Below are 101,803 nucleotides of genomic sequence, written 5' to 3'. Positions count from 1 at the left end.
CAGTTCCACCAACTAGGAACCAAGCATTCAAATATATGATATGAGCCTATGGAGTCATTCTTATTCAAACTATCACACAGTTCTAGAAGGATCAGTGACAGGAAAGACATGGAAATAGGCAGGGAAGGCTGTTGTAGAATATTGTTTTCGGGTGTGTTATTTTTGTTTATGTTACATTTGTTTAACTCTGTGAAGCTCTGTTACCTTGCCTATCTAAAATACCTGATGGTCTAATAAAGAACTGAATGGTCAATAGCAAGGCAGGAGAAAGGAAAGGTGGAAACGGCAGGCAGAGAGAATATATAGAAGGAGAAATCTAGGAGGAAAGAAGAAAGAGCAAGAGAAGAAGAGAAGGATGCTAGGAGCCAGCCACAGAGTAAAAGTAAGATACACAGAAGTAAGAAAAGGGGAAAGCCCAGAGGCAAAGGGTAAATGGGATAATTTAAGCTAAGAAAAGCTGGCAAGAAACAAGCCAAACTAAGACCGGGCATTTATAATTAAGAATAAGCCTCCATATGTGATTTATTGGGGAGTTGGGTGACAGGACCCCCAAAAGAGCAAAAACAACCAACAACAGAAGGTATATTGGCAGGACCCGGAGGCTTACTGGTCACACTGAATCCACAATCAGTAAGCAGAGAGCAGTGGATACATGCTTTGGCTCAGCTCCATTCCTCCATTTATATAATGGAGGATCCAGCCAGAGAATAGTGCCACCCATAGTGTGTGGGTGTTTCTCCCTCAAATAATAACATCAAGAGAATCATCTGCAGACATTTCCAGAAGCCTATCTCCCAAGAAATTATAGATTCTGTCAAGCTGCCATTTAACACTAACCATCACAGGAAACAAACACGCCTTTTCCTGAAGTGGTCCTCTGCAAAGCACGTCACAGGCTTAGTGTCCCAGCTTGGGACTGTATATCACCTGTGGGTGTCAGTAGATAATTAATATATCAACAACAAATTGTCCGGGATATTGGTTCAATAAAGTCTAGATTTGATTATGTTCTGCCTCTTTGAATGCCCCTTCAGTCACAATTTGCTTTCACCTTGAAAGGGACAGGATACCTCAGGGTCCCTGAACAATACTGCCATTATATAAAATCTTTGTTGGGATGGCCCTAACACCTCTGCCTTTCTCCAAGAGTATGACGGCCTCCTGTGAAACCCTTATTAAACCACTATCTTCTAGTCCTTTTGGGATTATCATAGGAATATAATGTGTACAAGATACACATTAGCCCCTGGGCCATGGAGGCAGCAGCAACAGCTAAGCATGAAGACATCCTTCCTACAAATTGGAGCCAAAACAGTGCTCTCTAGCATATTTGACCTGATGCTAGGGGAGCCTTCCTGTTTTCAGCACCTTGCTAAATGATGCGGTACAAGAGAATCTCTCCTTCCTTAGATCCCTTACTAACCTGAGGATCAATTGAGTGATCTTCCATAAGTGCTTGTATGGGGTTAGAGAGATGGCTCAGTGGTTAAGAGCACTGACTACTTTTCCAGATGACCTGGGTTCAATTCCCAGCACCCATATGGCAACTAACAACTGTCTATAACTCCAAGACCTGACACCCTCACACAGATATACATGCAGGCAAAATATCAATGTGCATAAAACAAAAATAAATTTTAAAAAGAGTATCTGTGCAGCCAGACAGTGGTGGCTCACCCCTTTAATCCCAGCCCTCGGAAGGCAGAGACAAGTAGATATCTGAGTTTGAGACCAACCTGGCCTACAGAGTGAGTTCCAGGACAGCCATGGCTACACAGAAAAACCCTGTCTTGAAAAACAAAAAAGGGGGAAGGGTGTTGCTGCTACTATCATAGCTGATGAAGCTCGTCACAGTGTTATTTTTCCATAGCTAGCTGTCTTAGTTAGGGTTTACTATGGCTGTGAAGAGACACCATGACCACAGCAACTCTTATAAAGAAAACATTTCATTGGGATGGCTTACAGTTTCAGAGGTTCAGTCCATTATCATCATGATGGGGTGTAGCAGGTTTTCCCTTCGGCCAAAACCAGCTCTCTGGGCCAAATCCTGGCACAGAGAACTTCTTACTAGTTATGATGCTTGGCCTTGGTTTAGGCTTGTTTCTGGCAAGTTTTTTGTTTGTTTGTTTGTTTGGTTTGGTTTTTTGAGACAGGGTTTCTCTGTGTAGCTTTGCGCCTTTCCTGGAACTCGCTTTGGACTCGAACTCACAAAGATCCGCCTGGCTCTGCCTCCCGAGTGCTGGGATTAAAGGCATGCACCACCACCACCGCCCGACCCTCTAGCAAGCTTTTATAACTTAAATTAGCCTGTTTCCTCTTCATTTATGTTTTGCCTCAGGGCTTTTTACCTTTCTTTCATTCTGTATGTCCTACTCCATGTCTGGCTGGCTGGAGGCTGCCTGGCTGCCTGGCCCCAGGTCTCTCTTTTCTTTCTTCCTCATTCTCTCTTCTCTCCAGCCTCCATTTCTCCTCTCCCCTCTGCCCACCAACCCCGCCTATCCCTCTACTGCCTACCCATTGGCTATTCAGCTTTTTATTAGGCCAGTCACATACCTTAGGCAGGCAAGATAAACTAGCAACACATCTTTACATCATTTAGCAAATGCAGCACAAACAAATGTAACACATCTTGATATAGTTAAACAAATGCAGCATAAACAAGTCTTTACATAGTTACAGTAATATACCACAACAACTGGCAGAATGGAGGCTTGAAGGCAGGAGTGGTGCAGGAGCTGAGAGTACTGCATCTTGACCAGAAGGCAGCAGGAAGTCATATGACAGTCACACTGGGTGGTATTCTGAGTAAAGGAAGCCCCAAAGCCCACCCCACAGTGACACACTTCCTCCAACAAGGCCATAGCAACTCCAACAAAACCACACCTTTAATAGTATTTGCTCTGCCAAGGACCTTGGGCTATGTGGCCCAAAGGAGGCAGTTCTTCCTGCCATTGTCTGTGACCTCTTATAAGGAGTTGGAGAAGGGTCACGTGCCCCCTTCTCCCTGCTCCTGCCTGTGAGGTAGATTCGATCCCAGTCAGATCAGAGGATGACTTCTGCTGTCTACTCTGTTCTGTGTTCGTGAGTGTATTTCCTCAATTTATATCTTAATAAATTCTGTTACTCATGTGGATTGATCATAATACATACCTCCTAATAGTTCCACTCCCTTTGGGGGCCATTTTCTTCCAAACTACCACACTAGCATACCCTCAATAAAAAATGATGAGACACTGAAAGTGTAAAATTCAATGTGAAGTTTCACAGATCTTGTTTGGAATGCCAATTCTGACTGTATAAAAATTCATTAAGTTGTGAACTTTAGGTCTGATTAATCTTGGTGTGTGATGTTTTTTTCAATTTTAAGTAAGGTTTATAAAAATTAAAAACAAGACACAAAAGTGGGCACCATCAGCCAAACTCCAGGTAGTCATCTGAGTGCCGAGTGTTTGTTTTAGTCCATCAGTCTGCTACAACTGGCTAAGGACGACCAGCTGAAGGTCCATGGGTTTTAAGTGCTTGTGACTCTCTGAAGCTTAAGTGAAGATTTCCTTGCAATGAATAGAATTTCCCTTCTGTCCCTTGTCACAAGTTTAAAACCCTCACAACTTGTATAATGTAATCATTTGGGGTCCGCTTTTAACTTGGACTAGTGTAACTCCTTCATGCAATAAACTGAAAAGAGCCAAAAAGGGGAAAAAAAGATGCTATGAATAATTTTCTTGTACACTATAAAGATTTGGTTTAATAAAATGCTGATTGGCCAGTAGCCAGGCAGGAAGTATAGGCAGGGTGACCAAACTAAGGATGATGGGAAGGAGAAGGGCAGAGTCAGGAGTCACCAGCCAGATGCAGAGGGAGCAGGAGATGAATGTGCCATGCTAATAAAGATTCCACCATGTGGCAGAGTATAAAATAAGGAATATGGGTTAACTTAAAATGTAAGCATTAGCTAGTAACAAACCTGAGTTATTGACAGAGCATGTATAAGTAACATTAAACCTCTAAGTCAATTATTTGGGAAGTGGCTATCAGATATTTGGGAACAGGAGGTCAGGACAAGAAACATCCAATTACACAAGAGCCCTAAACCCATCATGGGGACTTTTTTTTGTCCAGATCACCTAATCATGTCCTCAAATCTCCATCTCCAAACACTACTGCCTTATGGCTTAGGATCTCAATATTTGAATTTAGGTTTGAGGGAAAGACAAATATCAAAACCAGAGCAATGCCCCAGCCAACAAGTGGCTGCATTGAGTATTCTTCAGAAACTCATGTGTCATGAGTCCACCTAAGAGTTATCTCCTTGTGAGTGAAGACCTCAGATTATCTCTTGCCTTACAGGTACCTAAAATGTAAGCCAAGGTAACAGATGCCTCTGCATTCTCTAAGGACATGACATAAGGCATTGCCAGAGGCTTCCCATTCTCTTCAGAATCCACATATCACTGATCACGATCTGTGAGATTGTTTTGCATGGTGCCACTTGGGAGGCTGAGGAGGGAGGATCACAAGTTTAAAGTTAACCTGAGATATAAGAGGTCAGCCTGAGCTATGGAGAAAGATCTTGTCTCAAAACAAATGAACATCTGGGTTGGGGATTTAGCTCAGTGATAGAGTGCTTGCCTAGCAAGCACAAGGCCCGGGGTTCAATACTCAGCTCCACAAAAAACAAAAAAAAAAAGAAAAAAGAAAAACAACAACAACAAAAAAACCTATAATACAAAATAAGCATTCACGGAAACTTCCAGTTGTGGCCAAAAGGTGTTTATAGGCTACTCCAAAACTCCCCGGTATTGTACACTACTCTCATTTCCAAACTTTCCCAACCTTCACAACCTCACAGCTATCAGTTATGCCTGTTGGGCACACACAGTTTCTACAACAATGCCACACAGCTCCCTTGATTATCTCCATAGACCAAAAGGGAGACATCTTGAAAAGCCCAGATCAGATTAGTTAGTCCATTTCCCCCTATGGTCCTCCCTTACCTGGTTGAGTACCTGCTGGTATTGGTGAAATTATTAAGGCCACTCCACGTAGTTAAAAGGGAGGTTTATTTTGTGGTGTAACTTACAAATGAAGGGATAGGTTGCAGGGTCTGGGAAAGGTATGGCACAGTCTGGCGGTGTTCTCTGGAGAACTCTGCTCGGTCTACCTCCAGTGTCCAGGGTCCTGGAACCAAGAGAGGCCTCTCCTTTTGATCCTGGGTCTTCAGCATCCTCTCTCAGCCCCACCTTGTAGGCATGACCATTACCGAAGCCTCAATGGGGGTTGGAACTTCCTGGCCAAGGCAGGAATGGCTACCCACTACATGCTCATTAATTCTCCTGCTCCCTAGACGGCTCCAACATCATCAAAGGTCAGAGTTGTGAAAGCACCCATTGTGATACTATTTTTGAGGTTAAAATCCACTACTGACTTTAATATTTTCCTACCATCATTTGTCAGCAGGTAAGAAACTGTGTTGGGTTTTTTGTTTGTTTGTTTGTTTTGTTTTAATGTCAACTTATTACACATTAAAATCACCTAAGTAGGAGCCTCACCTGAGAAATTGTCAGTGCAGTGGGAGGCAGCAGCCAGAGCTGCCACAAGACAGAGCAAGGTGTTCCTAGGGGGAGGTGAGGAGAGCCAAGTTAGGCCTGGCTAGAGACAGAGGACACTGTAGGAGGGAACTGAGAGATGTACTAGTGAGGAGCACACTTGAGGCAGCTGTGTCGCCCCCTCAGTCTTTCCCTTGCTTGCTCGGTATGGCTCTCGTGTCTGCAACAAAACTTATGGGCACACAAGAAAACACAGGTTCATCCAACAATAACCTAAACGACAGAACAGTCATGCAGTCAAAGGAAAACAGACATGTGGTGGCCTCCTTCATTCATACACCCAGCAGTTCCTAACCAAGGAAATAAGAGAATATTCTCTTCTGCCCAGAGGCTGAGCTAACAACAACATCCGATTCACCCTAAGACCTCCCCAAATTGTTGGATTCCACAAAACAGAACCAAACAGTACAACGACTGGTCTCAGTCTAAGATGCACATTAGTCAGCAATCCTTACTTTCATTTTGTTTTCAATTTGGAAATGTGTGATGGTCACAGACTGGGCTCCTGCCTAGGGTCTATCAAGTCTACTTTGGATTTGCTCCCACTTTGAGGGGGGCCTATCCCAGGTTAGTGACTATGGATTTGTGGTTCTCAGGTTCCTCAGACTCCTAAGTCTTGGGGCCTCTCCATGATGCTGAGCCCCGAGGCTGGGTCTCTCAGGAATCTTGCTGGGGCCTCCAAAAATGTGGAGTTTGAGACCACCAGAGAAAGACCCCACCAGACAAAACTTCTTTCAGTTTAAAAAAGTTTATTTGTATGGCAACTTTGCAACAATGGCCTCCTTTAATAATCTGATAGCTGCTGCAAAAGGGGAAGACGGGAGCTGGAGTTTTTAACAAACCATAACTGTCTTAACCAGGATTTTCTGCTCTATGAGGCATATTTTTTTGTTTTGTTTTGTGGTTGCATTTTTGTTTGTTTCTGAGCAAGCAGTGGTTAAGCAAGATTACAGAAGCAGAATGGGCATCTGGTTAGTATTTTAGGACAGTAATTATACAATAAAGGGAACGGGGAATACTTTTGTGAAATGAGCCAAGTAGCTCTGAGATCGATCTCCTGTTTAGATTGATGTCAAGACTCATCTGCTGACAGGTTTGACCTTAGGGTCGTGGTCTAGACATCTGGTGGGTAACAATCCTTAGGTTAAGAATAAGGTCCTGCTAACCTCTAAGTTTTTCTTTTATACACAGTAACTTTGTTTATTTAAAATTGTTTGAAATGGAGCTAGTTTTGTTTTTGTTTTTGTTTTTGTTTTGAGCTGAGGATAGAACCCAGGGCCTTGTGCTTGCCAGGCAAGCGCTCTACCACTGAGCTAAATCCCCAACTCGAAATGGAGCTAGTTTTAAACCATTATCAGTGTGATTTGCTTTCATCTTTAACAAGTGGTAGAGAAGTATTTTAAAATGTATTCTTTATTTTTAAAGATTTATTTATTTACTATGTATACAGAAGAGGGCGCCAGATCTCATTACAAATAGTTGTGAGGCACCATGTGGTTGCTGGGAATTGAACTCAGGACCTCTGGAAGAGCAGTCAGTGCTCTTAACCTCTGAGCCATCCCTCCAGCCCTTAAAATGTATTCTTTATGATATACATATGATATGATAAGTACATGCTTAATTTGAATACCTCCTTTATACACTCAGGGTGGCCTAAAAATTCCTCAGGTGAGGTTTGCAAGCAGAAAAAGTTCTAGGTGTCCCTCTCTAAAGGCTCCTTGTGTCTCTAAGCACACAGCCTACCCAGAGCTGAGCCCTGGCCTAGGAGTGAGCACATGAACTAATGAAGACCCTTCACCTTGAAATCTCCCAGCAGGCAATTAATCAGGTCATCTAACTCAAGCTGACTTAGGAGCCTTAGCTTGTCTGTGGTTGCTGCTCAAGAGAGACACATTCTTTTCATTTGCAAGTAGAGTTTCCAACTTGAACAATGGAACGATTGTTCTTTTCTTCCTTTTACATTAGTTTCTATATCCAGATACTGGACTTTTTCTATTTGGAAAACATCAGAATCTGTTTGAATCTCTTGTCTTTTTCCTGCAATCGAATTTTTATCTTTCTACTGTGTTTTAAAAGTTATTACCTTTTTTGAGATGGGATCTCATGTACCCCAGGCTGGTCTCCAGCTCTGTATATAGTCAAGAATGACTTTGTATTCCCAGCCCTTCTCTTTCTGCCTTCCAATTGCTGAACTGCAGGCCTGTATCACCACAGCTAATGTATATAGTGCTGAGGATCGAACTCAGAGCCCCATGTGTGCGAGGCAAGCACCCTACCAACACAACTACATCCCAGCTGTGCTTCTTGAATTTTCTCTGAAAAGAACTGGGTATAGGAGAGACAGTTATTCACATGCCAGTTTTTAAGCTAACCTTGCCCGCCTTCTCTTCAAAGATTGGAGCAGGAGCATCATACACTGCTTTTTATATTCAGTAATTTTTACCGATGTTTGCTCCCTCCTTGAGTGCATCTTTCTGATATTTGATTGTCACACCTTGGCTTATAGGTCTGTGACAGCACTTACTTAGTATTTTAGGATTAGCCACAGGTTTCTTTTGTGAATACAAGGCATTTTTTTTTTTCTCCTATGCTTGGCTATAAATTTTCTTTTGTTTTCTTAGAAGTATTTATTGAATTCCTTTGGAAGCTCTGAACTTCCTTTAGGCTTTTCAAATTTCTCTTCTTCAATTGTATCACTTTGCTCTATCGTGTAAGTCTGTATTTCAAAGGTCTATATTTAAGACTGTTTCTTTTGCACAGAGAAGACTTCTTCCTGTGTCAAACCCCATCTGTTATTTTCTATAGGGCATCATAGTTTATTTAGGTCTTCGAATGTGTCTTCAAGTTCTTTAATTTTTGGGCTTGACTGTTTTTTTTGTTTGTAGATAGGCCAGTTAAAATGTTTATGTGTGTGTCTGTGTGATGTTGAGTGGGTACACATGTGCCACAGTGTGCACTTGAAGGTCAGAGGATAGCTTGCTGAAGTCAGTTCTCTGTTTCTATCATGTGGGTTCCAGGGATAGAATTCAGTTTGTGAGGTTTGACAGCAAGCATCTTTACTTGGTGAGCTAGCTCTCCTGAACTAGACCAGTCCAAGGTTTAGAGATCAGTGACTTCAATTCCTGAGCCACTTGGCTGAAAGATGATTTCTAACTCTTCTGGCTTTGGTTCACAGTCACTGAGGTTTTCTGGATGCCTGTATTGATGGTTAAATTTGATGATTAGCAATACCCTGGCTTCTGCTTCGTTCTGTTTACATTCATTTGATTTTTTTTTCTTTTTTTTGGTAGATTTCATTTTCCACCTACTAGCTCTTTCTTCAACACTGGAAGGCTGAGCAACACACCTCAAAGGTCAGCTTCAGACTCACGTCTTAAAACTTCTTCTGTCCCGCCAGATGGTTGGTGGCACATGCCTTCAATCCCAGCACCTAGGCAGCAAAGGCAGGTGGACCTCTGGGTTCAAGGCCAGCCTGGTCTATATAGTGAGCTCCAGGACAGCCTGGGCTACATAGAGATGTTGTCTTGAAAAACCAAAACCAACCAACCAGCCAAACACACAAACAAAAAAACCCAACTTCATCTGTCAATGCTGTGACCAAACTGACATTACGATCCATGTCATCACTTGTAAAGCCAATGCATGATTGGTACCAGAGTGTCGTGGGATATTTTGATTGCACTCTGACACTCCAGGGACTGATAATAAAGTTTACTTTGAATCAGAAGGCAGAGCTGCTGACCAAAATTAGCCATGGAGGTTTTGGAGGACGGAAGACATACACAGACACAGCAAGTAGTAGGGAGGGGCTCTTTTGGATTGAGAAAGGAGAGAGGAGGTTACTTACTGGTCGCTTCTCCACCTGTTTCTCTGATCAATCAGGTTCTTATCCCGTATCTGATTCCCGAGTTTTTATAAAGAATAATTAGATAAATGCTTCACCACAACTGAATGGAAGCTGTACAGTGGTCTCTGACACAGTGACAGCATCTGCTCCTCCTTGTGGTTTTACTGCTCTCTGTACCCCAGGCTGACCTGGATTTTGTGATCCTCCTGTCTCAGCCTCCTGAATAGCTGAGATTTCAGGCCTTTGTCATCAGTCAAGTTTCATGGTAGCATCTGAATGTGGTGACTCAGTGGCTGACACACATTTGGCAAAAATCCCCATCTATCTTGCTTTAATAAGTCTTGTTGGGTGGGGTGGCACAAGCCTGTAATGCTAGCATTTGGCAGGTGGAAGTAGGAGGATCAAGCATTTCAGGCCATCCTCCGATGCACGAGACGCCTTCTCAAAAACAAAGCCTTAGCTCATCTTTCTGTTGTAACAAAGGTTGATGAGTTGTTGTTTGCTGCCTGGCCCAAGGCTCCACACTTGAGTGGTGATGGCTACAGATTTTTAAGTTTCCTGTTCTTTGATCTCAAGATGTCCCTGTATCACAGTTACTTTGCTCTCTGTTGTGAGCAAAGGCTGGACAAGATGCAGTGTGAGGAAGGCAGGGCTGAGTCTAGCTTCCGGTTGGAGGGATGTCCACCTTGATGAGGACAGCACTGCAGTAGGGGTATGATCCTGCTTGTAGGCCACTCGCCTCCACAGTCAGAAAGCAGAAGTCAATGAAGGCTCCTGGTTCAGCTAACTTTCCTCTTTTTATGCAGCCCGGGGCCACAGATCATGGAATGCTGTGGCCCACATTTCCAGTGGGTCTTTTCATCTCAATTAACCTAATGTAGATAATTCTTCACAGACATGCGCGGAGATTTGTTTCTAAGGTGTTTCTAGATCCTGTCAAGTTGACACTTTAAATTATCACATAGCTTGTGAAAGAAGCCATGGCCTACAGAACTCAGGGAATATTGTCTACACGGAGCCAGGGCTGCCAAGTAAGGTTGACGTGGTTGCAGGTCATAAAACTCACCCGGTGCAGTTGGAGCAATGTGAAAAGATCCCACCAAGTTTCCCCGCCCCACCCCACTGTGCCTGCGGGGGCTGGGAATCAGAACCCCTATGGTAATTTAAGGCAGCATGGACTCAGAGACCCATCAGTGCAGGGCCAGTCTCCTTTGGCTGTGGGCCTAGGTGTATACTCTATAGGTGGCCCTCATCTGATTGATCCTACTCTTTTAGACTTCCTCATGGACCAGTGAGCAGCTCCTGAAAAAGAGTCGCAGGCCTCCAGGACACTCTCTCTCCTGATACTTTGCCCTTTGGGCGGGACAGAGGGCAAGGGGTAAGGGTGTTGGGAGCCCCGAGCTCCGCGCAGGGCTGGTTCATCCCGCTTGATCTGGCTCAGCTCGCTCCTACTCTGCTAGGATATACCTTGGTCTGACCCACCGCTCTAAGTTCGGTCCACTCAGTTCAGCTTAACCTCACTTAGTTCGGTTCTGCTCTCCTTCGCTTGACTCGGCCTCACTTGGCTAAGAACTCCCCTTCTATTCGGCTTGGGCCAGCTCCTCTAGAGTCTCTCTAGGCTGGCTGGGCTCCCGGGTCCGGCTGGGTGAGTCACCATCCTTCTGTGATCCGCCTTGAGCGACTGGGCCCGGATATACTAGGCTAACCCACGTTCTAGCTGGCCCCACTAGAGTAGCCACCCAGGTTAGGCTCCCTTCGGCCCTTCCCGCCAGGCTCTTAGCTAAGAACCGCCTAGGTCCAGGTGCCCGGCAGGGCTTGGCCCCGCCCTTCTTGGCTGAGCCACGCTCGTCCAATCCCGATTGGCTCAACTCCTCCGCTGAACGATTAGTTCGGCTCCACCCCTAGGTTCGCCTAGTTTAGCTTGGTCTGGCTCCGCCAGACTTCTCGGGTTTCTGCCCCGCCCCGCACAGCTCGGCTCCACCCACCTCTTCTAGGCCGCACTGGTCCCCGCCCCCATTGGCTTAGCCCCACCCATTCTCACCTGCTCGACTCCACCTCTTTGGGTTCGGCCTTGTTCGGCTCAGCTCGGCCCCACTCGGTCAAGCAGGAGGGGCGGACGGCGGCGCTGGAAGTGACGCGACGAGGGCGGGACCGAATTGTAGCCTTCGTCGCCGCCTCCCGGGCCGGGAAGCGATGTAGGAACCGCCAGACGGTCCCCACATCTCCCCGGCCCGAGCCCCGCGGCCTGCCGCCGCCACAGCCGCCGCCATGAAGAAGCAATTCAACCGCATGAAGCAGCTGGCCAACCAGACCGTCGGCAGGCGAGTTCGCGGGGCGCGCCGGCGGGGGGGCGGGCCGGTCCTGCGCGCGAGGAACCGGGGAACGGGGAGAGCCCCGGGCGCGGCCCGGCCTGGGCCAGCGGGGCGGGGGTCTGCGCCAAGCTGCGGCTTGGGCGCTGCCCATTGTCCGGTCCAAAGGAACATCGCCCTCGGGGGACCCACGCGAGCCTCTGCTACTCCTTGTCCCCGCCAGCCCGAGCTCGCCGCCTGCTGCGAAAACTCCGCAAACTTGAGTTCCTAACGCAGTGCCAGGCGCGCAGCTTTAGGGGCGGCGTTCCCAGGCTCTCCCCGCCGACCTGCAGTTGCAGCCTCTTCCTTCCAGGGAGCTTGCTGGTCACAGCGAACTGAAGGATTGTTAGGCCAGTGAAATTCAGTCTCCCTGTGAAGAATCGAGACGTGCAATCTCAAAATCTAGACGATTAGGAACTTGTTGCGAGTTCTTGAGGTTTAGAAGTTTGGAAAGGGAAAAGGATGTCTTTTCTCACCTTGGATGTGGAAACATATTTTGTGTTTCTTTGATACTGCATGAGTGCTTGACAGGAAACATTGATTTTTTTTTTTTTTTTTAAAGGAAAGAATACAGGAGGGACTGTAGATTAGTAGGCTGTAGAACAGGAACAATTTGTGGTTTTTAGAGCTTCAGGAGGCTGTTGTTATGTGCTGTGCTATCTGGAACAAATATTTCAAGGTCTTGCAGGGCGGATAGCTGTGCTGAACCAATTCACTGTTTATTCTGCACGGAGATAGATGGTTTTTTCATAGCTCTTGCTCTTTCCCTCCTCCTCTGACAGTTAAGGGGAGTTTGGGTTGGTTGAAGCACGTGAGACACTTCTTTTTTTATGTGTAGGAAAATACTTTTACTTCCTCTTGAGTTTTCTAAATTTGCTTTTTAGAATGTTTCGTTTCCCTCAACTTTCTGCTAAGTTTTGTTACGGAGTTTCAAAAAAAAAAAAAAAAAAATCCCCGTCCTGTAGTCTTGGTATGCATTATCCTTTTTCCAGAATCTCTGCCTCTTAAATCCAGACATGCCTACTTTTCTGTTGTGTATAGAATTAAAAAAAGAGGAAAATCAAGGTAAATCTAATGGCTCAAACGATAAACATTATGACAAGTGATCATTTTTTTTGTGTGTGAATTTCATACCCCCTTCAGAGTTCTCAGCAGTATGCATGGCAGAATCACAACTTAGTGAATACCGAGATATATTATTTGTTAGGTTCTTATTTAATTAATTATTTATTTATTTATTTGGTTCTGTATTGTGTAGGACGAGGGACAGTTGCTGTTTTATGTTAAGTTCTGGGAGCCTTCCATCTTGAAAGCGGTTTGGGGTTCTGTGGCTCCTGCTCCCCCCAGCCTCCCTTCCTGCTTTCACATTCCAGCCATCCCTACCCACTTTCAGTTTCCACGGGAGGCCTCTGTTTCTTGTGCAGTAGTGTCCTCTTCCTGAACATCCAGGAAGCCTCTCTCACCACACCTAGCTGAGAGATACTTCTTGTTCATTCCTCAGGCTTCTCAGTGATAGTCTCTGTACCCTAGGGAGATCCTTGATGTCCCCCATGGGCACTGTCATGATACCGTGCACTACCTGCCTTCCTGAAATCAAACTGCCTCTTTACCTGCTTATGCTGGCTGTTTGACTAAGCAACCTGAGAGTCTTTCCTGGGGGTCTTTGATTCCCAAGATCTGTGACTCCTATCCCATGACAGATGGCCTGTTGAAATTGTTAATTCCAGGAGTCTAGCTGTGACTACATTGCCTGGTGCTGTGGGATTAAGTATGGGAAAATGTGAACAGGGTAGAGTGGTGATTCATACTAGGACAGTAATTCTGGCCCTGACCTTTGACTGTTTGAAAATCTTTATTGCTAGATGCCAGTGGAAGCTGTAAGGGTGTGGCAGCTATGGGACTCAAGTCAGAACATCTGTTTTTACTAGGGAGAAACCTGTTGCTCTCTTGCTGTTGATTTCCTAGATTCATTCTCTCTCTCTCTCTCTCTCTCTCTCTCTCTCTCTCTCTCTCTCTGTGTGTGTGTGTGTGTGTGTGTGTGTGTGTGTGTGTGTGTAACCCTAAGGGGTAGAAAGAAAAATGGAGGACAGAGTTGAGAATTATTATTGGATGGGGAGCCAGATGATAGGTAGGCACCAGAAGCAGATATGGGTGTATTTAGGGTAAGATCAATGCTTTTCTAGCACAGATTTCTCCCAGCTATGATCTGTATAGAGAAGGAATTTATATGTGTGAATGCACACCGATAGTTTATCAGTTTGTAGAATTCTAGATGTTACCTTGCAGTGAGGTATTCCTGTAACTGCACCATGAAGTTTCATGAGGCAGCAAGGAGATGATTAGTAATGCCTAGAAAGAATGAGCTATCATGATGCAATTTGTGTACAGAGGATGGGTGAGTCTGTTGGCAATGTGAGCAAGGTTTATGACGTGGTCTCATGATGTAAAGAAGAGTAGTGGGAAGGGTTGTTTTTGCCCACCTGCTCTGTGATGAGTCAGATATGCAGTGAACTCTGAGGCCACATTGCACGCCACTGTGTGATATTAAAGAATCAGATAAATAAAAGATTTCTGCCCTGGAGCTGCTCAGTAGATATATGGAAGAGATAGGCAAGCCCCAAATAACTGTAAACATAAGATAAGCACTTTCAAAAGGATGGCAGGTACACAGAGGAGAACCTGTCTGCCCTGGATGGAGGAGGGAGGCCACAGAAGCTGCTCACAGTAGATGTGAGCAAAGCCTTCTGTTTTCCTTCCACCTTCAAGTACTGCTTTCAGATTTTCTTGCAAGGATTAGGTCTCTTCTGGTGATGAGAAAACACAATTCGAGGTGCTGGAGGGGAAAGGAGTCCATCGATTGTGAGCAGGAGTCCAGACATGGCACAGCTTTTGTTGAGACAGCCTCACCGGATAGCCCAGAATTCCCAGTCCTCCTGCCCCAGCCATACCAGTGCTAGATTTGGGGGCATCCAGGAGGGTTTACTCTTTAGACAGGCTGGGTTCACAGACTTCCATTATTCTTAGTGCAAGTCTCAGAGGAAAAGAATACTTTGTGACTGTGGCCAAAGTCCCGGGATTGACTCTGTTTCTGGGTCACATGCCTTTCCTGGGAAATGGAATGGACTCAACCCCACCCAAACAGAGAGTGTAGGAGTGCCAGTTCCCCAAAGTAAACTGGGGTGCTGCTGGGCAGACACTGATTAGGTAAGCAATAAAAACCCCATAGGGCTTTTTCAGTTTTGCTATGGAAACGGAAAGGCATTCTCTGTGGGAAACTCTTTCCTTCAGCTAATCTAGTGGAGGCAGATGGTGCACCAGGGGATCAGGATGGTGGTGGTGGTGGTGGTGGGTGTTGTCTGGAGTAGAGGAGGCTGTACAGGAGGATAAGAAGTATGAAGTTAGGAGATGCATGTGTAAAGACTGGACCTGGAAGGCTGTAACTAGGAGAACATCCCTGGCAGAGAGTCTGCCCTGATGGGAGTTGGTCTGAGTGCTTTCATTTGGTAAGTCAAGGTTGCAAACCTAGGTGTCTCGAGGGCCAGGGAAGGATTGCAGAGAACCCGAAGGCATGTGGGTCCCAACCTCTGGCGTTCTCAGGAAGATGCCTAAAATGTAAATTTTGGTGAACATTAGATGGCATTTAACTCAGGTTAAGCAAGCACTGTAGTATTACATGACACTACACAACATTTTTTGAGGCCAGATGTGATCTGTGGCTCTGTGTTAGGAAAGGCCTCAGGGGACCTGGTCCCTTCTTTACCTGATAGCATGGCATCGTTGGTTCTCTGGCTTTGTTGGAGAGCTCATTTTCATTTGCTGAGGTCTTTAATAGGGCCACAGCAATCATTTCACCTTTCTACAGTGCGACTTACCACGGGCTGTGCCTCGCTGTTGTTTGGCCTGGGTCTCACCCATGGCACCTGCCATTTATATTTTATGAAGGAGGACAAATGACTCGCCAGGTTGGCACAGCTGAGTGACCCACACAGGACGTGGTGTGGGCCTTCTGCCCCTGCAGCCCCTGTACTTCTGACCACAGAACTCAGGCTCCTTTTCACCAGGAAAGGTGTCATGTTTATGAACAAACACTTTCAACATCTTCCATGATCATTAAGCCAATGCACTTCTCATGAGGGACTCCACTGCATTCTCCCAGCAGCCAGCTCTGGAGTGATGTTGTTTATTCCTGATTTAACAATAAGGAAGCCAGAGATCAGAGAGGTCATGGAGCTGGTACATGATGGAGTTGTGGATCTAAACTAAGTGTCTGATGTTGACACAGACATACATGGTGTTTCAATTCATCTTCAGAGCTGTCTCCATCAAATCTTGGAAGCTGTGATGTTGCTGTAATTCAGTGGCCCTCAACCTAAGACTGTGTTTCCTCATGGAACACTGGTCCATATCTGGAGGCTTTTTTAGAGGCTTTGCTGAGGGCAAGTGCTGTACCCTGAGCCATATTTCAGCCTTCTTGATGGTCATGACTTGGGTAGGTGGGGCCAGTGTTGCTGTTAGCATCTTTTGCGGGCATCTAGTGGGTTGAGATTGTGAGTCCTCCTGAACAGTGCCAACTAGGAATTGTGCAGTACCAGCTGCATTAGTGCTGAGGTTTAGAAACCTGACAGTCCTCTTGAGTGTTCTGGCTACATGAATGGTCACAGCCAAAGATGGCAGACTGTCGGCTTGCAGGTCATAGATATATTCTGTTTGCTTTATTCAGTGCTTATTCATTTATTGTTAATGTTAAAAAATTGGTACTTTTCATCTGAAAAATGTGGATCTCATGCTTCTTCTAGAAGAATCTTGGAAATTCTGTCAGTATCGAATATCCCTGTCTAGTACAGGTCCTGGAGCAAGCCACAGCTTTCATATTAGGGTAGGCATCAGCTCCTTGTGTGCATAGACCATAGCTCATGGGCTTTACCTCTTTATATTCCTTGCTGACCTCGTCCTGATCATTGAGATCTAAAGACTCTCTCTGGGAGCAGAAGCAGCCGTCCATTACAGCAGCAGGAAATCACTTTAGCCCAAGTGCATGGCTACCTGCTGATCTCACAGTAGTCCCCTGGTACCATGTTGTATAGAACTTAACTGTGAGGCAACGCTTCCTATGCATGCCTGTCACATACTCGCTGCTTGCTTTGCCTGCCATAACACTCTGCTCTTCACTGACTTGACAGCCTCTTTCCTCTCCTTGGGTTTCACTCTACCTCTCGCCCAGAGATCTCTGAACAGGGTACCCGAGCTAGGTACTGAGCCCAGTGGCTTCCATCCAGCCTCTGATACAGCAGGAGTGGGGAAAAGATCCACATCTGCGTATCTTCTTAATTGGATCATCTGAGACCACCTTGGGTGGGTTTCAGGTTGCAGAATTCTAGAATGCTAGACCGCTTATTGACAGGTGTATAAAAATCAACCCCCCTCCGGAGAGGGGTGTAGAAAAAATAGTACAGAAGGATGTGGTCACCTAGCATTAACTTTATTTATGACAGCAACATGGGACTCTGTTATGAATCACCCCCATGACAGAAGTTCCTGGTGCTAGGCAGAACCCTCCATGGTTTTCAGTTGCAATGGAGGGTGCACCATGCCAGACTATGGAATACTTTATATGTATCATTCTGTTTCTCAGACGTAGGTGGATACCATGGTAACCAAGTAAAAATCCATTGAATCAAGTTATTACATCCCATCTACTCTGCATGTAATTTCCTGAAGGCTGAAGGACCCACATTTACAGATGTGAAACCCGTGAGGCCTTTGTTTTTGTTTTGACAAAGGGGTCTTGCTGTACAGGACCAGTGTGGCCTTGAACTCTTGATCTTTCTGCCTCAGCCTCCTAAGTGCTGTGATGACAGGCATGCCTTCATGTCTGCTTCAGATGAGTTTCAAAATTCAGAACTTTCCAGTCTCTAGAGAAGTAGTGTGTTATAGGTAACCTCCAGCTGAGTCTGGGTAACAGCTTCAAACCTAGTGTGTATCTGTAGCAAAACGTGTGCATATCCCCAAAGGATATGTAAAAATATAGCTGCCATGGTAGCTTCTTGTCATGACAGATCAACTTTATAGTCAATGAGTTCCAGGTATACCTGGTGAGTTTCAAATTTATTTTTATTTTTGCACCCCCCCCCCCAATGATAAGGATTGTGGATCTATTTTAGTTGTAGTAATGTACCTATGTGAATGTCTCTAAGTCTTTTAAATGTCTTCCATACTCCAAGAGATCGGAAACTACAGTTAATAGTATATGAGCAGGGATTGCAAATTCAAGTGGCGGGGCAGATACAAAAACGAAGTGGGACGGGTGTGAGAACAGGGAATGGTGGGGACCGCTGAACACTTATCCATTAAATGAGGGAATTACTGTCTAGCTCCAGCCACTTGTTGCTTTGGTGAATGTACATATAGTTTAGCCACATCTCCCTTTTTAAAAAAGAGGGGCAAACATATGTTTTGTAAGTGTGCGTTCCTGTGCATATAAATGTGTACCACATGTATGCAGGGGCCTTCAGAGGTCAGAAAAGGCATCAGATCCCCTGAACTGGAGTTACAGATGGCTGTGAGCCACCATGTGGGTGCCAAGAACTAAACCCAGGTCTTCTGCAAGAGCAGCAAGCGATCTTACCTCCTGAGCTGTCACTCTAGCCCCCTCACACCTCGGGAACTCACTTTGTGGACCAGGCTGACCTCAAACTCACAGAGATTGGCCTGCCTCCGCCTCCCACATGCTTTTAACGCCTCCCATTTTTAGTGATGCACCAGAATGTTGATTTTCTTGTAAAGTTTTGTTACTTCAGTGTTAGCAACTAAAAAGAAAAAAAAAAAATCTATCCATGTAAGCCAAAGAAAACACACCTGCAGATTTCATCTGGCCTGAGGTGTTCTGCTTTGACCTGTATAGCTTAGAGACTACCGCTGGGGGCATGAGAAGCTGTCAGTGGTGGTGTAGTGAGCTGCTTCTTAAGATGTAGCTGGCTGATTTGTTAGTCGTTGTTATTATTTTTTACATGTGTTATTTTTATATAAAATACTGTATAAGAAGAAAACAAAAACATTGGTAGGTATTTTATTTTACAACTGCCTTACTTCCTAGCAAGTTGGATATTTTCCAAAGCCTACTTTAAAAAGAGGAGCCCTTGGAGCTGGAGAGATGGCTCAGACCTTAAGAGTACTTGCTGCTCTTCCAGAGGACTGGGTTCCTAGCACTGAAATGTCTGCTCACAGTAACTTTAGTTCCAGGGGATCCAGTACCCTCTTCTGGCCTTGAGGCACTGCATACACATAATGTACATACATACATACATGCATGCATGCATGTAGGCAAAGCATTTACAGACATAAATAAAAATAAATAAATCTTTAAAAATGAGAAGCCCTTTTTTAAAAAAAGGATGAGTTAAGAAAGGTTGTGTTATACTGTTCCTACCTTTCCAGGAACATAATGGTCCTAAGTAGCACTGCACACTCTTTGTATTTTTGCCACTGGGTACCTTTAGGATGGTCGAGGATGCTGACGTTCTCAGATGCTCAGGTCTCATATAAAATGTCATACTATTCATATATAGCCATTGCTATTGTTCTACGTACTTTAAATCATCTCTGGATTACTTAGTATAACTAGTACATTGTAAATGCTTTATAAATAAATGTTACACTGTATATTTTAGGGAATAATGGTAAAGGAAAAATCTGTTTAGGACAAAAGAAAATTCCCCCCAAATATCTCTTACCCGGGTTGGCTGAACCCACAGATGGGAATACAGAGGAAGGCCAACTGTGCTGGCCCCGGGAAGCACTGTTGGTCTCTTCTCTGCTCACCCATCCCCTGGGTGACCTCAGCCCCGGAACTCGCACCTCTTGGTTGATGGTGATGGTGTGCAGTTTTATGCTGTGGTCCTGGCACCTGGCACCACTCCTCTCCTGTCACTCCATCTTAGTCTTGAACATCTCTTGCTAAGTGCGCTGCAAAAGTTGAACTCACTATGACCTTCATCCTTAAATTCTCCTCATTTTCCTAATTTCCCTACACCAGGGGTCACCAGACTTGCCTACAGGCTGAGTCTAATCCATCCTGCTTTGTCAAAGAAGGCCTTTTGCAACTAGCCTGGTCACACACTACAGTAGTAGGGTTGAGCAATTAGAAAGATGACCTGGGTGGCCCTTAGAACCCAGAGAATTTACAATGAGTGTGCTGGGCTGGGGATGCAGCTCACTAGTGGAGTGCTGGTGTGGCATCTGTGAGGCCCAGAGTTCTGTTCCCTGTGACCATAAAACAGAACAAAATTTTTTCTTCCTTCCCCAAGGACATGAATGCCACCATAACCCCTAGCCATTTTGCAAGTCCTGTTTTTTCCCCTACATTTTATATCCTGTTGTCACTGTCATGAGCTTCCTAGTCTTTTTTTGGTTTTGTTTTTTTGAGACAGGGTTTAGCCATGGCAATCCTGGAACTTGCTCTGTAGACCAGGCTGGCCTTGAACTCACAGAGATCCATCTGCCTCTGCCTCCCGAGTGCTGGAATCAAAGGCGTGCGCCACCACCGCCCAGCCAGTTTCCTGTTCTTATCCTTTCACATGGTTTCTGCTCTTGATGGGCAGGCATCCTTCCTGTCACCTTGGTCAGCCTCTCAGTTTTCACCTGGACTGAAGATTGTCTTTCAATTAGTTTTGCTGGCTTAAGGGACACAGCAGTGAATTGTGTGGAGCAGTGTGTTCTGGACTAGTTTGAGTCTAAGACAAATTCCGGAAGATAGAACAGATCTGGGGAAAACCTGTGTGCCAGATGAGAAGCTGTTGAGTAGGTAGATCCCAACTGCTGCCAATGGGATGAGAGATTGTTTGAAAACAGCGTCCGTCTCTTTCAGTTAGTTGTGAGGGCTGGTGATTCATTGATTGCAGTGTTCGGTATTGTTAGTGGGTGCTGAGTGTTGAAGAAGTTCTCTCTTCCACTCCCTTCCCACAGTTTTCCTTTTTCGGTGTCTGCCTTATCAGAGATGCCCTTTGGTCTAGCCCTCCATTTGATCTCTCCTTTAATGTTTCATTAGTATCTCTTCTTTACTTTCTCATATTATTTCACGCAAGTCAATCAGATGTATGCTCATAAATGCCTTAAATCATAAATCACAGAGCAAGTCAAGAGGGACTCAGGTGAACACAAATATTTATATCAACAAATGTTGAGAGACGCATGGAGATTCTTCCATGTCACCTGTCAGGGTAAACATTTAGAAATCCACCAGCTTGGATTTCACACCGTCATCGGATACTTGCAGACTTAAGGGCTGGAGTGGCTGATTAAAACCAAACCCAGCCGTACCTGGGGCAATACACCAGAATATTTTGCTCAGTGCATATGGGGGTGCTAGGGTTGAGGATGGTGGGTGTAGCACAGGGGTCTCTGACATGTGCCCGGGGGGAAGGCACGTGTTCAGGTAGGTTCTCTGGATACGGACACCTGGGCATCCTGCTGCCAGGCTGATGGCAGTAGTGAGTGACAACAGCATTGCAGCAGGTCAGAGATAAACGTAGGGAGCTGGCACTGTCTGTTCTGTCCTTTACTGTCTTCTGCTTGTACATCAGAAAGACAGCTGGGGCTGCTCCCTAGCACTCTTGTTTCAGGCCCTGGGGAGAGAATGGCTGTTGGCACACACTGACAGTCTGTCGGTGTAGTGTAGCTTGCCTCTGAAAGCTTCAGAAGCATTGGAATTGCTGTGTCCTTCCCCCACCTCTTTTTAACCTGGTATTAACTAATTACATCTTTCTTCCAAAGAGAAATTTGGTTGCTCATTGAAATTCTGTTGTGTTATTATTGTATTTATTGTAGTACACTTTAAATTATTTCATACTTGTTTTTTTAAATATCTTTAATAATTTCACACATATATAATGGATTTTGGGTCATTTTTACTCCCACTACCCTCTCTCTCTCCTCCTCCCCTCCCAATGAACCCCCTCTTTTCAATAAGTCCCCACCCCCTACTTTCATAACTTTTGTGTGTGACCCACTGAATTTAATTAGGATTGTTTGCACGAGCAGGAATAGGTTAAAAAGAATGGTACCCCCTCTGCTAATAGCTGTTAACTGCCCACAGTACTTCAGTGGTGAGTGGGCCCTCACAAACTCCTCCCCGTGCATGATGGTGATGGCCCACTTTTCTTCAGATCATTGTAATACCCTCATTGTGTTTGCATTTGGGAATGTTAACAGCTAATAATGTATCCCCTGAACTCCCATATGTTAAGATGAAAACACAGTCTTGGACCACCACCACCACCACCACCACCACCACCACCACCACCACTACCACCAATCCCTGGAGACAGGCGGTGTTGGTGGCTTGTGCCTCTTGGTAACCTGTCATTAACTTCCTTTTCCAATTTGAAGAGGTCATGGTTTGCCGACGACCGCAGTCGGATTGAGGGGCCCTTCTGTGTGCAGCCAAGAAAGGGAAGATGCTGCTTTGGGCTGGACGCCCGGGAGCAGGTGTGGCTAGGATGTGCAGGAGAGTGGCTCGGAGGCCTGCACTAGGCTGGGAGGGGGGGCCAAGCAGGCCTGATGGGAGGCACCTCCGATGGGTGGGAAAACAGTACTGCAGTGTGCAAGCTGCAGGAGAGGGGCGGGGAGAGCCAAGGACGTTGAGGCATAGTTGGCTGCTCCTTGCTGAAATGGGCCGCAGGGTGACTCTTCACCTCTGTGTTATGTGTCTAACACTCCCTCCTCTTTCTTACGTGTTCTTTGGTCTTCTACTGGCCCTCCGTGCTCCCACTGCTTCAGGATCTGCTGATGTGTGAGTGCCAGTTCTGCACTGTCTCAGTAACTGGTGGTCCTAATCTGATGTATTGATTTTTCAGTCTGGGTTCAGCCAGTGCTTTTCATATGATTGTTTTCCAGACCCTCCCCCTAATTTTTGTTTAAAAAGTATACTGATAATGCTTCTTTTTTAGCCTCTAGGGAATTTAAAATTCTGATTGTTTGGAGATTCATTCATTAAAATATTAATTGGGCCAGGTGTGGTAGTGATACATGCCAGAATCCCAGGACATGGGAGACAAAAACAGGAGGATGGTGAATTCCAGGCAGCCAGAGCTCGTGACAACTTGTCTGAATAATAAAATAAATAAACCAATAGTAATATTTATTGGGTACCTACTCTGTTTAAGGCCTATTGGTACAAAAGTAAATTAATTTATTTTCCAGAAATGTATGGTTTAGTCATCTGTGAGCTGAGCCTCCAGAAGATTTGGTAGAGGCAGAAAATCTACCTGGGGCCATAGGGTGATTGGGCATGGCGGAGCTTTTATATACACAGACTTTTATGTGCTTTCATGTGTTTTCTCTTTGTTTTTTGTTTTTGTTTTGTTTTTGAGACAGGGTTTCTCTGTATAACCACCCTGGCTGTCCTGGAATTTGCTCTGTAGGCCTCGAACACACAGAGATCTGCTTGCCTCTGCCTCCTGAGGGCTGGGATTAAAGGTGTACTACACCACCGCCACCACCACCACCACCAGGTGTTTTCTTATGCTTAAGGACCTAACTACTTTTATTGGTTAACATGAGTGATATTAATGTACTATGTATATTTGACTAGTTGCAACTGATCATTTTATTATATCTTTGGTTCACTAGTATATATATACATCTCATCTGTGGTTTCTGTGTTTTCTTCGGTTTCTTTCCTTCTTCTTCTATCTTTTGCTCTCTTTTCTCCTCCCCTCCTTTTAGGAACAGAGTTGCTGCCCCTGTTCCTGTGTGATCTTCATGTCTTATCTTTCAGAGTAGTTGTATAGACTGGCTTTTTCCTGCCATTTCTTTGGATGATTTCTTTTATATTCTTTTTTTAATTGTTCAGGCTCGTGTTGCTGTATCCTTACTGGTATTATTGTTGTGTGGAAGATCTGTGAGTCTATTCCTGCTTGGCTTTGCAGAAACATGATAAGGAATATTCCAATCCTGTTTTACTTAGGGTTTCTATTGCTTTGATGAAACACCCTAGCCAAAAAGCAAGTTGGGAAGGAAAAGATTTATTTGGCTTACATTTCTATGTCGTAGTCCATCATTGACAGAAGTCAGGACAGGAACCCAAACAGGGCAGGATCTTGGAGACAAAAGCTGATGCAGAGGCCACAGAGGGTTGCTGCTTACTAGCTTGCTCCTCATGGCTTGCTCAATCTGCTTTCATATAGACTGCACGACCCAGGGATAATGCCACTTACAATCAATCATTAATAAAGAAAATACCTTATAGGCTTGCCATCTTATGGAGGCATTTTTTAATTGATGTTCCCTCTCATATCAAATTGACATGAAACTGCAGCACAAATCCTACTGAAATGCAAGGGTTCTAATCTGGGTTGCTTGTGAAGTCTGGAAGCATTATTTCACTCTATTCAGAGATACAACGTGGAGTATGTCTCCCTTTTTGAGTCTTTGTAAGGCTGACAGGTGAGTATTTTGGCAGAAGAAAGCAAACTTGTCCTTTAATGATATTTTCAGAGCCAGCTGAGGGAGGGGGAGCCAACATGTTTGCAAGCTAGTTTGTACTGGAATGAGGTGTACAGTCTGGGAAATGAATATAGCTTCTCAATGAATATGAATATGAATATGCTTCTCAAATGTTGCCTACGATTGGAGGGGTTGAGGAGGGACCAAAGAGAGGGTCCACTACAGTCTGGTGCTGAGGCAGGTGAAAGTAAGATTTATAAACTAGGAGAGAGAACATCCTTCATGACGGTGACTGGATCCCAGTCCTCAGAGAGTGGAAATGGTAACGTGACCTGGTAAGGAGGCCACAGCTGGGCTGACAGATTTATGTCTCACTTTTTGACATTTTTTTTGCCTTTTGAACTTACTCTCTCACATCCCAGGTGATCCTCATCCAGCTCTCTCCAGCCACCATTCCTTTATGATGGCTTGGAATACGCATTTTTAGTAGGAAGATTGAGAGGGTAACTCTGTACTCCATACACGTGTGTGTGTGTGTGTGTGTGTGTGTGTGTGTGTGTGTGTGTGTGTGTAAGGGTGGGAGTGGGAGGCACGGTCTCACTGTATAGCCCAGGCTGGCTTGGGATTGACTATGTAGCCCAGGCTGGCCCAGCCTAACACTCATGGCAGCCCTTCTGCTTCAGCCTTCCAAGTGGATGGCAGCCACACACCATCATAGTCAGCTGTGAACTCTGCATTTCTTCTGAGAGTCCTATGGGCCGAGTCCATTTTACATGGGCCACTTGTTCTGTGTGGCTGCTTGGCTGGATGCTGAGTTTGTACTAGTCTGGCTCTAAGGAGAACACAAATTCAGACAAAGAACTGGAAGAATGATGAGCAATGGTAAAGGACTTGAGATGGATTATTGGTGGTGGTGTGTTCGTGTTGCTTTTAAGGAAGTGGTTAGCAAGTCACAAGGCAATAGCCTTAATTGTAGGCTCTGACTCCTTGGGCATTCTTTAAGAATAGAGGCTTTGCTGAAGCTTTTTTAGGTGGAGGTTGTAACAGTTCTCGGGCCAGAACTCCTCCCACACACCGAGAGGATCTGTATGTAATTTCACAGGCTCCAGAGGTATCAAGGCCATGGACAAGAGCTCCAAGGTGAGGAAACTCCCTCTTCCAGTCTGGCTGCTCAGCAAACCCAGCAGCATTTCTCAAAGACACTCAGCCAGAGCTCCGTGCTGCAGCTGCTCTCGGGAGAGACGCCTTAGCAGTGGTCACTTCCATTGGGGGTCTTCTCTTCCACTAGTCTCTAGAACACGTGCTCTGGTGTTAAATGTGAGCTCCCCTCAAAGCAGAAGTGTTCTCTCGGGGATGAGAGTTCCTAGTTCTTAAGGTATTTCTCGTCAGAACCGGCTTTTTTCTCAGTTGGCTGACTGAGGTGGTTTAAAGATCTGGCTGTGGTGTGTAGTGAGCGTGCTGAACTTGAGCCCAAGGAGCTGAGGTGCCACCATTCTGATCCCCAGCTTGCCAGCACATACTCTCTCTCCCTCACGCTTCTTCCCTCACCCCCTTCACCTCTTCTCTCTTTTCATCCCTCCCTCTCTCCCTCCCTCCCTCCCTCCCTCCCTCCCTCCCTCCCTCTTCTTCCATTCCCCCTTCTTCCCTCTCTCTTTCCCTGCTCTGCCCCCTTTCTCCCTCTCACCTTGGCCTGTTCAGCCTCTGTGCTTGGCTCTAAGGGCTCTTGACATCACAGCGGAACGAGCCCTGGTATGTTTAAGACATTGACATGTGATAAAGAAGTATCACAAGACAGTGAGGAAATGGCATGAGACAACAGGTTCGCATTGGTTGGGGACCAGTCAGGTTAGATTCTACCTCACCATCGTATGCCAAAGTAAATCCCAAATGGATCAAGAGTTTTACACAGTGGCTGGGAGCAGTTTCAGTGTTAGAGAACTTGCCTAGCATGCTTTAAGTCCCCGGGTCAATGCCCAGTATAAGGGGAAAAACATCATAAAAAATTAATAGAAATAAGTGCAGCTTATCATAAAAAGTGAAGTACTTTGTGGTTTGCCATAAAAGTGTGGGGAAAAAAACCCAATAGATTTAAGCAATTAAATTTTGGGCAGAGCACTTCTGGGTGCTCAAGGCCTTAGTTTTTGGTCCTCAGTACCACAAAATAAGTAATTTTGTCTGTTATGGTATCATAATTAATGCTATGTTGGATGCTAGTTGGAAAAAACAGTAGCCACAATCGATGGCTAATACCCTAGTATATGAAGCTCTCAATTTAAAGAATACTGGCCTAATGAGCAAATAAACAGAAGGTTCACAGCTGCGTACAGATGACTGGGACTGGATGAATCCCTCTCTCTCTCTCTCTCTCTCTCTCTCTCTCTCTGTCTCTCTCTCTCTCTTTCTTTTTGTTGTTTGTTTCATTGAGATGGGATCTTGCTCTGGGTAGCTCAAGTGTGGTTTTGTAGTCTTGGCTGGCCTTAAATTCACAGAGCTCTGTCCACCTCCTGTTTCCCAAGTGCTAGATTAAAGGCATGGCCACCATGCCTGCTGTGACTTTTCAGAAACGCAAAGCTTCAGTTTTCACCTGTAAAATTGGCCAAGTTCAAGGTAATGGTATGCTGCTGTCATGGGGGGGGGGGGGGCAGTGAGAAGCTGTGTCATACACTACTGATGGGAAGCTTCACTGTGATCCTTTGTCTGCTCTGACCACAGTCTGTCCCTTCTCAGAGTCCCCTTCCCAGGCGGTTCCCTCTGAGCTTCTTGTGTGTCCTGAGTCAGTCACACCATTTCCTCTTGAACATCACTTTCAAGACTCTGTCCAGCCAACCTTTCTCTCTTACCTCTTCTGCAAAGTGCCTGCCTTTGGCATCTCTCCTGCACCTGGGATGTGGAGGGTAGCCAGAAAGACAGCCCAATTGTGCAGGTTGGGACTGCCAAAACCTCACCGCCTGCAGCTCTACGGGCCTCTGGTACTGCCTCCCATCCCTGGCTTTGTGCCCAGTCCATTTTCCCCAGTGCCTTTGCCAAACTTTCACTTTCTCACAGCTGCTGCACCCTACTCCAGGCACATCCGCTCCCCTTGGATTACCTTCCCAATTTCCAGAGAAAACTGGAGGTCCCACTGTTGGGCTCAGGGGCTGGCTGAGCAGATGCTGCTCTTGTCATTTGGGCAGGTGTGTCTTTAACCTCCCTCCTCCCGAGGTCCTGACTCACTCTTCTGCGCAGCCCCCTGTTACAGAACTCTGTCTTCTCAGTTGATGACAGCTCTTCCCGCCCTTCTTGGTACTGACTTCATCTTGGCCTGCATCTTGACCTCTGATAACCATTTGGCTTATTTTTGTATCCATAGGATCGAACAAATTACTGTTTTAATGAATGAGTCCCAAGCCAATTAGAATTAAAATTTTGTTTTGATTAATTTGTTTATTTTGATTTTTCCATATAGGGTTTCTCTGTCCTGGAACTCACTCTGTAGCCCAGGCTGGCCTGAAACTCGCAGAAATCCGCTTGCCTCTGCCTCCTGAGTGCTGGGATTAAAGGCGTGCGCCGCCACCACTGTCTAGCTTTTTTATATATCATTATTATTATATATGTATGGTGTTTTGCCTGCATGTGTGTCTGTGTACCACCTGTGTGCCTGTTGCTCATGGAGGCTAGAAATGGGCATCAGATCCCCTAGAACTGGAGTTACAGCCAGTTATGAGCTGCCCTATGGATATTGGGAACTGAACCCAGTTCCTCTGGAAGAGCAGTCAATGCTCTTAACTTCTGAGCTACCTCTCCAGCCCCCAAATGAAGTCTTTAAATCAGTTTTTCTAGAAACTAGAAAGGGAGTGATAGCAATATTCACTTGGACAGATGTAGGAAAAGTCATTGAAAATGGGTCTTGAGGGGTCAAAGTGCTTCCCTCCTTTCTGTGCACTATCCACTCATCTCAGCCCCACGCCCACATACCATGTCCTCAACTCTCCTTCCACCTGTCAGTCATCCTTGCTTCCTACACATCTCTCTCCTGCCATCTTCCCTTCCTTCTGTGGGGATTCTTTGTGTGTTCCCTGCTGTGGATCTCCCTTGTATGCGTGAGGCTCCTGTCAGAGCCAACTCCCAAAATACACAGTTGCTGCTGATACCCTCAGCATGCTACATCTCTGGTCCAGGTGACTGAATCACATTAGACGGCTCCACTGTCCTGTTTACTGGTCCCTGGAACTCAGCATTTCCAGAGCTGATCTCATTCCACCCCATTAGATCTTTTGGATACTTCCTTAGAATGGAGACTGCTTGTGTGCAGCAGACATTCAGTAGATGCTCTTGGTGGTGTGTGAGGCTCCTGCTTCCCACTCACAAAGGCCTGTTTATCACCTCTGGGACAGTTCCTGCTCAGTCCATGGTTGAAACAGTTTCCTGTCCCCTCTGCAGAATGCCTGCCTGTTTGTATGGGCCCTCCACTTCTCACCTGAGTCCCATTTTCTTATGGTGTTTGGTATTTTCTTCCTTGGCCTCTGTTTTAGTCAGGGTAACTATTGCTATGATGAAACACCATGACCAAAGCAACTTTGGGAGGAAAGGGTTTGCTCAGCTTATGCTTCAGCATCACAGTTCATCATCAAAGGAAGTCAGGACAGGAACTCAAGCAGGGCAGGAACCTGGAGGCAGGAGCTGATGTAGAGGCAGTGGAGGAGTGCTGCTTACTGGCTTGCTCCCATGGCTTGCTCAGCCTGCTCTCTTATAGATTCCAGGACCACTTGCTCAGGGGTGGCTCCACCCACATAGATTGGGCCCTCCAGACACCAATCACTAATTAAGAAAATGCCCTACAGGCTTGCCTACAACCTGATTGATGTTTTTTGTTTTGTTTTGTTTTGGAGACAGGGTCTTGCTGTAGCTCTGGCTGTGTTGGAACTCACAGAGATCTGCCTGCCTCTGCCTCCCAGGTGCTGGGATTAAAAGTGTGCACCACTACATCCAGCTCTGTAGCTTGATCTTTTGGAGGCATTTTCTCAGTGGAGGTTCCCTCCTCTCAGATGACCCTAGCTTTTGTCAAGTTGACATAAAACTCTCCAGCACAGCCTCCAATATGTGATCCCTCCCTGCTCACATCTTTCCACACAGTTGCCTGGAAGAACTTTCTGGAAAAACAGCTACAATAATGATAGCTAATACTTAGTAGATTTTTACTAGATGTTAGCACTGTTCCAAATATTAGTCATGTACCAACTTGTTTTAGACTCAACAATCCTGGGAAATGATTGCTGTTACCCCTTTTTATTGCTAAGACAAGAAAACAGGTCACAGACCTGGTCCATCTGTTCCAGAGTCTAGAGCCTTGATTACTTTATGTTGCAACTAAACAAAAACAGTTGGTTGTTGTTGTTTTTGCATTTTCTAGGTAGTAGGCACTTTGCCTATGTATCCATTTGAATCTTTCAATTCTGTAAGATAGATGTTCTTCCTAGTAAGCACAGGCACAGAGATACCAAGTTATATATGCTCGTGGTTGCTCAGGTCTTTGGTGGTGGTTGGACTTGGCTCCAGGCTTAACTCTTAGATATATCCCAACTCTAAAGTGCCAGTGCATTCTTGGGGGGTCAGGGGAGCTGCAAATGCACTTATGGGTGTTTTAGGTTCCATCTTCAGAGTTTTGAAGGAGATGTAAGAGTTCAGGGGCTGGTGGGAAGGAGAGTTCCTGCTTAACATGATCAAGGACCAGCACTGTACCAGAACATTTGAAGATGTTCTTCTCATGATTGCAAGAGAAAACTAATATCCTGTTTGTACAGCATCCAAATGACTCATGCTGGAATGCTACATTTCCCCAGTAATCCTCGAGGTCAAGCACTCTTATCCCCCCCACCCCTAGTTTATTAATTGACTTCATGGATTGATTTTTGTTTTTGTTTTTTGTTTTGAGATAGAGTCTCTGTGTAGCCCTGGCTATCCTGAAACTCACTAGGTCACTATGTAGACCATGTTGGCCTTGAACTCACAGAAATCCACCTACCCCTGCCTCCAAAGCATTGAGATTAAAGGTGTACACCACTACTCTCAGCTATAAATTTATTTTTGACAATCTTAGGCATATAATGACCACAGTAGCATGTTGCAGCTGCACAGTACATTGACATGCTGTCTTTATCAGTGCATCTCTGAAACCCAGTGAGGAGAGGAGTGTAGGGCATTGGGGAACATGTTAGCTCAGTGGTTCTCAACCTCCCTAAAGCTGCGACCCTTTAATACACAGTTCCTCATGTTGTGGTGACCCCAACCATAAAATTATCTTTGTTGCTGCTTCATAACTGTAATTTTGCTACTGTTATGAATTGTAATATAGACATCTGTGTTTTCCGGTGGTCTTAGGCGACCCCTGTGAAAGAGTTGTTGGACCACCAGAGGGGATGACAACCACTGCGTTAGTTTATGATGATTGCTGAACATACTTATTTTTTATCCCCTGTTAAAATTAATGTTAAAACACTGAATGTTATAAAAGACTTTTTTTTAAGTTATAGAAAAATAAAAAAGGAGTGGGGTTGGGGATTTAGCTCAGTGGTAGAGTGCTTGCCTAGCAAGCCCAAGTCCCTGGGTTCGATCCTCAGCTAAAAAAAAAAAAGGAGTGGAAACCATTTAGCAAAGTCCCAGGTGTGCCTATTAAGAAGTGGGTCACTGAACAAGGAAATCAAGTATAGATTGTTCATTCATTCTTGGTCCAGATCAGGATGGGAGGACATTAGACATACTTCAGAAATACCCTTAAACCCAGGCTTTAACAAAATATGGGCAACTAATCAGAATGCAAATTAAAAACTAACCCACCGTTACCTATTCAGAAGAGGAAGTGGAATGTGGACAGAAAATAAAGCAAGTGTTTATATCCTCTCATTTCTCAGGGGCTCCCGGATTTGCACAATCCCAACAACCAGGCCATTACAGTTACCTCGACACAGACACACACCTCCTTTCTGAATATTGTCATGCGGAGGGCAGTTTTGGTCCCCTTTCCTCCCAGAGATGTTTGGGAATATCTGCAGCCATTCTTTATGCGACTACTGTGGGGGAAGGAGAGAATAGAACACATTGTCACTCATTTCTCCGTGGGTAGAGGCCAGGATGCTGTGAAATATTCCACAGTGCTCAGGTCAGCCCCCGCAGGAAGGAATTACCTAAACCAAAATGTCAGCAATGTCAGGTTTGAGAAACACTAAAATTCTAAAGAGCCTAAGCTTCTCTGTTTCCCAAGCTCTCAGAGACCAGAGAAGTTTGAGAGTTGAAAATTGGTAATCTTTCAAAAGCCATACCATGCTGAAACTCCTGGAAAGTAGATAAAGTCTTCAAACTGTTTCATTGTTCCTTGCATATCTACTTGCATGTTGGCCCTGAAGTATGATAGCAAGAGTGACTGCCTGGAGCAGAAATACCCACTTTAGAACTACCTCCCTCCCTCCCACTCTCGTCTTTCTGTCCGGGAGTCTGCATACAGCCTCTGTGGAGTTGGCTTGTGCTTGAAGAGCTCTTTGCCATCCTTCCCTAAGAGCCTTTCCCACCAGAGTAGGTCCGTCAGTGCACTCTTCCTGGCTTCTCTTCATTGGCCTTTCTCGCCCCACTCCAGGGGCTCATGGGGGCTCCTGGAGATGGCCTTCTGGCCTTTGTCTCTTTAAATATGCTATTTTTCTCCAGTTATTCAGGATGCTGTTTTGTTGTCCTTTGGTCTTGGTGTTTCTGCAAGACAGGCATCATTCTCTTTCTTGTTCTCTGTGTGTCTTTCCCCTTCTGTCTGCTTTGAAGGTTTACTCCATGTCTTTGATTTCAACAACAGTTTTTATAATACTGACGTATTTTCTTTATATTTGTCCAGCTTAGGTTTTCTGGTCTTGTTGGATCTTTAGGTTAATATCCTTCATTTATTTTAAAAGGTTTGTCTACTTGTGTGTGTGTGTCTGTCTTGTGGCTGTGTTTGGGTGGGGGTGTTAGAGAGGGTATCAGGTGTCCTCTATCACTCTCCACCTATCCGTTTGAGGCAGGGTCTCTCCCTGAACCTGGCCCTGTGTTTCCTTTGCTAGGCTGGAAGTCAGCAAGCCCCAGTTATCCTTCTTCGCTCCCACTCAGAGTTGGGGTGACAAGCCTAAATGGGATACCCAGCTAGTTACTGGGTGTTGGCACCTGAGCTCCACTTCTCATGATTGTGCAGCAGACATTCTTAGCTACTGTGCATCTCTCCAGCCTCTCCTTAGCTACTTTAGAAAATGCTTTAGAGAATGTTTCTTCTGTCCCTGTGTCCTCATTTCCCACCAGAGATTAATGGTAGACTTGATTTTGTCCTGTAGATCCTGGGCACTTTGTTCTACTTTATTCTCCCTGGGGTTTTGTTGGGAGAATTCCTGTACATTTCCAGATCCCTCATCTGCTCGTGTGTTTTGTTCATCTTTTTACTAACCCTTTTTATGTATTTATCATATTCTTTTAAAGTTCCTGCATGATAATTCCAGCCAGTACCTTTGCCATCTCTGAGTCCAGTTCTGTTGACTGTTATAATGTCTTCTGGGTTTATATCCTGTGGTTGTTTGTGACCAGATTCCAGCTGTGTATGGAAAGTGGGAGGAAGGACATGCCCCTTCTAGGCTGTCAGTGTCTTCATTTAGCTGGCAGTTGTTTGGGTCTGGCTTTGTTGTTGCTTTTCAGTCTCCCTATGCTTTGGGCAGTCTTGTGTGTCCTTGCCCTGCTGCCTTACCCTGGAGTTTAGCAGGCCTTGTGTCCATCACTGAGCGCGTTCTCAGCCCTGCTGCCCTTCTGCAGTAGAGGACTGGTGTCTGATACTTTAAGGTCCAGAGCCCCACGGTGTTCTCTCAGGTTTCCCACTGTTCTTCAGCAGGCTCTGCGTTCCATTGCCTCAGTTGGCCTCATGACTGATGTATGTTAACGCTGCCAGTCCCCCAGCGGTCTGTGCAGCTACCTCTGTACAGAACAAGGCCAGGATAGGAGCTCTCTCTGAGTTTTCCTGGCTTGCTCCCTGGCTTTGGCAGCCCCATGCACCTCATCTTAGGCACCAGCCGTGGCACTTGTACTATCCATTGTTCACATTTCCAGCTCTCCCATTAGATTGGACCTCAGAAGTCAGTTCTTTCAGAACACTTTTTTTTGACATCTGGGATCTGTGTTCAAGGTTCCTCCTGTTTTCTAACTTTCTCTGCAAGTGGTTTTGATTTTTTATTTTTATCAACAGAGAATTGAGCCTAGGGCCTGTGTATGCTAGGCAAGTACTCTGCCCCTGTGTGACATCCCCTGTTCTGCAGGTTAATTAACTTGTCTGTGCCTCAGTGCCTCATCTGGGAACTGGGTATAGTAATAGTGTCACTCTCAAGACTATCCTGAGGCATAATAGGTGAGTATATTAGATGGTTAAGAGCATCACTCTTCAGTGATGGCATCCAGAGTCAGAACCTACTGGTGAAACCTGGGCAAGCCACCTCTCTGTGCCTCAGTTTCCTTACCTATAGAGTGGGAAGAATGATACCTACATCACAGAGTTATTTTGGGCTTAACAGAATTATTTCTAACAGAGCACCTAGGTCACAAGAATGGGCCCAGTAGATAGCTGTGATGGTGGAGAGAATCCAGGGCGCCATGAACTTCCCTGTGGGAGCGTTCATTACCTAGAAGAAAATCATTCATTTTCCTCGACAGTCCTCACACTCTGGGAGGACAGGAGTCATATCTCTTACTCATGGCTCATGGAAGGGAACTAAACAAACATTTATTCAGTGACTAAATCATGAGAGGGCTGTGGTGAGTGTGCATGATAGCAGCTGTGGTTAAATCCACAGCCCTACTCAGTTTCCATTAAGTTATTCTGTGGGTCCTTTTGAGAAAAAACTCACATGTTTGAAATGAGTTTTCTATTTTGAATGTCTACAGAATTTTTTATCCACCAAGTGCTCCCTGAACTTTAGAAAAATTGAGTCAAGATTTATAGTATTCTACACCCAGAATTTCCCCATCATCCCTCCAGAGCAGCCTCACCCCAGTTTTCCAAGTGAACAGATGTTCCTTTCATTTTGTGAGAGTGTTCATCTTGGAACTTCCTGGGCTACTTCTGTGACTTATTGTTATTGTAGAAGCCTAGATGAGCTCAGTTTCCCAGGTTCTCAGTACTGCTCACATCTTGAAAATGTTTGTAGAGGTGGTCCTGCACTTTCAAAGCAGGTTTGGATATTCTCTTTTTGACTATTTAATTGTAGTCTCTTAAAGTTTGTGTGGGAATGATCATGCAAATATAAATACAATGAGGGGCTGGAAGGTGAAGGGTTATATTTTAAGACCACATGCTTAGTTTGTGGTGGAGTCACCAGCAGAATCTGTCATGAGGATAGAAGAGGAACCCAACTTTGTGTTATGCTGAGGACCCTTCTTTCTGAGGTGCAGAGGCTGGTCACGTGGTATGATTCTAGTGGGTGTCTGCCTCAGAAAGTGAGGATTGGGCTGTAAAGGTTCTTATCACTTTAGTGGTGTATTGAGTGTTCTCATAAAAGATGATAATGTATAAATGTCATATGTTAAGTTTTTAAACTTCTTTTTGTGGTGCTGGGGTAGATATAAGGACCTTGTATGTGCTAGCCAAGTGTTCTACCACTGAGCCATACCTGGCTCCTGAGACCTTTCTGAATATAAATATTGGCAGTCTGATATTAAACGGGGAGCTCTCTTGATAGGAATTCTAGGTTTAAGTGGGGTGTGTGGCTTTTTATTGTTGAAACAGAGTCCCATATCTCAGGCTGGCCTTGAACTTCTGATGTCCTCACCTATTCCTCCCACATCCTGTGATTACTGGCATGCACCATCACACTTGGTTTGTGTAATGCTTAGAGCAGTGGTTCTCAACCTTCCTAATGCTGCAACCCTTTAATACAGTTCCTCATGTTCTGGTGACCCCCAACCATAGCATTAATTTTGTTGCTACTTCATTATTTTGCTACTGTTATGAATCCTAATGTAAATAGCTGTGTTTTCTGATATTCTTAGGCAACCCCTGTGAAAGGATTGTTTGACTCCCCCAAATGTGTTGTGACCCACAGATTGAGAACCTCTGGCTTAGAGACTCAAGTCTAATGCTTTATGTATACTAGATCAGAACTCTGCCAGCTGAATTACACCCTTAGCCCAGGAATCCCAGTTCCCCAGCCTTTTAGTTCTCAGTACCCCCACCCACCCCGTCTTTCTGAAGGGTTTCTCAGTACCCCCACCCACCCCATCTTCCTGAAGGGTTTCTCAGTACCCCCACCCACCCCGTCTTTCTGAAGGGTTTCTCAGTACCCCCACCCACCCCATCTTCCTGAAGGGTTTCTCAGTACCCCCACCCCACCCCGTCTTTCTGAAGGGTTTCTCAGTCCCCCCCCACCCCGTCTTTCTGAAGGGTTTCTCAGTACCCCCCCCGTCTTTCTGAAGGGTTCTATACCCCCACCCCCGTCTTTCTGAAGGGTTTCTCAGTACCCCCACCCACCCCACCCCGTCTTTCTGAAGGGTTTCTCAGTACCCCCACCCCACCCCGTCTTTCTGAAGGGTTTCTCAGTACCCCCCCACCCCATCTTTCTGAAGGGTTTCTCAGTACCCCCCCACCCCGTCTTTCTGAAGGGTTTCTCCTCAGGTGAGTAGTTTGCAGCCAGTGATTTTGCTGTGTGCTCACCAGCCTGTTGAAATAGCTGCTTAGTTGACTCTGGGTCTATGTTCCTGAATCTGCCTTGAGAGCTGCAGAGGCCTAGTATTCTCCTACCTCCGTTCCTGTATGCCACAATCAGAATTTTTGTTTTTATTCAAAAGCTCAAAACCTGGTTCCTTAGAAGACACAGCTTTTGTAGCCAGAGCCTTACTCTGCAGTGCTGAGTTCTACCTTCCACAAGGCTTTGCCCACACCCTTTCCTAGCACCATCTTAAGTCTGCAGGGATTGCTTCGGAAGCCTGTCCACCATTACTCTCCTGTGAATGGGGTTGTTTGTTGACATTTCTGTCTTTCTCCTGAACTTCTCAAGGGTGGGGACTGACTCACTTCTGTCTTTTTCCCCCTCTCCAGTTCTTGACATTTAGTGTCCTCCATAAATACTGAGTGAATGAATGAATGGGGATCTAAGATCTGAATCCAGCCTTAGGGCAAGTTCATTCTGGGCCTGGTGCTTCCAGGAAGAGGCTGGCTCTAGCCCTGTGAACACTCACCTGGGAACTGCCTCCTCCAGCCGATGTTGCTCAGCAGCTTAAGATGTGGAGGCTTTAATGGAGGACTGCACTGCACCTCCAATCCTGCCTCTCCATGTCCTGGTTATTGTGTGCCAGTGGTTCCCTCTGGTGGTTCCCACAGGCGTCATCACACCCACCCCGTTTCCCTTGAAAGCTGGGCTGCCCCTGCCCTCTGTTAGAGTGTGTCTTTTGTTCCTAGGAGACCTTTGCTCAGGACCTTCTTCCCGAGAGAAGCTCGAATGACTTGGTAACTTGGGAAAGGTCATCTTGGAGTAGGATGTGGTTTTTAATCTGAAGGGCGTTCACATTTGTTGTACCCTTCTGAATAGCTGACAGTCCCATCACAATGCCAGGGACCATTGTAAGTGAGATAGGTACTCACAGAGATGGGGTGGGGCTGGAGGGGTGGCTCAGTGGTTAAGAGCACTGGCTGCTTTTCCAAAGGACCCGGGTTCAATTCCCAGCACCCACATGGGAGCTCACAACCATCCTTAACTCCAGTTCCAGGAGACCCAGTGCCCGCTAATGGCTCTGGAGGCACCAGGCACACACATTGTATTATATATAATACATGCAGTCAAAACACCCACATGCATAAAATAAAAATAAATATGAAAAAAACCCAGAAAGATTGTGTTTCTAAATAACCAGTATGATGGTATTTTATTTCCATCTTGGAGTAATGATGACTACCATTTTAACAGTGGAATGGACACTCACACAAAGTCAAAGGTATCTGGCCCCACAGACCTAGTTCCTGGTTCCTATCATGTGCTGAATTCCTTTCCTTCCCTGAAATGAAACTCAGACTCTGGCATAGCCAGATTCTTATCACTGGATGACTTCCTGGAAGAGAAGAAGGCAAGAGTAGTCACACCCTTGAGATGTACTCCAGGCAGCACTGAGCTGGGAGGAGCATGCTCTCTACCTAGTTAGTGTATGGGAGGCTTTAGGCTGGCGCTGTACCTGGTGCTGTCCTCTGCAGGGTCTCACTGCTCTGTCCTCATGACTCTGCTCTCCCTTGAGACTTCTACTACAGTGTCTCACTGTGCCAGCTGTGCTGGGGGACCAGCTGCAGAGCTTTTTCTTTAAAGGAAAGGAACAGGGAGGCGGAGGGCTGTAGAGAAGACACCTGACATTGACCTCTGGCCTCCACATGTGCTCAAAGTGCTGAACACAAGTGCATGTATGTACATGTACACATGTATACATACTGTAAATGTTTAAAAGGGGGAGTCAGGTAGGATATGCTGCTAATTTTCAGTGGTTCTGTGTTGGGTCCAGGCATGGGGACATTGAGCCATGTTTCCCTTAAGGGCAGGTTCACATCTCAGAAGTGTACTGTGGTTTCATCTTTGTAGAATCATTATGAGCATGCTTACACATAGATGATGTACCTGCTGTGTACCTGGGCTGTGTGGTGTGGTCTCTTCTTTTGTTGTACAACATATACTAAGAGACTAGGCCATTCCCAAGAGAAAATAATCAGAGCGTGAGTCAGTAAGCTTGAGATGCAGGAGGCTGCCGCCGCCATAGTAAATGAAGTTGTTCTTTTCTTTCCTTTTCTTTTTGTTCTTTAACCTCTTTCCTTCTTCCCTTCTTTCCTTCCTTCCTTCCTTCCTTCCTTCCTTCCTTCCTACTTTCTTTTTTCTTTTTTCTTTCTTTTTTTTTTTTAGACAGGGTCTCTCTATTATTAGCCCTGGCTATTATAGCACTCACTCTGTAGACCAGGCTGTCCTCAAACTCAGAGATCCACCTGCCTCTGCCTCTGAGTGCTGGGATTAAAGGTGTGTGCCACCATGCCTGGTTTAAGAAGTACATTCTAAAATAACAATGAAAATGTAGTTATGATGATTAGCTTTAATTTTCAACTTGGCATAAGCTAGGATCATCTAGGAGAAGCGTCTCAATGAGGGATTGTCTGCATTGCTTGGCTTGTGGGTGTTTCTGTAGAGTGTTGTCCTAAATTAGTGTGGGAAGACCAAGCCCAGTGAAGGCAGTACCATTCCATTGGTTTGGGCTCCCTGGCTGTATAAGGATGGAGAAATAGAGCTGAGTGCAGGCAAGCCCGTGATCATGTGTATATCCTTTTCTCTCTGCTCTTGACTGTGTGTTACGTGGTTAGCCGCCTTGAATTCCCCTCAGTGATGGACTGTAACCCGGAATTGTAAGCTGATACAAACCTCTGACCTCGTGCCCTTGAGTTGCTTTTTGTCAAGGTATTTTATCACAGTACAGAAGTGCAACTAGAGCAACAGTAAATCCATCAGGTGGTGACCGCCCTCCTTTATCAAGTCTTGTGCCCTGGACATGTGCCTGTGGTTGGCAGCAAGGATGTGTTTGCGGCAGCTTCTCTACAGATAGATATGTGAGGAATGCTCTCACAGTGCACTGTCCTCCGTGATGGGCTTTTAGCCGCATCTTCTGGGACTCCTTCCCTGTGCATGAGATTGGTCCATCAGCGATTGCAGTGCCGGTAGGAGACACGTGGTTGTGTAGGGGTCTTAACAGCCACTTGTTACACAGGTCCAACTCTGAATTCTAGTGAATTTCCCATCACCTTGAGTAAGACCCCTCATGCCCTTTTGGAGTGAAACCCGATAACCATTCCACCCAGCCAGCTGCTGACCCACTTACTGCTCCTGGCAGTGGCCTTTTCCAGCCACTTCCAGAGTGCCAGGAGTGGTAACAGCTCAGGTCTGGAGCCACTGTTTTTATTTTTTCATCTCTATTCTCTGGGGCTGGAGTGGCTCACTAAAAACAGTAGACCCCTCCAAGGGCTACCATTCACCTCAGCTGTGTGCTAAGGCTTTGTGAGCTGAATTGGGAACTCAGTGGTCATCTATAACTTGATTTCTGTGGAAACTCACTTTCCAAAGTGAAGATGTACCGAGTTAGCTGCTTAGGGGTGGACAGCTGAACATTAAATTTGTGGTCTTTTGGCTGTGTGTGTGTGTGTGTGTGTGTGTGTGTGTGTGTGTGTGTGTAGACCCTAGAGCCTCTCATATCTCTTCCACACTAGGTAATTGCTCAGCCACTAAGGAAGGCTGCTGGAGACTTTTCTGTGTGTTTTTCAGTTCCTCCTGGCCTCTTGTTGCCTTACATAGCAATAAATAGGTCCCCTTCCTGTAACCTCGCCCGTAGGCTATGGTGACCATGTTCTGTCTGCCTTGCAGATTCTTGTATGTTTCTTACTTGTTCTGACTGCTAGAAGAAAAGTTGCAATCTGAAACTCTCGTCCAGGTCCAGGCGGGTGACACATACCACTGACATGGGCTAGGGAATGAGGTACCTGGAGAGTCCTCTAGGACACCAAGAAAAGTGCAGTGTGCTGGTGGCAGAGAAGATGCCCTGGACCTTGCCATAGGCAAGAAGTTTTGGTGGAGCTTTGAGACTTAGGCCACGTGGTTAGAGTAGAGCTAGCAAATAGATTCCATTTCACGTGCCAGAGGGGAAAAGGCCAGCGAGCAGACAGAAAGCTGTGGACACACTCACATATGTCAGAGAACGATAAAGTGTCACTGTTGGCTTAGTCATTCACTGAGATTCAGATAATAGTCTGAAAAGATTGTTAGGGTTGATAAGGCTTTGTGTCTTTTAAAGTAAAAAGTAAATGGTTTAACTCCAGTGTAGAGAAGCAGACCAACAGTATGCTTTGGAATTCAGTGTGTAGAAGTGTTAGCTCTCTGCCTGTGCCATCGCTTACATCCTTTCTGTATGCTCTTCCCCAGGAGAAGCACCTTCCTCTTTACACGTCATGCATGGGAGCTGCCTGCCTTGTGTGACCCCTTAGAGTTCTGCAAACGCAGGACTTTGAAACTACTTAGTGGAGTGTATAACAAATTGTTTGATGTTTAAAGTAGGAGAGGGCTTTTTATTTTTAAAAATCCAATTAAGTAGATTTCAGATTCCTCTTAGCAGCTCAATAAGACAGCAGAGCTGGTGAGAGAAAACAGTAAGAACTTAGTCCGCACCTGCAGCTCTCTGGGTTTTGGAAGCGTTTGTAACAGGAGATGATAATGTTGCACAAACTTGAATTTCTAGGGACTGAAACCCACTTTATGTGCAGCTGTCCTGTGGTTTCACTGTCTTTTATGATGTGTGCAGTGTCCGGCTGTGGAGAGCACTGGGATGCCTTGATCGGCCAAAGCTTCCTTGTTCTTCACAGATAACTAGAATTAAAAATCAGTTTATTAAAAATTATTTCAACATTCTGTGGTGATTCTTTTTCATGACATATCAAAGTGGATGTGTGAACAGGACTGTGATCTTACACATGAGCATATAACCCGAAGGCAGCTGTGTGGTCTCAGGGACAATGGGATGGCCTTGATGTTTGGTGTTAGTATTGGTACCCCATCTGTATACTTGCTTACCCCAGTTAGCACATCAGGGCTGGAAATATGAGCCTCAACTCTGAAAGAATCAATTTGGTGAAGTCTTGGGGCAGTGAAATCCATGTGTTATCTATGGTTACTTTTGGCAGCGCTGAACAACTGTAGCACAGTGTGGTCTGCAGGCCTGGAACATTTCTTTCTTGGTCTTTCCAGAAGAAAATTAGCTGAGTCCTTCTTTATATAGAGAGCTGTCCGGGTTTGTTAATAAACAGAGAGAAAACAGTTTACTGTTTCTGTGCCGAAGGATGGGGAGGTGGAATGAGGAGAGACCTACTTCCTCATTCCACTTTGTCACCACTGTCTTCAGCCCTGAGCTGTGCCTCTGCTTGGGGGCTGTGTTAGAAGTTCAGCCACCGCTATTTGTCATAGTTAGTAGGTACGTCTTGAATATAATGTAGAATATTGAGAAAGAAAATAGAACTGAGACTAGCCCCATATACCAGTCCACAGAGTGATGCCAAGAGAGCTAGCTTTCAGCGTCTCTGCTGAGCCCAGTCAAAGTTGCTGTGTGGACCAGGTTGGCATGTGCTTTCTGTAAATGCCCTGATAGTGAGTACCTGGAGCCCTGATGACAAACTAACTCAGCTCTGCCTCAGCAGCCATAGGTAGTATAAAGCAGTGAGGCCTGGCAGTGCTTCAGGAGACTTTATTTACAGACCATGTTTATTTGTCCTAGCCTCATTGCTGTTGCTGTGATAAAACACCCTGACCAAAAGCAGCTTGGTGGAGGAAAGGGTTTAATTGTTTTGTAATTCCAGGTCCTAGTTCATCCTTGAGTAGAAAACAAGCTGTGAGCTTAAGCAGATGATCACATCCACAATCAAGAGCAGAAAGACATGGGTGCCCCCTGTTGTCTGCTTATTGCTGTTTCTTTTGCTCTAGGCTTGCTTTTCCCCTTACATTGTTCAGGATCCCCTGCCTAGAGAATGGTGCTACCCACAATGGGCTGGGTCCTTCTATATCAACCAACAATCAAGACAGTCTCCCACAGACATGCCCACAAGCCACCCTATTTAGACAATCCCTCAATTGAGGCGTTCTTCTCAGGTGATTTCAAGTTGTGGCAAGTTGAAGTTTAACACCATCACACATATACCGACACACACACACAATCTTGCATGCTGACATTTGAATTTCAAGTACTATAACCCGCCCCCCCCCTCCTCCTCTTTCTTAACTATTTAAAAATACAAACTCTCTTAGCTTCTCTGACTGGCTTTGGCATGCAGATGTAGCTTGCTGAACTCTGGAATAAACAAGCCACTATCTAAGACTTGAGGATGAGGTGCGCTGGGTTTAATTTGAATCTCTGCCTCTAATGCTGTGGCTGTAGGCAAGTTACTTCCAGAGCCTCACTTTGCTCATCCTGAAATGGAGGTAGAAGTAGCTGCTACCTCATAGAGTTGTTGTAAGAATTGAGTGAGAGACCAGAGGTGGGGCAGCTCATCAGGGCCTAAGATACACCCAGCAAGCTTAGCTTTGATGTCTCAGCTACCAGTGGGGCTCTTAGAGGTATCCTACAGCCTTTGTAGAACTCTTTGTGATATGGAGGTTGATACTCTGGACCTGTCTTAAGTCACAGTCAGGTAGACTCCACAGAAAGGTGGAGGACTTGGGAAACACTGCCTTAATTTCATTCAGTGACACTCAGTGCGTCTAAACAGGTGATAGCACATGTAGGCGTTTACATGCCAGGCCATGAAAACAATGAGGTAGGGCTGAGGGTTCTGACCCGTGAGAATGCTCCTCAGGTGTGTCTGCCTGTTGGGACCTATGTGGGTAGGTGTCATATATGCATGATTCCATATTTGAGTGTGTCATTGAAATCAGGTTCTTCAATCTTGGCACTGGCCATATGTAGGATCTGTGGTGGCAAAAGGATGCTTGCTGTCTCTACGGGCGTCCACCGTCATCTCCAGAACCTGTGCATGTGTGACTTTGTTAGAGCAGAAGGGAGCCAAGGCTGTCCACATATGGAGGGGCAATTACACTGGGTTTACAGGTGGACCCATTGTCATCATGAGGGTGTGTAACTATGGAAGGAAGAAGTCACTGACAGTTCTATGTAGGAGGCTATGACTGGGAAGAAAAGCAGAGTACACATTGCGTTTTGCTGGCCTGAACTGTATAGGAGAAGGGCCAAGGAATGTGGGTGGCTTTCAGGAGCTGGAAAGGGAAGGAAGTGGATTCTCCTCTGAGTGTCCAGAAAAGAGCTTGGCAGTGCTAATACCTGGATTTCTGCCCAGTGAACCCTACTTTGAACCTTTGACCTTCAGAATTACAAGATAATACATGTGTATTTTTAAGCTACTCTGCTTGTGGCAGTCTGTTCCAGCAGCAGTGGGGAACTAATGCAAGCTGGTGACTCTGACCCTGATTCTCTGAACTGATTAGCAGTAAGCAGCTTGCTGGGACGATTGGCCAACACATCTTCCACTCCCCAGACACCAGTTGCAACCTCCCAACACAAGCTCAAACTCGATGCCCTCAGGGTGTTAGGGTGGTGGTAAGGTGACCGTCACTTCTGGTTGGGAATCACAGGGAAGGATAGATGTAATCTTAATACAGCTGGGGCTGCCATTAAACTTGCTGTTATCTGAGGATGGCCTTGAACTCCTGACCTCCTACCTTCCCACTGTGAGCACTGGATTCAGGCCTGCAGTACCATGTTCATTTCTTTGCTCCTAATTTTTTAAACAGATTTACTTTGAAAAATAATGCCCTGGTTAGGTTTTAGTCATTGTGGGTTTTACTGGGGAAGGCAGTCCTCTACTCTGTGTCTGCTTTTCTGCCTACTTCCATTGGAATCTTTTTATTGCCTCCTTTGAAGTAAAGTTTGCTTTTGGCAGAACCCATCCATCATCCAGTGAGGACCCCTCAGCCCCTGCTGTGTGGCAGGTAAATTCTGCACTCAGGGCAGCAGGGCGGAGTGATGGCTGCTCTCAGAGACGGTATGCCACAGTCTGGTCAGCAGTGTTCAGTGCTTGGAAGCTCACAAGTGTGCACTTGTGGGTCGCTAGCCACGACTAGGAAGCCTGTGGTTCCCATAACAGATGTTCTAGGCAAGTGTTTGTGTAGTGGTGCGCATCGCAGGAGACAAGATGACAGTTTACAACAGTGGCATTTGGTGTGACTCCATGTGAGTATTGTCAAACCAACTAGAAGTTTTTTATGCACCACTCTGAGCATTTCCTGTTTTTGTAAGTTGAATGCTTCAGTTTGGAAATACTCATGTTTTCTCTTTGCCCAGTAAGTGGGCTGAATAAAGCTTGCTGTTGGCCATAACTGGAGGGCTGAACGTTCCCAGACCTCATCCAGGGACAGGAAAGCATGTGAAGGCACACACAACACTACTCTGAGGCCTGCGAGTTCTATAGGGAGAGATCTTAAGACTTTAGAAAAACTACGGGAAACATCCTGCCTGGGGAGGGAGTAGTTTAGAGTGAGGTATGGTGGCTCAGCAGATCAGAGCATGTGCTGAACAAACATGACCTTAGTTTGAATATCTCCAGCAGCCACGTAACAGTCTGTAACTCCTGCAAGGGGCACAGAGACCGACAGATTCCTGGCGCTTAATTACCAAACTGTGACCTCCAGGTCTCATTGATAGAAGACACCTGATGTCCTTTTCTAGCCTCCCTATACACACATGTATGCGCACATGCATATAACACACACACAAATTAAAAAGAAAAAGAAAAAATTCCTCTGCATGGAATAAGCTGTGTGTGAATGCCTTGTGAGATGGCAGAGTGGCCTGCATAGGAAAAAACAAGCCCCAGAGTAGCATGGCGAGTGGGAAGTTCCTTCCTGAGTGTTATTGTTTCCAGTTACAGACAGGAAATTTTGGAGTATTTTCAAGCACAGAACATTGGACACAAAGAGGCTCTGACAGTACAGAGTTGAAGTCTGTAGCAAGATGTCTGGCTCAAAACTCTTGCTTAGCAAACATCTTGTACAATTGGCTTGTTTTGTACAGTTGTTTTGTATTCCCCATCTTTAGATGTCTTAGTTCAATCCATTGTTCCCAATCTTTGTTCTAACAAGTTAAAAATAATGACAACCAGTCAGAGTTTACACAATTCACATTTACCTTGTGAGAAATCACTATAGTCAATAAATATAATACACCTTAGGAAATCTTGCACATTTTTATAGCTGGTTTGCTTCCTGACTGAGTGTGCACTTTGGCCGGGGTTCTGAATAATTGCTGGCCTTTCCCCAGGTAAGAATTTTTCATCTCTGGTAAAGTTGAATGCCTTAAATATTGTTCCTAAAAACAGAAAGGAGACTGTTAGGAAATAGGAAGGGACCGCCAAGAAGGGTTGGAGAATATGCATTGGGGCAGTGTAAGTAAAATTGAAGTCTTTTATACACGTGTTGGACAGTGTCACCAATACACACTAATGAACAACAATTGGGCATAGAGTCTTGGACCGTCATCCCCTTGAAGAGGGCAGACTGGGTCATTGGACCAGTTTTGGTAGTGAGGACACTAGTGATTCTCACCTGAAGTAGAGCTAGCTCAGGCCAGCAGAGAATCTCTGTGTGGAGAAAGCTGTCCATTTGCCAATTACACTCCACAAAGAGGATAACCAATTTAAAACAATGTTTCCTAATTTCTAGGTCGTTTTTAATAATTTCAGTAAACTCTAGTATCTGACTAAGATCCACATTGATTCATTTTCTAAAAGTAATTTTGTAAATGTAATAAGAAGTATCCACAAAGACAAAAACAGGCAGATTCATTTTTAAACAGTATGTTGTTAACTCTTTTAACATAATACATACATTGTATTTCTCAGCTTCCAGTACTTTACAAATCAAGTGTCAATTAATTAATTAATTAGAGCTGAGGACTGAACCCAGGGCCTTGGGCTTGCTAGGCAAGTGCTCTACCACTGAGCTAAATCCCCAACAGCCAGTGTTCTTAACTTCTGAGCCATCTCTGCCGTTCCATCTCTAAATTTAAAGCAAATGACCAAGTTAGTTTGGGAAAAGGATACTAATGTTGCAGATTTCCTTTCTATTTTGGGTACTTTGAGGGCTTGAGTATTTTGGTACTCTGTTAGCTTTTGTAGATACTGATAGTTGCACCTATTGCCTTAAGCAACAGGTAATTCTGACAGTACAAAGCTCACCATAAAAAATATAACACACTGGTTTGTTTGTTTGTTTTTGGTTTGGTTTTGTTGTTGTTGTTTGAGACATGGTTTGCAGCTTTCCTGGGACTCACTCTGTATCCCAGGCTATCCTCGAACTCACAGAGATCCGCCTGCCTCTGCCTCCCGAGTGCTGGGATTAAAGGTGTGCACCACCACCGCCCGGCAGCACACTGTTTTTAAAATGTCAGGTGGGTGAGCAGTTGAGGTGGTTCAGTCTTGAAAGCTCTTGCTGTGCAAGCCTGAGGATCTACATTTGATTTCCCGAGCACCCATACAGAACAAACCAAATGTGGTGATTCACACCAGTGTTGAGGAGCCAGCCTGGCAGATTTGGAGAGCTCTGATCCAAAACAATAAGGTGGAGGTCAAAGAAGACACCTGACCTCAACCTCTGCCTCTCCCCCATTTGGATGAGGGTTATAGTTTATTGATAAATTGTTTGCCTAATTGCAAAGCCCCAAGCCTGATCTCTACTTTTCCAGAGGGTCTCCAGCCCCAGAAGCAGCTAGTGAGGAATTATAGCCATTTATTATGACAGTGACTTCTATTTGTGTTTATCAACAGTATGTGTAAACTGCTATTCTTTGATTAGAGGACTCTTGTAGACCCTCTCCCTACTTTTCCACCATTCTCCCAGTACAGTCATGGTATAATTTTTGGCTATATTACTATTTGATATTTGAATTATTAGAATTAATCATTTGTAGCTCAGTATAGTAGTGTATTGTGACTGTCTTCCTAATGGGCCTTTCATTTTTAGGGTTTTTTTTAAAGTTATTACTTGCTTTGTGTTTATGTTGTGTTTAATTTTATTTGTCGTTATTGTAGAGACCCACAGAGGTTTCCTAGTGAGAACTTACTCAGGGTCCAAGAATCTGAGCTTGCTTTACCAGGCAGGGCTGCATAAGGGGATGATTTGACCATGGGCGTGGTTACCAGGTGTTTGGAAGGTCTACACTTGGCTATGTGGTGTGCTTTGATCTAGCAAAGGGGAGGTCTTTTGCCCCACCCCTTGGCATTGTTATAAAAAGCCCTTTTGAAGAGGCAGAAGGGGCCGTTGGGTTTTGATCCGGGCCCTCCTGAAGCTGCCCTGTGTTTCTTTCTCCTCTTCACTATCTTTCTATCTAAAAGTTTCTTATCTCTCCTCCTCATAGGAACCCTTTTAAATGGTGGGAACTGGCCTCCCACACATTATTATATCACTGTGCTTGTAAATACATACATCTTAAAAACCTCAATCTCCACAGTATGATAGTACACCTCTATAGTCCCAACACTTGGGAGGTAGGAGCGGGAAGACCAGAAGTTCAAGGTCATACTAACTGCATAATGAGGCCAGCTTGGGCTACATGAGATTCTGCTTCAAAAAACAAAACAAAAAATAATTGTAACAAATTCCAAGCAACCAAAAATTTAAAAAGCAATAATTTGAATTGTTTGTGGTGATTGTATTATATTTATTTTTCTGTTTTTGTACTTTTAATCCTAGGGGTTGTACCTAGGGCCTTGTGTATGCCAGGCTTTATCCAAGCTGTACTCAGCCCTTACGCTTGATTTCAAGTCTGCCCATAGGAGGTCATTGAACGAGGAATTGGAGAAAACCACACACAGTGGACCAACTAAACCATCCCTCTCAGTTACTTCTGGCGCCCACAGTGGGATTACAGACCAAGTCTCACTCTGCTTGTTATGTGTTAGATGGTTCGTAAGAGATTTGTCTCCTCGTCTTTTAGATTTGGGGGATGTTTAATAGGCCTCGGGCCTAAGCACTTCTGAATTGAAGTAGGATCAGACTGAAGTAGGATCAGACTGTACAGAGTTCTGGGTCCTGATGAGAGAGGAAAAAGGATGGTCTTTTACTAAAGGAGGGTCGAAGCTGTTGGCAAGAGATGTGAGAGGATCTGGGTACTGCACGTATTGGGGGATCTCATACCAGGAGGTTAGTCTCCCTCAAGACTAACCTTGGGCCTCCTTTGAAGTACATGCTTGATCTCCTAGTCAGCGGGTGGGGGTGGGGGCCCTCTTGTCCTTCCCTGGCTGGGATGATTACCAGTGTTGGCACTTCAGCAGTGTCCAAGCCACTCAAGCCAAGGCTAAGAGTGCTGACTGGTGCTCTGGACCTCCTTCATGGAGTTCAGAGCTCCACCTTTGCTCACTGGGGCTTTGGCTCTCTCTCCAGCCTCTGCTCCTCTGGCCCAGGGAGGCATTTGAGTCAGGGCAGAGTTCTGGTGACTGCAAAATGTGGTAAGTGAGCCACTCCTCTAGGCATCTCCAGGTTAACTGGGACACAGTATCACACCTGGTGTTGGAATCTTCTGTAGCAATGCCCACTGCAGTAAACATGCCACTGCCCCAGCGTAGGCTGGAGGGGCACTGATAGTTCTCTCCTTCGCTCACGCGTGGGGCTGCTCTGAGCGTGTTTTTAGGTCATTCTAATGGTGTCCCTCACTGTTTGTCCAGTTTTTCCTTCTTTTATATTGGGTCAAGACTAAGATTATGCATCCCTACATTCTGCCGTAGTTCGTTAAAAAGTCATTTCTGCTGGGCGGTGGTGGCACACGCTTTTAATCCCAACACTTGGGAGGCAGAGCCAGGTGGATCTCTGAGTTCGAGGCCAGCCTGGCCTATAGAGTGAGATCTAGGACAGGCACCAAAACTACACAGAGAAACCCTGTCTCAAAAAAGGGGGGAAAAAGTCATTTCTGCAAGGTATGTGGTACACGCCTTTAGCCCCAGCACTTGGGAGGCAGGATCTCTAAATCTGAGGCCAGCCAGATCTACATAGTAAGTTCTAGGCCATTGTTCCATAGTGAGACCCTCTCTTGAAAGTCAGGGAGGGCCTCCAGTTTCTAGTTCATTGGGCCTCTTCTAAACTCCCCTAACTATTGAGAATTTTCTCTTTCCTTGAAACTCTCCTTGTTCATTTTTAATGGAAATTTGGTAGGTATTGCAAACAATTTCTCAAATCATTAATTGAAGCAAATCCCCAAATAATACTTTAGACTCTAGTAATTTCGGGTTTTATGTCAATAAGCAGCCCTATGAACTGCAGAGAGAAGCATTCTCTGCTTGTGACAAAGTACTGGCAAGTACTTTGAGGAAAGAGTGGCTGGCGAGATGCTCAGTGGGTAAGGTGCTTGCCAAGAGAATGCCAGGACCAGACTTCAGGCCCCCCAGCCATCAGGTAAAAAAACTGATGTGGTAGCCTGATGTGGCATCCTCAGGACAAGACTCCTTGCTAGATTAGCTGGATCAGTAAGCTCTGGGTTCAAGTGGGAGACACTGCTTCAGTATATAAGGTGGAGAACAATTGAGGAAGACACTAGGCATCGACCTCTGGCTTCCACATGTATGTGTATACCTGTGCACACATGTGCTTCCATACACTTGGGAACATGGACACATAAGCACATATACCCATGTCAAACAAATAAGGAAGAAAGGTTTATTTTGGCTCCTGGCTTCATAGGTTTAAGTTCTTAGTTACCTGGCTCTGTTGCTTTGGGCCTGTGGTGGCACAGAATATCATGGTAATACAAGCAAGACCTGCTCACTGCATGGTGTCAAAACAAAACAAAACATAAACAGGAGAGATGGGAAAGGGCTGAGATCCCCATATCTTACCCAACGGCTGCCCAATGACCTAGCTTCTCCAACTAGGCCAGATCTACTAAGAATCACCTTCCTAAAAATGGCAGCCAGCCTTTAGCACTTGGTTCTCTGGGCAGTTTTCTTCAGCTTTGGACTCCAGCAGCCTAGGTATGCCTTCTTCTGAGAGCTGGCTGCATCCCATTCTCTGTGAAGTTCAGTGAATCAGTTGCTCTGAGCTCCACAGAGAGAGAACCCTGGGAACTAGCTTTCTTTCCCTTTGAAATGAGGAGGAGCATTGCTGCTGTGAGGCCCAAGCTTTGGAGATTTAGGACAGATTTTTCTCGTAGGGCTGGCTGTGAAAACTTAGAGATGATCATTTTAGTGCCTGAAGTTGAGCCGTCAGAAGAGGGTTCTCAAAGCACCGCCTGTGTGGACTTCCATAATGCAGGGTCGCACTCCAGACACACGGAGTCTGTCTAGAATCTGTGTGACCAGCCCTGGAGAAAGGCTGTGAGTGACTGTCCCCAGCAGGCTGAGGGCCGCTGTCCCACACATGGCCTCTTGTGTTGGATTGCTGTTCAGTCTTTTTGTTTGGTTCCCTTCAATCTTGCTTAAGTTGCCCTCTAATGTAAATTTCCTCGTGCCTGCTCGGTTGGAAATCCCCAGTTACCCATATTTAAGTTTCACAGGTTACTTTCCTTGCACTTCTAATTCTGAATTTCATTTTTCCCATAGAGCTGAGAAAACAGAAGTCCTCAGTGAAGATCTGCTACAGGTAACAAAATACATTCTTTTCTCTCCGGACTAGGGATCACATCCCAGGCCACAAGCATGCATGCATGCTGGGCAAGCGCTCTACCACAGAGCTACACCACTAGCTGTTTTCTCACTGCTTGACCCAGTCTGGCCTTGAACTTACTCTGTGCCCCTCCAGGCCTTGAACTCGAGTCTTCCTGCCTTAGCCTCTGATGAGGTCTGCACCTCCAGGCCTGTCAACATAAAGTTGTCTTAAAACAGTCTCTTTAAAGACATGAAATGAAACAAATGGTAGATCTAGGACTGGCAGTGTGACTCTGGTAAAGCACTTCCTTGGCATGCACAAGCCCTGGGTTCCAAACCTACCAAAGGAGATAGCTAGAAGGGAGGACTTGGGGGCTGGGGGTGACATAGACATGGTGAGACTTGACACTTGTGAGGCCTTTCGCTTCTTCTTTCCTAGGTGGAACAGAATAACTAATTAGCATGGGGTTGAGTAGGGACAGAGAAGCATGGGATGGGATGGTGAGAGGAAGGGCATCCGAAACCCCTGTCATGTTGTGGAGTTCACATGGGGCTAGTCCTGCTCCCAAGTGCCAGGTGTTGGGATGGGGTGGAGCCCGGTCAGTCCACTGGCATGGTGGCCTGGCCATAGACCCTGGGCAGGCTGCCACCCTGATCCACTGCTGAGATGTTTCCCCTGATGGGACAGGTTCTGCCCACTGCTAGAGGCCCCAGTGGCTCCAGCCTCGAGCTTTGACGAGTCTCTCCCGTTTGTGCTGTTTCTCCCCATCTCTGGGCTGCCTGGGTCTTGGGAGTTTAGGCTTGTATTGATATGACCAGTTCTAGCATAATTCCCTGGAGGTCTGGGACACTTTGTGTTGTCAGCTCATACCTTCCTTCCTTTTCCTGCCAGGAGACTTTGGCCAGGGTCACTCTGTTCCATCTGTCAAGAAGTTTCCCTGACTTTGGCCTTTTATGCTTCATCTCTGCTCACATCTACCAATTACAGAAGGCTCAGGGTGGCCGAGCCTCAGCTGCATGGAGTCTGTGTTAAGGTGTTTGTCCTGTCTGCTTGCCTTGTGGTTCCTTAGCTTACACAGCAGTCTGCCTACTCAAGTGAGGCTCTAAAGACCAAGAGTCTGGCCCCAGCAGACTGTCTGTCCCTTCCCGTGGAGAAAAGGAGCCGGTATAAGTCAGAAAGGGCTTCCAGCACAGCCTGTCAAACATCTCCAACCGTGTCAGCCACCTGCAGGTAGAATAGAGTCATTTTGGTTTCCATGGACAGATTAATTCTGGATGTCCTCATACAAAACAGTGCAACATTTGAATTTCACTTGTACACATCCTTTTGATGGCATCCTTATTTATTTATTCACTTACAGTAGGCAAGTACTCTGCCACTTAGCCTCATCCAAGCCTCCTCTGTACTTTAAATCCCTCTTGATTACTCACAGAGCCTTAAACGATGTTAGTTCTGTGTACATACATAGTTCTTATGCTGTGTTGTTTAGAGAACAGCACAAAAGTACACACATGATCTTGCAAAAAGTTTTTTTCTTTGAATGTTACTTAATCCATGATGTTAAATCCATGGATGTGGAAGGCCACTTGAGCTGGGTTTTGGTGCTGGGAATTGAACCTAGAGCCTAAGCCTGTGTTTTCCCTCTAGCCTGGTACATTTTTTAAAGCTCTTTTTTTTTTTTTTTTTTTAAAGGCAGGGATGTTCTAAGTTCAAGGCCAGCCTCTGCTATATAGTCAGACCTTGTCTCAGAAAACAAAACAAGAAAAATTTGTTAAAGAATTACATTCTTGACATTTCTTAGTTTTGGGCATGTATCTTAAATTCATTTTCTGACTTGCTGAAGTACTGTTTGTGTTGGCCAAGTTCTAGCTAGGGTTTTCATGCCATCCTGCCCCAGTAATATACATGATTTCATTTATTCCTTGAAGTTCTGAGATTAGGCCTTTGTAGCTGGAGGAGAACCAAGGTCTGATGGCACTCAGGGGTAACTGTCCAGTATTGTTTGTGGGCTGTGAAAGCTTTGCCCCCTCTGAAACACACTGGTTTGATAACACAGACTGTTCTTTGTTGTCTGTTGTTAAGTGCTACAGATGTTTGTTAAGTGCTACAGATGTTTTCCCTCTCTCTTTTCTGCTGTTTTTAATTTGAAGGAGAAAAAAGCAAAAAACACTGGTTTCCAGTGCTAACTCAACTACCAGGTCTGGCTCCAACTGGCCCTGTGGCCTAGGGTTGAGTTAGTCCCCCAGTGTCTAAGTTTCCACCATTGTCCAGTGAGGATGTTGACAGTCTTTGCCCCTTGGGCTAATTAATGACTTCCCATTATTTTATTAGTATGGGATTATTTTAGTACTATGGGATGCCCCAGGAGGCTGTGGATCTCAGCAGGCAGAGAGACTGGAATGTATTCCCTGTTGCTTTTCTAATACCAGGCACAGGAGAGTACTAGGTACTTGTCCACCATAGCCAAAGTAGAAACCTTTTGATCCTGTGGCAGCCACTGGAGGAGGCACATGGGGAAGACCAGTGAACAAAACAGACAGGATTCCTGTCCTCATGGTGTTGACATATTGGTAAAAAGTTCCAGGAGTCCAGTGATTCATTTGCTCTTGTGGCAGATGGAGACTGCTTGGTTTCTGATGCTCTGACCTGTGGCCACTGTAGATGGGGCGGTGCTATGGCACGTGCTCCTGAATGTCAACCTGTCTACATGTCACAGTCCTGATGAGTGGGGCTTGGATCTGAAGAGAAGCTACTAGTGTCCAGGGACCTTTGAGAAACAGGCACAAGGCAGACTAGGGGTGCAAATGTCTTCTGCTTTGAGTTTGCTGACTTTTCACTAGAATAGAGAGTGTCCCTGAGGCTTGCTCTCACTCTTCATGAGTCATCAGAACACACATTTTTGACATTCCTTCCTGTAACAAGCAGCTCTCTTTGCCATAAACAACTATATCTCAGCAGCCTTGTTTTCAGAGGCTATTCAAGATGCGTGGGTCCCTGGATCAGTATTTCTTACTGCTGGGTGTCCATTCTGCTGAGGGGGCCCCTTTAAAACAGAAACCAAAACCTATCTGAAACCTAATATGGGAGAAGGTTTTGGATACTGATCTTGTTTGGGTTGTGCTACATGGATTTTGTGTCTGCAGCCCTGTATGCTTCTGGTGCTGCTATTGACTTTCCCCGTGTGACTATAAATGGGAGTTTGTTTGATTGGACCCAGAACTTTGATGCTGCTCTGGCCGGTAAACTGACTGCCACTACTTGGCCTCATAGACATAGTCATGATTGTCTTTTTAGCCTGAGGAGATTCAGCTTTGGAGGGGTCTAGAACATTTAAGTACATAGAAATCAGCTCTGTGTTTTCCTGAAGATATTGACCTCTTGAGGAGTGGCGTGTTCCTTGCATCTAATAGGTAGAGGCCAGAGATGCTGCTGAACACACCACAGTGTACAGGACAGCCTCCTACAACCCAGGACTACCAAGCGTCAGCAGCGAGAGTGGTGGTGTGAGTGAATAGGAGCTGTCTGTCAACACCCAAGAGCTGTGACGTTTTACTGCAGCTTGCTTTTTCTACCTTCATGCACACACCAAATGTGGAAGAAACTAAATTTCTCCGTAAGACCTTTAAATGGCTCTTTTGTCTCTGCTTTGACAGATTGAACGGCGCCTGGACACTGTGCGGTCCATGTGCCACCATTCGCATAAACGTTTGATAGCATGCTTCCAGGGTCAGCATGGCACGGATGCCGAGAGGAGACATGTGAGTATTAGATGCATCTGGGAGCTGCATTCAGATGACAGTCAGCGACACACCAGGAAGCCAGCGTTTGTGGCTCTGTTAATCACCAGACATCACAGAAGGAAGAGCCCATCAAGATATTGGCAAATATCTGTGTCACCCTTCTTTTGTTTCCCACAGCTACTGAGAGGGCGCAAGGTTTTCCCTGGCTTGCACAACAGTTAGGGTTCCGCAATTATGTAAACTGAGTGGGCATTTGCATACACTTGTGGGTCCAGGAATGCTTGCGTTGGTCTGCCCCTCAGACACAGACTGAGTCATCGCTTCTGTCCCCGCCGCTCCTCCGCCAGCCTGGCTTCTGCACCACTGACCTTCCATCCTTGCCCTCCTGTAGCTGCCTTGCTAGGCAGCCCTGTGACTCTCGTTGTGGATATCTTTAAATTCCTCGTTCCTACCGGCTCTTTAAGGTGAGACCTGGTTATCACAAATACCTGAACTGAACTGTGTGGGCCGTCTTCCTGGTTCCCTTCTGAACCATATTTCCTGCCTTCAGTTTTCATCCTTTCCAGTCAGTCTTCAGTCTGATTATAGAGTCAGTTGCAAAGGTGGGAGAGGCTGAATATTCTGTGGTGCTGGTAGCATACCTGGACATAAGGAGGTGCCCAGAAAACTAGTGGGATCTCTTAAGGGAGTCTGTTGGTGACCATCGCCTAGAATTCAATCCGGACTCTTTGGCATGACTTAAACTCTTTTTATGCTAATCCCATTTTGCCTCACAGCTTCTTCGTCCCTTGCTTCTTCTCATTCCCACTGCAGTCCAACCACATCATACCCAGTAGTCCCGAAATAAATCTGTGTCCTTTACACAGCCATGTCCCATCTTTTTCTGTTGGTTGCCCAACGTCACTCCTGTTCATTAAAAACAAACCGAATTTTTTATCAAATATCTATTGTGTTCGAGTGCTAGAGACACAAAATGGATAAATGCTCATGGTCCATTTGTGCGATGGGTGCCGCCATTGAGTAACCGTGAAACAACACAGTGAATAAAATGTGCATAGGATGCTGTGGGCGGGCTGGGAGGAGAGAGCAGAGGAAGCAGTCAGGTGGGCTTCTTGGAGGGCTCGGTGCCTGGCTGTGAAGAGCAGACTTGCTGGTGGTAGTGGGTACATGCCAGCAGTGGGAGCAAGGGGCTGCATCCTCATTTCTGAAATGTCCCATATTTAGTGTCTTTTTACAACCTCAAGCAAATGTGCCAAAGAAAAGGCTCCTTGAAGAGTCAAGAAGAGTTTCCATGACAGTGGTGAGAAAAAATAGGAATCCTCAGGAGAGCATATGCCATGGAGAGGGGCTCCAGGAAACAGATACAACTCTCAAGGGTACAGAAATAGCTCCACCACGTGGGAAAAGGCAAAGGACGGGAAGAGAGATGGAGAGTGGCTTTCTCAGCTCTGTGAGCCTCCGTGGACAGCAGAGCTCATAAAGTGAGCCTTTGGGAGCGCCCAGCTGGCCTTCCCGTGCAGTTGGCACCCATGTCACCAGTGGACAGCTTTTCAGTCCCCCTCTGGTGGCAGAAGAGCCGTTCACTCCTGGGAAGCCTGGTTCTTCTCTGTGGAGTTTCAGTGTGGATAGATGCTTTCATTAATAAGATGATTCATCCAGCAGAATTTCCTGTGTATGTATTCCAGGAAACAGGATCTCGGCTGTAGAGTTAGGGATCATGAATGACATTTACAAAATAGGTTCTTCGTGATTTTTCCCTCCACAGACCCATGGAGTTCTAGAATTGCATGAAGTCTGCCCCTTGATTACTACGTTGATCTCATGTTTGATCTCTTTACGAAAGGAGATCACCTAAACCGTGACTTATCCTCAGTTATGCTCATATCTTTCTGTTCTGAGCGCGTGGCAGTCATAGTGGTCTCTTTGTGGGTGCTGGGAATCAAACCCAGGTCCTCTGGAAGAGCAGCAAGTGCTTTTAACTGCTGAGACATCTCTCCAGCCAGCGCGTGGATAAACTTCAATTCAGAATGCACAAAAGAACATGAGTCAAGTTTGTCCCAGTCTTGTTCCCTCCCCTACCAGAACCACCACTATTGGTACTTTCTTGGATAGCTGTCTAGAAGTCCTCCCAATGGCACAAGCCACTGCATGCAGGAAAGCAGGCAATAGGCACTCTAAAAAGGCACATGTGTCTTTTTCCCTGGGAAAACAGAATGAGATAGATGGCTTTGCAGAATGAAAGCATCGTTTTGCAAGCACCATGTTGTTCGAAGCAGCCTCTCTGTTACTTTCCAAGCCTCTTCTCTGGGATACTCTGAGATACTCTGAGATAATACCAGCCAGGCTGGGGCTCCTCTTGCTGATCTCTACTGAGGCCTGTACTTCCACCCTCTGTGAGGCTCCAGGCTAGCCACTTCACATCTGGGTCTGAGTTCCCTGGTCAGATGATCCTGCTACTTATTAAGAACAGATCTCTGATAGGAAAATGATTGACTTTGTGTATAGAAACACCACAAAAGTTGTTCAGATATTTTTAGATATTTAAAGCTGAATTTTAGGACCTTCGCCAAATCAAGACCCAGATTAAGAATGTTCTCGCCTAAGTTTTGCAGTTGCATTTTATTACATTTACTTGTGATGATATTTAGAGAACAAGGTCTGTTCATAGAACACAGTCTGAAACTCTGGAATCTGGGGGCTTAGGGCTATACCTCAGCTGGTAGAGTGCTGGCCTGACATGCATGAAGCCCTGGTTTTAGTCCCCAGCACCATGAAGACTGGGTGTGGCGGTACTTGCCTGTAATTATAGCACCCTGGGATCAGAAGTTCAGAGTCACCATTGGCTACATAGTGAGTTCAAGGCCAGCTCGGGATCTAGGAAACCCTGTCTCAAAAACAAACTAGGGCTGACAGGATGGCTCAGCTGGTAAAGGTACTTGCTATCCTTGATGGCCTGAGTTCATTTCCGGGAGCCTACAAGGTTAAAGGCATATGTGCCACTGCCACCTGGTGAATTATTTTTTAATAATTTTAACTTTTAATTAAAAATTAAAATCTGAGTCCAAAATGCCTTGAAATCGAAATCTTTGTGAGTACAGACTTTGGACCATTTCACATTTTAGATTTTTAAGTTGGGGATGTTTAGCCAGTAAAGGCAGTGCACATATTCCAAAGTCTAAACATCTGAAACACATGTTGGTCTCAAGATTTCAGATAAGTGATACTCAGTCTCTATGCACCTGATTAATTAGTAACAGTAATAGTAGCAGCAACAGTAGCAGCTGCTGAGCCCCTGGTGAGCACACCCCATGTGGGGACACTCCCCATGTGCTGAACACACCCTGTGTGCCAGGCATGCACCTAAGTTAATTCAGTTCAAGGACAGCCACAGGCTGAGCCACAGGGACAGCTCTATTCCTTGTGCAGGTTGCCTGGAGGCAGGGGTACCAAGAGTGACCTGGAGCAGACCAGTGAGAACAAAACATCCGATGAAAACCCACCTTGTCTTTGCCTTACAGAAGAAGCTTCCTCTGACAGCGCTCGCCCAAACCATGCAGGAGGCTTCAGCCCAGCTCGAAGAGTCTCTCCTGGGGTAAGAGTCGTGCTTCTGGGGACCCTTGGCCTGGAGCTGGGGGAGGGGCAGCTGCTGTATCTGGCAGCCACCATAGGAATTGGAACACAGCAGTGGGGGCCCTTTCATTGGGGGAGCAGCTGGGGTGCTGGGGATGTCTTTCTCTACTAGAAGCTTGGGGGGAATTGGGACCACCCAAGGGGTCAGGATTGTTCCCCAGTGCTTGCACATGAACTTGTGCACTTGCCCATGCCAGTGTAGGCTCAGAGTTAGTACTGACAAGTCCTTCAGACTCACTTTCAGAATGGCCGTCAAAATACAGAAGGTGGTGGTGGTGGTCTCAAAAGAATGAATTTCCTGAATTATTTGGCTTATGTGATGGTTGTTTTAACTTCAAAATGTTATACCTAGTTTATTTTCTTTTTAAATATACTTTTATTTTTAATCGACACATAGATAATTATATACTTATGGGTCTATGGTGGTATGATGTATAATCATATCTGGATAATTGGAATTCTTATTATGTGTGTGTGTGCATGTGTGTTTAGAACATTTTAAGTCTTTTGAAATTAAAGCCTATGCAGGTTTCCATCTTTGCTTCCTGTACTACTGTCATTTCCTCACAGCAGTGATGCTCTGTACAAAGCCCAGTGCTGAATTCTGCCCAAGTCCTGGTTCACTTAGCCTTCAGAACAGCCTAGGAGGTAGGCAGTACTAATGCTTCCATTTTACAGATGAGGGACGCTGGCAAGAGAAGGGTAGGGAGACTGCCTGAGACCACACAGCTGCAGAGCACAAAGCCTGTATTCAAACTGTTCAGCTTGGCTGTGATACCACAGCCACCTCTCACCACACCATCCCCTTTCTGTTGCTGAAAGAGCTCCCCAGAGAGCTGGAGGAGCATGGTGCAGAAGAAAGGCAAGAGGGAGGCCTGGGCCTCTGGAGAGACACCAACTGTGTGTTTAAGGAAAACAAAAAGAAGTAGTGGTGTTCAAGTGGCACCATATTCTTGTCCTATGGGGTCAGCCATTTCATGTGCAGTTGAGAACCTTGTCTTTGTGTGGTGTTGGGAAGGAAGCCACATCTGTACTGGGTAAGCTGCAGACCGAGTTTTGGTGTTAACTCTAGAGGAAGCATTGCTAAGGCTAGACTCAGTAACAGACACAGAACCACACAGAGTGAGTGACCTTTTTGCACATGTTAAAAATTTTTCAGGGTATTTTGAGAACACTCATTTCATCTGACTTGAGAGCCTACTTCTTTGAGTTGTAACCTCACTGTTCACACTTTCTCTCCCTCCACATTAAGTTCATGCCAGAGCTAGTCCTTCCCTCCCTCCCTCCAGCCTCCTGTTCTCAGGTTGGAACCTAGGGCCTCCTACACTCTAGACAAGAGCTGCACCTTCAGTCTCAGTTCATTTCCTTTGAAAACACAAAGCTGGCCTTGTATTTTAGTGACAGCGCATATGCATGCATTGTAAAGGCTTTATTGGGAAGTGCTCTGCTGTGTTCCTGTCACAGAGCAGAATACAGCCACATGACAGACCTGGTTTAACGACTGCATGGTTGTTGTGTGGTATCTTGTCCCTAAAGGAAGATGCTGGAGACCTGTGGAGATGCTGAGAATCAGCTGGCTCTTGAGCTCTCACAGCACGAAGTCTTTGTCGAAAAGGAGATAGTAGACCCTCTCTCCAGCATAGCAGAGGTGGGTTCTTGTGCTGCCTAGCTGGGTGGGGATCAGATAGTAAACAATTCGTGTGGGCCTAAAATTTTAAGTCATTAGCAGCTTTAATGTAGAACTTTGGGAAAGTAAAGGAAGTTTGTATCTAAAAGAAAACCTTTGTAAAGAGGTTATTGCTCTTGGAAGAATTCAGCTAAAATCCCCAGATGTGTCTATGTGGTCTGTTCTTCCTTCCAGGTGGAGATTCCCAACATCCAAAAGCAAAGGAAACAGCTTGCTAAACTGGTGTTGGACTGGGATTCAGTCAGAGCAAGGTAAGGTGGTACTGTGAGGGTAGTAATGAGTGCAGAAGAATTCTGTCTTGTGATCAGCATTCAAGTCTGTCAGACAGATACCTCAGTCACTGACCAGGTCACAGCCTCTTCCAAGTGTGGCAGTGGGGGTGTTGTTAGAACACCCTGAACTAAGTGTATTAACAGAAAAAGGGCTGGGGGCTGACACTCCAAGATCACAGCTCTCAAGACATTGGAGTTGAGGGATAGACCTGTGATCCTGACAGCTCATGAGATCTGCCCCAGGTCTTAAACCTCCATGATCAAGGACTCACTGAATGCTGTGAGTTCTGGTGGCTCTGTGTGGGGTGGGGTGGGGGGTGAGGAGGTGTGGGGGTGAAGGGGTGAAGTTATCTCTGGTAGCAGTGCCTCGGAGAGCAGCTCCTGCTCTGGAGTCCTTGGCTGTGCTGTGCTGCATTTCTTTGCTTCTCAGACATCTCTGAATCAGGACCTCACTGATGGTGTGGGGGAAGGAGAAAAAGTGTCATAACTCAGTGGTTCAGTGTGTCTGGTTTAATAAATGATAAGAGGTGTAGTTGTCGAGTCAGAGTGTCACTTCCTGCATGGCAGGTGCCGATCCATCTGTCACTAATTTGATTCCCTCCCAGTACTCCATTTCCTCCCCTTCATTTTCAGCAAATACTGCTTGCTTCCCACTTAGTGCAGAGGCCCCTTGTGACTAGCTGGAAAGGCCAGGATGGGTCTGATACAAACACCCTCTGTTTCTGTGATGGGGACTGTTTCACAGAGGAGCTGGGACCAACACATGCTGTCTGTATGGTTTATTCCATGCCCTCGAGATAGCAGGTGACAGGACCAGTGCTCTGACGGAGAGTTCTGCTGTGTCCTCGTGGTGTAGACGTGTGTCTAGATCCCTGCATGATAGCGAGACCAGGGGTATGCCCCCTACATACATTTTTGCTCAGAAGAAAGAATGTCTGCTACTTAATTAAGTGAGGTTTTGTGTGCCCTTCACTGTGTTTGACTAAGCAAAATAGAGAGGTTTATCTGTCAGGGCATCAACATCTCAAGCACATGTGCCCTAGGATATCCAGCCCTGATTCTTATGTCCATAGTCATACTTGCTTAGTTAGCTCAAGTGGGTATTGGAGAAACTGCAGTGGATGAGTATTCCTTATTTGCCTTTACTTGTTCCTGTGGCTCTGCGGAAAATGGGATCTTAATGCAGTGAGCCTCTGTGATACATGTTCTGCAAACGATTGTGCCTATTCCCTCCTTTTTGTTTTGTTTTTGATGTGCTGGGATTAAAGGTGTGCCACCATGTCCGGCTGCTTGTCCCTTCTTTTACCCTATATTAGTTCTGCAAGGTGGACAGTGTCCATGGTAGTTAGTGTTCACCTAAAAGACAAGACAACCCAGGCAGAGGTTAGACTTCAGGTCACACAGCTCCATAAGTTGGAACTGCTCCTCAAACAACACTCCAAATTCTGTGCTTTTCTCAAAGCTAGCACTGGCCATTTTGCTTCTGTAGACATGGGAAGCTTTCTGTACATCATCCTGGGAATGAGGAGTAGGTACAATATGGCATTGGCAGGGCAGGGCAGCAGACCAAGAAGCTTAATAAGTTGTTAGTGTGTGTTTTCATGCTGTGTGTGCATACTATCAATATTTAAATTTTCAGTGAGACCAGACTATCTATATTCAGAGGGTCAAAGCATATTTGAAAACCAGAAATAATGTTATAGATCCATTATTCACATCTGCCCCTCTTCTATTACTATGAGTGTCTGAAATGCTTTCATAGCCGCAGGGTTGAAGTTCTGGCTTTTACTGCTAAAAGCAATCACAGGTCTCAGATGATAGAAAGGTGCATCATAAGGCATCCTCAAGAGCAGGGACTTGTTTTCAGAATATAGGGAGCATTCCAGATGTGCTTCATGGCAAGGATTCAATGATTGGGCCCTGCACAAAAGAGGTTCCACAGAATATGTTCCAGCAGTGGCGCTGGGTGACACAGAATATGCTTGGTTAGGCCACCCCTCAGCACTGCAGGAGTCCTGCCTTGTGGAGAAGCTAGCACCTGTTTTTGCCCGCTGCTGTTCTAGAGGCTAAACATAAGAAGGAGGAAGGCCGCCTGGCTCCTGCTTGAATTTGCACAGCTCCTTCTCAGTCTGGCTCTTCCTGTTTTGCAGGTGGAACCAAGCACACAAGTCTTCAGGAACCAACTTTCAGGGTCTTCCATCCAAAATAGACACCCTAAAGGAAGAGATGGATGAAGCTGGGAATAAAGTCGAACAGTGCAAGGTATGGGAATCCCTGTTGGGGTAGACCTTTAGCTGCTTGTTGTTTTCTGTAAATAATGGGCAAAAAGTCATGTTATAAATTCTTCAGTGTTTTACCTAGCTCATGTCAGAATACTATGAATGATACTGAAGAGCAGTTTTTATTTTGTTATTATTTTTATTTGTTCTTTTCTCATACATTATGTCCTGACCACAGTTTGGGTTGTTTGTTTTTAGTTTTTAGTTTTTAATTTTCTAACACTACATATTATTTTATAATCAAAAAATACATTTTTTAAAAATCCAGGTGGGGTCTTGGAGAGATGCTCAGTGGTTAAAGGGTACATATTGCTCTTGCAGAGGACCTGAATTCTGTTCCTAGCACCCACATTCAGTAGCTCACAACCACCTGCCACTCCCTCTCTAGGGAGTAGCACCCTCTTCTGGCCTCTGCAAGATTCCTGCACTCAAATGCTCATACCCATACACAGCACATTCACATATCTAACATAAGTATAAATAAAAGAAATCTTAACAATGCAAGCGGGATGTTTAAGAAAAACTTGACTGGGCTTATTTAAAATAACCAGTTGAGAGAGAGGGAAAGAAATGAAATATAATATAAAGATATAATTAAAGTGACAGGTGGTGATATAAAGACAGAGCAGTATAATAGTATAGGTTTTCTGATATAAACACAACATCTATTATATAGTAAATTGGTCATATTTACTTTAGTAAGGGAAGGATTTTGTTTGTTTGTTTTTAGGCAGGGTCTCACTATGTAGCCCTGACTGTTCTAGAAATCACTATGTAGCTCATACTGGCTTCAACTCACAGAGATTCCTGCCTGCCTCTTATTCCCAAATGCTAGGATTAAAGGCATGGGTCACTATTCCAGGGAGGAAGGATTTTTTTTAATATTTCTATAACAATTGGTTTGTAATTTGGGAGAATAATAATTTTCTCTCACAAAAAAATTAATTCCAAAAATACTTTCAAAAGTTCCATTGTGATTAGATTATTAAGTGATATTTTTCTCCTCATGTCTAACCATGTAAATAAACACTTATTCACATGCTTTTAGAGGCGCTAAAGAAGTCAGTCATTGGTGACTCTTGGGATCTTCATTTTTTTTTCCCTGATATTGCTTGTCTGTTTGCAAAAATGACTATTTCCTCATAGGTTGTGTTGGGACTCTTACATTTTGGTTTGTTCAGGCCATGTATCCTCCCTTATCCCTCCCTTAAGGTAGACAGAGACAGGTAGTTCTCTGCGAGTTCAAGGCTAACCTGGTCTACAGAGCGAGTTCCAGGACAGCCAGGGCAACACAGAGAAACCCTGTCTTTAAAAATAAAACAGCATTTATTGATCTCTAAACTGTTAAATACTGAATACTGAAGGTAAAAATGAAAATGCACCTCACAGAGTTGCACTGTGGTTAAAGGATCATATTTAGCTTAGCAGGTTGAGTGCTGGCCTGGCATGCACAGAGCTCTGGGTTCTGCCCCAAAGAGGAATAGTAATCCTAACACTTGAGAGGTAGAAGCAAGAGGATCAGAAGTTCAAGGTCATCCTTGGCTACAAGCTTGAGAGCAGCATAGGCTACACGAGACTCTTCACTCAGAAAGAAACAAAAAAAGAATGTGAAAAAAAAAGTCATATTCAAGTGACACTTCCAACAGTGTGATAAGTTTAGAGGGACATGCACCCACCAGCGTACCAGTAGAGAAAGGCTTCACTGTCTCTGGGGTTCTGGGAACTGGAGGCAGTGTCTCATAGGCGTTGATCTTTCCTAGCCCAGACCACGGGCACTGCTCAGCTCTCCAGGTGCTGATGAGTGGACTTACTGCATGCAGTCCTCCCCTCTGTTGGAATGTATGTAACTCTTTAGAAATACTGTTCTTAGGCAGACTGGACATGACGCACGCCTTTAATTGCAGCACTCTGGAGGCAGAGGCAGAGGCAGGTGGATCTCTGAGTTTGAGGCCAGCCTGATCTACATAGTGAGCTCCTGGACAGCTAAGCTATGTAGTGAGACCCTGTTTCAAAAAAGAAAAGATAGACTGTTGTTATGCCTGATGGGTGTGTAGTTCTTCCTTAACTCACCAGGCTCCATGCTTAACTGTTTTCTGACCCTTGAGGCAAACGACTGCTACATTCCAGCATGGTGTTCCCAGCTTTAGTTTGTGTTTAACATTTGACTGTTTATTTTTCTTTACTCCTCTTTCTGGTTAGGAGCAAGTGAGGTCTCAGGAAATCTACTTTCTTGCTTCTAATTTATTCTATTTTTCTTTTTCTTCTTTTTTTTTTGCCAGAGCTGATGTCCGAACCCAGGGCCTTGGCTAGGCAAGCGCTCTACCACTGAGCTAAATCCCCAAACCCCTCTAATTTATTCTAAAGGGATATTTGTTGCTCCTGATGTGCATTTCCAAATAGGAGAGTCCTCTTATTACTTTGTGCACCCTGATGGGAAAAATAGAAGATAGTACATTAAAAAGCTCACTCAAGGCTGGGCGGTGGTAGCGCATGCCTTTAATCCCAGCACTCATGAGGCAGAGCCAGGCGGATCAGTTCGAGGCCAGCCTGGTCCACAGAGCAAGATCCAGGACAGGCACCAAAGCTACACAGAGAAACCCTGTCTCAAAAAAATAAACAAAACAAAAAAGCTCACTCAACCTATATGTATAGTTTTCTAATATATGTGTTTCCAACATATATGTAAAATGTCTATAGACACAGGTTTAGAAACATTAAAAATATATATTCAAATGCCAAATCTGTCCTTTACATTTCTGTCCTGATGGTACAAGCCTATAATCCCAGCTACTTGAGAGGCTAAGGCAAAATGATTACAAGTTCAGGGCCAGCCTGGGCTACAGAAAGTACTCAGGGCCAGCTAGGATTTTTGTGACACACTATCTAAAAATAAAAAGTAGAAGTCAGGCATAGTGATAGAGAGCTTACCTAGAATGTACAAGGTCTAACCTTCAGTCCAGTGCTGCAAGTTAATAAAAATAGCAATTTTTACCTAAGTGATTAATTTACATCACTTTACATATTAAACAAGGTCACTACAGAGTGAAATCTTTCTTCCATTTCTCTTCGCCCAGCATCTGCTGCCGCTAACACAAAACTACTGTTTCTAGTATCTTCGTTCTTCATACACATTTTTATGTGACAATCGAAGTATGACCTTTCCCCCTTTCTGTTACCCAGACCCCAAATGGTAATAAATGCCAAATTATGCTCAACACTTTGGCTTTCTAAAGGGTGTGCCAGCAAATATCTTGGTAACTTATTTTATTTTCTTATTTGAGTGATAAAATCCTCTGACAAAAGCAACTTAAGGGAGAAAGAATTTGTTCTGGATCACACTTGATCCCATCACAGCCACAGTTAGGAAGCAGTGATGAATGCACACTGCTGCCTAGCTAACTGTTTTATACAGTCTAGGACCCAAACCTCAAACATGGTGCCACCCACTTTTAGGGTAGGTCTTCCCACCCCAACCTGATTAACATAATTCTTTGCAGGCATTCCTTCAGGGGTGGTGGGTTGGTGGTGCTTGGATGTCTGTCTCTTACAGGTTTCTGGATCCTGTCACATTGACAGTTAACACTAACCCTAACACTTGGATTTCCTTCCATGCCAATCCAGAACATTTTTTTCGGTTCTTTTTCCTTTCCTTTTTTGTGAGTGTGTGGTGAGTTTGTTGAGTGTGGGTGAGGTTGGTCGGGGGCGTCAGAAGACAGTCTTAGTTGTTAGTTCTTGCCTTCCATTTGTCTGAGGCAGGCTCTGTTTACAACTGTGTAACCCAAGCTAGTTTCCAGCGAGTCTCCTGTCTGGGCCAGCATCTAACTGTAGGAGTGCTGGAATGACAGATGTATACCTAGTGCCCAACTGCACTCAGGTTCTCAGACTTGGCCATCTCATCATCTGGAAGTTCTTTCCGAGTTAGTGCACAGTTGTAACTCAGTCAGTAGACATCTCACCTGTGGCTGTTTTCATCCCCTTGGTTTGACCTAAGAAGTCCCTTAGGTTGTGGTCAGGTGCCAGTTCCTTTACTGACGTTAGTGACGCATCTTCTCCCCAGGATCAACTCGCAGCAGATATGTACAACTTCATGGCCAAAGAGGGGGAGTACGGCAAATTCTTCGTGACGGTAAGTCCCTTCCCTTGACTAGATGTTGAATCATTTAAGCTTTATGGAAGAGTTCATTTTCAGTCTTGCTCAGCCACTGTGTCTGTGCCCGCCCAGTGCTAACGTCACTCTTGTTTGAATGTGGGTCTGTTCTCAGTTGCTAGAGGCCCAAGCAGACTACCATAGAAAAGCGTTAGCGGTCTTAGAGAAGGCCCTCCCCGAAGTGCGCGCCCGTCAAGGTAATGTAACCTGCGGTCTGCTGAGACCTCCTCGTGCTCTGCCCCTTTGCCTCTGTTCTTCTTCACCCTGCCTCTGCATGCCTCTCCTGGAGATGAAGCCTCTCTGCCTAGCATTTCCCAGCATAATTTCATTCTTGCTGCATTCTCTGATTTCTTCCAAATCCAAATTAACACGCTAACAGAGCATTGCGCTTCCAACACCTTCCGTTGAAGACAGACAGCCTCTCTGCTTCTTGTACAGGTTTGAACCCTCTGCCATCTGATTGCCTTTTCCAGTCCTGTTTTTGCTCCATAGGGAGCATTCATCTAGAAAAGGTGTTCCAGACTTACCGAGGGGGGATTTGACAGGCCAGCCTTGATGCCCATCAGTCACTGTGATCAGATCACAAGGCCATGGCTGTTAGAAAGATTCTTTCTTCCATTTCTCTCTCTTCCCGGCTCTGATATTTTGTCTGCTCTGCTGAAGCATGGAGCTGTTTTGTCCACCAGTGTGCTGAACGCTCCCTGGTGTGGAGTTTTGAGTTGCATGTGTCAGCTCTGGATGTCCCAGGTCTTCTGTTACTTCTCGCTGATTTACCATGAGAATGGTTATCAGCAGGTGCAGGCGGAAGTTTTCTGTCATCTTTGAGTTAGTTGTACATACATAGTTGTCCCTTGGTGTCCATGAGGGGATTGGCTCTCCAGAACAAAAGTCCCATTTGCAAACACTCTATACACACACACCCATATTTTTTTAATCTCTAGACAACTTACAACGTCTATTATAATAATGCAGTGCTACATAAAACAGTTATTGTCCTGTATTGTTTGAGAAATAACGACAAGAAAATGATACTCAGTATAGATCAGCCTTTTCCAGTGTCTTTTCTTTCTTTCTCTCTTTGTCCCTTGTAGTGCTGGGCTGGAACAAAAGGCCATGTATATTTGAGGCAAGTGCTCTGTGCCCACAACCTTTCCAGATACTTCGGTCTGCAGTTGTTGACTGTTTGCTCACAGTTACAGAGAGCTGACTCTAGTTTCGTTTGGTACATAGAGCTGACATTTGTGCATCCCCTGTGGAGCCAGTGAGCTTGTACTGCAACGGGACCTGGCCAGGTGTTGAGTGTGGCAAACATGTGACTGGACAAGGTGGGCAAATGGGAGGTGTTCACTAGTGTGTGGGCAGCTGGGCCCCTAGAGAATGCCATGTCTTCACCCGGATGCTTTGCACTGTAGAGTTAAGAGCTCCTCTAGCCTGACCGAGTGCAGTCCAGTGTGTCTCCTCCCCTGGCTGCTGTTTTCAGGACAGGCTACCTTTGTTTCCTAAATCACCCCGTTTCCCAGGCCTGGGCAGTGTGTTGAGTCTCAGCAGCAAAGGCTGGTCTTTCCAGGGGACAGACTGCTGTCAAGTTCAGAGCATTGAGAACGTGTTTGTGAGGTTGGGCCCTACGTGGGATAAGATGTAGGTGTCATTCTATCCTTTGAATGGGGAAAGCTCTGTTGGGAAGAGTTGAATATTAACAGAAGCAAGAAAGTTGGATTTCTTAGTCATCCCCATTCAGTGTTCTTCCTCAGAGAAATATTCAGAAAGTCAGGGGAGCAGAGAAGAGCTCAGGAATGCAAGAGGGAAAGCTGGAGTGTGACGAGCATTGCTCTGAAGAGGTGTGCTCTGTCTTTCTCAGTCACTCACTCACGGGCTACAGTCTGGCCCCTCACCTCCATTTACCTGTCTTTGTACCTACCTTTTTTTAGCCCTGTCTTTTCTTCAGTAGCCTTCTCTCAGAAAGACTCAGCATGTCTTTAGGGGGGAAAAATCATGCAGTGGGATCTTCCTGCCCCCACACTTGGAGGACTCCAATATCCACTTTGATGTTCACCTTCCTACCCATAACCCTTTGCAGTTTGGCTTCTGTACCCACAACACCATTAAAGGAAATTAGTTCCCCAAGGAGCAGTGACCTTTTTCCCAAATCTTGGTGTTTGACACAGCCCAGGTCAGCACTGTCTGAGGACACCTTCTTCCTGATTTCACTCTTCCTTCATGGTTAAGATTCCACGTCTTTGATTATGTTCCCACCCGGCAGTCAGCCTTTCCGGAGGTCCCTCCTCATTCTTCTGTTCCTCTCTCGTTCCCCACCTCATCCTTTTTCTCTAGAAATCCTTCGTCTTGACAGCTCCCCCCACCCCCAACTGCACTGTGAGCATCAGTTAGTTCCTTGGATCTGTGCTCCCTTGCCTTCAACAGACCTTAGCACCCAAGACCTCCTTCTCCAGCTGTCTTGTCCTCCTTGTCCTCCACTACTGCCCTTGTTCAAACTCAGCCACTGTGAAAGCTGGGAGCCATCATTCCGTCCCCTTGCATAACTGTGACCCTCCTTCTGTCCCACCAGCCCCCTGCACTCTCATTTCCTTGAGCCTCAGGGCCGTTCCCAGCCAACTCCCTCACATGTGCTTGTCTGCTTCTGATGCCCATCAGTCCCTGCCCCTCTCACTTCCTTTGAGGAGCCTTCTCTAACCACTGCGGCCAGCGCTGAGTACCTTGTCTCTGAATTCCTGTCACGTTGATGGTCTAAACTGGAAGTCGCAAACAGCCGTAGCTCGTTCAAATTTATTTAAAAATTAGTTGCTACCATTAGGTGAAAAACCAATAATTTTTAGCAGTCCTGACCTCTTAGCTTCTCTGGGACGTTTCAAAAGTCTCGGCACACCATGCTTTCCCCTGTGGAACCCTCTGTCAAGCTCTCAGAGTGGCTGCAGCCATAAACTCTCCAGCCTGACCCACAGACCTGCTCTGCCGCTCACCTCCAACAACTGCGTTTGCGACCCTTGTCTATACCATTGATTGCCACATCTTAGCAATGTGTCCTGTCTGTAATGGCCGTTACATGTTCATGTGTGTGTCTTATGTGTCCTTCACAGTCCAGTTTTTTTTACTGTGAACGTGGGGAGTCCTCATGAATTTTGTGTGTCTGCCGCAGTACTTGACACATAGTAGGCCTGTTGTTTGAAGGCCAGCTCTTGAGCTGGAACTTGCCTTTGGAATTGTGTCTAGGTCAGAAGTTCTCATTTGTTCCCTCCGCTGCTAACACTCTAAAGTAGGTGGTAAGCCATACTCTGCTCATGTTTACTACAACATTCCAAGAGAGGTCTGGAGTATGGCCATCTCTCAGTGGTATGGGGGGCGGGGGGGGGGGTCTTAGTTCTTGTCTTCTCAAAGGAAAGTGAGTCATGAACAGAGTAAGCAGAAGTTTTATTTGGGAGGACAAGCACTCCAAAGAGAGACTGCAGTGGCAAAGGCAGGAAGCAACATGGTGGGACCCGTGTGGTCGGCTTTAAAGTTTTAAATGCTCATGAAGTAGGTAGCATACTTTCGGGGAAAGACGGCCCTTTTCTCATCCCAAACCATGGTAGATTGGATCTCCCTTTTAGGGTTCTTTGTGTGACCCGCTGGACAACTTCACAGAGGGCAGAGGGGCAGACCCTATGTCGGTGCATGTGTGTAGGAAAATGTCCTCCTCCTAGTGTTGTATGTAGCAATAATGACCCATGTGCAGCCTCAAGGACATTTCACCACGGGGCATTCTGACTGACAGGAGACACAGCCACCAAATGCTGCTGCAGTTCTCTTGGGTACCTCGTCCCTAACTCCCTTTTAGATTGTCCAAGGTCCATGGTTGAACTCACGACATTCTGCTATTTTAAAAATGGAGATTTTTTAGTGTGAGGACCAGGACCATAGTTTTACAATAGACTACACAGGCAGGAAACAGGACTTGGGCAGGATGTTGAGCTCCTTCCTCCCAGCCTATGTCTATCTTCTGTTTGACATCAGTATCCAGGGTTGGACATGTTGTAGAGGAGATTACAGGTGTCATATGCAAAACTCCCAAGTGCCTCGCATGTATCCGCTAAGAGAATGGTCACATGACCATTTTGAGCCTGATTGGCTATCATTGCTTTAGGTAAAAGGGACAGAGTAGTCTAGGTAAGATCTAGACTTCTAGAGAACTGTCACAGACCTCTGTCTTGTGGGACAGGCCCTCTAGATACTTTTTCTGTTAGAAAGTTCCCTGGGCCAGGGCTAGGACCTGGCCGAAAGCGAGGAGCTGAGAGTGGCCCACACCTTGGCCTTTGTTTATCCACTGCCTTCTGTCTCCATCCTTTTCTGTCATCTTTCCTCACTTCTTCATGCTGTCATTTTAAACTTTGAAGCATTTTTTAGGCCTGTGCATCTGTGGCATTTTGTCTTTCTCCCTTCCTCTCTACAAGGGTGGAAGGGGCCCCGTCCCATGCATGGAGGTGAGGGAAAAGTCACTGGACAGTCCTGTCCCAACCCAGCCCTCCAGTGGCAGGGTGGTGATGGGAAGGCATGCAGCAGAGGCTGGGAAGAAGTGTACTCTTCCTTAGCTCACAGGGTCTTACGTTGGTTCTTTCTTTGGTGTCTGTGTGCTTCCCAGGTAGCACTAGATCTCTGCAGTGCCCACAGTGGGCCAGGCCAGCCAGGCACCTCCTATCTAATGCAGCATGTCCGTGTTCCGAATTCTTCTACAGCTGCTTCATTGTGCGTGTTTCTGCGGGGCTGCCTCCCATCTGTCATGTATGGAATAAGGCCTGTGACCCAAAAGTCATAAAGCACGGTTGCCGCCGTCAGCACAGCCTTCAGCCCAAGCTGCTTGGGAGCCACATACACCAAAGTTTTTCTCCTCAGAGATTTTGAAACTGGATGGAGATGGTGGAGAGTACTGCATGTCACAGCGTGTTACCTACTTTGAGTTCACCTTGACCTTTTTAGGTCTTGTCTGACAAACATGGCACCCCCTTGAGAATGCTAAGGGTTATCCTTTCACATAATGGAGTTTCTTTCGTGTCCTCTTCCCACAAGGCCAGTGCTGCTGTGCATAGCTAGAGTAAATTTCTTTTCAGTAAAGACAATGTGCTCAGATGTAGCCTGCATTTTAATGCAAGGCTTCTGAAGGTTTCTGGCTCCACATGTGTTGATGGTGTGTGGTGCAGGTCCAGGGCCACCATTAGCATCGCCCCTAGGCAAGTTGTGCCGTAGGACATGCTAGGAGCCTCTGTCCCCAGTGATTGTCCCAGCCTGACACATGGTCTGTGCTCCCATAGTTGGTAAATGACAAAACCAACTTCTGGGTGTTTCTCCTCTCCCTAAGCCCCCGTCACCAGTCTGCAAGGGAGCCCTTTGGTGTCATGGAAAGAAAATCCCCAGGATTTCATGGGGTGGCCAAAGGTCTTACCGACTATTTCCTGCTCTAGATAAGTGGGCAGAGAAACCAGCCTTCGGGACACCCCTGGAGGAACACCTGAAGAGGAGTGGGCGTGAGATTGCTCTTCCTATTGAGGCCTGCGTCATGTTGTTGCTGGAGACTGGCATGAAGGAGGAGGTGAGAGGCACCCAGGTCCCACCTACCAAATCATTTGACCCTCTTCTGTCCAGATCACCCCCGACACACACACACACACACACACACACACACACACACACACACACACACTTTTATTCTACAACCACTGTGGAGGTATAGACCATTGGCTTTCAAACCTTTGTCCCACGATCCGTATGTCCCAGTGAGTCCTGGGACCCTTATTTAGTAAACTCAGTGGGGCCTCCCAGAACAGGTACACTTGTTCTGCTCGCCGTGCACTTTGACCTTTTCCCCATCCTGCCTCTTCCCTTTCCATCTCTGCTTATGATTTGGGACAATGCTCTGGTGGCTGAGAACATCCATAACCTCTTATTTATTATGACAGTCTTGCATTTGTGTGTGCTGTGTGGTGGTTTTAAAAGGTATATTATATATTGTATTTTATATGATCCATTCCAGAAATATCAGCATGAACCAAGCAACTCTTGTTTCTCCTGAGTTTATGTCAGGGCAGAGCTAGATTTAAAATGCAAGATTCTTTGTCCTTTAAGGAATCTTTTGTTTATCAGGTAGTGGTGGCACACACCTTTAATACCAGCACTTGGGAGGCAGAAGCAGGTAGATCTCTGAGTTCGAGGCCAGCCTGGTCTCTTATTGAGTGAGTTCCAGATAGCCAGGGCTACACAGAGAAACCCTGTCTTGGAAAAAAAAAAAAAAAAAAAAGAATCTTTTGTTGAAGTCTCACATGCATACAGAAGAACAGAGGCTCTGTAGGTGGACAACACAGTGAGTTTTCACAGATAAAACCTTGATATCTAATCTGGCCCAAATTAAGACCATCCTAGAAGCTCTCATGTTGGCTTCTGGTTCCTAACCTCAACTTTTAAAAGCCCCAGTGCATGCTTCTCAACTGGGCCTGCTTTTGCTCTCCAGGAGAGCAGCGACACTTTTGATAGTCATCAATATCTACCACCACTACCTGCTCATCCCTGGGAATATAAAGTGTTGAGAAGCCTGCTGACTTATTGCTTAAGTCCAAGTCTCCTAAATCCTGGTCCACTATCCTTTATACACCTACCTCTCTTGGTTGGTTCTCTATGTGTTTTTCTTTAAAAAAAAAAAAAAAAAAGTCACAATTAGGTCAGTGAAAGTTACATGCAGTCTGGTCTGTTTTCACTGATGTCATTTTAAAAATTAACTAAAAAGTAAATTTATAAGATATGTAGTAGTCAGTAGTCAGTACTGTGAAAATAAAAAAGCTTTTCCACAGACCAAGAACTAGCATTAAGAAGGTGTGTTCTGCCTGTCACCATACATTGGGCACACACAACGTTCTTCATTCCTTGGAATGGCGTTGTAAGATGGGGAGTGGGGCTGCTCTCATAAGCAAGCTGAAGTTCCCCAGGTTGAGACTCAGCTCTGACTCAATGCTGCTGGCCTTTTGTTGTCTTTAGGGCCTTTTTCGGATTGGGGCTGGAGCCTCCAAATTAAAGAAGTTAAAAGCTGCTCTGGACTGCTCCACATCTCACCTGGATGAATTCTATTCAGATCCTCATGCAGTAGCAGGTGAGCTCCAAGGACTGTCTGCAAACCTAGCTGTCCTTGGTGGTGAGCAAACCCGAGTCAGCTCACAAGCTGAAAGAACAATTGTCGTTTGAGGAGTGATTGGTCAAATGAAAGGACCCTCCCTGTCAAGAAATTTCGTGCTGCAAGCCACAGGAAAATGTAATGGAGACACATGTACGCCTTTTCCTTCTGGGTTCTCCTCTCCCCTCACTCCCCATTACTAAGCAAAGGTGAAGAAGATAGCTCTGACAGACAGGCTACCCTCTTTGGAACGCCAGGAATTGTCTTTCTTTTATGTGATGGAGTCTCTTCCTTATCTTCTACCCATGAGACCAGCACTGCTTTGTATGGCTAGAGTAAATTTTATTTCAGTCAAGACAGTGTGCTCAAATGCAGCTTGTATTTATTTTGAAGATGTATTTCTTCCTTCCTGTCACACTCCTGACCTACGTTTGCCTGGAGAAATTTTTGTATGTTAATAGAATTACCTTTAAGCGAATTTTATTTTCCATTGCTCTCTTGGTGTATTTTTGCAAGAACTGAATTTCTTTCACAAGGTTTCACTCTCTAAGCACTGCTGCCAAATTATGATTTGTTTTGTGCAGCTTGGAAGACTGTGTGTGAGGTACTTTCATTGGCAGAGCGATGCAGCTTCGGCCCCCACTGCATACTCAGAATGTGTTCATGGTTTCAGGTGCTTTGAAGTCGTATTTGCGGGAATTGCCTGAGCCCTTGATGACTTTCAGTCTGTATGAAGAGTGGACACAAGTCGCAAGGTAAGTTTAGAGTGTTCAGAGTTTGGAAAGTTCAAAGCAGTGATGAACTACTGTGCCCCATTTATAAGTCCTTGTGTTCTAGGAATCATGGGACACTGAAATAGCATGCATAAGGATGTGCCCCTGTTCTGCCTGCATCCAGAGTGAACACACTCACTATTGCTAGAATAAAAAGCTCCTGGATTACGCTTTTATTTGAACTGGTATGGTTTCACCCACATTAATGAACTAGCTGATCTCAAACCCCTTTATAGTGAAAACAGTTCTGCAACTGGCGTCATGCATTATAGGGCAGCTGTCTGTGCTCCTGGCCGTTTGCAGGCTCAGTGGTTTAGCAATAGAATGGGAGCCTTACTTGCAGGAATAACTTGCTAAGCTTTGCCCCACTCTCTCCTGCCGTTCTTAATAAGCATCAAGCATCCAGAATAGGCACGTGTTCTTGTTATCTTCATTGTATAGATAGAGAAACTGGGGCTTCGAAGGAGCTGGGCCAAGAAATTGTCAGGGCTGGCATCCAAGATGGAGACCTATCTGCCCCAAAGGCTCCACCCATTATATGATCTTCTCCTCTACCCTCAGCTTCAACCCGCCTTGTAACAGGACAGTGTATTTTAAATGCTCTCAGCTTCTTGGCCAGCCAGGTGATCTCCTTGTTACCTTTCACTTCTTCTCTTAATTGCCCAATTCTTCAGTCTGAGGAAGGAAGAGCTAGTCTCACCTCCACTCCTGCCCTTCCCCCTTGGCTCACCTCCACTCCTGCCCTTCCCCCTTGGCTCACCTCCACTCCTGCCCTTCCCCCTTGGCTCACCTCCACTCCTGCCCTTCCCCCTTGGCTCACCTCCACTCCTGCCCTTCCCCCTTGGCTCACCCTGTCACTTTCCTACCGAGCTGACCACCATTAGGTAGAACCATTTGTGGTGAAGCTGTGTGTGGCTTCTCAGGAATCTGCAATCACTGTGGACCAAGAGACTTTCTCCTCGATAGACCATGAGGTTTTAAGTTCAAGGACAAGCTCTTAGTCTGTTTTGGGACTGAGTTAAATGAATCAGCGGTTGCATGAATGGGGTTTTTGTATCGGGTAGTCTCCTCACCTCAACTCTCCTAGGTTCCTAAACTCTGAGGAGGTGTCTGTCTACTGCACATAGATACTATAGTTGAAAAAAGCCATCGTGTTGACTTGGTGGCTGGCCTCTCCAGTGTAATCAAGTGACTCCCTGTTCTGGAACTCATCAGCATCATGGGCACCTGCTACACTCTTTCTAGAGGACAGAGTGGTTGCTCTGTGGGTTCTTTCCTTTCCATCTCGTGTTTATGGAAGTTTGTCCATCAAAGCTGTGTGGATCCAGAGCTCTTATACCTGCTCCACACGGGAATTAGCCCCAGCCTGGAGCTTTGGAGCAGAGTTGACAGCAAGAGAGACCTGAGGTCTGGGCTCTGGGAGCTTGGCAGTTGATGTGTGACCAGGCTGCCTTTATGTTAAGGAAAGGTAGGCTTCATAATGCTGCTAATTAACATACACATGCCTACACAAGATTTTCAGTGGCATCTGCTTATGTCAAGCCTGGGGCATGGTGATTTCACAGGATTTGCCTCTAGCCTTGAGGTCATTCAACAGAATCAGCATTCTTCCCTGTCCTACAAAGCTTGGTGAGATGAAGTACCTGCTCCCAGTCAAATAGCATGGAACTGGGATTAGACTCCAGATCTGCTCATTTCCCAGATCAGTGCTGTCTTGCAGTTTTGAAAACAGACAAGCTTCACTTGATAAAGAATGTGCATTAGCTTTCTGCTATAAAAAAAATATGTGACATAATCAGCTTAAAGGAGGGTAGGTTTACTATGGTTCTTGGGTTCCGAGGTTCGGTTCCTGTTGCTTCAGGCTTGCCACCATACGTTCTGGTGGTAGAAGCATGTTCGCCTCATGCTGAGAAGTAGAGAGCAGGTAAGGACTGGGTCCTAACACCTCCCTCTAGGATCCACGTCTTCCAACTGCACCCTACTTCAGGAAGGTACCAGCATCTCCTGCTAGCACCAGACTGACAACCAAGCCTTTATTTAGCACAGGCGCCTCTAAGAGACATTGCAGATCTGAGTTATAATAACACATTAATATGGGTACTAATAATGTGTGCATTTATAAATTCTTGTGTGTATTTCTTTCCTAGTGTGCAGGATCAAGACAAAAAACTTCAATATTTATGGACAACATGTCAGAAGTTGCCACCACAAAATTTTGTTAACTTTAGGTATGTGTGTGAGTTTGCTTCTCTGTTGCTGTGATAAACATCATAATCAAAAGCTACTTGGGTGGGAAGGGTTTGTCTTTAAGGTCACAATCCATCATTGAGGGAAGCCAAGGCAGGACTCAAGGTAGGAGCTTGGAGGCACAAACTGTGGGGGGACACTGTTTTGTGCTTACTCCAGGGTTACTACTTAGCTGTCACAGCCTGGGCCAGCCCACCCAAGATGGCACTACCTGCAGCCGGCTGGGCCCTCCTCCTGCATCAGTCATTAGTCAAGAAAAAGCACAGAAGACATGCCCACAGGCCGGTCCAATAGATGCTTTTCCTCAGGTGTTACCTCTTCCCAGGTGTGTCAGGTTGACATCAAATTCGCCATCAGAATGTATATGATTCCATAAATGAAGCTTCAGTGACGCTGGAGTGGATATGTTTCTTCCGAGACGACCCTACCTCAGGCATGCTTGGCACATTCAGAAGGCTTTGCAGAACAATGCGGAGCTGCTGGGATGGGGTGGGTGTGTATGCACTGCTGTGCATTAGCAGTTATGTTGATAGGTGATGTTGATATGCAGTTGGTCTGATCGTTTGGACGCTGCAGCTGTTAGCAGAAGCACCGTCGTAAGAAACTTCCGTAGCTGTATGTTGTGTTTGCAGATGCCCTATGTGAATGCACAGTTAACCAGTAGTTACTGTTTCTGTGCCCTTTCATAGAAAATAGTGCTCAAGTCACCAACGTACAGTGGAGACTACATTCATTATCTTATTAAATAATGTCTCTAAGAAAACGTCCCATGGGATAAACTTCTGGGACTGCAGTTTTCCCTTGGACTTCTATAGCTCGGCAGAGGTATAGAGGAAAGGTAGCACTGGGAATTGTCTGTTAAAACTAAGAAAGGGTCCAGCAAGATGGCGCCATGGCTAAAGGCCTTGCTGCTGAGCCTGACAGTCTGGGTTCCTGGAACCCACAAGAAAGAGGGAGAGAACTGATCCCGCAAGATGTGTCTGTCCTTCTGTCCTTTCCCACTCTCCCACTCCTCTTCCTCTCTAATACACAGGGATAAATGTTATTAAAACTGAAAAACAAACCTTTCAGATCAGACTTTTTTTTCCTTAGGAGATTTGTTTAAAATCCGTTTTGCAGGTAGTTTATGTGACATGTTACCTGACTTAAGCTTGGTCTTGGTCTTTGTCTCAGCTGCATCTGATACTCCCTCTCCACATCTGAAGGGTTGGTTTGCCTTGTGAGCAAGTGGTTTCTGTAAGGTCCATCGCTGATAAGGTGTAACAGACTGGCTCAGAGATGGCAGACAATCGGAGTCTCTTCGGAGGGATGTGGGAACTCAGTTACAGGCCTTAGCATGTAGGGGTTTGACCTTTTGATTATTTCTTTTTCTCTGTAACTTTTACTAATTGTGGGTTTTTTCTTTGTGTTTGTTGTTATTTTTATATAGTAGTGAAGGACATTCTCATGATTCCAAGTTCAAAAGATATACACTGAAAAATCTCTTGTCCCTAGCTACCTGGTTCTTCTGAGATACAGAATCTACAATTTCTTCAGTATTTATCTACTCTACAAGAGCCTCTGTGTGTACATGTGTGTGTGTGCCCATGTGCAAGTATATTCATAATGCATATTTTTCTCTCATTGCCCACTTTTTAAAATAACATTTTCTTTTTTTGTTGTTGTTTTTGGTTTTTTTTTTTTGTTTGTTTGTTTGTTTTAGTTTTTGTTTTTGGAGCTGAGGATAGAACCCCGGGCCTTGCGCTTGCTAGGCAAGCGCTCTACCATTGAGCTAAATTCCTGACCCCATTTTCTTATTTGAGAATTCATATATGTATACAATGCATTGTGGTTATACTCACCACGCCCCGCCTCCATCTCCTGAAACCCCCCTTTTTTAACCTGGATGATAGTGTACATTGCGATGCCATCTCTCCTTTGCCTGCTTTACTCCATATCTTTGTTTAATACATTTTGTAGATTTTTCACTGTCACTGCATGACTTTTGTGGTTATATGTATAGTACATTACTGTAGCTCAACATAGCTATACTTTACCTAACCTGTTTATGTTAATAGATAGCTGGTTTGTTCATACTGTTTCATTTTTATACTAAGTTCATACTGTTTCATTTTTATACTAAACGTATAACAGCATATGTCTATGTAGTAAACTGGATATTTTTTGTAATTAAAATGAGGGTTTTCAACTATAGTTTCATTTTTTTTAAAAACTATTTCTATTAAATATATATTAAGCCCACTATTTATCACAGTGTAATTAGTATAGGAGTAAAGGAAATAGGTTATAAAGGAAAATTAAATTAGAAGTAGATATGGTGAAATCGGTGTGATGGTGTTGGACCTGTTTTCTCCTTGGAATCCAAGCCTTTAATAATCTGTCTTGAATAAAGTGCACAAGAAGTGTGAGCAGCACCGTCCGTGAGCCGGGTCCCAGTTCAGCAATAGCCTGTAGTAAGCGCCTGAGTCGTCTGTGCCAAGCACACGCCAGGACACGGACACTCGCAGTGTTCCAATGATGCTCCTGCCCTTCTGTTCGTCTCCTAGGTATTTAATCAAGTTCCTTGCAAAGCTTGCCCAGACCAGTGATGTAAATAAAATGACTCCTAGCAACATTGCCATTGTGCTGGGCCCTAACCTGTTGTGGGCCAAACAAGAAGGGTAAGTGATTCTTCTCTACCTCGTGCTTAAGTTTCTCCTTCCTGGCTATTAGCATGGGAAGTGATGGCGTTCAGGAGACACACTCAGACTGCAGGTGACTTCAGGGTGTTCTGAAGTAGCCTCTCCATCCAGCAGGTGTGCAGAAGACATAGAGACAGAAGAGACATTGTCCCTGTCCTTAGAGAGCCTCCACTCCTGATGAGCAGTCAAAGAGCTTGGCAGCCCTGTGTGGTATAAAGCTAGACCCACATCCATGTGTCTACACCACAGGGGGACAGACCCACACCTAAAGTGTCTGTAGCTGTGCCTGAGAATTAAATTGACATCAAAGACATGGACGGCAGAACAACTATAGGTTTGCACGTCCATAGGCAACGCTGCTACAGCTGGGCTGAGTAGTAGTTTGTGAACATGTGGCCGGATGGACCTAGGCTGGACACACTAGGAAGATGAGGATTGGCCCAACAGTTATTTGTGCAGATTGGCCCTGGCACCCTGTTATGGTGGCAAGAATGTTTATTTTCTCTGGTGTGGGGAAGGTATCTTTCACTAGGTTATCTCCTGCCCTGGGGAAGGAAAAGAAAGCCAGAGCTCCCTCTGGCATCTGCTGTTTTCACGTGTTTTTACCTCAAAGCAGCACTACCCCACAGAGGCATGCATTGGGGTATCCTGTTCTGCACTTCCATGCTGGCAGTGTAGGTGAGAGGTTGTGACGGACTGAGGAGGATGGTGAGCACCCTCCTCAGGGAAGGGAGCAGCACTTGTTTACCTTAGTGACGAAATAGTTTCCTGCCCCTGGTACTGAGACCAGAGAAAGCCGTATAGGCAGGCAGAGCTTGGTGTCTGCCCTTTGAGGACAGTATATGTGGTCCTGGATAAGTGGAAAATGCCTCAGATCAGAGACGGGCTATGAAGGGCTTGTATGTGCTACTGGCTTGTTTGGAACTTGCTTTCCTGGGTTCTGTGGGAATTATCAAGGCTCCTGATGTGTTTTTAATTTAAAATGTCCCTCATGGGCTCATGTTTTAAACATTTGTTTCCCAGCTCATGGCATTGTTTGTGGGGTTGTAGAGCTATTGAGAAGTGGGGCCTGGCTGGTGGAGGTAGGTAGGTCTCTAGGGGTTGCCTTTGAAGGTAATGCCTGGCCCCTGCTGGATCACCTCCATATGAACATCCTCTGCAAAACAATTCTGCTGCCATAGTTCTTTCACCTTGGTATGATGGAAACCATGAGCCAAAACAAACCTCTGCTTCCTTAAGTCATTTTGTCCTAGCAGTGTAAAAGTAACTGATACAGTCCTGAGCAGAGTGACTTCACAGGGTTGCATTTAGGAAGCTTTGGCTGACATTCAGCAGTGTGGGTTAAGTAGAAGAGGTGGGCACAAGGGATCAACTGGAGAGCGGTCATCATCTGAGCGTGGTCTCTGTCCTCACACATTATCTTTTGCAGTAAATGCTGTTCTCAGATCCATAGATGAGGATGCTGAGTCTGAAAAGAACCAGTAATGTGCCCAGGGCTGTAGGGCAGGGCAGTGGTGGGGTCCAAACACTGGTCACAAGGTCTGTATCCTTACCTGCCACTGCTTCATTGCTGCTGGCCAACTTTGCAAAGACACAATTCAAATCAGTCATTCACTTGCTCATGTGTGCCCAGTCTGGTTTCAAAAAATAGTTGTAAGCATTCAGGGCAATAAAACAAAATTATTCATAAGTAGGAAGTCAGGATAACTGTATGGATCATATACCAAATAAACCCTGACCAAAGACACCAACATAGAAAGTGATGTAAATGTTTAATTCTGGGGACAAGAATGTCAAACTTCAAAAAGCAACGTGGCTCATTGGTTAAAAATCAGTACATTTAACAGTAATAGACACAGCTCTCTAACACCCAGAAACTTGTCAGGAAACACCATAGACAAAAGCTAGGAAGGAGATGCTCCAAAAATCTGCAAAAGGCCTGAAAGAAAGATTTGTGAATAATCCGCAGTTCTCTTTAAAAGGAATTGTTGGAATAGAACACGTGTGGACAGTCCCCCAGTCTGGTGTGGCACTTGGACATGAAGTCTGATCGGAATCCTCACATGAGGAAGGGTAGAAGGGTAATTTGCCAGCAGAGCTTGCATTATGCTGGAATTCAAAAGGATCTGTATGTTTTGCTTTTTAGAAAATATATAATACTGTCCAATGGGGACCAAGGTCAAAATGACATTAAGACAGGAGGTTTAAGGTTGGTTTGAGGCAGTCAAACCTGAGAATCAAGGTTCCTAGGAACCCAGTAGGAAGGATTTATTTAGACTCCCAGTCTCAGAGGTATCAGCTGGTTCCATGGCTGTGAGCATCTAATAAGGCAGACCCTCATGGCAGCAGGAGTGTGTGGCAGAAAGTGTGCCTATTTTGTGCTGGCCGGGAAGCAGAGCTCAGACCAGAAAGGGAAGGGCCAGAAATCTTTAAAGGCACTGTTGGTAAAATTCCTTCCCAGAGGTGTAAAGCAGTGTCTGTCCCTTCTCCCAAGGTCCCAGCAACAAACTGAGGCATGACTCTGCCACAGTTCACTCTGGGGAACCAATGAGTTATTGGCTTCCTTACAGAGCCTAGGTAGGGGTTACTTGTAGGGGTGTGGGCACTTCCCCCTACCCAGCTGCACCTGGAAAGCCTTACCCATCAGAAATGAGGGTTCCTGCCATAGCCACATAGTTGGAGCTCCAGTGCTGATCTTCAGCCTATATATACTCCATCCCCTGCCTCCACTCCAGGCCACTTCAGGTTAAATCCAGGTGGGTCGAGAGCAACAGGATACTCAAGTGAGTGTCTCATGCCTTGATCCACCCCTCTGTGTAGGAGTAGACATCAACATATCCAGTTAGGTTGATCTTTTGCCAGGGTGGAGGTGGTGGGGGGAGCTGAACTCCCCAAGATATTGCTTGGCTCAGAAGATAGTAACTCATGATGCATACACTCCAGTGATCAACTTCCTACATGCCCCAACTCCTAATGATAACATCAAATTATGAATCCATTGATTAGATCCAGAGCCCTTATTTTCCAGTCCCTCTCTAAGATTGGATCCACTGCTTGGGAACCAGCCCTTAAACACTTGGGGACACTTCATGTCTAAACTACAACTTAACATGTGAAAATCAATTTAGGTTTCTTGAGAACCTAAAGCTTTGTGGGTGCATAGTAGCCATCAGGCACATTGCAAGTTGCTTGCTTTGGTGGCTAAATGGTGAGTTTGATGGCAGTGATAGTGATTGTATTTATTTATTTTTTCTTAAGCCCTGGTAGCAAACCCTTTCAGCTTCTGGACTGTCACCGCCCTGCCATGGGAAGGCAGGGATTTTGAGGATACTTAAAATCCATGCACTTGGTGACATCATGGGCAGCAGTAGTTTGGGGTGATCTTGGGTCTACCTATCAAGTGTGCTGCTGATACAGTGTGGAAATGCAAGCCCTATTCCAATCAACTTGAAGTCCATCTTTGTGTTGGTGCCCAGGCATCAAATATGATTACCACAATCTGCTGGGGAAGGATTGATAGTAGTTAGGTAAATGTTCCTCTTGGGCTATTCCAGGCAAACTCATAGGATAAGGCTTATGACTTTAAATTGTGTATCTGTATGTAACTGTTTTATCTGCCAGCAATCTTTGAGATCCTGACAGTTTGCAGAAATGTGAGACTATCAACTGGAACGTTTTAATTGTGTGAACTTATTGCAGAACACTGGCTGAAATAGCAGCTGCCACATCCGTCCACGTGGTTGCGGTGATTGAACCTATCATCCAGCATGCAGATTGGTTCTTCCCTGGAGGTAATCATGGTGCTAGTCTCATGGATTGCTGAAGCTATGTGACAGTAATGTACCACGCTTTTAAAAAGAAGAAAACATGTTGATGATTATGTAATTGGTTTCACTTTCTCATACTTCCCTTTAGATTTCACTCATGTGCATTTATATTTTGATATAATGATAATTATATTATTTTCCATTTCCCTTAGTTTCACTAAAACATATTCAGACAGTATATATTGAATGCTCACTAGTTGCTATGATTGTATACTGTGTTCTCTGAAGGAACTTGGCTTCCCTGAGAAGGCAGCCATATAAACACATAAAATAAACTTACAACGTAGCAAATTTGGATATTGGAGAGAGAAAGGTTTGACAAACTCGGGTGCTGAGAAGAGGGAGCCAGGATCTGTTTTCAGGAGTGACGCTGACCGCACAGAGACCCTCCCCTCAGTGGGGTTTCTTCCTGACCTCCTGCATCATTGTCTGGTTTGTGCAGACACAAACTAAAGCAGGCGAGGCTAGGGCTGGTTGAAGCTGCTTTGTGCAGTCAGAGAATCAGGGTTCCATTCAGTAGCTGGTGGAATTTCCAGTTTCTCTTGTCGCGCTCCTGAGGTCCAGAGGGTGTGTCTCATGTCCCAGCCCTGCTTTCCTCGGTGCAGCCCACTCCTGCTGCCAGGCTGGTTCTTCTCTTCTGTCTTCCTGTCCCGAGAATCGTTCATAGGATAATTGCTGTTGCCTAGTGAAAATGGGTAGGAGACTGAAGATTGACGTGCTGTCTGGGATTTCCTTCAAGAAAGTGATCCTTGCAAAAAAGAAAAAAAAATGCTATAGGCAGTGAGCCTTTGATGATGCTTTTCATCTCTATTTTATATCAAGAGTTGTGATTTCCATCACTTTTTAAATGATTCAGTAAGTTCTCCATCCTCCTTGTCCCTTCTCAAGTCTTGGATTTCTTGTAAGAGTAGTAGAGCTGTGTGCTCATCTGGCCTTTTCTGGCTTGCCTCCCAGTGGGGTCACAGGATCTGCTCTTCAGATGAAAGTACTTGAGCTGCCCTTGTGGAATATGGAGACTGTCTTTCCACCTGAGTATTGGAAAGCTCCCCTTGGGTGCCAAGTCTCACATTTATTTATTTCTCTTGTGACAGAGATAGAATTCAATGTATCAGAAGCATTTGTTCCTCTTACTACCCCAAATTCTAATCACTCAACCCACACTGGAAATGACTCTGACTCGGGGACTCTGGAAAGGAAGCGACCTGCCAGCATGGCGGTGATGGAAGGGGACTTGGTAAAGAAGGAGAGGTATGTGTAGAATTGGTTACTTCCACAGAAGTAGTAGACCCATGGATCTGGTACTGGCTTAATGGCCCCTGTGTGACCCTGCCTTACAGAGTCTACATAATTCAGAAACCAGACTGTCAGTCTCACACAAAGTGTGGGGGGGGGGGTGGGGGAGGAATAAAAGTCTGTTAGTATCCATGCCTGGGCATCAGGCTTTACTTGATGCGCTCATGTGCCCCACAGTGGAATGGCATCACACATACTAAATTCACCTAAATGATTTGAGTGTTAGGAAACAAGAGAAAAGACACATAATCAACACATGTGGATTTTGGCTGAGGATCATATAAGGACAACCACATTTCCCAGTGAGCTGTGAAGAAACATATTTTTGGCATTACTTGGCCTTACAACATTTGCTAACTGCCGAATCCAGCATTTAAGTGAAGAAGCCCCAGAATTTGACAGTTCTGGAGGGAAAATGTATGTTTTAAACTTAGAGGCAGCATGTTTCCATCCTGTTGTCTGTGGGCAATTTATGGGCTGTTCAGTGCTGACTTAGGCCATGTATAGTTCTTACCTTTAGAGGGCAACTTATCCCTGTGTGAGGCAAATGTTAGCAACTTACAGGAGTTCCACATAAGAGCTGTGTGAAGCAACATGCTGTCTTCACATACGTGACAGAGTTGGCAGGCTGAGGCTCACAGCGGGCTTCTCTTGTTCGGCTTTACTTTTCCAGTCTCTCACTCTGAAGTACACCATCATCCTCTATAATTGAGTTCTGACACCTGAGCATCATCCAGGTCCTCACCATTCTTCCCTGGTGGCCTATTAGAAGAGTTATCCCTCTAATTTAAGTCTCAGCATATGGTATTACAAATCTCACTAGCCCATGATGCACAATTCTCAGCTATCTTCTCTGTATATTCTCCAATAAATTAATGGAGTCCAGTATCTTAATTTTCCAAACTTAATTTAAAAAAAAAAAAAAAAGGGTTCTGAAGTCCATGCAGTAGTGGTCTTGATAAAGAGTGTCTCCCTCCCTTCTGCCCCACCCTCCCAAAAGCAACTCTCTTTTCCAGCCATATGTAACTCCCAGCTGTGTCCTCACGTGCACACACAAATGTTTCTATATTCCATGCAAGTTGAGAGGCAGTGTGGTGTGATCTTGCCAGCACTGGTATGCTTCTGGGCTTGGTTTCCACCTCCTTCCCACACACAAGTTTGAGATGGGAATCAGGTACTAGGAAATCGACACAGAACATCCTGTCACTCAACATGAAGCCTACCTGTTCACTTTCAGCTACACACACCAACCTGACTAGTGTGAGGTGTTGGCTTTGCTAAGGTTTAAAACTAGATCCGAGCGCTCGCTTTGGTAACTGGGATGACCACTGACACAACCTTGCCACTTAACTGCATGCTGGGCAACGTGGGTGGCTGTCCCGTTTGTGGTTTTAACCTGTGAGGACCAGAGGGCTTCCGTCTCCTTAATTGGCTTGCGTGGTGTGTTGACTGTTTCTTCTTTCTGTGTAGCTTTGGTGTGAAGCTTATGGACTTCCAGGCCCACCGGCGGGGTGGCACTCTAAATAGAAAGCACGCGTCCCCTGCTTTCCAGCCGCCACTCCCGCCCACAGATGGCAGCGCCTTGGCTCCAGCAGGCCCAGAGCCTCCTTCTCAGAGCTCTAGGGCTGACAGCAGCTCAGGGGGTGGGCCTATCCCCTCTTCTGCGGGCATATTGGAGCAGGGGCTGAGCCCAGGTGACAGCAGGTAAGGAGCCCACTTCTGCTGCCAGTCAAGGCTAGATGCCCCTACCTTCTTCCAGGTGGCAATCTTTGGCATGGTAGCCATACCCAAAGATTGTGGTGGCAGAGAGTGAGATTTGCTTTCACACCTTTGATTAGGGGTGCAGATTGCTTGTTTGCTTTTCTGTTTCAGAAGAAGCAACACTTGTGTGTGTGCTTTGATGCTGGAAAGTAGAGACTAACTGGTGTCTTAACGGTGTGCTCAGCCTCTTCAGTGTGACTGTCAGTGTCCACCTCTCCTTTGCCTCTTGTCGTTCCGTGTGCTAGCTAGGAAGCATTTGAAAGCAGTGAGCTCGCTGAGTCACAGATTCTTGGCATTTGTCATCCATTCACTCATCAGTGATTACATTCAGTTGCACAGTTTCACCCAGTAACTGCTGTTGCACCAGGCCACCAGCACACTGGGTGACTAAGTGTCCCTCCACCACTCAGGGCTTTCAGTTGTATGGGGAGCTGACACATGGGTTCAAGGAAGAAAATAAGGTGGTGTGTTTTCTTAAAAGGCCTGTTCCATCACTTGAAATTTTGACAAGCCAGTGGGAGTTGAGTTTCACAGTTGGTCCCCTTCAAGAGGAGATGCCTTCAGATTGGAGATTTTCATTCTGTTGGTATTTGGTTCTCTGTGCTGATCAGGCAGCGGCCAGTTTTCTCTCATTCAGAACCTATGGTGCTATAGAAGATGAGCCGTGCCAGAGAGTGCTTACGTTTTAATTGTCATTGGTTTAATCCTCTTTGTCCAGCCACGCAGTACCATATGATCATATATGAGATAAAGTTAATATGCACAAAACAAAGCCTATTTACCCACGCATAGTTTACCATGGATTGTCCTTGGAGAACTCTCATGGCATCTTTTTGGTTGAGGGAAGTAAAGTTGTTAATAAGGTAGAACTCTATCTGGTCTTGGTGGTGCAGCCCATAATCCCAAGGTACTTGGGAAGCAGAAGGCTCACAAGTTCAGGGCCAGTCTGGGTAATAGTGAGTCCTTGTCTCAAAGTAAAAAACAAAAACTCAGCGCTGAGGCTGTAACTCAGGGCAGAGTACTTACCAGAAGTAAGATGTATGGTATGGCTGAAAACGCCAGAGAGAGAGAGAGAGAGAGAGAAGCACAAGGCGGGGACTCTTCTCTTCTGATAGCTGACTCAGTGCTTTTGTGTGTTCCTGAGTCCTCCTTGATCCCCATAATCTAGGGAAGTTCATCCTCAGTCAGGAGATCTGAAGCTTTGCCCTTGGCCAGGCTCTTTGCGTTGCTCTAGGTGCCAGCCATACTGGCCTGTTAGTGAACACTCTTCCATACATGGCTTGGTTTTACGGTAAATATTTTTCTGTTTATGTGAGAAAGAGAGTATAAGCAAATGCATGTATTTTCATTTTCTCACAACAGTCGGTTTATTTAACCGAAGCTAAATATTTAAGGAAGTAGTTAGTCTTCACTGCAGAAAGAGGAATGGGATGTCAGCCATCAGCCTCCCTTTTGTTTTTATGCTTGAAATATTTTTGTGCACACTTCACACCTGCCCTTTGGTGAACTTGACAAAATGATTGTAATATTTGGTATAGAAAGTTGTGAGCCAGGAAGTAGGAAGCCTGAATCAGCTCTTCCCCTGCTGCCGTCAGCTTTAGACTGAGTCATCAAGCAGGTCTCAAACTTTGTCTTCCCTTGGTGTAGATAACTGATGCTAGTTAAGTCCTTCTTAATCAGAGTGTTACTTTGCATTGTTAGTTTTGTACAATAGCTAGCAAAAATCTCCAAGCCTTATTCTCTTAAAATAATGCCCAGTTTAAGTACATGCAAAACAGAACTGGAGGTTTCTTGTGGATGCACTGAAATGACTGGCCTTCATTTCTCTGGCAGAGTAGTTAAAACTGAGTCTGTTGCATGGACTCCGAAATGTCTTGTCTCTGAGTAAATATCAGCTCACTAGCCCAATGCAAACTATTTAAATTTTCAAATAACCCTCATCTCCCTGGGTTCTGGTATCCATAGGTCCAGCTGACTGTAGTCCAGAGAATTTTTAAAAACTGTTTCTTTAGGGCTGGAGAGATGGTTCAGTGGTTAAAAATACTAGGTGCTCTCCCAAAGGACCAGAGTACAGTTCCCAGCACCCACAGGCTTGCAACCACCTGTAACTCTAGGCTTCTAGCTTCTATGAGTACCTGCACACGCGTGTGTGTGCGCGCACACACACACACACACACACACACACACACACACATACACGCACGCACCTTAACAAAAAAACAAAAACACTGAATTGCACACTTTTTGATTGCCATTCCCCAGACTATACCTGTACCCAGCATTCCCATAGCTCCTCCACTGTATTGGCTATTATGAGAGTTGACTTAATGTATATAGAAGGGTGTTGACAGTTAGGTTCTAATGCCATTTTACATACAGGGCTTGAGCATCCTTGACTTTTGGTATCCATAAGAAGTCCTGGAACTTCCCACCCCCAAATCCCATACCAAGGAACAACTATATTTTATGGAGTGCTTAGAGTTTATACCAGGGAATGCCTGAAATCTTAACTTCACCTTTACCCCTCTCAGTCCTCCAAAACCCAAAGACACTGTGTCTGCGGCTGTCCCTGCACCAGGAAGAAACAACAACCAGGTGACCACAGGCCCAAGCCAGGCCCAGGCAGGTGGCAGCTCCCAACAGCTCTCAGTGGGCACGCCTCACAGTGCAGCTGGTCCCAGCCCTCACACTCTGCGTCGAGGTAAGTGACCTGCACTCCTTGTACTTGAGGAGGGTGTAAGAACTTCCTGTACTGCAAAGAATCAGTTATGAAAGCGCTAAGAAATCTTTTTCATGACTGTTACCAAATAATAAGCAGGCAAATCAGTCATTAAAAGGGGGGGGGGAACATTGGAAGAAACTGAAGGGGGGGGCGGGAGAAGAAATGCAGGAACTGTAGAGCTTATCAGCAGGAGAGGGCTCCGCAGAGTTATCCCGGATTTCTGGGGATTTGGTGTCCCAAGCTCTGCTGTGTTGGGAACCACTGCAGCCTCTCTGCTACTGACCCTTGTGAGCCGGAGCTTCAGGGCTCAGGGATTTCTGGTTCTGGAGTAACATCACCTAAACAGTCCCACCTGTGTCCTTTGCCCTCCTCAGCCCAGGGCCATTGCTTTGAAACACAAAGAAGGTGAGCCACCAGATCCATCCCTGCACAGGCACAAGTCATTCTCTCCCATGCCACTCTTTGGGGGGTGTTGTTGGCCGGAGCATTTTTCTTCTTTAATTCTCTCTGAGCCCCGTGCCACAGGGCACATGTGGAGGTCAGTAGCCAGCCTTGGGTGTTGGTCCTTCCCTTCCTCCTGTTTGAGACAGGGTCTCTTGTTTTTCCACTGTGTACTGGGCCAGCTGCATGGGAACGTGTGGGGGTTCTCTCATCTCCATCTCCCTCCATTGGAGCCGCAGCATCACAGCTGTGTGCTACTGTTGCCTGGCACTGCATGGACTCTGGTCCTCACACTTGCATAGCAAGTGCTTTCCCTGCCTGAGGCATTGTCCTAGGTACTGAGCATTTGTCTTAGCCTGAATTCTTAAATCTTAGTTTATCCTTCTCTCCAAGATCTTAGCGAGCTCAGGTCTTAGCTGTCTCATGCCCCTCAGCATCTAACCTTCATGTGCCTGCCACAGAGATGGCACTCAGTAAGCTCATGTGGTCTGGGCTCTGGGTGCCTCCTAGGTCTAGAAGAACTGGGACTAATTTATCCCTGCCTTAGTCACTCAGTGTTCTGTTGCTGCAGACACCACGGCCAAGGTAATTCTTAAAGAAGAAGGCGTTTAACTGAAGGCTTGCTTACAGTGTCAGAGGGTTAGTCCATGGTCATCATGGCAGGAAGCAGACGGGCCTGGTGCTGGAGCAGTAGCTGAGAGCTTTCCATCCTGATCTACAGGCAGTAGGCACATGGAGAAACACTGGGCCTCAGGTGGGCTTTTGAAACCTCAAAACCCACCCCCAATGACAAACCTCCACCAACAAAGCCACACCTCCTAATTCTTCAAACAGTTCCACTAACTGGTGACTAAGCATTCAAACTTAGAAGCCTGTGGGGACCTTTCTCATTCAAAACCTCACAGTTCCTGACTCTGAACCTTTGTTGATGTCTGGAGCTGGTTTTGGTTGTCACAAAAGGAGAGAGGTGACAACCATTTAGGGGACAAAGGCCAGGGATGCTACTGAGCAACCAGAGTGTGCAGGCTTCTGAGTTAATTTGCAGCCCATCTGTTAGTACCAAAGTGGAGAAACCTTAGACTAGAGAGGGACATGTTCCAGCAAAGATGTACCAGGGAAGCCACACATCTTACTCCAGGTCAAGCCAGTTAAATTCCATGTTGACCAGGTTGCCCTGTGTTCCCTAGCAGTACTTACTCGAGTGTGTGAAAGATCCTCACCTCCCAGTATCCTCTAATTCTGGTTACAAGAAACAGTGAATTTATCATAACAAGGGGCACTTATGTGAAGCGTATGTTTCTGAGCTTGTATTTTTTTTACATCTCTCTGAAATTAGGACTGGGGAAAGATAGTCCTTTACCATTGGAAAACCGTCAGGTAGGAAGGATGAGGAGGATATAGGCATGATAAAGCAGAGAAGTCACACCTCAGGGCCACCAGGATAACTGGGTGTTAGGACTAAGACTGTCTGACTTATAAAGAGAAAAGATTTCTTTGGGTTTATAGTCCTGGAGGCTGGAAATCCAAGGATAACATGGTTCCAGTCTCTGCTCAGCATATGGTGAGGGCCGTGTGCAGAGCAGAAGGGAAGGGGCTTCAGAAGAGAGCCAGGGAGCTAGACTCCTACCTTAGTGCACCTATTCCTTCCAGAAAGGCAAGAACCCATTCATGAAGCTCCTCCTCCAGTCTCCCAGTAGGCCTTGCCTGCCACCATTGCCACCAAGAGTTGAGATATCAACACACAGACTGGGAGCAGAGTCTGAAGTCAGAGCACTAGGCTTGTAATAATATCGCATAGACTCCTTGTAGTGTGCTCATGGGAGTGTGCATATTGGCCCTCGTGGAGAGGCGGGTTAAGAGAAGAGAGGAGCTGCCATACTTCCAGAGAAGCTGCAGCCCTTTGTCCAGGATCAGGCCTTAGAGCAATGCACAACCACATGAGAGCCTCTTCTCTCAGTTCTTCAGTCAATGGCTAGTGTGTGTGTTCAGCATGGAAGGTGCTCACACTCCAGCATGTGGGCTGCAAGGGCTCCCGGGACAGCAGCCAGGCCACTCTGCTTCTTGCTCTGCTCCCTTTCTTCTGGCCATCCTCTTGCCATTTGATTCTCACACGCAAGGGTAAGCACATGCCCCTGGCACCGTCCTGTACTGGAGAACACAAGAGGCACAGGACCGACTGCTTGGGAGAGGTATCTAGACTCTAGTGAGAAGGTGACCAGCTTGGGGAGGGTTGGAATGTTTTCCACCACAAAGCCAGTTGAACTCTGAAGCAGGGCAGCCTGAGTGGTAGAGCTGCTTGGGGTGAGATGGGCAGATGACAGGCAGTTCACAGGCAGTGTTGTCAGAAAAGCTGACTAGACCATTGCAGTGACCCGTGGAAGCTGGCAGTGGCCGCGGGAGAGGAATGCGGGAGGTCTGGCCTGTCTTTGATGCCACCTTTAATGCCAGGCCATTGTAGAAAAGGGAAAAGGCCCTGGACTCCAGTGTGTTCTGGCTTTAGCCTAAAGTACACACTGGCTACAGGATGCTAGCTCGACCTTTCGTAATGGATCTTGCATACATATAGGAGAAATGAAAATACAGAGAGGGGCCAGATACAGGAGGATCAAAAGTAGAGGAGTGTTACAAGTATTAAATTCATTGTTGGTTTTTTGAGACAGAGTCTTGCTGTGTAGCCCAGGCTAGCCTCACACACTCAAAGTGCTCCAGCCTCAGCCTCCTGAGTGCTGAGATTACAGATCTGTACCACTCTCCCCTCCCTGTAACATTGTGTAGCTATCTATACTTTTTCTAAAGCACTCCACAAACGTTAATGTACATCAATGCGTCTTTGGGGCAGGAAGGCCAGCTCAGTCCTGGTGTGGTTACAGGCCCCACTTCATCCTGACTGCTGCCCTTACCATCTGTCCTGACCATAGGCCTCCCTGCCTGGGCTCAGCTGTAGCTCTGCTTTCAGAGAGTTGGTACCTCAGCACCCAGCACCTCCACATGCTCCCAGACAAGACCCTTTTTTCCCCAGCCCTGCTGTGGGCCCTACTGCCCTGTGCGCTGTTCTCAAGCTTCCTCTCCTGAGTCTCCCACATTGTAAATATCAGGCATGACATTTTCTTCAGTATGAGTTTACAGTTAGTGCTGCGTAGAGCTGAAAACCAGACTTTTTCTTCTTCTCATTGCTTACATCAACCAGAGTATGGCTGATACTCCAGAGAGCTTTTCCTTTGTAAGATGATGGGTTGTTTCTGTGGGGGAAGGTCTCCTGAGTGGCTAGGCTCAGAGTTCTAGGCCAGTTTAGCAGAGCAGACCCCACTTGGACTCTGGGCCCTGTGAGTAGGAAGAGAAGCAGTGTGGGAAAGAAGAGGAAAGGATCCAGGGAGGCTGCATGACATAGGTTTGAATCTGTTCCATCACTTACTAGGTACGTAAGAAAATAACCTGCCTGCTCTGGGCTTCCTTTTTCCACTCTGGGCCAGTCCCACAGTGAGCTGCTGGGATGCACATGAGATATGCATGAAAAGCCTGGTGTGCACAGGAGTGGGCCAGTCCCACAGTGAGCTAGTGAGATGTCAGGAGGTGTGTGTGTGTGCACAGGAGTGGGCCAGTCCCACAGTGAGCTAGTGAGATGTCAGGAGGTGTGTGTGTGTGTGTGTGTGTGTGTGTGTGTGTGTACGTACACAGGAGTGGCACCTGCTCCGTCTGCCCTCTGCTTCCTCCTCCCTGTCTTGGTGTTAGCAGTGTGACCTCGGGAGGAGTAGAGATGGTTCAGGTTCTCCACTCTGCCCCTCCCCTCTCTCACCGCCACATTCTCGTCAGAACTCAGCTGGCCTCAGAGTAGGGATTCGATTCGGCTCATGTTAGGGAAAGAGCTGCTGCTTTCTTTATAATTAAGTCTAACTAGAGTGTGTCTGGAATTGGCAGAATTTCCATGAGTAAAAACCAAAGTCGGCCTGAGGCAGTAGCCCAGTGGTAGAAGATTGCTTAGCATGGAGGCACTGGGTTCAGTCCTCTGTGGCCATCCTCCCCACACCCCCCGGGGCCCCTGTAGAAGATCCTTGGGCAGAGTTCTGAGTGGGCTTGGCTGCCTCTCTGTTCTTCCCCCTGGGTTGGTTCCTACACTGAAGTCACAAGGGGACTCCCGCAGTTTGCTATCTTGTATGGGTGTATAGGCTAGAAGCTACTTTTCAGTTTATTCCTCTTGAACTTGTAAAATGACAGGTCACTGACGGCATATATGCATCATACCGTAGCTTTTTACATAAATTCCTTGTGTTGGACTAGTTAAGTCTACAGAGAAGTTCTCTCCCCACTTACACTTGGCCCTGTTCCCCCTGTTGTTACTGTCTGATGTCACACTGCATTTGTCACAACTGAGGCCAGTGACGGTAGTCACTAACTGCACGCTGGGTTCAGGTTTTCTATTTGTTTATAGTGGCCATCTTCCATTCCAGCTCCCCCACAAGAGACTTCCTGGCTCCAGTTCGGGGCTGGGAAGGGCTCGGTTTTCACTTGTGGGGCTTAGGGCTCACAGGGCATGAGGTCCTGCTGAGCCGCACCCCCTCCTTACTGACCCTGTTCTCACTCTTCTGTGCAGCTGTGAAGAAACCTGCCCCGGCACCCCCCAAACCAGGAAACCCACCTCCTGGCCACCCTGGGGGTCAGAGCTCTCCTGGCACAGGCACATCCCCAAAGCCGAGCACACGCAGCCCTTCGCCACCCCAGCAGCCGGCCCCAGGCACGCGCCGCTGCTCCAGCAGCCTGCCTCCCATCCAGGCGCCCAGCCACCCACCACCACAGCCCCCCACACAGCCCCGGCTGGGTGAGCAGGGACCAGAGCCCGGCCCCACGCCACCGCAGACCCCCACACCACCCAGCACCCCACCCTTGGCCAAGCAGAATCCCTTGCACAGTGAGACTACACAGCTGCATGGAACCCTCCCAAGGCCGCGACCGGTGCCCAAGCCTCGCAACCGGCCAAGCGTGCCACCTCCCCCGCATCCGCCTGGCACCCACACGGGGGATGGCAGTCTCGCGCCTGCGGCACCCACAACACCTACAGCCTCCAGAATCGTCACTGGTGAGTAACACCGGGTCCAGTGTTCCCTCAGGCTTCTCTGGAGGGCAGTCATCTGCACTGCTTTTATGCCAGGACAGCAGAGATGAATACCCATGGCTTGCAGTTTTCTTCTGGGTGTAAGATTATCTTCATTCACATACTGGAAAGTCTAATGCATTTAAGTCCAGGTAGAAGGTATCATAGGACATTGGCATGAAATTCATAGTAAATTCCTTCTTGGTAGCCCATACTTAGAGACAAAAGGATTGGGAGCTTCATCTACAAAGCAAATCCTGGGCCATCCTGGACTTAACTATTCTAAAAATAAAAAAGGCACATACTAAGTGCAGAATTTCAGAAGTGGGTATAATAGAAAGCACCATATATGCTAAATCAAATTCTCCGGAAAAGCAGATCTCCCAAGCAGATCACATCACTGTGCTAGCCTCAGATGGCTTGGCAGGGATAAGCAGAGATTTTCCTGTCATCCCCTTGAATCTGCCCTAGGCATTGGGTTGCTGATATAGATTGTAGTGCTACCTTGTGGGATGTTTTTGTAGATCTGCTATAAAACATGATCATTTTATCTAACTATATCGAATATTTCTACAGCAGGGACTAGACTTTGCTATTTAGTTTGGAAAGGAGTGGGTTCTTTAGTGTTGTCATGGTCATTTGGGCTGTGCATCACTCTTAACAGCAGCTTGCTTTTGATTACAGCAGCCTAGCTGTGGGTTGTCCTATATGGAAGCATGCTAGTAGAAGCCACTGAACTGTACCTCTGGCTCTCCAGCCTTCACAAGTGGACTTCTCGACAGATGATGACCCAACACTGTACCCAAAATAATGAGTTAACTGACTCCAGAACATAATGCATTGTTTAACACACATGTTACTAGTAGTTAATAACTGTTCCTATGACAGCAGGATGTTTATCTGATTAGCACAAAGCCACATTGGTTTGTTTGCTGTTTGTTTCCCACTAGATGCCCTTCCTAGTGCCCTCACAGGTGGGGAAGGTTTCCAGAACTAAGGTCTGTAACCCCTCAGCAGCTTCAACTGCAGCTGCAAACGCTCCCGCTTAGCCATGTTCTGTGTGTGTGCTTTTGACTTTGTGCTCAGGGTGGCCATTTGAGTCCATGCCATGGCCATCAGTCAGCCGTCCATTCTGTAGCAGATAGTTATGCCTTTTGTCCCATAAACAGCACTTTGAGCTTTGGTTTTCCCCAAATCTAAGAGGTGGCTCTCACTAGGCTGAGGTCGCAGTTTGAAGCCCTCAGTAAGATGCTGTTCTTGCTTCATTTTTTGTTTGGGTGAGCCTCTCCCAGTGTTGTGTTCTTCTTGGTACCGTTTCCCCTGCCACTGGCTTATCAACATCAGCAAGAGGACTAGGGTGCCATCAGCACAGGAAATTGTGCATCCCTGTGTTCTGTGCTTTAATTTTGAATTTTGTATCTTAAATGCAAGGTAACTGCATGGAGCTTCTTAATTGATGTCTAAAATTCTCAGCCCCCTCCAAACTTCCCCCAAATAATCCTCCCCTGAACTCCCTTTAAGCCCCTTTGCGTTCCAGCGTGCTTACATTTGCTTTCCTAAGCTATTTGGGCATTTAAAACAATGAGGCTCCTCTGAACATACATACCTTTGGGCACGTACTGGGCCAGCAGAAGGCTCCTGTATGGTAGGGTTGCTTTAATCGGAGCCCTTAGCCTTGTAGGATACATACTGTATGTGTTCACGGCTTAGTTCAAGTTGAAATGATGGAGCAGGATATAGGCATCCATCTGCTTTCCTCAGGATCTGGTGATTAATCCAGTAGTTGAGTGACTAGACTTTAGTTAAGGCTGAGCCTTTTAACACTTTAATACTTACGACACCAAATTCTACTCAGTCCTGTCCTTTTATCTAGACTAGAAAAAAGATTGCAAACCAGGATTAAGCCTATTCATAATACATAGTCACCTGTGGTGGTATATGCCAAGATTGCTTTAATTGATTTATCAGCCAGATAGATAGGTGAAATTTTACATTTAAAAATGATCTAAAGTATTACCTGTCTTTTTTAATCTTTGCTATAAATTTTCTTAGCACAAGAAATACAAGGTCCCTGTAACTTCCTTTGTATTATTGTAGCATTAACCTAAAGTATCTTAACATCCCCTGGCCTACCCTTAGAAATGTACACAAGGCCAGCATTTGGAATCTAGGAATCCCTTAGCATCGACCATGTTTTTAGTGACTCTTCCTGGATATAGCCAATGATTTTCAAGAAAAAAGAAAGAGCAGCACAGTCTTTTCTTATGATATGCTTTAGCTTGGAGAAGTTTGAAAAGATTCCTGAAAACATCTCACCCACTTGGATTATTTAATTGTAAGGAGCTGAAGTAAGGTTTAAGGAATTAAGGTGAATGCTTGTGGGCAGAGCACACTGCCAAGTTGACTTGATAGTCCACTCCTCTCCCCAAGGTTCAGTATCAGAGCTCTGGAGAAGGGAAGGATTCTGAGTCATTCCAAATGTCAAACTTTCATTGTAACTCTGCAAAGCAGGAGGATTTTAGCAAAGAGTATTCTAATTTAAACATTTTATTAAATAATTTAGATGTATGACCTGCCATATTCAGTAAGAACTGAAATTGGAATGTTTAATGGTAAGGAAAAGGCAACTGATTGGCCAAAGCATTTTTGCTATTTTATGATCATATTTGTGCACTAATGGCTGTCACTAACCAGTCACCCTAACCCTGCCTGCCTGCATCCCTACTAATAGTGCATGCACTAAGGAGGGCTGGCCTTATCCATGCTTGCTGTCCGTTGTTCTAAGTACTAAATGTGTTCACAGACTTGTAACAGGTGGTCACTGGGCTGGCCTCATCACTCCTTCATTGCATTCCTTCCTCTGTCCAGCAGGCTTGAGATGTAGTAGACAGAGCATGTGCTGTAGAGTGGGAGACGTTCTTGGGAAGGCGCAACCTGGTTATGTTAAGTGCCAGCATTGGGCACAAGTGGTAATTAGATGGAATAAGAAAGGCTCAAACAGCCATGATAGACAGTGGGTGGGCGGATGATAGTTATTTATTGTCATGTCACATGCCAGACTAGGCCTTCTAGGACCCAGAGAGCCAGAGGTCAGGGGTGCCACCTGGTGTTGAGGTCTTTATTATAGTTGTGGAAATCTGCCTACGGCCTGCCTTTAAAGGATGTCTCGTTTGTTTTCTGAAGACGGCGTGGTCCGTGATCTCATTTGCCCTGCCGGGTGTTACCCAGCATTATGATTCTCCTTCACATCTCATGCCATTGCCCACACAGTAGCAGAGCACTATGTCATCCACCACATGGGCTGTTATTACTTGTACTGAACATTTGCGGGGCTTCTACTTCCAGTTGCAGTTTAGGATATAGATGGCATATTCATGGGAAGTCAGGTATTCAGGAGATTGAGTATAATCTCCCCTTTGACTAGAACCAGTGTTTCTCAACCTGTGAGTCATGACCCTCAAACAACCATTGGAGAACACAGAGATTTACACAATGACTCGTAACAATAGCAAAATTATAGTTACGAAGTATCAACGGAATAATTGTATGGTTGGGGGTCATAAAACATGGGAACGGTATTAAAGGGTCACAACACTAGGAAGACTGAGAACCACTGGGCTGGAGTAGTAAGAGGCTGACTGTTGTCCGCAGACCAGAGCTTGCTAAGGGATAGGATCCAGGCTGTCAGAGCTGAGGACAGAGCCTGGCCAGTGGCAGCGGTGTTTGAGGCTTCACTTTGCATTGTGTTGCTTTCCAGGGTGTTTGGATCTAATATTTGTACAAGTCATTATCAAAATAGCACTTTTGAAGAAAAGAGTTACAGCCTAAAGCACATAATCAAATTTATTGGAGTGAAAATTCTTCTAGATCCGTACCCTAAACTGTAGAGTGCCAGTCCTACCCCTTGGACTCATTCAACAAAGAATGGGTTCCATTTGTTGGGGCCCCAAGTCCATCATTCTATCTTCACTAGACGTTGGGACCAAGGCCTGTTACCTGGTGCTCTCTTCTGGATTTCTTGTTATTTTTTAAACTATCTATAATATGAACTTAATGCCAAGCAGTGAACTTATAGACCTGCCTTTCTTTGGAATACAGATAGCATATAATTCACACCTAGACATGTGTAGAAGCATTAAAAGAGAGGGAAAGACTGTGGGTGTCTTCTAAAGTGACCCTTTTCTTTGCTGCAACGAACTGGGTGTTCAAGACTTTGGCCATTGTCTCCTCAGATAATGTCTTCTCCTTCAGGACCTTCATGGAAGAGTAACAGAGTCCTTGGGGAGGTAGAGAAACGTAATGTCCACAGAGCCCAGACATCCTGACTCATGCTGGCTTGACACCTTGATAGAGAGGTGCCCCTGTACACCTCCCTCTGTCTGATGGATGAGAAAAGAGAGCCAGATTGTCCTCTCAAGGCTTGATGGCTGGCACACAAGTAGAGACGCTGAGACTCTGGTTAGCACATCTTTGCAGTCTGCATGTTCCCCAGCTCGCGTCTGTTCCTTAGGCTTTGTGAGCTCTCCGGACTGGCACTGCCAGCTGTGGTAGGAGAGTGGGGGAAGAGACTGAATTTGCTGTGATTTTCTTGTTTGCTGCTGCCTTAGAGTCATGGCTGAGGCTGAGGGTGGGCTGGAAGGATGTTTGCACCAGCCCACTGTTTATCTGCCCATCAGCTACCCAGCTACAAGGTTTATAGTGTCTGCTCTGTGCCAGTCATGGCTGTAAAGCACTCAACAAGAGAGATGTGCCCTTGCCGTAGGTGAGCCACAGGTCTGAGACATCTTAATTCTGTGTACACAGACTGCTCTTGATTGGATCTCTGAACCATGAGATTCAGACCCGTTCAGTGGGTTTTCTAGTTACTATAAAACCTGAACTGTCCGAAATGTCCGGAACCTGGACCCTTTAACTCCTTGGCAACTCTATTAATCTAGGACTTTCCCCCAGTTATGGTGTAGGAACAAGTCTTTTGATCTAGGAGTCACTGAGAGAAAAGGAATATACCCCCAGAAAAAAGTAGACCGTAGCTCAAAACTATAGGGACAGAGGCTAGGAGGGGCTTTCAGGGAAGGGGCAGAAACCAGGCTCCTGGCTTACCTATGGGTTTCTTCAAGGCTTTCTGTCTCATTCACTATTATATCCTCAGCAGGCAGAGCAGGCCCTGGCATGTGGTAATCTGGAAGAGAGCTGTGGTGAATGAAGGGGTCTTTGAGCATGGAATGGGAGAGGCAGTAGCTTATGGACCATATGTTTGCCATCTTACTGAAGGAATTTTCAGTCAACCTAAGAAGACAGGAAAAAAGATTTCAGTGTGTTAGTATTAGAAGAAATAGTATTTAAAGATTTGGTGGTCCACTTAAGTTGTCCATAAGGGGTGAGTGTGCCCCATGGGGGACACTTAACGGTGTCTGGAGACATTTCAGGTTGCCACTCTGAATAGTCTGTATGCCACCAGCATCTGGTGGGCAAAAGCCAGGGATTCTTCTCAACATCCTAAGTGTACAGGATAGTCCTGCATCTCAGAATGACTCAGTCCAAGCTTTGACTAGGTAGAGGCTGAGGTCGCAGTTTTATCTCCATGAGGAAACCCCTGTAGCCTCAGAAGTGAGTTCTCCCCAGGGCGCTCTTCCCCTGCTACTTAGATGTTGTAAGGAGCCCATAGTTGGTGATTAGAGGTCTAAGTGGAAATGGATTTTCCTTCACTCAAAGCAAGTGTATTTCAAGGGTCGCATCACTGTGGGCTGCCCGGGCTGTCAGGAGTACCAGTCAGCTAGAGTAGGTAACTGTGTCTAGGGTCTCAAGGGCTTGACTTCTCGTGGCTGCCAAAGTCTCTTGAAAGGGACTGTGTTTATTCATGGGTTGGCTCAAACCCTCCAGGCTCTTTTCTCCGTGCCTTTGGTGGCATCTTGGACCTGACCCTCACTGATACCATGTTTCTTCATGTTTTTGTCCAGACACCAATTCTAGGGTTTCAGAACCACTTCGCAACATCTTTCCTGAAATACATTCAGACTTGGCAAGCAAAGAAGTGCCTGGCCACATTCTGCTGGACATAGACAACGACACAGAAAGTACCGCATTGTGAAAAAAGCCACTTGCCAGCCTTTGGCCCTCCATCCCGGTGAGTGGAACTGGGTCAGGCAAGCCTCTGTCCCTACAGACCAAACAGTGAAAAGCTTTCAGTGGGAGAAGGAAGTTCTACGCAGGACTAGACTCCCACGGCCCAGGGAGAAGGTAAAGGGCCAGTACTCAAAGCTGAATGACCTGTGTCGGGAAGAAGTTGGCTTGCTTTATATATGGACGAAAATCATGCCAAAAATGATAGAACAAAGAAATACCTGCATCAGAAAGAGTATCACTGCTGAGAGATACATGGGAAGCCTTTGCCCTGCTGTTAACACAGACAGCGACTTGGAGTGACTAAGAAGAGACTTACCTATCTATTTAATAAAACACATCAATTATGCAAGTTACCTACTTCCTGCTACCTGGACTCTGGCCATCACGTGCCAGAGGGAGCTTCTGTTCCTTCAGACTTGCTGCAGAATCATTTTGTATTAAATACAGTCTCTGTCTCCACCAACCCCTAGAACCTCGAGCATTGGTGGCGACTGCTGGCTCTGTCGCCTCATCAAACTGGATGTGAGTCATGCCTTGTGGATTGCCAGAATATGGAGAGAAATATACTGTTCTTTTTTTAAAAAAACAAAACAAAACAACATAATTGCTACTTGATAAAAGTTGAATGTTATTCTAGTTTTGTGTTTAATTTGAATTAAATATATTCTGTGGTTTATATGAAAACCTGCTAGTTCTTGGAGGCAAACGTGTGTGTGTGTGTGTGTGTGTGTGTGTGTGTGTGTGTGTGTGTGTGTGTGTGTGTATGGATTTGAAAGAATAGAAAGACACTAGCATGATAGTTTCAGCACTAGGGAAGAGAGAGCTAAAAGTTTGAGGCCAGCCTGGGTTACATAGCAAGACTGGGGGTGAGGATCCAGGTATGGTGGTACATGCCTGTTATCCCAGCATTTGGGAGATACAGACAGAAGGATCAGGTGTTCAAGGTCATCCATCCTCAACTACAGAAATGAGTTGTAGACCAACATGCACTGCATGAGACCCTGTCTCAAAAAGGTGAAAGAATAGAGACAAGAGCCGCATTGGTGGGGAAGACTGCCAAGACCCAGCTGCCTGGTTGTCCCTTAGCAACCGCCCAAGGTTAAGACTGCATTGGGGTCCCACAGTCTCGACGTCTCTTTCTGAGTCCAGACAGACTTGGACTCAGAGAAGCTGACTCCCAGTGACTTTCAGGGCTATGTGTGTGCATTGGGAACTGTGACTTAAATGGGAATTTTCTTTTCCAGTAACCTGAATGCTCTCCTGCCCTGTCTAAGAGTAAACTGGGAAGAGCAGAATGGGGGATTGGACCTGTGAGGCTGCCAGTGGCCCCTCCCCGTGGCCCACACAGGGGGCTTTCTTGGTAACACAGAGGGGCAAACACTGACTGTTAGATGCCTGGAACTAGATTAGTTGAGCATCGTGAGTTCAGACCAGTCTGAGCTGTAACCATCCCACAAAATAAATAATATGTGTATGTAGTGTCATTATCTACACACACACACACACACACACACACACACACACACACACACACAACTAAACAAGAACAATC

At 45.8% G+C, this 101,803-nt stretch overlaps 1 protein-coding gene across 9 annotated transcripts; it reads left to right on the top strand.

The window, feature by feature from the left end:
- The first annotated feature begins 11,587 nt into the window (after positions 1–11,587).
- On the top strand, positions 11,588–100,927 carry Arhgap17 (Rho GTPase activating protein 17). 9 transcript variants are annotated; one of them, XM_036191455.1, is made up of 21 exons: positions 11,588–11,774; positions 50,350–50,389; positions 54,049–54,153; positions 57,654–57,727; positions 59,302–59,413; positions 59,627–59,703; positions 61,875–61,986; positions 66,061–66,129; positions 66,266–66,347; positions 71,601–71,728; positions 73,165–73,276; positions 73,971–74,052; positions 76,218–76,298; positions 78,864–78,977; positions 82,698–82,789; positions 83,917–84,073; positions 85,589–85,822; positions 88,411–88,580; positions 93,631–94,113; positions 96,692–96,740; positions 100,086–100,147. In XM_036191455.1, the coding sequence occupies exons 1-20, from the start codon at positions 11,722–11,724 to the stop codon at positions 96,697–96,699; spliced, it is 2,385 nt and encodes a 794-aa protein (XP_036047348.1). In that variant the 5' UTR covers positions 11,588–11,721; the 3' UTR covers positions 96,700–96,740; positions 100,086–100,147. The 9 variants fall into 9 exon arrangements, with proteins under 9 accessions (XP_036047348.1, XP_036047340.1, XP_036047379.1 ...); XM_036191447.1 differs by lacking the exon at positions 96,692–96,740 and adding an exon at positions 95,079–95,126; XM_036191434.1 differs by lacking the exon at positions 96,692–96,740 and adding an exon at positions 95,079–95,102 and having other exon boundaries at positions 11,589–11,774; positions 100,086–100,927.
- Positions 100,928–101,803: the final 876 nt, after the last annotated feature.

Source organism: Onychomys torridus, chromosome 1 (genome assembly GCF_903995425.1).
Source record: "Onychomys torridus chromosome 1, mOncTor1.1, whole genome shotgun sequence".
Lineage (NCBI taxonomy): Eukaryota > Metazoa > Chordata > Mammalia > Rodentia > Cricetidae > Onychomys > Onychomys torridus.
This window is presented reverse-complemented; position numbering and strand designations above follow the sequence as displayed.

Coding starts and splice junctions, on each gene's coding strand:
- Arhgap17 (XM_036191434.1), top strand. CDS start 11,722: ATGAAGAAGCAATTCAACCGCATGAAGCAGCTGGCCAACCAGACCGTC. Junction 76,299..78,863: donor CAAAATTTTGTTAACTTTAG/GTATGTGTGTGA, acceptor TTCGTCTCCTAG/GTATTTAATCAAGTTCCTTG. Junction 94,114..95,078: donor AGCCTCCAGAATCGTCACTG/GTGAGTAACACC, acceptor GTTTCCCACTAG/ATGCCCTTCCTAGTGCCCTC.